The 140,628-nt window shown below is 42.1% G+C and overlaps 14 protein-coding genes and 2 non-coding genes across 25 annotated transcripts in view; 7 read left to right on the forward strand and 9 right to left on the reverse strand.

The window, feature by feature from the left end:
- Positions 1 to 6,799, reverse strand: part of LOC119554982 (myb-like protein AA) — a 26,454-nt gene extending 19,655 nt beyond the window's left edge. Inside the window, exons 1-3 of one of the 4 annotated variants that reach the window (XM_037866117.1) lie at positions 6,243 to 6,799; positions 5,002 to 5,395; positions 2,027 to 3,042 (exon numbers count right to left, since the gene is read on the reverse strand). In XM_037866117.1, the coding sequence (XP_037722045.1) occupies positions 2,070 to 3,042; positions 5,002 to 5,309 (1,281 nt within the window). In that variant the 5' untranslated portion in view covers positions 5,310 to 5,395; positions 6,243 to 6,799 and the 3' untranslated portion in view covers positions 2,027 to 2,069. Of the gene's footprint in view, positions 1 to 2,026; positions 3,043 to 4,731; positions 4,982 to 5,001; positions 5,396 to 5,535 lie in introns of those variants that run through there. The other 3 variants (XM_037866116.1, XM_037866115.1, XM_037866118.1) reach the window with 3 other exon arrangements.
- Positions 6,800 to 41,797: 34,998 nt separating this feature from the next.
- Positions 41,798 to 46,872, reverse strand: LOC119554903. The gene is made up of 3 exons (XM_037866005.1): positions 46,813 to 46,872; positions 42,576 to 42,963; positions 41,798 to 42,478 (listed from the first exon to the last, which is right to left on the reverse strand). The coding sequence occupies exons 2-3, from the start codon at positions 42,576 to 42,578 to the stop codon at positions 41,798 to 41,800; spliced, it is 684 nt and encodes a 227-aa protein (XP_037721933.1). The 5' UTR covers positions 42,579 to 42,963; positions 46,813 to 46,872.
- A 1,427-nt stretch (positions 46,873 to 48,299) lies between these two features.
- Positions 48,300 to 65,606, reverse strand: LOC119553047 (cationic amino acid transporter 3). Of its 3 annotated transcripts, none has more exons than XM_037863156.1 (3): positions 65,434 to 65,606; positions 49,667 to 50,797; positions 48,300 to 49,597 (listed from the first exon to the last, which is right to left on the reverse strand). In XM_037863156.1, exons 2-3 carry the CDS (start codon positions 50,793 to 50,795, stop codon positions 48,906 to 48,908), a joined length of 1,821 nt encoding a protein of 606 aa, XP_037719084.1. In that variant the 5' UTR covers positions 50,796 to 50,797; positions 65,434 to 65,606; the 3' UTR covers positions 48,300 to 48,905. The 3 variants fall into 3 exon arrangements, with proteins under 3 accessions (XP_037719084.1, XP_037719083.1, XP_037719082.1); XM_037863155.1 differs by lacking the exon at positions 65,434 to 65,606 and adding an exon at positions 60,367 to 60,616; XM_037863154.1 differs by lacking the exon at positions 65,434 to 65,606 and adding an exon at positions 53,582 to 53,725.
- A 167-nt stretch (positions 65,607 to 65,773) lies between these two features.
- Positions 65,774 to 67,362, reverse strand: LOC119553048 (general transcription factor IIH subunit 2). The gene is made up of 3 exons (XM_037863158.1): positions 67,227 to 67,362; positions 66,835 to 67,176; positions 65,774 to 66,783 (listed from the first exon to the last, which is right to left on the reverse strand). Exons 1-3 carry the CDS (start codon positions 67,289 to 67,291, stop codon positions 65,874 to 65,876), a joined length of 1,317 nt encoding a protein of 438 aa, XP_037719086.1. The 5' UTR covers positions 67,292 to 67,362; the 3' UTR covers positions 65,774 to 65,873.
- Positions 67,363 to 67,894: 532 nt separating this feature from the next.
- On the forward strand, positions 67,895 to 72,021 carry LOC119553730. Its single transcript, XM_037864318.1, has 6 exons — positions 67,895 to 68,044; positions 68,655 to 68,738; positions 68,803 to 69,228; positions 69,291 to 70,219; positions 70,286 to 71,546; positions 71,605 to 72,021. Exons 2-6 carry the CDS (start codon positions 68,681 to 68,683, stop codon positions 71,700 to 71,702), a joined length of 2,772 nt encoding a protein of 923 aa, XP_037720246.1. The 5' UTR covers positions 67,895 to 68,044; positions 68,655 to 68,680; the 3' UTR covers positions 71,703 to 72,021.
- A 1,822-nt stretch (positions 72,022 to 73,843) lies between these two features.
- Positions 73,844 to 77,407, forward strand: LOC119552847 (ADP-ribosylation factor 1). Of its 2 annotated transcripts, none has more exons than XM_037862715.1 (5): positions 73,844 to 73,977; positions 75,817 to 76,128; positions 76,191 to 76,300; positions 76,489 to 76,614; positions 76,733 to 77,407. In XM_037862715.1, the coding sequence occupies exons 2-5, from the start codon at positions 75,981 to 75,983 to the stop codon at positions 76,895 to 76,897; spliced, it is 549 nt and encodes a 182-aa protein (XP_037718643.1). In that variant the 5' UTR covers positions 73,844 to 73,977; positions 75,817 to 75,980; the 3' UTR covers positions 76,898 to 77,407. The 2 variants fall into 2 exon arrangements, with proteins under 2 accessions (XP_037718643.1, XP_037718644.1); XM_037862716.1 differs by lacking the exon at positions 73,844 to 73,977 and adding an exon at positions 74,313 to 74,466.
- A 297-nt stretch (positions 77,408 to 77,704) lies between these two features.
- LOC119552848 (ER membrane protein complex subunit 4) lies at positions 77,705 to 78,729 on the forward strand. Its single transcript, XM_037862718.1, has 3 exons — positions 77,705 to 77,862; positions 77,924 to 78,053; positions 78,106 to 78,729. Exons 1-3 carry the CDS (start codon positions 77,807 to 77,809, stop codon positions 78,418 to 78,420), a joined length of 501 nt encoding a protein of 166 aa, XP_037718646.1. The 5' UTR covers positions 77,705 to 77,806; the 3' UTR covers positions 78,421 to 78,729.
- On the reverse strand, positions 78,412 to 80,796 carry LOC119552849. Of its 3 annotated transcripts, none has more exons than XM_037862721.1 (4): positions 80,372 to 80,796; positions 79,243 to 79,296; positions 79,106 to 79,188; positions 78,412 to 78,558 (listed from the first exon to the last, which is right to left on the reverse strand). In XM_037862721.1, the coding sequence occupies exons 1-4, from the start codon at positions 80,384 to 80,386 to the stop codon at positions 78,495 to 78,497; spliced, it is 216 nt and encodes a 71-aa protein (XP_037718649.1). In that variant the 5' UTR covers positions 80,387 to 80,796; the 3' UTR covers positions 78,412 to 78,494. The 3 variants fall into 3 exon arrangements, with proteins under 3 accessions (XP_037718649.1, XP_037718647.1, XP_037718648.1); XM_037862719.1 differs by lacking the exon at positions 80,372 to 80,796 and adding an exon at positions 79,410 to 79,664 and having other exon boundaries at positions 78,418 to 78,558; XM_037862720.1 differs by lacking the exons at positions 78,412 to 78,558; positions 80,372 to 80,796 and adding an exon at positions 79,410 to 79,661 and having other exon boundaries at positions 78,963 to 79,188.
- A 282-nt stretch (positions 80,797 to 81,078) lies between these two features.
- On the reverse strand, positions 81,079 to 81,488 carry LOC119552850 (single-pass membrane and coiled-coil domain-containing protein 4 homolog). Its single transcript, XM_037862724.1, has one exon. It carries the CDS (start codon positions 81,345 to 81,347, stop codon positions 81,171 to 81,173), a length of 177 nt encoding a protein of 58 aa, XP_037718652.1. The 5' UTR covers positions 81,348 to 81,488; the 3' UTR covers positions 81,079 to 81,170.
- Positions 81,489 to 84,607: 3,119 nt separating this feature from the next.
- On the reverse strand, positions 84,608 to 85,189 carry LOC119554479. Its single transcript, XM_037865394.1, has one exon. It carries the CDS (start codon positions 85,187 to 85,189, stop codon positions 84,737 to 84,739), a length of 453 nt encoding a protein of 150 aa, XP_037721322.1. The 3' UTR covers positions 84,608 to 84,736.
- A 10,438-nt stretch (positions 85,190 to 95,627) lies between these two features.
- On the forward strand, positions 95,628 to 97,060 carry LOC119553904. Of its 2 annotated transcripts, none has more exons than XM_037864575.1 (3): positions 95,628 to 95,929; positions 95,990 to 96,175; positions 96,230 to 97,057. In XM_037864575.1, exons 1-3 carry the CDS (start codon positions 95,726 to 95,728, stop codon positions 96,917 to 96,919), a joined length of 1,080 nt encoding a protein of 359 aa, XP_037720503.1. In that variant the 5' UTR covers positions 95,628 to 95,725; the 3' UTR covers positions 96,920 to 97,057. The 2 variants fall into 2 exon arrangements, with proteins under 2 accessions (XP_037720503.1, XP_037720504.1); XM_037864576.1 differs by having other exon boundaries at positions 95,807 to 95,929; positions 95,982 to 96,175; positions 96,230 to 97,060.
- An 884-nt stretch (positions 97,061 to 97,944) lies between these two features.
- On the forward strand, positions 97,945 to 99,308 carry LOC119553870. Its single transcript, XM_037864523.1, has one exon. The coding sequence runs from the start codon at positions 98,233 to 98,235 to the stop codon at positions 99,118 to 99,120; it is 888 nt and encodes a 295-aa protein (XP_037720451.1). The 5' UTR covers positions 97,945 to 98,232; the 3' UTR covers positions 99,121 to 99,308.
- A 9,029-nt stretch (positions 99,309 to 108,337) lies between these two features.
- Trnae-cuc lies at positions 108,338 to 108,409 on the forward strand. The gene has a single exon. It is a non-coding gene; the product is annotated as a tRNA-Glu (tRNA).
- A 4,679-nt stretch (positions 108,410 to 113,088) lies between these two features.
- Trnal-cag lies at positions 113,089 to 113,171 on the reverse strand. The gene has a single exon. It is a non-coding gene; the product is annotated as a tRNA-Leu (tRNA).
- An 8,497-nt stretch (positions 113,172 to 121,668) lies between these two features.
- Positions 121,669 to 122,722, reverse strand: LOC119554727. The gene has a single exon (XM_037865746.1). It carries the CDS (start codon positions 122,693 to 122,695, stop codon positions 122,084 to 122,086), a length of 612 nt encoding a protein of 203 aa, XP_037721674.1. The 5' UTR covers positions 122,696 to 122,722; the 3' UTR covers positions 121,669 to 122,083.
- Positions 122,723 to 122,794: 72 nt separating this feature from the next.
- On the forward strand, positions 122,795 to 123,361 carry LOC119554728. Its single transcript, XM_037865747.1, has one exon. The coding sequence runs from the start codon at positions 122,816 to 122,818 to the stop codon at positions 123,164 to 123,166; it is 351 nt and encodes a 116-aa protein (XP_037721675.1). The 5' UTR covers positions 122,795 to 122,815; the 3' UTR covers positions 123,167 to 123,361.
- The last annotated feature ends 17,267 nt before the right edge of the window (positions 123,362 to 140,628 follow it).

Here is a 140,628-nt window from a genome sequence, read left to right on the forward strand (position 1 = left end):
ATATAATGAAAAATCGTTTTCTCGAGTACTCATTACGCTTTGATTCATAGTGAATTGCTTATTGTGTTCATGTTTTTATTGTTATTATATATATTTTTAAAACCTTTGATATGTATTTTACACAAAAAACAAGAAAGAACGCTATAGTCGAGTACCTCGACTATCAGATACCGGTTACTCAGCTAAAGGGACCAAAGCGAAATGGAGATTTTTTTTAATCAATCGATAGGTATTGACGAGACCAATACATTTCAGTTAAAAATTTTTATCTTGGGCGGTTTGTGGGCGTTAGAGTGGGCGTGGCATATTCGCGTAACAAACTTGCACTGCGTACAAGGCTGCGGAATCTAAATCTGAGATCCCAATTCTCTATCTTTGATAGTTTCCGAGATATCCACGTTCATATATACGATTTATTGAAGCTTGTGGGCGGTTTGTGGGCGTTAAAGTGGGCATGGCAAACTTTTTTTGAATCAATCGATAGGTATTGATAAGAACAATACATTTCAGTTAAAATGTTTATTCCAGCATCAAAACCGTAGGAGCCACAGTTTTGGGCGGTTTGTGGGCGTTAGAGTGGGCGTGGCACTCTGCTGAAAAAAACTTACGCTGCGTAAGAAGCTCAGGAATCTGCACGCCAAATCTCAATAGCCTAGCTCTTATAGTTTCCGAGATCTCAGCGTTCATCCGGACAGACGGACATGGCTAAATCGACTCGGCTAGTGATCCTGATCAAGAATATATATACTTTATGGGGTCGGAAACGCTTCCTTCTGCCTGTTACATACTTTCCGACGAATCTAGTATACCCTTTTACTCTAAGAGTAACGGGTATAAAAATATATCTATAGGAGCGATTAATTCCTAAAGTCCCAATTGGTACATCTAAAATAAATTTTCGTCTATAAAAACATAATTTTAAATAATACAATAAAAACTAAAAAAAATAAAAAATCTGCCAAAAATATTATTTAAAAAAAAAATAGTCAAAAGAGTACAGTTAAAAAAATATTAATATAAAAAAAAGTATAAAAAAAATTAAATCGAATCCAGCCTCAGAGTGTATTCGAACCTGGAACTCAAATCCATTATCCGCGGGTTACCAACATTCGCGAGGGCCATAGTCCGCTTATAAAACACATGAGCAATGCGTCTTTTAGATCGATTTCTTTTCGTCAACATAAGTCTAGAATCGACAATTGAGACAAAAATTGAATTTTTCACAGCGCGGAGTGTCGAGAGCGAGATAGCAAGAGAGAGGGAGAGAGAAGGATGTAAATCCACTGCATTCTAAAAATAGATTCCCTTTCGTGTGAGTCTCGCTTTGCAAAAGTTACGCCGCCTGTGTACATTTTCTTACTCCTCGTTACGCATCTTGGTATTCTATGGTCTTTCCATATACTTTTTTAAATTTATAACCTGTTACGTAGTGTAGCTATTATTTTTTTCGCATCTGTACACTTTCGGAAACGAAAACGCTTCCTTCTACCTGTTACATACTTTCCTACGATTACAATAGACCCATTAATTCTACGGGTAACAAGTATAAAATTAACAAGCAAAACGATATAGTCAATGGCCTCGACTATTATATACCCGTTAGTCAGCTTAACTTGCGATGCGCACCAAGCCCAAAAATCTGCATACCAAATCCCAACACTCTAGCTCTTATAGTTTCCAAAATCTCAGCGTTTATACGGACAGACGGACATGGCTAGATCGACTCGGCTAGTGATCCTGAAACGCTTTCTTCTATCTGTTACATAATTTCATACAAATCTTGTATACCCTTTTACTCTACGAGTAACTGGTGTAAAAATATATGCAAATATCTTCTTCTTCTTCGCATATTGCAAAAATATAAAAACATTCATGATCTTAGAGTCGTATGACATAAAACATGATATTAAAAAGCACTGCGAAGTCCTTGAATTGCTTTAGTTTTCTTTCATCACTTTATTTTTTTTACGAATCGATATAGAGATCCTTTCAAATGCGCATTTACCTACATATTTGAAGCACTTACCTTCTCCGGTCCAGATTTTATCATTTTCGGGTTCCCGTTAACCTCACTTCTCGGCGATCAGCAGTAGCATCTTGTTCATTAGCTCATTAGCTACAGTCTCATGCAAAGTGTTTAGTCTAGCGGCGAGGAAGTCGCCAAATTTAATGTAGAGCATTTCCCGGGAGCTTGGTGTGTGGCGCGCTTGGACGTGAGATCGACCCAGGCCCCTTCCGCAGCCCCCGCTCTCTCCGATGTAGCTGCTTCCCGCCGAAAGCCCCCCGTCGCCGCCCATCATTTCCGACTGGCCGACGACTGGCGAGCAATGCCCGGTCACGTCGTCATCCTCGTCGAAGTCGTCCAGATCCTCTTCCAGGTCCCCGGCGTCGGCGTCGATAAGCTCGTTGTTGGCACTGATGATCAAATGGGGCGGCGAGGTGGCGTAAGACGATGAGTTTTTGGGCGTCGGTAGCTGCAGCCGAGCCTTGAGTTGCTGTTTGGTTTGCGGACGAATGGTGGCCAGCTTCTTTTGCGTCGCATCTGGTTCTTTTTCGGGCACCCCATCATCTGGGCGCCCCACTTCCGGGGATCCCGGCTCGTCCTTGATGTAGATGGAAGGAGAAGAGCTGCAGGAGCGCGAGCTGGACAACACCTGGGTGGGCGAGGTGTGTGCCAGGGCCGAGGGCGTGGCCAGGCAAAGTGAATTGGACACAGGCTGTTTCTGCAGCGAGGTCAGCGTCACATCCGGCTGCAACTGAAGGGCTTGGAGGTGCTGAGCCTGCTGCTGCAGAGCAGCCGGCAATTGGCTGAGACTGAGACCTAGACTGGGTATAGTCACGGCTGGCAGGCTGCTCTTCAACGTGGGTTGTGGCTGGTTGTTCGGGTTGTTGGGGTCGCTAGGGGCAAAATACTGATACTCATCCAGGGCTGCACTACTGCTGTTGTTGTTGCTACTGTTGCGGCTAACGTTGTTATTGTTGCTGCTACCTGTGGTCACAGGAACCGGATCCAAGGAGCCGTGTTTGATGCGCTCACGGGATCTGAAAAGATAAATGTAGAACGCAAATTCTTGAAAACACATGTGCCTGCGCTGGGTTAATATCAGTTCGTTAAAATTGATTAGGGAAGCCAAAACAAATTATTTTCAATTTTGTTTAACTTTTTAATATTTAAATATTAGGGTAGAGGTCTGATGGTTGGGGCGGCTTTTATTTTAAAATAAATAAAAGGTCAACTTAACGAAGCCTACAGCCTGTGGAAAGGATTTTTTTCACAAGAGAAGGTAAAAAGGACACAGAAGCCGAAGTCGAGCAAATCCCTTATATTGGCATCCCTGATTTGAACATGAAATATTTCTTTTTGCAAAAATGAGCATTTTAAATATTAACTTTTTTAAATGTAACCACTTTTTTACCTTAAGCTACTAACACGATTTTAGGTTACAAATTTAGCAATATTCCATTCGAGTATAAAGGGAAAGCGGACTTAGCAAAAAAAACGAAATAGCGATATATTTAATTACAACACAAGTGTGCCAATAATTTTGTTCAGTTGCTTATATATTTTTGATCTTGATCAGGATCACTAGCCGAGTCGATCTAGCCATGTCCGTCTGTCCGTCTGTCCGTATGAACGCTGAAATCTCGGACACTATAAAAGCTAAAATACTGGGTAGGCATGCAGATTGCCACGCCCACTTTAACGCCCACAAACCGCCCACAAACTTCAAAAAATCGTAAATATGAACGTGGATATCTCGGAAACTATCAAAGATAGAAAATTGGGATCTCAGATTTAGATTCCGTAGCCTTGTACGCAGCGGAAGTTTGTTTACGCAAATATGCCACGCCGACTCCAACGGCCACAAGCCGCCCAAACCTGTGGTGCCCACAATTTTCATGCTAGATTAAAAAGATTAACTGAAATGTATTGGTCTCGTCAATACCTATCGATTGATCCAAACAAAAATTTGACACACCTACTCTAACGCCCATAACACTTTAATCTGTCTACCGCCGGTAGGTGGCGCATTTCAATCTCGCTTTGCTGCTTGCATATCTCCATTTCCCTTTGGTCCCTTTAGCTGAGTAAAGGGTATCTGATAGTCGAGGTATCCGACTACAGCGTTCTTCCTTGTTTTTATACCCTTGCAGAGGGTATATTGATTTCAGTCAGAAGTTTGCAACGCAGTGAAGGAGACGTTTCCGACCCCATAAAGTATATATATTCTTGATCAGCATGACTAGTCGAGTCGATCTAGCCATGTCCGTCTGTCCGTCCGTTTCTACGCAAACTAGTCTCTCAGTTTTAAAGCTATCGGGCTGAAACTTTCCCAAAAGTCTTATATCTTTTGCAGGTAGTATATAAGTCGAAACCAGCCGGATCGGACAACTATATCTTATAGCTCCCATAGGAGCGATCGGAAAAAAAATTTTAAAAAATTATATCTTTGAGGTTTTTAAGCTTATAACCTCCTAAGCTTGGAAATAACATTTTTTAATTAGTTTTGAATTTCGAATTAAATTTGATCGAAATCAGATGTGTTATGTTTTGTACTTTAAAATTTAATAATTATAGCTGCAAGGGTATACAAACTTCGGCTTGCCGAAGTTAACTTCCTTTCTTGTTATCTATAAAAGCTAAAATAATGAAGTAACTTGTAATGGACTGTGAGTAAGTCATTCTGTAAATTAAAATTTATGTCTTGCTCAAATACTAGCATAGCTTACCTAAATGGTTTATAATGCTTGCTGTACCAACAATTAGGTTCATCACTGAACAAAAAAATCTCAACACTTTTTTTAAAGAATGTTGAAGTGAATACATAAGTAGTTGACGTCTTTGTTTTTGTTAACAAGAAATCGAATTTTTCAAATAGACAAATATCTGTAAAGATTCGCTTCCAATTATACGCATGATGTGACCTACTATCCTTTTTCATAGGATTACTGAAACAGTTGTACTGTGACAAGGAAAGTAGGCAGGTAGGCTCTTCTTACTTGCGCTCCCGAATGACTTCCTTGAGGAAGGCCATGGCGTCGTAGTACTCCCATTTAGACTTGAAGCGCGTGCTGCCGAGCATCTTTTCGTGGTTCAGCTCGCGCCGGAAGATTTCGCGGAGCGAAGTAAAGGTGCGCTGCACCCGCTCCCCGTTGACGTTGAAGAGCCGCCCCAACTCGTTCCACTTGATGGCCTTGCGCTTGTCAGAGCGCTTGTAGTGGGGAAGGCGGCAGTCCCAAAGGATGGGGTTCAGGCGCACTAGCTCGATGAGTCGGCGCTTCTCGATGTTGTGGCGGGAAAAGGCCATATCGTTCGCTCCTTGCTCTTTCAGTCGCTGTTGGCCAAACTGCAACTACCAAAGAGACCACTGCGCATGTCCTGTTTGGCTGGATGCTGCGAAGTAAGCCAGGAAATGAAGTGAGAAAATCGTTAATATTAGCTTATGCTGATGGTCGCAGTGGCCGTTGCATACTTTACGGCGCCTTTCTTGGGCGTTTGTTTAGGGGGCTCAGGGTGTTCACGCACCCACTCACCTTGAGAGCAATGACCCCAGCAGGTTAGGGGTGGCATTTGTTTACCAAATCGTATATGCACAATTAAATAAAATTGATTTTTGGGAGAAGGGGCCCATTGAGACTGAGACAATAGAGGGGACAAATTAAATATGAAATTGATTACGGGCTGGCTGTTGGCAGGGGGAATTTCAGATTTGCTTGTGGCAGACACTCCCCGCCAATCGGTGTATGTTTTTCGCTTGTACTCAAGTGGAAGTTCGCATAAGTGGCTGTTATCTAAACAACAATCGAATAGTGTAAACAATGGTGTTCTGGGAATCTGACTCGACGAGAAAGTATTTTCATATCCATGGGCCTATTGAGGGCTTTCGGCAGCTTTTTGGATCTGCGTGCGAACGGAGAGAGGAGAGGATGCAGGTTCTTCCTCTGAGGGAGTTGGTAGGACCTGGGTTGGCAATGTCATTTCCCCGCAACTTTTGCCAACTATTCGTCGACTTATGTGTTTGCAAGTGGGCATGCAAGGCAGACACTCACTACTAATGGGAACACACTGGCGGATATAAATAAACGCCTGTGCTCTTTTGGTTACTGCCACGCAGTGCCTATGATAACATTGAGATCTTCACTTATTTAGCACGGAATGCGCTCGAATTTCGTGGTACTTCGCTCGCTTTCACACAAAGTTGTTTGACGCCTGGCGTAGAACTAAAACCACATTTGCTCACTGTTTTGTTTACTGCCGCTGATTCCACTTTCCACTGTTGCGTCGCTCCGGCTGCTCTTTATTAACAATATGAGCAGCAAAGTCGGGGAATTTATTTCAATTTATTTCAATTAACAACAAACGCGGCTGCCGTTGCGTCGCAGTTGCTGCCACTTATTGGGGATGCTGCTGTTGTTGTGCTTTGTGTTGCGAGCAGCTCGAGGGCCTTGCCACAACTATTGGCTGCCACAGATACAGACACAGATACAGATGTTCGGCAACACGGCAAAATTAACCACACTCACACACTCGCCCGGCCAGCTGTCAGTGTGTGAATGTGTGTATACACACGCTTCTTAAGCGGGCGGACGGAGAGGCAATCAACCAAACTTAAAAGCGAATTCGGGCGAAATACTGCTGCTACAACGGGCGGCTGACTTGCGATTAGCACTTGTGGCACCGTCACATTTTGGTACATCTACTTGCCACTTGCCACTTGCCACTTTTCACTTGTCACCTCTCCTCTCACTCGGCTTTCGTTGGCAGCTTCCTTGCGGAGAGTGCGCCGCTGCTCTCCTCGTCGCTTTTCACAACTGCAAAGCCAGCGAACTTAATTTTCCTGCAAATCGAATAGGCGGCGCAGCAGCACAAGAGCGCCGGCCAGCGAGAGAGCGGAGAGCAGCATCTCTCGCTTTTCCGCCGCGCCAAGAGAGCGCGGCTGAGGCCGTTGTTGTTGTTCCGCCTCCGCGATGTAAACAATCGGAGAATAGCCGAGGACCTGCTGGCAATCCAATGCTTAATTACACTGTGCAGCATAGAAGATTCGCCAGGTCAAGAGACCTCAAACCTTTTCGTGCGCCGTAGTCAGCATCCGTACATGTTGAACTTGGTTTTTACGTGAGAAATCAGGGTGCGTATCTGTTGTGTCTTCTTTAACATCAAACAACCGTTTAAACTTAAAAACTATCGCAGGTCGTGGGTTTTTATAAATATGTAATGCATCATTTATTGGTGATAGACGCCATTATAACAACACGCATCTGGGTCGAATTTTGTAGGACAGTGTTATTTTCGTAGAGAAGAGCACTTATCGACGCTGCAGTGCCGTTTGTGGCAGTAGCACGTTATCGCCGTTCTGCGGCGAGTGAGTAATCCGAGGAGTGATATCAGTAAGTGGTTTGTGAGCGGAATTCGCCAAGCACACACGGGATAAACGAAGAATACCAGGATTGGAAGCAGCCGCAGGAGAGAGCGCCGTCCACAAAGCAACAATTGTACGCGGAGCCGAAGCAACAGCTTGGTGGGGAGAGCGACTCAGAGAGCAGGGGTTGGAATTTTTGGTAGCAAACTGCTCGACTTAGGCGGGGGGAGGCGAAAGAGAGAAGGGGTTGCCCGCTCTTGTCACTACCGTTAACAATGGTAGCCACTCGTTCTCTCCGCTCTCCCGTTGGCGTTTATCATCTTATTCAATTTGGCTGCTCTGCTGATGCGGACATTTAACAATGCGAACAAATACAAACGCAGCACAAACACACAGGCAAATATTCAATTTGCCACTGCTGCAATCAACTTTATTACCCTCTGTGGCTCTTGTTTACTCATTGCTGTCTCCCGTTTGGTCATCTGAAAAATAAGCTTTAAAACGAACTCGCATTTATCAATCTCGCTATTCCTTTCCCTTTTGAGCGGTACATCACACACGCTCTGTTTGATCTGACTTATCAATATGCATTCTCAACACTGATGAATCTGAAATTAAATAAATTACTGCAAAGTAAATCCGTGACACACAAATATTTTTGGAGGGGCAAAAAGATGTCACGAGCGTGACAGATTGTCTAGGTGATAAGATCCGAGCGGCGAGGCCTCACAAATGCCAGTGAAGCGTTCTGAATAATTTTGGAGGATTTGAGTTAAGCAGAGGTAAAATATTTCTTAAAAAGTATTGGCACACCTAACATGTGGTTAGTCTTGAGCACTGTAAAGTCTAGTACTCAGATCGGCTAAGAGTTTCACTAGTCGAAAAATCTTATTCTTTGTAGTGTGACCGAAGTTTTCAAAGTTCACCCGCAATGCATGTAGCATGGTCTTACTGTCAAGCGGCTGGGTTTGTTGCCAAACGGAAAACAAATCAATTGGAGAAATTTAAAAAGGAGAAGTCTGCTGGTACACAAAAAAAGTAAAATAAAAATAAATGGAATATTCAACGAATGTTTTTATTTATGTAAATTAGTAGTTTAAAGCTACCTTAACGTCCCACGAATGCTTCGCCATCTTTCCCGCGCCACCGCAGTCCAGCTCCGAGTCCCAATGGGCATATTGGACCTTTAGGAAGTGGGAGCCGGATTGGGAACGGAGTTGATCCGCTGATGCTGCAGGAAGTCGCCCAGCATCCTGGCCATGAATTCTCCAACTGTTCCTTAGCGGGCGCCCTGTTTTCCTCCTCCCTATAGAAGCCACCGCGTCCTCCGCTTAAGCTGCCAAGTAGCTGGTGGTGGTGGTGTACGGAGTCCTAATGGAGAGGACTTCGGAGGTCATATTACTGGTGGTTCTGCTAAAAAGATCCTTCTATTATTACAACGCATCCAAATTATTTTGGCCAGATCTTACTTTCTTTGCGAGGACCCGCTCGGCAGGATGTCCATGTAGAGAGCGAAGTCCCAATCGGCATATTCCTTCCCACTGGGATTTATAAAGGGTCTCCTCCAGCACGTCAACTATTCTGCGGATTTGCCCCTGTTGTCGTATTGCTTCCTATCGGTCAAGTCCCACAAAAATGGAAACAGCTTGGATTAGGCGTCCTTTTTCATCTGCACTGACCTCCTTTAAGCCTCACATTGACGAAATCCGCGTGCTAACCAGAGGAGGTGGAAAGTTGCTTTTCTAAATCCGTGTCATATTTGACTATCCGAAGGATTATAAAAAAACGAAATACATGAGCTGCGTTGTTAGAAAAATGCGTTATATTTCAAAGATAAATTGAGATAAAAGAGTTCAATTTGCAAAGGGCCACATTTCCAAGCCTCCAGAGTTCAGGAAGTCCATAATTTTTCCACACGAAAACAAGTTAAACATATTTGGAATTAAAGTAAAGAAATTAATCTGGCGCAAGAGCGAAGAAGCCCTCAAAAAGCAAAACTAACTGCCAACTGTGAAACATAGAGGTGAAATTATGTTATGCTGCTAACGGCGTTTGAAATCTACACTTCATCGATGGTATTATGGACCATAAAGTATATATCGAACTGTTGGAGGATAATTTGATCCATGGTGCAAAAAAGCTGGGATTACAGAACGAGTTTCATTTCAAACAAGTTACGATCCTAAACATACAGCCCATACTCTATCAAGCTGTTCGCAAACTTTTGAACACATGTTATTTTAAAAGGTTTGGGGGAAGCACGAATTACAACAATACCAAAGAGGATATCAAAAAAAAATATTTTTAATCATTCCTATTTGCACTATACTACTATAAAAAATCCAACTTAATATCCCCATGAAATCGCTTTAAAAATTGCAAGCACACAGTCGCCACTAGATTCCAAGAAAGATACAAATTACTTCCATTTAAGATTTATTTTTTAGAGGCGGTTTTCCATCAGATAAATTGTGAAAATTTTGGGAGATTCGACTTCGACGTTAAATTCAAAGCCATGGACAATGGTTCAAGATGAAGACTACACAGAGATAATAAAATACCAAAACTGCTCATCAATAGGGTATTTTTGCATACCAATTTTGATCCCTTTTGTTGCCACATCATATTCATATTTTGGAACATAAAAAATTGATATTTTCGAACATGTAATTTTGGTATTTTTGTTGTGACCAAATTGCGGTATTTTTTAATATCCAACTGATATGCTTTCATTTCAAACTGATATGCTTTCATATCAAACTGATATGCTATAATATTGATATTTTTTGTATATCAATTTGACATTTCTTTCATTTTAACATGTTATGTTGTTCCAATCAAACTTATACTTTCTCATACGAAACTGATATCTTATCATATAAATTTGAACTTATATTATATATTATATACATATATAGCACATAATGTTTTTCAATATTAAACTGATATTTTTTCATATCAAACTGATATTTTGCAAATTAATTTGACATTTAATTCATATCCAGCTTTATATTAAAGTCATTTTATTGAGAGAAACACATTTGTAGTTTTATTTAAAATTTATTTTCATTTAAAGTCCTAAGTTACTTATAAAAAATAATTGTAACTTAAAATTACTTGTTGTTCTTACCCAAGGGTGCTTAACATGACCAGCACCCAACAAATCAAGCAGTAGCCAAGTTGGAAACAATACCAGGCGCTCAGTAGCACCCACTGCTGATGAGAATTGCTGATCAGCATATTATATGTCTCACTGACTCACCGTCACAACGATATGCTTTTTATCAAAATCATTGCTTATACTTGATTCAAAATAGGCAAGTGATTTGATTTTAAAACTATCCCAAGCAGCAAGGAGATTGTTACCCCTTAGAGGGTATAGTAAATTAAAATCGATTTCAATCTGCAAAAATAAATTGTATTGTGATTGTTTTATTGAATAACTTTGCCAGGTTTAAGAAATCGTTAGAACGATAGTTTTCCCAGTTCGAAAACCTTGGCATGTCCAAATTTGGTCCAGTGCTGAAAAAAAGTTAGGCTGTCCAACTGCTTGAGATCTTTTTGGCGAAGTACGAACGTCTTTTCCCAGTTCTCACAGACTTGTTGCCAATCCGCACAGTCTCGATTTAAAACAGTTTTAAGAGCTTCTTGAAACTGATAATCATTTTCATGAACATCATTCGCAGCAAGAGAATTATTTTCTGCTATTGAGCTTAGCTTCTGCTTCTTGTATTTTGTAGACCTTGAGTTTTTGTATCTTATATATAGCTTTCCACCTGCGTTAGAATTTTTACCACGAGCAATAAAGTAGAAATCATTACAAAAAAATAATTTAAACAATACAAAATATAAAAATAATTACAAAACAAAACGACTACTAGAAGGTTTATTTTTTCGTTTAGTTCAACTTTTAAATTGTTCTACCTTTATAAATTCTTCGCTTGGTAACGTAAAGCATATTTCAGAAACGAGGCACTTAAATTCGTTTGTTTTTATGGTGATGTCGTTGGCTAGAACTTCCTCTATTACAACATTAATGAGATCCTCTCTCAAACTGTCTGATAAGTCCCTATAATTTTCCTGATGCTCAAGAATATTTATCCCTCTGATAGTTTCGCGTAGCATCGAATAAAGAGTCTGTAAAAATAAAAAAAATAATGCATTTCTATCATCTAAATTTAAGATTACTTAGTAAAGTTATAGAACCACCTTTCCGAGGATAAGTTTTCCATTATATGGAATTCCGTCAGGTTTTTTCGAGCAAGAAGCTGTGTTGTCAATTCCAAGCTAAAGCAAATTAAAAAGTGACAATACAAGTAATGATATAACTTAACAATAATTTTATAAAAACAAATATGTACATATGTATCTCATAACGTTTTTTTTCCACACAAAAAATTTTTCCTCAAATTCCATTCGGAGTCCAAGGAGAGGAATTGCTTCCTTAATGTGTTCGGGCTTCATATACCTTAAACTACTAAATGTCACTTTTGCTTCTAAAACATGAAATTGAATTAAAAACAAGGAAGAACGCTATAGTCGAGTACCTCGACTATTAGATACCCGTTACTCAGCTAAAGGGGCCAAAGGGAAATGGAGATATGCAAGCAGCAAAGCGAGATTGAAATGCGCCACCTATCGGCGGCAGATAGATTTAAGCGTTATGGGCGTTACAGTGGGCGTGGCAAATTTTTTTTTGGGTCAATCGATAGGTATTGACGAGACCAATACAGTTCAGTTAAAATTTTGTATCTAGCATGAAAATTGTGGGCGCCACAGGCTTGAGCGGTTTGTGGGCGTTAGAGTGGGCGTGGCATATTTTCGTAACAAACTTGCGCTGCGCACAAGGCTACGGAATCTAAATCTGAGATCCCAATTCTCTATCCTTGATAGTTTCCGAGATATCCACGTTCATATTTACGATTTTTTGAAGTTTGTGGGCGGTTTGTGGGCGTAAAAGTGGGCGTGGCAAACTTTTTTTTGAGTCAATCGATAGCTATTGATGAGAACAATACATTTCAGTTAAAATTTTTATTCTAGCATCAAAACTGTAGGAGCCACAGTTTTGGGCGGTTTGTGGGCGTTAGAGTGGGCGTGGCACTCTACTGAAACAAACTTGCGCTGCGTAAGAAGCTCAGGAATCTGCACGCCAAATCTCAATAGCCTAGCTCTCATAGTTTCCGAGATCTCAGCGTTCATCCGGACGGACAGACAGACGGACAGACGGACAGACGGACAGACGGACAGACGGACATGGCTAGATCGACTCGGCTAGTGATCCTGATCAAGAATATATATACTTTATGGGGTCGGAAACGCTTCCTTCTGCCTGTTACATACTTTCCGACGAATCTAGTATACCCTTTTACTCTACGAGTAACGGGTATAAAAAGATATAAGTTTGAATTTGAAATTCATTTTTAGATTTTTATGTTTCTGTATATATTTACATTCATATGTATAAATAAGTGGTTACATAAGTGGTAATAAGTGGTGGTACATGTATGTATGTAAGTATAAACACACGTGGAGACGAACGAATTTGTCTTTTCCGATTTCTTTAAAAAACACTTGCACTTAATTGCAGCCAAATTTCCGTATAAAAGCAAACACTTATACGAACATGTGTACATACCATATATACATACGTACGTTTATTTTAACACAAAAAATGAGAGTAAAAGAGCTGATGATACTAAGGGATTTATACTAACCTTCAAGGAATTTCCTTACGGACTCCATTTCAATATCCTCCAGTAACTTTAACAACTGCTCGTCACTTTCACTTTCCATTACTATTACTTTGAACTTTTTGCAATATATGCGGCACAAACAAATCGAAACGCTGATGAAATGTGCCAGCCGAATGGTTCAGAAGAAGAAGAGCAAAGAAGAAGGGTCTAACGCGTGCTTGCTGTTAACCGAAAGATACTAACGCGTTATAAAAAATCCGCAACACACCATTTCAAGTCGAAATGCAACTCACTATTCGTTCTATTTTTTTTGTCCTTTCCGTTCTTACTTTAAGAACATTTTGAGATTATTGGAATTCTGAGAACAAATTGAAATTGATTTAAGAACCACGTGATAAATGTATAACATTTCGTTCTTGATTTGAGAACAAGTTTGGTTTAACCAAATTTTAAGTACAAACTCAACTTGATTCAATCACAAAGATAACATTTTGAGCTCAAAAAATGCCGTTCTCATTTTAAGAACATTTTCAACTCAGATCGGGACGTCAGAATTCTCTCTGTATAGAGTTCTATAACTGATGAAACATTTTTTGGTTAAAAGTATTCTTCTTTGTACGTAGTACCTTTAAAATTCAACTCCTTTATGAATTTATCCTTAAATTTAATATTAGTTTTGGCACAGTTAAATTCTGACTTTTCCATGGAGCCATGTTCGCTTTTTATAATTGTAAATATGTTTGTTAAGCCATTATCATATTTTTGTAAGAACTGACTATATTTAAATACAGCTTTTATGCTTAAAGTATAAGAAATATTTTGCCTACTAGTTATATTTACTTTAGCCTCCTTATGTTTTTCCTCAAATCGGACTCCACTCATTTTAGTTACATCGACGTAGTGTGTTTAAAAATGATATTTAGGCTTAAGATTAGTTTTAAGTAATGACATATAATCTTTGTTGTGTAATTCTTTTAAATCCGATAATTTTTATACCCGTTACTCGTAGAGTAAAAGGGTATACTAGATTCGTCGGAAAGTATGTAACAGGCAGAAGGAAGCGTTTCCGACCCCATAAAGTATATATATTCTTGATCAGGATCACTAGCCGAGTCGATCTAGCCATGTCCGTCTGTCCGTCTGTCCGTCTGTCCGTCTGTCCGTCTGTCTGTCCGTCCGGATGAACGCTGAGATCTCGGAAACTATGAGAGCTAGGCTATTGAGATTTGACGTGCAGATTCCTGAGCTTCTTACGCAGCGCAAGTTTGTTTCAGTAGAGTGCCACGCCCACTCTAACGCCCACAAACCGCCCAAAACTGTGGCTCCTACAGTTTTGATGCTAGAATAAAAATTTTAACTGAAATGTATTGTTCTCATCAATAGCTATCGATTGACTCAAAAAAAAGTTTGCCACGCCCACTTTTACGCCCACAAACCGCCCACAAACTTCAAAAAATCGTAAATATGAACGTGGATATCTCGGAAACTATCAAGGATAGAGAATTGGGATCTCAGATTTAGATTCCGTAGCCTTGTGCGCAGCGCAAGTTTGTTACGAAAATATGCCACGCCCACTCTAACGCCCACAAACCGCTCAAGCCTGTGGCGCCCACAATTTTCATGCTAGATACAAAATTTTAACTGAACTGTATTGGTCTCGTCAATACCTATCGATTGACCCAAAAAAAAATTTGCCACGCCCACTGTAACGCCCATAACGCTTAAATCTATCTGCCGCCGATAGGTGGCGCATTTCAATCTCGCTTTGCTGCTTGCATATCTCCATTTCCCTTTGGCCCCTTTAGCTGAGTAACGGGTATCTAATAGTCGAGGTACTCGACTATAGCGTTCTTCCTTGTTTTTAAATAAATTCATCAAATTCACTTTGCATTAAAATGTCAATAATTTTCATAAGTGTTAAGAACAATTTCCGAATTTCATTGTTTGGAGGAACCAAGTCTCCAATTATTAATGTTCATCATTTCTCGAGCCGAAGCACGAATGGATTTAGAAATAAGATGACTAACTAACTTGGACAGGCTGTCTTCTACTTCCGATCTCGGTTTCGCCATTGTTAAACATTTCTTTTCTTAAATAAAAATTTTCAAGTGTGAAGATTAACAAAGGTAATAAAATTAAGTAAAATCTCAGATATGTTATATTAACAAACACCTGTTAATTTAGAATCATTCTGCAAAAGGGCTTCTTCATAATTTTGTACATTTCTAAAACACTTTTGGTCAGGGGTTGCATCTTTCATGCAATGCATGTAGAATGGTCTTGCTATCAAGCAGCTGGGTTTGGAAAACAAATCAATTTGAGCAATTTAAAATAGAAGTGTCTGCTGGTGCACAAAGAATTTAACATAACAATAAATGGTATGTTCAACGAATGTTTTATTTATGAAAATTAGTAGTATAAAGCTTTTTTCTCGTCCCACGAATGCTTCGCCATCTTTTCCGTGCCATCTGTAGTCCAGCTCCGAATCCCAATAGGCATATTGGACCTTGAGGAAGTGGGGTCGGATTGGGAACGGGGATGTTCCGCCTGATGCTGCATATAGTCGCCCAGCATCCTGGTAAGGGTAATAGCTGGTGGAGGTGGAGTCCTTTGGTTCCTCAATGGAGAGCTCGTCGGAGATCGAGCGAAGTGCCACTCGGCATGTTCCTTCCCACTGGGATTCTCTAATATATCTCATCTCCTCTAGCACTTCAACTATTCTGCGGATTTGCCCTGTTGTTGATTTGCTTCCTGTCTGTGAAATCACACAATAATGGGCAACAGCTTAGATTAGGCGTCCTTTTTCATCTGCACAGACCTCCTTTAGGCATTTTTGGGGTTTTCCTTCCATTTTTATACCCGTTACTCGTAGAGTAAAAGGGTATACTAGATTCGTCGGAAAGTATGTAACAGGCAGAAGGAAGCGTTTCCGACCCCATAAAGTATATATATTCTTGATCAGGATCACTAGCCGAGTCGATCTAGCCATGTCCGTCTGTCCGTCTGTCCGTCTGTCCGTCTGTCCGTCTGTCCGGATGAACGCTGAGATCTTGGAAACTATGAGAGCTAGGCTATTGAGATTTGGCGAGCAGATTCCTGAGCTTCTTACGCAGCGCAAGTTTGTTTCAGTAGAGTGCCACGCCCACTCTAACGCCCACAAACCGCCCAAAACTGTGACTTCTACAGTTTTGATGCTAGAGTAAAAATTTAAACTGAAATGAATTGTTCTCATTAATACCTATCGATTGACCCAAAAAAAAGTTTACCACGCCCACTTTAACGCCCACAAACCGCCTACAAACTTCAAAAAATCGTAAATATGAACGCGGATATCTCGGAAACTATCAAAGATAGAGTATTGGGATTTCAGATTTAGATTCCGTAGCCTTGTACGCAGCGCAAGTTTGTTATGCGAAAAGCCGCCCAAGCCTGTGGCGCCCACAATTTTTATGCTAGATTAAAAATTTTAACTAAAATGTATTGGTCTCGTCAATGCCTATCGATTGATCCAAAAAAAAATTTGCCACGCCTACCCTAACGCCCACAATGCTTAAATCTGTCTTCCGCCGGTAGGTGGCGCATTTAAATCTCGCTTTGCTGCTTGCATATCTCCATTTCCCTTTGGTCCCTTTAGCTGAGTAACGGGTATCTGATAGTCGAGGTACTCGACTATAGCGTTCTTCCTTGTTAATTTTTAAATTCCACACCGCCAAAGATTAAATTTCTTATTCTTTGGGCCGCGGATAGCGCCGTTCATCGAAACTCACTCGCAAAATCTGGTATTTTTTCTGGTATTTCCTTAGCTCATCTGAGTACCGCGCTGAAAAACAGACTCGACGAAAAGCGTTGGCCGCGTATTTGCCTCTCGCTCACTCCTATGGTTAGCTAGGCTTTTAAGAAATCATGAAAACCTTAGCATAAACACAAACAATCGTCAAAAGCGATTTGCTACAAAGCTTTTATTGAAATTGTGGGTTTCGGCCCGATCCTCCGCCAGAACACCACGCATGCTCTGCACAAAGGTGGCATCGATTTTCCTTTGACCCCCGAGGAACTCCTGGTTCAGCCTGTCCAATGCCTCCTTGTTGTTGTCTGGCATGTTCTGCATCAACTCCTTGACTTTCGCCTTATCTGAAAACAAAGTTAAACCATTAAAAATTACCATCGCTTATAAGCAATAAATAGAGCGGGTCGACTTGTATGGGACCGAAAAACATGTCAAATCGAATAGGGGGGATTCTTTAATGGATTCAAGAATATTGCAGAACCAACTTATGGTCTAAATGGCGTTTGACCTTAAATTGTATTATATTCAAAACTTATCAACGAAAAAAGTGTGGTGAAAAAACTAAGCTTATTAGTTGACAAATATCCAACGGAATTAAAACGCAATCATCAACGCAAATTTATTCTACATTGGAAAATGCAAATGCGATTTAAAATTAAACGGCTGCTTTTGCGAAAACATACCGTCAAATATAAAGCTGTTTCTTCTTGACCGACACAAAGAAAGAAATATGACGACAGCAGACATAGAAGTGCAATCATTGCATGAATACTGTGACGAGCAATGAAAATATAAATGGTTGAAATGAATTTAGTTCATTAGTAAAAGATGCAGCTCCTAAGAAAGTGTCGTACACCGAACGATCGATTTGGAATATCCGATAGAGTAGAGCAGAGGTTTTTTAAACCCTTGCATATATGACATATTATCTTATACTATTGGGAATATAATTTTTTGTATTTTTAGAAATTTTGAATTAAATTTAAAAATTATAACTGCAAGGGTATACAAACTTCGGCTTGCCGAAGTTAACTTCCATTCTTATTTTATAATATAGTAGTTAGATAATGGCCTGATCACGTATACATTTTCCATTATCAAAAAGCATAGCTAGTAATATATTTTCTGGATGCGCAAAATAGTAATTGTTTTTAATAATTAAATTAATAGCTTCACGTAAGCTCATTAGTAACAAGAATGGAAGTTAGCTTCGGCAAGCCGAAGTTTGTATACCCTTGCAGTTATAATTATAAAATTTAATTCGAAATTCTTAAAAATACAAAAAATGATATTCCCAATAGTATAAGTTAAATGTCAAAACACACCGAAGCTATAATCTGTTTCATATTATTTTCCAACCAATTTTTCGATCGTTCTTATGGCAGCTATATGATATAGTCGTCCGATTTTGATAAAATTAAGTTCGAAATTCAGAACTAATTGAAAAATTGTATTTCCAAGCGTACGAGGTTATATGTTAAAAAACACCAAGGATATAACTCTTAAAAAAATTTTGTCTGATTATTACCATAGGAGCTATAAGATATAGTTGCCCGATCCGGCTGGTTCCGATTTATATACTACCTGCAAAAGAAAGAAGACTTTTCGGAAAGTTTCAGCCCGATAGCTTTAATACTGAAACACTATTTAGCGAAGAAACGGACGGACAGACGGACATGGCTAGATCGACTCGTCTAGTGATGCTGATCAAGAATATATATACTTTATGGGGTCGGAAACATCTCCTTCACTGCGTTGCAAACTTCTGACTGAAATCATAATACCCTCTGCAAGGGTAAAAAAAATTGGGTGGACCGTATAAATTTGAATAAAAAAGAAGTATTCCATATTTAACAGAGCTAAAGTTTTGATATTACGATTTTTAGGCTCCCAATTCGACCCGCCTTAATATACATAGTGGCAGTTGGGCGGCTAATTGGCATAGATGTTTTTAACAGGAGACCAGGTTCATCAAGAGAGGAAATGTTTTCCTCGTTATTCTCCTCCGATCCGGCTAACACATCACTAGCCAGCTCATTGTAGCCATCGATAGCTACAAAGCCCTCTTCCGATGTGTCCATTCCTGCAGCCTGAGAAACTGGGCGTCATCTAGCTCCTCGAAGTGGCTGCACGATTTTCTAGCAGCACCACTGTCTGCGTTGCTGCGTTTTACTTGGTAATATGATTTTTCTTGCATCCGCTGCTTAGTTTTAACTTGGTCTACGGATCTATCATAATTTTATCCTTCAATAAGTCTGAAAGGCTCCTGTACATTAAGGTGGTTCCTCTTGGTCTTCCTATCGAGCTTTCCCAAAATGCTGTTTTCCTTGACCAGGGCAAGTAGCTCAGTCACCTCGGCATCTGACCAAAACGATCTCTTAGAATCCCTATTTAGTTTGCAAAATGGTTATTTTTTCCGCAAAATCGAGTATTTATGTTTATTTTATCAACACAGAGTTGTTACCTTATTTGTACAGACTTAAGTTGGTTGCGCTCACAAACTCACGCATTAAGGCTGAACTCATAGGCAACTTTTGTGTGTTGTCGAAATCATGAAACTGTGTTTATGCACACACAAATCGGCCCATTTCATGAAATGAAGGCATGAAATGAATATCGCATAAACGCAGTAAATAATAGTTTATTTTCCACAACAAAAAACGTACGTATCATATTTACGATTTTTTGGCGTTATTAAGCATTTTAGCTAAACATTTTTTCTAGAATGAAAATTGTGGGCGCCACAGGCTTAGGCGGTTTGTTGGCGTTAGAGTGGGCGTAGCAACTTTTAATTTGGATCAATCATTAGGTATTGATGAGAACAATACATTTCAGTTAATATTTGTATTCTAGAATCAAAATGTAGGAGCCAAAGTTTTGGGCGGCTTGTGGGCGATAGAGTGGACGTGGCACGCTGCTTAAACAAACTTGCCAAATCCCGATAGCCTAGCTCTTATAGTTTCCGAGATCTCAGGGTTCATCCGGACGGACAGACAGACGGACATGGCTAGATCGACTCGGCTAGTGATCCTGATCAAGAATATATACACTTTATGGGGTCGCTTCCTTCTGCCTGTTACATACTTTCCGACGAATCTAGTATACCCTTTTACTCTACGAGTAACGGGTATAATTATATGTGTGAGTTAAAAATTGGGTTGTGTTTATACCCTTGCAGAGGGTATATTGATTTCAGTCAGAAGTTTGCAACGCAGTGAAGGAGACGTTTCCGACCCCATAAAGTATATATAATCTTGATCAGCATGACTAGTCGAGTCGATCTAGCCATGTCCGTCTGTCCGTCCGTTTCTACGCAAACTAGTCTCTCAGTTTTAAAGCTATCGGGCTGAAATTTTCCCAAAAGTCTTATATCTTTTGCAGGTAGTATATAAGTCAGAACCAGCCGGATCGGACAACTATATCTTATAGCTCCCATAGGAATAATCGGAAAAAAAAATTTAAAAAAATTATATCTTTGGTGTTTTTTGGCATATAACCTCCTAAGCTTGGAAATAACATTTTTTAATTAGTTTTGAATTTTGAATTAAATTTTATCGAAATCGGACGACTGTATCATATAGCTGCCATAAGAACGATCGGAAAATTGGTGGAAAAATATTATGAAACAAATTATAGCTTCGGTGTTTTTCAACATATAACCTCCAACGCGTGGAAATAACATTTTTTAATTAGTTCTGAATTTCGAATTTAATTTTATCAAAATCGGACGACTATATCATATAGCTGCCAAGGAACGATCGGAAAATTGGTAGGAAAATAATATAAAACAAATTATAGCTTCGGTGTTTTTTGACATATTATCTTATACTATTGGGAATATCATTTTTTGTGTTTTTAAATTTAATAATTATAGCTGCAAGGGTATATAAGCTTCGGCTTGCCGAAGCTAACTTCCTTTCTTGTTTTAATTTGATTTTAATTGTGTGACTTTTAACAGATTCCCAGGATAACTTGATCAGCATTCTTATGTGTGCACAAAAATCGTATAAAAAAAGCCATTATTCTAGACTCTCAAGAGATTTTCGCTTTGAGACTGGCAACCATTAATGACTACATGGTCATTTCTCATTTTTGTGAAAGTATCTAACGTTGACTTTGAATAATCTCAAGATATACATACAAGTATAAAGGAATGTCCGAAAAATTCATGATATCAGCGCACAGCCCAAACAGTAAGAGCAAGAGCAGCCACATTTTTACTCGACATTCCATTTGTTCTCCCAGTGGCGCTAAACAGCTCCAAAAAATTGTAAAGGAGTAAAATAAAGTGCATATATTATCGCGGTTTCGTTTTACAAAAATTTACTAAATGAAAAATAAATACAAGAACCCCATAATTTAAGGAACTAAAAAAAAAAATTTTTGCTAAAAAAAATAAACGCTGTTGTTCCAATCAAGATTTTAGTTTTAAGTTTTATTTTTTTTACCTTAATATGTTTAAGGATTGGTATTTTTTTGTATTATTTAGTCGCATTTTTAAGCAGAAGATCCAAGAAAGCGGAAGCAAGGGCTAGTTTAAGCTGAAAATATTTAAGTGTTTTGTTTTTAATTTTTTTTAAACGTAGAACAAAAATAAAACAAAAGTTATTTCAGCAATGGGACAGAAAAAGGAAAATTATTAAGATCCCGGGGACTTGTATCGATAAAGCAAACGAAATCAAATACATTACTTAGACTTGCTGTGTAAGCAAACAAACAATTGAGAAATGAAAATTGGACGAGATCGCCTGTATATGTATAGGATTAAAATGCTTTCTTCCACACCAGAAAAAAGTAAAAAAAAAGTATTTGGCGATCTGTTTCACAGACATAATGAACTGAACAGCATCCTTACTTGATTAATATGTAATGAAAATATTGGCAGGACAACAGTATTCGGTTATTAAAACACATGGTTCGATAGGACTACGAAAAAGTAAATGTTTAAGGAATAGAATGAAAATTTATATAATATACTAGCAAGTTCGCCCTCAGCTTCGCCTGCGGAAATTTCGAAAATAGATCGCTATATTATCCTAAGATTTCGACTTGCTTTTATCTTTGCTAACATTCCTCATTTCCACACTAACATAAAGAAAAAGCTAATACACTATGCAAATATTTTATTGAACTCCTATCTTTGAATTTCAAAATTTTACAATTTCTGCAAGTCTTTCTTATAAACGATATTTTTGGAGTTTTTCACTGGTTCTAGTTAATAATTATATTAATTTTATTAATACTGTAGGGAAGGTAGAAGGGAAAGCCTTGAATCTATTTGTTTGAACATTTATATTTGCTTAAACAAAGAAATGCAATTTCAATTTGAGAAATACAAAATTAGTTTTACCCATTGAAGGAAATATGTTAAATCTGTTAAGGATTTGCAAATGAAATATTTTTTAGCAGAAGGATATTAGAGGGTACTTTAAAGAACTTGTATATAAACGAATCCTATTTACCTTACCAGCTAAAAAATCATATATACACACACACGCACGCATATCTTGTTGGTGATACGCTTTAAGCATGATTGTGTTATAGTATTTTTCGACATTTATTTAACTTTAATTTGTCTTCTACAGTGGCTCACAGCTTACTTCGTGCAGAGGTAAAAAATGTAAACTATTCGCAATATGAAAAGGATTTAAATGCAGCTATGTTAGGTAGTACTTTGAGATTTCTTAAGGCACTTCATTGTTTTTAAATTCCAGTTAAATATTATCTAACATTTAAAACTAAAAAAAAACTAAAAGTATTGACTTTTTATGTCACAGCTTATTTCGTGCAATAACTTGTAACCCATTCGAGACGATATCAGCTAATATACTTATCACTTCGTGGCGTCTGGTAAAGCCTAGTACTCAGATCGGCTAAGAGTTTCACTAGTCGAAAAATCTTATTCTTTGTAGTGTGACCGAAGTTTTCAAAGTTCACCCGCCATGCATGTAGCGTGGTCTTACTGTCAAGCAGCTGGGCTTGTTGTCAAACGGAAAACAATTCGATTGGAATTTCAATTTCAATTTAAAAAAGAAGAGTCTGCTGCTGCACAAAGAAATTAAAATTAAAATAAATACAATTTTCATCGAATGTTTTTATTTATGTAAACTAGAAGTTTAAGGCTTCCTTCTCGTCCCACGGATGCTTCGCCATCTTTCCCGCGCCATCTGTAGTCCAGCTCCGAGCTGGTCAATAATGGCTGGTGATGGCTCCTACAGCTGTCCCTTCGCGGGCGACCTTATTTCCTCCTCCCTATAGAAGCCGGCGCATCATCTACCTTCGCTCCATCACCAGCTGCCAAGTAGCTGGTGAGGGAGGAGTCCTCAATGGAGAGCTCGTCGGAGATCGAGCGATGTCCCATGTTCCTTCCTACTGGGATTCTCTAGTGGATCTCCTCTAACGCTTCAACTATTCTGCGGATTTACCCCGTTGTGGTTTTGTTTCCTGTCGGTCAAGTCCCACAATAATGGGCAACAGCTTGGATTAGGCGTCTTTTTTCATCTGCACTGACCTCCTTTAGTCGTTTTGGGTGTTTTTCATCCATTTTTTATTTTTAAATTCCCCACCGCCTCTGCACGAACACCGCCAAAGATTAAATTTCTTATTCTTTGGGCCGCGGCTAACTGCGTTCATCGAAAATTCACCCCCGAAATCTGGTATTTTTTCTGGTATTTCCTTAGCTTATCTGAGTACCGCGCTGAAAAACAGACCCGACGAAAAGCTTTAGCCGCCTGTTTGCCTCTCGCTCACTCCTATGGCTAGCTCGCGGTTTTCGTCGATGTGAGTTCTAGGCTTTACACTTGAAAATACAGTTTTCCTTGAATTACCTAAATGAGCCCCACTACAAGTATCGAACTGCGGGAATTGATCCTAAACCATTTTAGAAATGGGAAGTCTCCGAAATATTGCAGAAATGGTCAACCTAAGTCCAAACTTTGTTTGGGAAAATCGGGTGGCAGATAAAGACCGAAATGCTACGAACACAACATTAACCGAGCTTGAGGAAAGGCGAATTGTCCGGAAAATAAAAGTGAATCCAAATATTTGGGCGCCAAAACTAACGGTTGAAGTAGATAGTAAAATAGGCAACTGTCTACTGCGTACTGCGGTAACGCAATTTCACCTTTCATAAGCCAGAAAATCATAAGTGCAAGCTTAAATTTGCCATGGAAGTACAATCAGCCATCATTTTGGAATGAAGTCATTTTTGCAGACAAGTCCAAATTCAATATTTTTGGGTCGGACGGAATACAGAGCTTCACAAAAAGAACCTAAAAACAAGGAAGAACGCTATAGTCGTGTACCTAGACTATCAGATACCTGTTACTCAGCTAAAGGGACAATAGGGAAATGTAGATATGAAAGCAGCAAAGCGAGACTGAAATGCGCCACCTACCCCTGATCTCAATATATGGTTATGTGGGCGCTAGACAGATTTAAGCGTTATGGGCGTTAGAGTGGGCGTGGCAAACTTTTTTTGGATCAATCAATAGGTATTGACGAGACTAATACATTTCAGTTCAGTATATGGCATACAAATTGTGGGCGCCACAGTCTTGGGCGGTATGTGGGCGTCAGAGTGGGCGTGGCAAATTCGCGTAACAAACTTGCGCTGCGCTCAAGGCTACGGAAGATAAATCTGAAATCTGAATTCTCTATCTTTGATAGTTTCCGAGATATCCGCGTTCATATTTACGATTTTTTAAAGTTTTGGCGGTTTGTGGGCGTTAAAGTGGGCGTGACAAACTTTTTTTGGGTCAATCGATTAGTATTGATAAGAAATATTAATTTCAGTTAAAATTTTTATCCTAGCATCAAAACTGTAGGAGCCACAGTTTTGGGCGGCTTGTGGGCGTTAGAGTGGGCATGACACGCTGCTGAAACAAACTTGCGCTGCGTAAGTAGCTCAGAAATCTCCATGCCAAATCCCAATAGCCTCTTATACTGTGTTTATGCTATGCCTATTTCATGAAATCAATTCATGAAATGAGCAAATTCGTGTGTGCATACACACCATTTCATGAATTCGATAACACAAAGTTGACTATGAATTCAGTCCCAATTTACGAAATGCTGAGGCACAGCCTACTTCAAAGCCTTCTACTCTATAGAGCTCTATATCAAATTCAAAAAATTTGACAGCTTTAGTAATATCATTTCATGAATTTGTCTGTGTTGTATAAACAGGGGCTATTATAATTTCATGTGTTGGAGACTGCATGAAATTCATAGCATAAACATAGTAATAGTTTCCGAGACCTCAGCGTTCATCCGGACGGACGGACAGACGGACATGGCTAGATCGACTCGGCTAGTGATCCTGATCAAGAATATATAAACTTTATGGGGTCGGAAACGCTTCCTTTTGTCTGTTACATACTTTCCGACGAATCTAGTATACCCTTTTACTCTACGAGTAACGGGTATAATTACAGACAGGCTCGGTGGAGGTAGTGTCATAGTTTGGGCATGCATGGGGGCATCCGACGTTGGAAACCTGGTCTTCATCGAAGGAAATATGGAAAAACATACATATGTACCTTTAACTTTTGAAGGACAACTTGCTCCAGAGTGCCGAGAAATTGGGCCCAGCGGAGAGTTTCAAATTTTACCAGGGCAACGACCCTAGGCACAAATCGGCTCTTGTGCAGTTCTGGTTGATCTGGAATTGCCCTCAGGTAGTGAATCCACCTGACCAGTCACCAGACCTTAACGCCATTAAAATTTGTGACCAATTTTAGATCTGCCGATCCGCAAGAGGTCAATATCTAATAATATTGATCTCAAAACAGCAATCATAAAACCAGGAAGAACGCTATAGACGAGTACCTCGACTATCAGATACCCGTTACTCAGCTAAAGGGACCAAAGGGAAATGGAGATATGCAAGCAGCAAAGCGAGATTGAAATGCGCCACCTACCGGCGGTAGACAGACTTAAGCGTTATGGGCGTTAGAGTCGGCGTGGTAACATTTTCTTTTGATCCATCGATAGGTATTGACGAGACCAATACATTTCAGTTAACATTTTTTATCTAGCATGAAAATTGTGGGCGCCACAAGGATGGGCGGTTTGTGGGCGTTAGAGTGGGCGTGGCATATTCGAATAACAAACTTGCGCTGCGTACAAGGCTACGGAATCTAAATCTGAAATCCCAATTGTCTATCTTTGATATCCGCGTTCATACTTACGATTTTTTGAAGTTTGTGGGCGTTAAAGTGGGCGTGGCACTCTACTGAAACAAACTTGCGCTGCGTAAGAAGCCCAGGAATCTGCACGTAGAGTAAAAGGGCTCGTAGAGTAAAGTTTGTTTCAGCAGAGTGCCACGCCCACTCTACAGTTTTCATGCTAGAATAAAAATTTTAACTGAAATGTATTGTTCTTATCAATACCTATCGATTGACCCAAAAAAAGTTTGCCACGCCCACTTGAACGCCCACAAACCGCCCACAAACTTCAAAAAATCGTAAATATGAACGCGGATATCTCGGAAAATATCAAAGATAGAGAAATGGGATTTCAGATTTAGATTCCGTAGGGTTAAGCGCAGCGCATGTTTGTTACGCGAATATGCCACGCCCACTCTAACGCCCACAACGCTTAAATCTGTCTACCGCCGGTAGGTGGCGCATTTCAATCTCGCTTTGCTGCTTGCATATCTCCATTTTCCTTTGGTCCCTTTAGCTGAGTAACGGGTATATGATAGTCGAGGTACTTTTTAAATTTATCCAATTGATTTGTTTTCCGTTTGGCAACAACCCCAGCCGCTTGACAGTAAGACCATGCTACATGCATTGCCTGTGAGCTTTGAAAACTTCGGTCACACTGCAAAGAATAAGTATTTTCGACTAGTGAAACTCTTAGCCGATCTGAGTACTAGGCTATAACATCGAAAAGTATTTGAAAAAATAGTATGACTGTAAATTCGTCTTTTTTGGGTATATCTGGTATACAATGGTATTTTAACGCTTTGTATGCGGTGGTCCCACTTTAATTTACTGCGTCAATTTTCTTGTAAAACGTGAGAAGTGAAAAGTTTAAAGTGTTTATAAATGTAATTATTTGGTAAGTATGTATATTTTTAACTAAATTCCTTTATTTGTGCATTAGTTTGTCGAAGTACCATGGAGGATCCACTTTTACTTCAATTCCTTGAGGACCACGAGGTCGATTTGGTAGTGCTTGACCTCCTTTAAGGTTTTTATATTTGTGTAAACAAGTATTGGGCGGGACTTATTTTTGCAAGATATTCCTAGATTGTGGATACAACTACGAAAGGCTGCAGTACATTAGTGCTTCAGATGGTCTGAAATCCGAGAAGCTTTAAAAATTTAAAGTGATCACAAGTAATTTTAATTTTTACAGGTTGTAATAATTTCAAATTTTAGCACATTGATATCTGCGCAGCGGATACGACACCAACATATATAGAAAAGATGTGATTATTAGTTCTAACTAATGGTTTCTAGTTTAAGTGTTATTAACTTTAATCAGTGCTTATATAATTTTTTTTTTCGTTCTATACGTTAATCTAGAGTGCTTTATTGATTCTTCAGTCCTGCGACATTGAAAGGTAAATTATTTTGGACTATCAAGTGAAGGGAAAATATCGGCAGATAACCAAGAAAAAATCATCCCAATCATAAAGGAAAGGTATTACAATGCTAGCTCGCAGTGTTATAGAATACCGAGATATGGAGAGATAAAAAGACTTTCAGAAGAAATTGTATCACTATTTCCAAGGGAAAATAAAGATATTTATTTTTTAAGTAGAATAGACAATGGGAAATCAAACCCCAGTGGAATTCTATTTAGTAAACTTCATAATTAAAATAGAAAAAAACTGGTTACGGGATTTATTAGTGCCAGAAGTATATTCACAAGAAGTCATTTAAATTGTTAGTACTCTTAAGTTGTACAAGGGAACTGAAGAAGATTGTTTAACTTTATAGGAAGCAGGGGTCAAACTACATTGAATCAATCTTTAACGAGTTTCCAATATATAAGCAGTCTCTCGGACATACCTTTGTAAGCAAATTAGATGGTTTGGACGTAGTTTGTGATGTCCTAGTAAATGTTTGAAATGTCCCTTGGAAATGTTTGTGTCTGTAGAAATTTTGTCATTTTCTATTAATTGTATATATAAGACTTTAACATTTAATTTGAACGTTGCAGATCAGCCTAGATTTCAAATCGATTAACCTAGATAAAGCTTTTAAACTTTCATGTTTATGGGAACAATCCATTGTAAAGTTTAAGGCCTACTACGAGATAGTAGTGAAAGACAAATACTTTCTTAAGCTTCTTCGGAGTTGCACCGAACCGATGAATGACAGTAAGTAAACTAAAAGTTAAAATGTTGCATAAAAAGCTAAAATTTTGTATCTTATCTTAAAGATTCGAAACACTGCATACTGTTTATGTTGCTGCACTACGCCATTAAACCAACAGGAAGAAGCGTATTGATGGAAATCAATAAGAAATTCTTAAGACGGCATACCATCCAGGACTCCATAAGCAGTAGTGTTCTTCATATTAAAACTATTAACAACTTGCAAACCCATTTAGAAAATATGTCTCTAAACGCCATCAAAGAAAATACTGCAATTCAACCCTTCATTGTAGTAGTTGGAACAGAGTTGACTAGCCTAACCAATTTCTACATTATCATTGGAAAGCAAACATTAAAATTCAAATCTTTTTTAAAGGCATTAAATTGTTGCTTTAAGTCCTTTCACGTCGTTAATCTTAAGTACTCTAATGCTTGGTCATTTTTGCTAATTTATTTTTATAATATTACAACAAGCTATGATGTATTACTAAGTTTATTGAATATTTATACTCTTTAGTTAATTACATATTTTTTACCACTGTCCTTTGAATACACACATATAAGCGTTAAGCTTCTAAACTTTCTCAATGTAACCAAAAGTTCACAAACTTTCCTAATTTTAAGAGACATGTTACGCGACATAAAACCATACAATTCACTGAAACGAGACCGGTTCAAAAAATAAGTGTTTCAGAACACAAAGAAAATGCAAACCAGTTATTCTATGAAGAGGACCATCTTTTCGAGGAAGCTTCAAATTCGTTACATAACTTACAAAAAACCGTCAAGGTAACAAGAAGTTAGCTTTTCAAATCTTGAGGGAAGGATAACATCATTATGTCAAAATATATTGTTAGAGTTCACTCAAAGAGTTCATTTTTTAGAAAAGATATATTGTTTATTCAAAAATTCCCAAAAGTATAAAAGAAGATGCTGTAAACAATGAGATTTCACCAGTTATTAAAAAAAATAATCCCACACTAGACGATGCAAAAGTTAATGGTTGCCTGATGGACATTACTTTTCAAATTCAAAAATTCTTTGAATTGCCAAATGTTTTAGATGATACAATACAAGAAACATCAAAACGAACATTAAGTCCTAAAACCGATAATTTCGTCAACTCGATTTCTTATAAAAATAAATTATCTTCCAACTTTCAAAATAAAATCGATATTCAAATTTTGTTGTGCCGGATGGTTTTGAAAGCAATAACGCCTTGGGCAGTAATGCTATTGTACACAACATATGCGGTGTTTACTACACGTTCCCCACAATACCGCAGCATTTGCTTTCTAAGTTAGATTTTATATTCGTTGCTGCTTATTTCAAAACGACTCTAGGTAAACAATTTGGGATAGATTTATTTCTTCAACCGCTTGTAAACTCTTTAAAGAGTCTTGAAAGTGAAGGCATTGTCATTGCACTGATTTAGGTCCCAAACAAGTTTTTTTTTTTTTTTTTTAAGCTAACCATAGGAGTGAGCGAGAAGCAAGTACGCGGCTAACGCTTTTCGTCTGGTCTGCTTTTCAGAACGGTACTCAGATGAGCTAAGTAAATACCAGAAAAAATACTAGATTTCGCGAGTGAATTTTGATGAACGCCGTTAGCCGCCTCGCAAAGAATAAGAAATTTAAACTTTCGGTGTGTTCGTGGAGAAGCGGTGTTTAAGTCTTGTACTCAGATCGGCTAAGAGTTTCACTAGCCGTAGGAGAATCGCAGGACTCCACCTCCACCAGCAACTTGGGAGCTTATGCGGAGCTGGAGGACGCGCTGGCTTCTATAGGGAGGAGGAAAAAAGGGCACCCGCTAAGAGACAGCTGGAGGAGCCATTAGCACCCATTTCCAGGATGCTGGGCGAGTCCCTGGACTATCAGCGGAACAACCCCATTCCCAATCCGCACCCACTCCTCGAGACTCATATTGGGAATCGGAACAGGACTGCAAATGGTCCGGAGAACCATCCACGAGACGAGAAGGAAGCTTTTATTTACTAATTTACATAAGTAAAAACATACATTGAACATTCCATTAATTTTTCTTTTAATTCTTTGTAGACCAGCCTTTTCAAATTGCTCCAATTGTTATTTTTCCCGTGTTTTAACAAAACCAGCTGCTTGACGTAAGACCGTGCTATATGCATTAGGGGTGAACTTTAAAAACTTCGGTCGAAGTAAAGCAGAAGTGACTTAAAAAAGTAACGCCGAAGTGGCACATTTTATCCCGACGGTTGTCACTTTCGCGATCCGAATGCGACTTTGCCGAAATCACTTCTGTAAGTCACTCAGAAGTGACTTTACAGACGCTTGTAGAGGATACATAGAAAAGCCTTTCCCAATTGGAAAATCTTGAATAAAAAAATATTTTTTTACGTATTTTGCAATATTTTGCACTTTTTTCTTGTAAGGGCTTTGTGCGCTAGTAGACACGGTTCTGCTTTAATACAGCGTTTTGCACGGTCCAAAAGCATGTCGAACGAGTGTTTTAGATCGTTGCCCGGTATGGCCGCCAGTATGCCGGTGCAAGCCTTTTGAATGGCCTCTACTTCTGCATAACGCTTTCCTTTCATCGGCAAATGCATTTTTCCGAAAAGGTAGAAGTCGCACGGTGTCATATCAGGTGAATACGGGGAGTGGTTGATGGTTAAAATGTGATTTTTGGTCAAATAGTCGGACACAAGCGTCAATCGATGAGACGGCGCATTATCGTGCAACAAACGCCAACTTCCGAACACGTTGAATACGGCGCACCAAACGCTTCAAAACTCCAAGGTAGAATACCGCATTAACGTTTTGGCCGGGTGGAACAAATTCTTTGTGGACAATACCCTTGGAATCTTAAAAACAAATCAGCATCGTCTTCACTTTTGACTTCACCAGGCGCGATTTTTTGGGTTTCGGCTCGTCCGGCGCCTTCCATTCAGCACTCTGGCGTTTCATTTCGGGATCATATTGAAAACACCACGTTTCGTTACCAGTCACAATCTTGTAAAGGAAGTTCGGGTCTTTTTTTGCCTCTTTAATGATGTCCTTCGAATGTTGAATTCTGAGCAGTTTTTGGACGTCAGTCAATTTGTGCGGAACAAACCGTGCACACACCTTTTGCAAGCCCAAATGTTCGGTCAAAATGCGATAAATCGATGTTTTGGAGATGTTCAATTCTATTTCCATGAATTTCAATGATGATTTCGGCTGATTTTTTGTGAATTCACGCACAGTTTCGATGGAATTTTCGGTGATCACGGATTTTTGTTGGCCCACATGTTCATCGTCATTTATGTCCTCACGACCACTTTGAAAACGTTGAAACCACTCTACTGTAATCGTCCGATTGTTTCGAGCGATACATCAATCAAAAGGTATAGCAAAAACTAAAAATACTACCAACTAAGACTAAAAAAAAACAATTGTTTTGGGAGAAAAAGCGGTTAAAGTGTAAAAGTGAAAATGTATAAAAAAAATTATTGATGGTGACAAAACCCCCAGCTATTAACCTACTTGTATTCTCACTTAAAATACGCGTCGAATGACACCTCAACTGTCATCGGATGTTCCGTTCAAAAGTAATACACAAAACAAGATTTTAAGGGGTTTCTCAAAATTAAAATATTATTTTGCTTGTCAGTTTCTCCCAAAACGGTATTTTAGAGTCCTGAAAATCCTCGACGATGTTAAACAGCTCAATATAAGAAACATTAGCTATACCACTTTTGGAAAAACTAGCTAGTTTGGCGAGAAAACACCTATAAATGGCTAATTTTCTTTTATAGATTTTTTAGCTTTTATTCTGATTGCTCAAAAACGGTTCTAACGATTTCAAATTAAATTTTAATGTGTATAGCTCTTCAGATTGATTGACATACGACACACTGTTATAAAAAGTCTCTTTTCAAAGTTAATAATCAACAAAAATGGCCACATTTCAGAACATCGAACACTGCCTGCGCATTGACCTTTTTTGTACGTATCTCAACTCTATTTGAAGGTCCCGGAAATTTAAGACGATGTTTAACAGCCTAATATAAGAAACTTTAGTTTTACTACTATTGGAAAAACTCGTTAGTTTGGCAGAAAGGCAGCTATAAATAGCTATTTTTAGTAAACCCGTAACTTGTAAACTACTAAAGCTACATGCTTGTGCTATATATCGTAAAAAGGAAGGAATACTTTGTACGCCTTTTGAAACGACTTTTATTCCTTCTCTGCTTAAAACTTCTGACGAAAACTAAAATGCACTCTTTTCAAACATCACTGTGGTCGGCAATCCACTTTGTCACGAAGCCGATCATAACAAGTGGCACAACAATCAAAAGATATTGCAAAACCTAAAAGGATTGCAAAGACTGTAACAATTTTAATTCGTTTAGGAAAAAGATCGGTGAAAGTGTAAAAGTAAAAATTAAGAAAATTGAAGCTGTATGAAGATGAATTATGAGATTGATTTTTTTCTGATATCAAACAAAAGCATTTCTTAACGAGGTAAAAACCTAGTGACGATCGATGTAAAAAATGAAGAAATTGTATATGGGCACTTCCACCAAAAAGTCTACCACGACCGAAAAATTAAAAGTGATCGGAAAAATCTAACATAAATATAACTTGAAAGAGAAATAATCATATCTAGTTAATTTATAAGAAACACACCGATTTGTTTACCGTGATGCGAGTTGTATAATTGCAAAGTCGCGCAATGCATTTTTTGGTCTTAGCACAATTCAATGGGTCATTTGGTTTTGATGCTAGATCATAAAGAGCCAGAAAATAATATGACTTTACCTCTCTCAACTCTTTTTTGGAACGTAATGAAAGCGGAAAAAATGAAAAGAGAATTTTGTTATGCGGAATAGCTGTAATTTTTGTAATCCAATTACCGTATTCTCCAATGTCCCGAGCGACATCGGAAAACGTAACTTCTTATCAGTACGTCAAAATCTGTCACTGCAAGAACATCAAAACAGGTATTATGCCGACAAACAAAACCTGGAAAACAATGTTTAAAAATAACAAGAACTGTAAATGTTAAAAATCAACAAAGTTGGTTCCGAGCAACACCGTACATTTTCGCAAAAAAAAAATTTTTTTTATTAGTTTAATTCTTTTGCTTTTTGTTTTATATGGATGGCGAAAAGAATAGGAATGGATGCAAACGTTGGAGAGGCAAATTTAAAGAGGATCAAGTCAAAATTAAAACATTTAAACTTTAAAATAATGAAAGAAATCGGAATGCTAGGCAAGAGAAAAAAAATGGCTGAAAGAGATGATCAAATAATCGAAGAAAAAAAGAGATATGAGCGAACAAGAAAAAGAGAACTTAAAAAAGTGTAAGAGAATTAAAATGTGCAGAAAAAAATGAAATCTTGCCTTACTCTTGCAAACAAACTTTTGGAAAAGCATTAAAAAAATTAGAACAAAAATGGAACAAAATTAAGAATATTCATGGGATATCTAAATTGCACTATTTTTATTGTAATGCCCATGAATTAAAGGCTGCTAGGACAGCTAATTCGGATGAAAAAAAATTGGTCTTATTACTTGAATTTAATTATATTATTATTTTTTTAAATAAAAATGTTGTTGAAATAAGTAGTTAGTTTTTAAAATACCTCTGTTCATAAATTGAAAATACTTAGTACGCTTTTTTATGATATTTGTCGAATATAACACCAGAAACAACATAGAGATTGTAATCGGAAAAAATGTCCCGAGCGAATATCTTAGAAACTACATTAAAAGAAAACGGCTTAACATTTTTGAGCAAAACCAAAACTATTTTACAGCTTCATTATTGAACCACAATTCAAAAAAATCGCATGAAAATATTCAATCAGACTTAGCTAAAATCCGGGGTTGAATGAACTCCCGCAAAACCGACTTCTATTTTTGTCCCGAGCGAATACGACAGTTTTTGAAAGATGTCTTGAAAACTAAAAGTCGCAAAAAATCAAGATTATTGCACAAAATAGAGCTTGGGAAGAGTGAAAAGTGAAGCCAATTATCAAAATTTAAATCGTTTTCTTCCATTTTTTTCAACTTATAAAGTATACAAACGTCCCGAGCGACAATATGGAAATGCCCATATATGACAATAAAGAGACTTCTACACCATATATATATGTATATTTCGTTTTTCCAAAATGTGTTCTATCGTGTTTCTATCTTCCAGAAGTTGTTCAGAAGTGACTTCTGAACGATAGGCGATAAAATTCGCTCTTTTGCTTGAAGGGAAACAACACATTGGAGAAAATTTATAAAGTTACTGTTGCATACTTTTCTGTGGATAGTTGATACTTAATAAGCTATTTACTATTGCAGTAACAAAATACTTACATCAAGTAAACGTATTTATGTTATTAGTGGCTTAATTATTTAATATTAAACAAAGCAAAAACAAATACATACAGGGTTGCCCATATTCGACGGACCCATGTTTTTTTTTTAAAAATCAAAGAAAAAAATAAAAATTTGGCGGTTGGCAATCTTAATCATTTAATTTGTTCCAAGTAGATTTGTTTACATCAATTTTTGAATATGATATCTTTCAAATGGCCGCCTCTGGCGTTGATGGCGTATTGTGCCCTTTTTGCAGCATTTTCCATCGTTTTCGCCAACATTTCGGCCGGAATAGCGGCTATTTCTTCACGAATGTTGTCCTTGAGCTCTTCTAGGGTCCTTGGCTTGTTAACGTAAACCTTTGACTTCAAATATCCCCACAAGAAGAAGTCAGGGGGCGTCAAGTCGGGCGAACGCGGTGGCCAGTCCAAATCACCACTTTTCGACATCAAACGGCCCGGAAACAATTTCTTCAGAAAATCGATTGTTATGCGACTTGTGTGCGATTAGAAAGAGCCTCACCAGTCGTAAATTTTTCGTATAAACGCTTAATGGTGTTCTTAGAAGGCGCACTTTTCACATTTTTTAATTTTTTAAAAGCACGTTGAGTTTTCACAATTGACTTGTTCTGTTGAATGTAAATTTCAACTATTTCAGAGCGCTCGCGTGGCGTGTATTGTTCCATGGTAAAAATCTGCTTGGACTGACGCTTCAAACGCGGTATGTCATTAAGCGATCTGGCATCTCTGTCAAAAGTTATGGCGTCGTCAGATGGGTCCGTCGAATATGGGCAACCCTGTATACAACCATTTTAGACAGTAAAGTACAATTTGTATAGTTACTAAACTATCTGCATTGGTCAATTTTACCAACGAAGTTTTTTTGTGTGTTGGCAAATATCTAACAGCTTTTTTAAAAATTTGCTTCGGGTTTTAACGACAACAAGGTCTGCAGGTGTAATATCACAAGGCAAACAGGCGTTATTGCATGCAACCTAATTTCGCAGTAGAACCTCAATAAATAAGAGCCTCATTAATAAGAACGGGCTCCTGCCGTCCCTCTGATCATTTGGCTAAACTTCAATTGGAAACCTCCCAAGACTTGGGTAGATTCGGCGACACAAGTCGATCAAGATATTGTCTTAATGGATTTTTAATGGAAGCACTGGGCAAAATGATAGCGGGGCAAGTAGGAGAACGAGAAAGTCGGCGAGAAAATCTCTGATAAAGCAGATAAGCAAGAAAATGTGCAGCTGTTCCTTAAGTCCCAAGTGCCCCCATATTCCGCATTTTTCTGGGCCCTATCGGCTTATGAAGGGGATGGACTAAAGCGGCTTTTGCCTTAAATACTTCACCTCAATTTGCCTGAATCGGCTTTAAATTGGTTTGCCGCAAACGGTAAGACGCAAATAGCAAATGCTTTATGCTACATTTTTGAGAAGCTCCGACCTGGGTCAAGCTGCAGTTATGCGGAGGTCGGGAACAAGCTTAATTTAAAATATTTTAGAAGTTTCAGCTCGAAAAGTTTAGTGAGGGTGAAACGTTTCTGAATCTGGCTCTTTGTTTGCTTAACTTTGACAGTTGCTTGTGTTTCTGTTGCTTTTGTTCTTTGGCCTATAACTGTTAATTGGGCTGCAAAAATATCCGGTCAAATGAAATACATTTCCGGAACTGACCTACACTTTGAAATATCGGTAAAAGCGCACTTCAAATCGGGCTGGTAACTGTTCAAGTTAATAAATTTATATTATTTAAAATGGATTCTGAAGATCAAGGTATTTATTTTACTTTATGAAATAATTATACCCGTTACTCGTAGAGTAAAAGGGTATACTAGATTCGTCGGAAAGTATGTAACAGGCAGAAGGAAGCGTTTCCGACCCCATAAAGTATATATATTCTTGATCAGGATCACTAGCCGAGTCGATCTAGCCATGTCCGTCTGTCCGTCTGTCCGTCTGTCCGTCTGTCCGTCTGTCCGTCTGTCTGTCCGTCCGGATGAACGCTGAGATCTTGGAAACTATAAGAGCTAGGCTATTGAGATTAGGCGTGCAGATTCCTGAGCTTCTTACGCAGCGCAAGTTTATTTCAGCAGAGTGCCACGCCCACTCTAACGCCCACAAACCGCCCTAAACTGTGGCTCCTGCAGTTTTCATGCTAGAATAAAAATTTTAACTGAAATGTATTATTCTCATCAATACCTATCGATTGACCCAAAAAAAGTTTGCCACGCCCACTTTTACGCCCACAAACCGCCTACAAACTTCAAAAAATCGTAAATATGAACGCGGATATCTCGGAAAATATCAAAGATAAGTAAATGGGATTTCAGATTTAGATTCCGTAGGCTTGAGCGCAGCGCAAATTTGTCACGCGAATATGCCACGCCCACTCTAACGCCCACAAACCGCCCAAGCCTGTGGCGCCCACAATTTCCATACTAGATAAAAAATTTTAACTGAAATGTATTGGTCTTGTCAATACCTATCGATTGATTCAAAAAAAACTTTGCCACGCCCACTCTAACGCCCACAACGCTTAAATCTGTCTACCGCCGGTAGGTGGCGCATTTCAATCTCGCTTTGCTGCTTGCATATCTCCATTTTCCTTTGGTCCCTTTAGCTGAGTAACGGGTATCTCATAGTCGAGGTACTCGACTATAGCGTTCTTCCTTGTTTTATACTAACTTGATATGAAATTAATAAAAACTAACTTGATATGTGAAACCCAATTGTGTGTTTCTTTTTTGTGTGTCTTAAATTTGTTTACCTAAAGTTTTAGTTGTGTTCCCACACGATTCCCCATTAGGATTTTTTTTAAGTCTATCGGAGCTTTAAGATTTTAAAACCGTTAAAATAACTTGAGGCATGTTGCAAATATTATACCCGTTACTCGTAGAGTAAAAGGGTATACTAGATTCGTCGGAAAGTATGTAACAGGCAGAAGGAAGCGTTTCCGATCCCATAAAGTATATATATTCTTGATCAGGATCACTAGCCGAGTCGATCTAGCCATGTCCGTCTGTCCGTCCGGATGAACGCTGAGATCTCGGAAACTATAAGAGCTAGGCTATTGAGATTTGGCGTGCAGATTCCTGAGCTTCTTACGCAGCGCAAGTTTGCTTCAGCAGAGTGCCACGCCCACTCTAACGCCCACAAGCAGCCCAAAACTGTGGCTCCTACAGTTTCCATGCTAGAATAAAAATTTAAACTGAAATGTATTGTTCTCATCAATACCTATCGATTGACCCAAAAAAAAGTTTGCCACGCCCACTTTTACGCCCATAAACCGCCCACAAACTCCGTAGCATTGTGCGCAGCGCAAGTTTGTTACGCAAATATGCCACCCTCACTCTAACGCCCACAAACCGCCCAAGCCTGTGGCGCCCACAATTTTCATGCTAGATACAAAATTTTTACTGAACTGTATTGGTCTCGTCAATACCTATCGATTGACCCAAAAAAATTTGCCACGCCCACTCTAACGCCCATAACGCTTAAATCTGTCTACCGCCGATAGGTGGCGCATTTCAATCTCGCTTTGCTGCTTGCATATCTCCATTTCCCTTTGGTCCCTTTAGCTGAGTAACGGGTATCTGATAGTCGAGGTACTCGACTATAGCGTTCTTCCTTGTTTTTTATAGGCTGGAGCCATTTGTATACCCGTTACTCGTAGAGTAAAAGGGTATACTAGATTCGTCGGAAAGTATGTAACAGGCAGAAGAAATCGTTTCCGACCCCATAAAGTATATATTCTTGATCAGGATCACTAGCCGAGTCGATCTAGCCATGTCCGTCTGTCCGTCTTTCCGTATGATTCCTGCGCAACGCAAGTTTGTTTCAGCAGAGTGCCACGCCCACTCTTACTTCCCGACAAAGTTTTTTATATTAAACTGTTTCACATCGTCTAGAGTTTTCAGGACCCTAAAATCACGTTTTGGGACAAACTAACAAGCGGACAAACTGGCGAACAAAATAAAATTTACATTTTGAGAAGTCCCCCAAAATCTTGTTTGGCGTATTACTTTTTAACAGATCATCCGATTTTGACAATTGAATACAACTAAGTTAAAAGCCGGGGTTATTTATCCCCACCGGCCCCAACAGATCTAAATTTCTAAATTTCTTTCTCCCAAGCCAATTATATAAATATATAAATATATCTTGTAACAATCGGACGATCACAGTAGATTTTCATTTCTTCGTGTATATATAGTATTCACCTTCGCACACCCTTCTGGTGCCCTTCGTCAGTACGCCGACTGCCGCCTACACTGTAGACTCTACAGTGATAAAATAATTATAATATAAAATAATAATTAGGATATATTTTTTTTAGGTGCCGAAGTAAATTACGAATGCCTCCGTTTTAATAAATGCAAATTAAATGTTAAAATCTGTTCATTTTATAACAGTATTGTATATAAGGGTATCACTTTTAAAATTAATTATTTAGGGTTAAATAAATTAGAATTTTGTTTATTTAAGATTAGACAATTTATAATTGACGAATAAAATTTAAATAAAGTATGTTTTTTGTAAAAAAAATTGAAATTGAAGAATATAATAGCCATTTAAGATCCTAACATACTTGTATATAATTAAAAATGGAAAACAAATGTACATTATATATAAGCTCACACCATTCTATACATTTTCTCTTCATATATATTTACTTAATAATAATAAAAAGCTGTAAGAATAAAGTATATTTAGTAATAACAATTTTGTAATATCCCTAATACTAATTATTAAAATAAATAAAATAAAAGTGAAAGAACTTCATTATTGAAAAATTTAATCTTGGATCGATAGCGGGTTTTGGTTCAAATCAAGAAGAAATTATTCTTGAAATCAAGCACGATTCTTGAAAACAAGCATTTTACTACAATCAAGAACGATTTACTCTTGGAAACGAGATCGCCTACGCTTGAACTCGAGAGCGCCTATGCTTGAATTCGGGAATTATTTTTCTCGAAACCAAGAAGACGGACAGGGGTGGTCAAAAGTATTTACACAAAACCAAAGTTAAATATACTCATAATTTGTACTTACTTCATGTTCACTTGGGCATCAATTTCCGTTTGAATGACACAAGACTTTTTTTAACCCATTCAGTACTAATTGAACATGCCGAATTTTTGTGAAAATCTAGTTTTTTAATTTTTTTTAATTTCTAGAAACTAAAATTTTTGTACCCTAAACGTTTCTCTAAGCAAAACTAACAGTAACTGAAAAAATAACTTTTCAAAAATCACTTTGCTTATAGTTTTCATAATTTTTTGAATGTGACAATGTCAGAAAAAAGTAGTATGAAAAAGAGAAAAATATGTCTCGAATGCAATTTTCTAAACATTTAAAAATATTTCATATATTGAAAATGTTTGGGGATGGCTCTAGAGAAAGGTTTATGAAGAAGGATGACAATTTGAAGACATATAATCATTAAAAAATTGCATTAAATTTGCTGGAGTGAGTTAGTGCTGAACTATTTAAAGACCCTTTATGATTCGTTGTCCCACCGTATTTTCAAAGTGATTTTCAATTATCATTGTTGCTTAGTCCTAAATAATATACAAATGCAAAAACATACAGACTTTTCGACGAACGTTTACTTAAACCTCTTTCAAACCCTTGAGTCTATTTTATTGACGACCAAAAATAGGTCTGTTTATAATGTAACCACACAAAATCGAAAGTAAAATCAGCTCCCACTTAGGTCGAATTATAACTTTTATACCCGTTACTGATAGAGTAAAAGGGTATACTATATTCAGATAACAGGTGGGAGGAAGTAGTAGTTCCGACCCCAGAAAGTTATTCTTGATCAGAATCACTAGCCGAGTCAATCTATCCATGTTCGTCTGTCCGTATGAACGCTGAGATCTCGGAAACTATAAAAGCTAGAAACATAGACAGATTCTTGGGCTTCCTGCGCAGCGCAAGTTTCAGCAGGGTGCCACGCGCACTCTAACGCCCACAAACGACTATACTACTAAAACGTGTCCACCGCCGACATTTTTTAATATATTGTAAAAATTTAAATTAAGTTTTGTTCTTATCAATACCCATAAAGATGCCACAAAAAGACCAGTCATTAAAAAGTTATAAGCAAATAATAATCAATACTTTGCAATTCAATCGATATTGCACTGCTGTTTTCACTAACACGCTACCAAGCCGCTAGGTGGCGCTATTTAAGAAGAAGATAGGTGGCGCTACAGCCTAGGTGTGTAAGTGAAAAACGCAGAGTTCCTTTAAGCATATGTCTATCCCTCTCGCGCTCCCGTAAGCTGAGTAACGGGTATCTAATTTTCGCTTGTTTATGATTTGGATTTCAGTATAGAATAGAACAAACAATTTCTGAGTCTAATTCATTAATCGGAGTGTATTTCAGTTCTCAGTGCGCAACTAGGCTCTCAACGCAGTTTGTCAACAAGCCTTTGGTAAGTGAATTTCGGTCTATCACCAAACGAATATTCATCTTGAACTCGTTGATAACCTTTTCGGCCTGGGCCAGCTACCAAAAGTCAAGCGCTCAATTACGTAACTTTATGTTTGAAGCACAAAAAATGTTTTATTTACTCTTTTCCAGCTGCTTTTGGTCTCTCTGGTTTTGGACCAGGAACCGAGAACCTAGAAAAACGACCAGGACCGCTACAATATTGTAATTTGGCCGGCAGTCCGCAAAGCCAACCAAAGAAAACAAAGAAATCAGAGGAAAAATCAACTTTGTGCAAATAAATGCAAAATAATATTACGAAAAGTTGACCGTAAAAAGATGCCGTCCCAGTCGAGCGAGAGGGGCTGGCAAGGAGTCGTTGCACTCGGAGTGCTTGCTGCCCCTGCCGCCACTCCTTGTGCCTTGAACTGAACACACTTAATTTCTAAATAGAATTTTGCCCTCTTGGCAAGGGCCAAAAGTTTTTTCTTCTTGCCCTTCGCCCATTACTTGGCCATTGATTTCAATTCCATTTCGCCCATTGGCTTTAGCTGGCAGTCGGAACCTAACCGGCTTTTTCCTACGAACAATGTTTAATGTGCAATTCATAGAAAATGTTAATTTTGATCCCGGCCTTGCGGCCTTCAGTTGGCGACCCGCAGGAAAGTATGCTAGAGGTCTCACTAGATTTTTCGTGAATAAATTTTATTATTCTATATGCGGAGATAACTGAAGTCGAAGTATTACGGAAGGGCAGAAGAGGGAGTCAGTCGCATAGGGCGACTCTACTTCCCGGGTGTACTATCAGGATCAATTTGGTTCAACGTGCCTAGGTTCGGAAGTCGGGTCGGAGGCCTAGTGGCGGTAGCGGTAGCGCAGACGGCGCACTACTTTGTAGCGGTAGCCGTCCTTGGCCAGCTCGGTGCCCTCCTCGGCGGCCTTTGGCTCGGCCTCTGCGGGGGCGGCAGCCTCGGCGGGCGGCAGGTACTCTCCTTTGGGGGCGGCATCGGCATCGGCGGCGGCTTCTTCGGCGGCAGCCTCCCGACGGTGGCGACGCAGCTTGAGCCGGCGCACAGTCTTGTACTTGTAGCCGTCGTCCCCAAGAATGGTCTTCAGCTCGGGGGCCAGTTGCACCTCCACGGGCGGTAGGTACTCGTTGCTGGGCTCCGCGATTTCGGAGACGTCGCGGCGGTGGCGGGCACGGAACTTGAGCTTTCGCACCGTCTTGTACTTGTAGCCGTCGCTGGCAACCTTAGTGTCCCCGATGGCGGCGGCGTCGACGGGCGGCAGGTACTCCTGGCTAGGTGCGTTGTCCACTGGCGGAAGGTACTCCTGGCTGGGCACCTCTCGGCGGTGGCGCAGCTTCAGCCGGCGCACCGTCTTGTACTTGTAGCCGGCGTCGGAGAGCTGGGCCGCCTCCACTTCGCCGACGGGTGGCAGGTACTCGGCGGACGGCTCCAAGGCCGCAGCGGGATCTGCCGACTGGGCTGCAGCAAAGGCCACCAGGCAGATCGTAAGGGCGCCGATAAAGAGTTTCTGGACAGGAAAATGAGTATGTTATTGGATTAATAAATTGCATCTTTAAGGATAATCTGAAATCCCTTAGGGTCCTTATACTTGCAGTAATACTCACCATTCTGAAGGTACTATTCTCTGGGAAATTGGCAACTATTCGAACTGACTTAAGATGTTGCTGTGTCACTAGTAGTGAACCCAATGATGCCTTGCTCGAATTGGGCCCGCGACTTTATAGCCAGAATTTGGCTGGTCCGCTGGAACCGAGTTTTCACCACCAATCTCTGAGGCTGAACTCGGCCGAGTCGAGAGCTCATCAAAGCCAACATCAAACTCTATTAACCACTTAAGCAAAGACGTCCACGGTGGCGCTGGTCTTTAGTTGCCGAATTTGTCGATCCGCATTCGGCCGCGCACTCGAGCACAATTATTTTTGGATCTGGTTTTCGATGTGAAGTATCTCGCCCATATGTGTGGCAGCGATGACTCGTGACTGCTAGATAGAGCTAATGTGGAAAAGCAAGTGAACAGTCAGTCGGCAGTCTCCTGGCTAAGTTCCCTCAGTGCCACCAGCCGTATTTCGACCACTTCAATTAACCACTTCACAAGTTCTATGCCGGATTATGGTAATGTTTCGACAATGCTCTTGAAACCTGACCTTGAACGCGAATACATATTTGGCAAATTTGTTTCCTGATTGCTTCAGAGTCTCTTGAGGTGATTGAGGGCCTGCTGAAACAAGAATCGTTTTGCCCACTTATTCTCTGCTTCTAACTGAGCTGAATGGTGACAGAACGGGCTGAAAGTCCTTAATCAACGTTAATTGCTTGAGATCACCTCACAACGTATATTTTTATCCTTTCAACTTGGCAACTTTTTGACTATTAATAGAGCACCTCGCCTCGGGCGCCGGGAACATGGCCGGGTGCTTCATCCGATACTAAGCGATAAACCATTTAATTTCCCACTGCACTCGACAAACACAGACAACAGGCAAATATAAATGATGACAGCGACAATCGGCCATAACAATAATATGCAACTCTGCCAAAATTATGCATTGAACAGGCTTCCGGCATTTATTGCCCCCGTCCTCTGCCTCCCAATTATTTGATTGCTGGATAAAGCGAGGGCTGGAAGTCGGTTGGATGCACTCGCCAGTCCGCAGGACACCTTCGTGGGATCTGTTTTGCATTAAAATGAAATTAAATGGATGAAGCTTCGTTATTGGCCCTGTTGATACTGTCATTGTTGCAACAAGCGATGCAGCTTCTGCATATGTAATGGGCATCGAGGATACGTGGCCGGCGTGGTGGTTACTGCTTGAAATTGACCATCCCCGACTTTTTTTCCAATTTAAAGCGCTATTTGCAGTGCACAACACTGACGCTGGTTTCTATATCTGTAGTCTATATCATCTTTGGTTCTACTATTTAAGCCGCTTTGAATACACATAAAGGCCTCTATGAATATACTTGCATCTAAAATATTGTTTACTTTTTACTGATCAGATTTTTTGCTTTCTTAACCTAAACCAGTACACCCAAAAACGGTTTTACTTATATTTTAAAGAGTCTAGAATAGTGGTATTTAATATAATTTGTGGTATTATTTTCAAACCGATTACATAAAATTGTTCAGTAGAAAATAAATGGTTGTAAAGTATTTACTTAGCACTCATCTTTTCGACGCAAAGTCGATAATCAATAGTGTAGAATTAATGTAACAATTGTAGAAGTTTGTTATAACATTCAAGTCACAAATTCGACACAAAATTAAAAAAAGAAATGAAAAATTACACCCATTAACAACTAGTACTAATGATTTTTGAAATCGTTCAGGAATCGTTTTAAGCTTTCTGAATAGTTTCTGCGTGCAATAAAAACATCCTGCTCAGCCCTTAAACGAGTTTTAACGAAAGAACCGTTTTGCCGCCTACTCGTAAAATCCGCTATTGCGTGGGCTCATTTGTCGGTGCAAGCGGCAATCTGCCGAAGTGAAGGGGCCCAAAGGGCCCGGCCCATGTGTGCACACCCCTTGCCTTTGACTCCGCCGCCTGCCATGATAATGTGTCATTATATTAAAAGCTTTGCAAATACGCCACCTACCGGCCGTAGGTTGCGCAGCCTACCCCCACCCCCCTCCGGTGCAGCCCCACAGAGCCGTCTGGGCTGAAAATTTCATTAGCGTGTCTACTTTGTGGCCGTGTTGTGTTTGCTCGTAAAACTAAGATGCCATTGGGAATGCGCCGCAGGTTCGTGTGTGAGCCAGTTTGAGCTCCTTCAAATGCAGACGGCAAAGTAGGCAATTAATTTGTTAATTGGCGTGAATATTGTTAGCCAAATTGACGGCAGTTGACGAGCAGGGCCGAGGCCGAACTGCAGAACAGGCCATTTCCGGAGCAAATTGAGTTTTCGCACTGGTCGCACTGCAAAGGACGAATTTGGTCAGTTGAGTGGATTTGGATTTGGATTTGGATTTTGGGCAGTCAGGGCCAAAATTGTATTAATCAAGAGGCATTCTGTGACGGGGGCCGAAGATATGATGATTTGTCCTCCATTAGTTGTCCTTAGGGGCCATATCTCCCGACCAGATTTGCAGTTTACAGCCCATTTATACAGCCCCTTTTATGATGCCATTATTTTCCTTTCACCTTTTGTTTTTGGGCTGGGTATTTGCATTCGAAATTATATGCAGTGTTTTTATGCGTGCCGCAGCCGTTTATACATTTGTTATTGTCAGAAAGGCCCTTTAATGGGCTTTTGATCTTTTCATTACGGTCGTCAAAAAACACAAAGTCCTCCATCTGCCTGTCCCCCATCCGCTGATTCGATTCACACAGAAGGCCGAATGCGATTTCACGGCCACGTGGCTGTTCACATATTTGCTGGCGTTGCTGCCATAATCAAGAGGTGCGAGCCGTGCAGCAGGGCGTATTATGAATTTGGTTAAACGGCTCGATGCGCCGACGATTTGGGCCAAAACCAGAATGCGCTTTAACCACATCTGCAAATGCGTGTGTACTTGTGTACCTGTGTATACGGCACGAGCGTTCGTTTAGTTTGTCATCAGGCACCTGCTGTGCGTGGACAAATAGAGAAAACTGTGTATTTATTTAGTAGCTAACGTTTTTTGACCTCGCACGTAAAAAGCAATTAGGGTGAGCATCTGCAAAATGTTAATTGAAAATATGTGCGCGGCCCGGATCGCAACCCCCTTCGCAAGAGACCGAGTACTCCGGCGTTCGAGTCCATAAATGCCGTGTCCTTGCTTGTAGCACCTGTCATCGTGGTCGTTGCTACCAACATCCGGAATGTCATCATTACGACCGCACGGAAGGGTGGCCCGAACCACCCCGGTTTCCGCTCCGCCTAGCATATGCTGAAAAGGCCCGCTTACTCGCCAAATCCCTCGCTGTCCTGTTTTTTGCCCAGTCGCCCTGGTCGATGTCAAACAATATTTATGTACTAGTCGCCTTCGCATAATGCGCGGATTATTTTCTTAATTGATGTCGATCGGCCTATTATGCGCACATGCCCGCGCCCCAACTGACCAACGTTCGCATGCAAAATTTAATTTTTAAAAACTACCCGCGCTGTGGTTGTGGGAAATTTATTCGCGCTAAAAGTTAATTTGATTTTGTTGACCGCATGTACATTTTGAACTATTTGACTTTGACAAAATTGCGGATTCAAATTGCATCGGGCAGGCGTAGAACGATGGCGGCTGGGCGGCCAGTGAGCGGAGTAACCGGAATCATTAGCAGTTTCGGTTTTTATTCTATTTTGCAAATTGAAAATTTCTGTTAATTGGCCTGCAGAGTGCCTGGGCGGACAAACAGCAGTCGACCCATTTTGGTTTCCAGTACAATGAGCGTTCGAACGAGTAAAAAGTCAGTGGACATGGGCATCGGGGATATTGTTTAAATAAAAGAGCAATCCGAAAACTCTTCAGATACCCTCCCTAATTAAAACCCAATAAACAATTGCGGGCTTTCGGTGCATCGGCTTTGATCGAAGCACTCCTAGCTCGCCGTTTTGGTGATAGGCTCATGAAAAATGCATCAACTCAATATCCGGCTCTACTCTATGCGGCACGTTTCGCTTCCTGCTACACTTTACAGGATTAAGCACTTAACAACAATTTTGCGCACGCATTTTAAATTAATTATGCATTGATTATAAATAAATAAAATGCACACGCACCGAAAACTTCGCAAATGATGTACCGTCCTCCACGGCGGAACCCCCATCGTACTCCCCGAGTCCCCAGATCGCCGGGGATGTTGGTGTTGAAAGCCGCAGGACGAACATGCAGCGCTTAAAATACTTTGCTAATTTTTCGCTAATATTTACCAGGTGGACGAAACCGAGGGACTTTCCCCGCCCCCCTGTTGCTGTTTCCCGGCTGCTGTTGCTACCCTGGTCGCTCGGCTGGTTTGTCTGCCTGTCGGAAATAACAAATATTTAAACGTATTTAATTAAAACTCAAAAATGAAACCACAAACGCAGAGTGCGCGCACTGGGCGCCTAAAATGGCTGGAGCCCCCGCCTCCCCCTCTGGTCCTAATCCCCGGCCCATCTCAGGCATTTATTGTTTATTTATTTTACCTTTACTGCGAACTGCAGCTCGAAACGGATACTTTTGGGCCGAAATTGTATTTGAGCCCCATTGCAGCGCAACGCGTTGCATACTCGGCAGCGCAGAGAGCGGGGATTTGGTGAATCGATAAAATGAAAATTGCATCCGCAGGGCAGCAGCATTTGGCCATTTAATACGCCGTCCACTTGCCCAGACGAGTCGGCCGCACGACAGCATTTACACCCGCCAGATTCGAGTCCGGAATATGTCATGTAAAAAGTGCCAATCTCCAATCTCCGACAGATACACAATGTTTACACGGGCTCTGGCGTGAGGGCGCAAAGCAAGCCCCATACTTCTGGGATCGACCTTAAAGCGATCGCATTTGCGGGCCTCTAAAGCATACTTTAAAGCGATTTCTGGCGGTTCCATGACTTCCAGCCCCGCGGGGAGGGCCGTGAATAGAAAAGAATACTGTGTGGAGGGTTTGTGTGCTCGCCGCTCCAAGTGCAGCGTGTGAAAAATAGCATTTTTCCGCATATGTGCGCAGCAAGGACACAAAAGTCAAATTACAATCCTCTAGCAATATCCGTTTTGGCTTTCCGCCGACCCCTTCGCACCCAGAAAGCATTTGATATGCTCTAAAGCGCATAAATTAGTGCCTGGAAAAGATTGAAATAGAGGGAGTTAGGAACAAATCCGGCAAAACAATTGTGTTTCTCAGTGGACGCCTTTGTGGACCATCCAACGCCGGCATTCCTCCACTTGGCATATTCAGGACCCCCAACCAGTCATACATACGAGTATGTGCTGCGAGTGTGTGTTTGTTTGCATTAGCCGAGCCACTTTTGTCTGGCTTTTTGGCTCTGAGCTGCGATTTTTTCGACCCGCCCCGACTATTTACTCTTGAAGTTTTCCAAGGCTTAGAAATCAGAGCGAGGGGAGGCGGAGAGCCGAGGGGAGGCCAGATTCTTTGCCATTTAACTAAGCCGGTTAGCAAACAGAGTGGATTCTGCACCCGGAACTCTACGGCAGACCAAGTCCAAGTTGCCAAAAAGGACGCTCCAAAAACTGCACAAGCCCATGAAGAAGTTTCCACTCTGGGGCTGAGTGCCTCCACAGTGCGAAAGAATAGAGCTCGGGGACTGCAGCAGCTTCTGGATAAATATTTATGAGCCCCAGTACCGATCCCGTCTCAGGACCCGAGGATTTGTCTGTGCTGTCCAGGCGCACATCTCAATTAAACAAGCCCCACACGGTATGTTGAACAGCATTGCGTTTTTAATAAACAAGAAAGGGGGCAAAATTCGTTTCTGTTTTGGCTAATAATAACAAATGTGGGAAGCTTAGCAGCTAAAGAGCTTAAACACTACGTGCGGCAACGGCTGTGCGGGTTGCACGCGTACCTGCGATGACATACATATGATACAAATTCCATTTACATAACGATTGTAATTGTGACAAATATACAAAACGCGATCAATACTACTCTATATATGTGGGTATATTTACAGATATCACAACAAAATAGGGCATTGCAGCTGAATCGTTTGGGTTGGTTAAAAGTTGGGTTAGCGTTGGTAAAATGGGATAGAAGGATGAAATGGTAAAATAGAGTCTGTTTTGAGCTCTCTCTAGAAGTCCTGAGGCGCACAGAAATAACAGATCCGCTCTGGCTGGCAATAAGGCGGTCAGTGGGCGGATCCATTTAATTTCCATACGCAATCTATTCATCTCTCTCACATAAACGTGCTAGCTAAGAAGGCAGAGGAGTCTTTGTTCTATTCAGAGGAAGATGCAAAATCGAATGAAGTTCACGCAGCAGGGGGCTATGGTTATAATACTAGGGTGGGAGCCCTTGTGGCCCCTACAGCTTCTCGGAAAACTCGTAGGGCGGTGGCTGCCGGCCGTTTTCCACCTTGCAGTCCGGCTCAAAGGCGGGGTTCTCGTGCTGGCCCTGGTGCTGCATCGCATTGGCCGCCACCTCGGCGTGGTTGCGTGCCCTGGCTATCTGCGTGGAGTTCCGCATGCCGTAGCAGAAGTAGATCACGTAGCCGATCACGATCCAGATGAGGAAGCGGATCCACGTGTTCAGGTCCAGCTGGAACATCAGGTACAGATTCGCGAACACGCTGAGGCAGGGCACGAACGGCACCAGAGGCACCTTGAAGGTCAGCTCGATGGTCGACACCGGCTGCATGCCGATCACCACGCAGATGAGGATCAGCACGAGGCCCACCAGGCTCAAGGCCACAATGCCGCCGGTGTTGTCCAAGTCGAAGACCTTCTGGAAGGAGCACCACACGAGGCAAAAGATGGCAAACACCACGATGCCCACCTTGGTGATGGCCGAGGTCATCGAGTTGGGCTCGCGGAAGGAGTTGCCGTTGAAGAACTGCCGGAACACGTTTGGGGCCTTAACGGACACCAGCTTGGTCATCTCCTCGTCCTGGTAGCGCAGCACGAGCACGCAAATTGCCACGATGGTGTAGGCGAGCAGGGTTCCGATCGACATCATGTCCACCAGCTGGTCCAGGTTGAAGAGGAGGGCCATGATCGCTGGGGGAGGACAAAACAGAAGAAGTCAGACGTCACCTGGACGGAGACACCTCAGGGATTGCTACTCACATGCAAAGATACCGGACACAATGGTGGCCAGGAGCGGGGTCTTCGTGTAGCTGTGCACCGTGGATAGTTTCTTGAACAGGATACCGTCCTTGCCCATGGCGTAGAGGATGCGGGGCAGGGGGAACATGGCGCCCAGCAGACTGGTGCAGAGCGCAAACACCGCGCCGATGGTCACGATCCACTTAATGGTGTACCAGCCGACCGCATCGAAGGCGTGCGGGAAGGGAGCGTCCTTGTCCTGCAAATAGTAGGGCAGCATCATGGTCAGCACCGTGGACACACCGAAGTAGGAGAGGAAGATGATGATCAGCGACACCACGATCGACAGCGGGATGTTGCGCTTGGGGTTGATGGCCTCCTCGCCCGTGGTGGCGATGCAGTCGAAGCCCACGAAGCCGTAGAAGCACTTGGCGGCCCCGGCCATCACTCCCGCAATGCCGAACGGCATGAAGCCACCCGTGCCGAAGCCCTCGGGGACATCCTTCTCGGGGATGCGCCAGTTGTCGGCGTCGGCATTCATGGCCCCGGCTACCAGGACAATGGCAATGGTGACCAGGTTGACCGTGGTGAAGATGTTGTTCAGGAAGCTGGACTCCTTGGCGCCAAAGGCCAGGATGCCCGCCAGCAGCAGCACCATGCCGAAAGACAAAAAGTCCGGGTAGTCGCCCAGGAAGTCCACGTCGATGTGCATCGACTCGTTCAAAGCCTTCGACATGTTGTTGTCGATCAGCGAGTCGAAGTAGCCGCTGAGGCCACGCGCCACGGAGGCCGTGCCAATAACGTACTCCAGGATGAGGTTCCATCCTATGGTGAAGGCCACGAACTCCCCGATGGTCACATAGCTGTACACATAGGCGCTGCCCGCCTTGGGCACTCGGGCTGCGAACTCCGCGTAGCAGATGCCGGCAAAGGCGGATGCGATGGCCGCAATCAGGAAGGAAATGGTAACCGCTGGCCCGGCTATGTTGTAGGCCACCTGGCCGGCCAGGACGTAGACCCCCAGTCCCAGAGTACTGCCCACTCCCAGGGCCGTCAGATCAAAGAGGTTCAGGACCCGCGCCAGCTGGGACTCGCCTTCATTCACATCATCGGTCTTGCGACGCGTCAGTGCCTTCCACAGGTTGGTCATGGCTGCGGAGAAACGGATGTGGAAACACTTCGGTCAAATGTTGTCCAGGTCAAGTTGTCAACAACTAGCATATCTTATCTGCTATCCCCAACTCAAGACCGATTCCATGTTAGAATTTACTGTCGACTAAAAATAGCCGTCTATCAAAACCATTCACTAAATAGGCGCCAGCGTAAGCCGATAGAAGCAATCCGTACACAATCTTGGAACGAATTTCATTTCACAAGTAAATTAGTTGTTTTATCTTTATTTTAATGGCTTTGCCTCGGTTCAATGGAGGAATACGTTACTCCAAACTGGTCGTGCAAAGTGCAATAACTCGTGCTCTGATAATTAATGATCGTTGAATACACTTCTGCGGCTGTCATTGAAATGTTTCTTACTTTGTGTTTTGCATTGGCCGTGTACTTACGTTATACAAACAATACACAGAGAAAAACCTTCTGAAGCTTTATGAAACCTATTTCAAACAAGAGGGGACGCTATAGTGCCGCGACTATCATACATAGCTAACTAATTTAGCTTATTAACTAATGGTCCGATATAGGTTATTTCTGGCTATCCGATAGATATTGTCAAATAAATAAAATATAATTGGCGTTTGAGCGTGGCACATCGGGATAAAAACTCGCGCTGCGTATGAAATTCTAGAGGCTGTATGCTTAATCCCAACTCTTCAACTTTTATAATTTCCAAGATCCCAGCGTTCACCCGGACGACTGTCGGATATGACTAGTTCAATTCGGCTGGTGATTTTATATATATTTTATAGGGTCGGAAACGCTTGCTTTTCCTGTTACATCACATACTTTCCAAAGATTACAATATTCCCTTTAAGTATAAGTATAAGTATAATGACATTTTTTTAGAAAGTTTTGAAAGTTAAATTACAAAGAGTAGTTTGTAAGTGTTGATTTAACCCAATGAAACGGTTTTTAGATAACTGTTTAAATTCGATATTAATGTTATTTGTCAAGTAAATCGTGGCCAATTTCAGCCTATCGTTAAAAATGAATTTAAAACTTGAATTTTTTGGTTTGTCAGCATTATTTTAGGGCCCACCTTTTTCGGATCAAAAAAATATTGGCAGTTAGTCTGTGAAGTACTATCAACATAGTGAAAGAGTAACCCGTATTTATTACCTCCAACAGGAAGAGGATCTTTGTAAATGTTATAACCAGATACCATTAAATATACTAGACTAGTATATGTGACAATTTAGACAGATCATAAGGTCCCGACGACTACTTAAGAAAATTGTGTATATATTTGTAAGCATACCAGTTATGTATATCTTCGAAATCTTTGAAATTCCTAAAAACCTCGGCAAGGGATTAAAATATTTAAGAATGCCAATAAAATTTCACTAATTATTTTAATACGTGTCAAACTTATGGGGCCCTTTCAATTGGGAAATAACTCAAGAACATGAACGTGCCTTTCTTCTGAAGCAAATAATCTTATGGGCCACACCACAGTTTTGAATATTACAAAAGCTTCACCTTAGGCTTTTAGAAATTGTGCACGTAGGATTTTAAGGGGAATAGTTTTTTTAATACAATTATACGAATTTTTCTACAATAAGATAAGGATTAAAAATAATAAGTTTTTAAGAACCTTTTTTAAAAAATCAAATGTGGCTGGAAATCGTATTTTGAAAGTTCAAACAAATTCCTTTTTAATATTCCTATTTATAGGTTTTATAATTAAAATGTGCAATAACGATTATTTCTCGCTTTCGTGTTTTGGCAGTTGGTAACCTCTATCGGAAGTCTTAGTCATAATGAATATTTACAACGTTGTCGGCCTAATCAGTCTAATCAGGTAACCATTCTATAAGTCATTTCACAATTTTTGGCTTTACCCAACCCCCATCGGGCGATAAGCCGCTTTAGGAGCCACTGGAGCACGCGCCAGGCTTTATCTTATCGGGCACGGTTCAATGTAGGAAAGGCAGATTAACCCGCAAAATCGCTGTAAGACCGAGGACCAACTGACGCGACGTTCAAGAGGGCTCGAGATGGCTTAGATTTCGAGGGTGCCAAGCGAAAGTCAGCCTTCATTCTTCCGAGAATCGGAGATAGCTTTCGCTGTTGCCCGTTAAAAAGTGCGAGTACTCGCAGTCGCACTTGCCGGGAAGTGAAGTGGTTACAAGTTACACCACGCAGTGGTATTATAAACCTGTTTCTGCGGCCTTATCTATCGGGCGAAGGCTAGCATCTAAACTGCAAAAATAAGACTCCGAGCTGGAGCCAATAAGTATAAATCTTAAATAGTCCACGAGAAGGTCAACTATACTACTACATTCATAGATTTATGGTATGTATAGGTCATTAAAGACCAATTAATTATAAATCGTCGTTAGAACGCGCTGTTTGGAATACCAAGGCAAAAGCACAGCCCAAATTCAATAAATCTTATTTTTTGTGGCAAACTATAAAAAGAAATCGCTGTCTAGCCTATAAGGCAATCTCAAGATCGCCACTTCTTAAAGCCAACTATTCCTTGATCACGCTGTGATGGCGTGAATTTTATTCTTTCAGGTATTTTTTATAATTATTGTTAAAAAAGCTCACGTTGGCCGGGGTTGCAATTATAAATTACACAATTATATCAGCCCGCCATTAAGTTTATGATCATTCTCTTTGCTTTCAGGCGGATTGGGGATTAGCCGTGAAGATAAAAAATCTAAGCACCAGTTGCCGAGACCGATTTGTTCACAAGTCAAAACATAGTCCCCGCCATACAGGGAGTGTTTCGCATCCTGTCACCTGAAATTCACATACTTTTTCACTCTTTTTTCCGCAGGCTCAAATCGAATGTCGCACCGTTTCACTTCAGTTTCGCTAAACTCCCAAAAGGCTGACAAAAATAACTGCCGATCAAGTTACCGCGCGCGTCGCGCTCCAAAGTGCTTCTGATCGTCGGCCGCTGCTGCCGGATCGGTTAAAGCTTTGGTTTTCGCATTTGGCCGACGCGTCGGCAGATTGTTAACAACTTTTTCCCAACGAAACGAAAGCAGCGTCGCCCTGGGTTTCCGGTTCAATCCGATTCGCTCCCTAGGTCGTTTTCATATTCATTTTCGGAGCGGTACATGGGTTCGGCCGAGACTGGGGGACTCCGAGACTCGGACTTGAAGCCGTGTGTTGAACTCGGCCAACAACTCCCAATTACATAAATATAGCCTTCGATAGCGGGTGCTGGCAGCTGCACTTGCCTCGCCGGCCTGACGTCACCGCGATAAGCTGTTTTCCACCTGAAATTCGAGCGACGGCTCGTGCCATTGATTAGCCATTGTCGAGCCGTTCGGGCCCACTCTATTTGGGGCTTGTTGTACAGACAGCAGCGGCCGCCGCCCCACGGCCCGTTGGGCACGTTCGAACGCCTAAAAATGCGAGCCGAGCGAGCTTTGCCACCGTTAGCCATGGTTTTCAGCCGCGAACTCGGCGAAAACAAGATGCCCGCAAGTCGCCTAGAATGCGAGCCATTGGCGCGCGCGTGGCCATGATTGCGAACGCCTGCCTCTCGACCTTGACCCAGTTGGGCGGCATCCTCCTGGCATGCAACTCCAAGCCCGAAGACTCTGAATCGTTCTGGAAACAGCTGCCAGCCGCGCTGCTCGTGTGTTCAGCTGCGCTGGCTCGGATCTATGAAACATTTTCACACGCGCAGCTCGGTTATTTTCCATGCCTCGACTTGGACTTGACGGCTCTTCGGCGGGCGCGAGTCACCAATCAAAACAAACTTATCGGGCTGGCTTCTTGGAGCTGGCTTTGCCTCCGGGGCTCAATTTCGAATTCCAAGCAGCGGCCAGAGCCCCATGACCAATGACTTGTCAAAACACTTCTTGACTGCAAAGCCCGGGGGCCAAAACAGACGGGACCGGCTCTCAAGGGGGCGGGGGGTGTGACTGTGGCTGCGGCTGTGGGCAGTCAAACTCGAAAAACAAATCGCGGCGCCGCTAACATCTGAATATCTCGTTTGGCAGTCCATAGTCCAACAGTAGGCCTACTTTTCTGCAGCAAGACATTGATGCGAGTCTCGAAGCTGCGATTACATGTGTGCCAATGCAACTCGAGGGGTGGGCGTGAATAAATTAACAGCGAAGTCCCGTCTCTGTTTAACGTGTCATTAACACCCAGCCGTACCACTCTTCTCGGTTCTGTGAGACACTTTGACGTCAGATGGCCGTGCTGGGACGTCACTGCTGCCCGGTAAACGATGGCCAGAGATGGAGTAATTGATCGCTAATTCGATTCGATTGCCTGCAAATATTTGAACCCCCCATTGACTGTGGATAAATATTTTCGCACCTCTGCAGGCGTCTTTGCGGGCGTATTTGTGGTTCGGGTTCGAAACCACGAGTCATCGTTACCACGAAGGCACATTCCGTGTCCGATGTAGAGCAGCTGTCAGCCGATATCGTTGGGATTGTGGAATGCCCGATCGGTTTATGATCCGCACAATATATTTGCTCTTTAATTTATGACCCCTCAACTGGGGTCTAGCTTTTACGGGCCCGCCTCGATTGCGTTCGGACGGCCGACCTGTCCTCACTAGCACACTCTCCTAAGCACTTGAATGGGTCGTGCAATGGAAACTCCATAAACACTTCCTTTGGCACTTTTCCCTACTTTATGGCCCACAATTGGCAAAAGAATTGTAAATATCTTCTCAATTTTATTTCATCTTTCCTTTAGCTCGATGGGATCATAGTGTGTTTATAGCGCTCCGCAGACGGGCCATAAAAATTAGTCAAATTGTATAATCCCGAGAGTTTTGGAGCATACAAACATCTGTGCATACGTTATCTTCCACGGTGGACAGACGTTGGCAGATTAATCGCTCGAGAATTTTCGGGCTGCGAAAATCCCAGAGGCAAGACGAGGCACTCATGCGTTGGCTTAGTGCAAAGTCGGCCTCTGCTGTGTCGGCGGTGCCATATAATTTCATTCGCCTAATAACTGATGCAATTAAAGTAGGCCCTCATCCATTTGGCAAGACTCGCGATAAGAGATAGCTGCACTCAAATAAGCAATTCCCATGTTGTATTTGTTCCACTTGGCCGCGACTCGTGAGTTCACCTGATAAGAAAAAGGGAGAGAGTGGTGCCAAGTTCTCGAGGCACTATCTTCAGCTGTATCTGGCGTGGCGTTTATCAACTTAAAGGAGGTGTTCTCACCTCGATAGAGCCGAGCGAAAGACAATGAATGGGATTTAAATATGACCAGTGGATGCCCCCTCCCTTTCATTTGTGGGCGTTAGAGTGGGCGTGGCACTTTGCCAAACAATCTAGATATGAAATCTGAGATCTCAACGTTCATACGGACGGACTGACATGGCTAATTCGACTCGGCTAGTTATCCTGGTCAAGAATTTATATAATTTATAGGGTCGGAAACGCTTCCTTCCACCTGTTACATACCTTGCGACGAATGCTTCATACCCTATTACTAAGAGTAACGGTGTACAAATCTAAAAGATAAAAGCAGTTATAAGGCAACATTTTTTTTCATTATCTACAGTTTTGAGGCTCGCAGACTGTATTGACAAGAATGAAAAACAATGAACAATCCTAACATTGATTGATTGCCTTTCTACACCTAATCACTATCGTACAATATGATTAGGCGTTAATATCGGGTAATTTCGGCCCAGGATCTCTTATTACCGAGATTGCTTTCTCCACGCATTTGGCTAAGCGCGACCCTAAGGTAGACCTTAATTACTCTGGAGTCAGTCAACTCGCTGAATTTTTCGGTTGTTTCAGAAAGTTTCAATGCGCCGGGGGAGAACATTTCGCTACTTCATATTTTAACTAATTCTCATTAGCCGACGAAGGTGGGGACGGAGCACGGCTAGTTGGGAAGCCTACCTGCCTATAACAATGGGTTCTGTTTTAATGCGGCTTGTTGAGTGCTCAGTGTTGCTTGCAAATTGTTTGTGACTTTGAAGCACCGCATGCAGCTGCCTTTTTATTGGACGAGGGGAGCTTGGGCGGAGGGGTTTTCTTGACTTGACATTCGCAGACGCAGTTGCAATTGCAAGGGGTTACTCGTCGAACTAACTATAGAAGTGAAGAACCTGCTTGGCTGGGTGCGCTAAAAAGCCAGTCAAATGGAAGGCAGAGAAGCGGGGATCTAGTGGCACAAGTTTCCACACGGTGAATCACAGCCATCTGAGACTAATCAGAAGCATATATAAATTCAGATTAATCACACAAAGTATTGTTATCTCCACCAGCGCTTACAACGTATATACATGATACTTTAAGTTTCTAAATACTACACCAATTCCAGAAAACCGTTAAGACTGCCTGTTGAAATGGTTGATTGAAATCTGATTTCGTGGACAACAACAAATCACTTCTAGTCCTGACCAGATTATTTTATCAGCTCCCTTAATCACCTTCAGTTTGCAAAGCGGTTGCCAAGTGGCAATCATCAACATTTAGCGATACGAGAGACCCCTAAATCATCTGCCCTGAAGGAAACTAGGCCTTCAGCACAGTACGCTCGAAGGGCAGATCATTATAACCAAAGCTTAAGTTAACTACCAATGGATTAACACAGTCTCACCTAAAAATAGAACAAGAGAGAACGCTATAGTCGATGCCATCGACTATCAAATAGCCGTCACTCCGCTAAGGGGAGTGCGAGGGAGAAGGAGATATGCAAGCAGCAAAATTGCACATTTTATTTGCTTTTTTCTAGCTTTTATAGTTTCCGAGATCTGAGCGTTCATACGGACGGACAGATGTTCGACATGGCTAGATCGACTCAGCTAGTCACGATCAAGAATATACATACTTTATAGGTTCGGAAACTCTTCCTTCTACCTGTTACATATTTTCCGACCAATCAGCAAGATACACTCAAAATAAAATTTAAACTAAATTTTTCTAAAGCGTTACTTAAATATAAGAAATGGTTAGGAAAAAGCGTCCTTATATCTAGAAACTATTTTTTGATAAATTTAAAGGATAACGCTCAAATAAATTTGTTTTGCATTGCCTTTTCTAAACATGAATACTTTAACCATACAATTATTATTAACCTAAAAAATAGAAATAATTCTTTTTGCACGGTCTGTCGTACCGAAAGTATATATGTTCTTGATCCAGCACTATTGGACGAGTCATTTCTACGCAAACTAGTCCATCAGCTTTAAAGCTATCCGGATGAAACCTTCCCGAAAGTCTAATTTCTATTGCAGGTAGTATACAAGTCGGTACGAGCCGGATCGGACAACTAAATCCTATAGCTCCCATAGGAGTGATCAAAAATGTAAGTTATAACTTCGGTGTATTTTGACATTATTACTTCTTATCTTGGGAATATCATTTTTTTAATATTTCAGAATTTGGAATACAATTTTTTGAAAATCGGATGAATAATAATTATTAATGTCAAAATAATACAAAGACCGTTATATTTAGATTTCAGTAAACATACACGGTCATTAATTAAAACGCTGAGATCTCGGAAACTATAACAGCTATAATGTTAAGACTTGCTATGCAGACTCTTGGGCTTCATTATACCCGTTACTCGTAGAGTAAAAGGGTATACTAGATTCGTCGGAAAGTATGTAACAGGCAGAAGGAAGCGTTTCCGACCCCATAAAGTATATATATTCTTGATCGGGATCACTAGCCGAGTCGATCTAGCCATGTCCGTCTGTCCGTCTGTCCGTCTGTCCGTCTGTCCGTCTGTCCGTCTGTCCGTCTGTCTGTCCGTCCGGATGAACGCTGAGATCTTGGAAACTATAAGAGCTAGGCTATTGAGATTAGGCGTGCAGATTCCTGAGCTTCTTACGCAGCGCAAGTTTGTTTCAGCAGAGTGCCACGCCCACTCTAACGCCCACAAACCGCCCAAAACTGAGGCTCCTACAGTTTTCATGCTAGAATAAAAATTTTAATTGAAATGTTTTGTTCTCATCAATACCTATCGATTGACCCAAAAAAAAGTTTACCACGCCCACTTGAACGCCCACAAACCGCCCACAAACTTCAAAAAATCGTAAATATGAACGCAGATATCTCGGAAAATATCAAAGATAGAGAAATGGGAATTCAGATTTAGATTCCGTAGGCTTGAGCGCAGCGCAAGTTTGTCACGCGAATATGCCACGCCCACTCTAAAGCCCAGAAACCGCCCAAGCCTGTGGCGCCCACAATATTCATGCTAGATAAAAAATTTTAACTGAAATGTATTGGTCTTGTCAATACCTATCGATTGATCCAAAAAAAACTTTGCCACGCCCACTCTAACGCCCACAACGCTTAAATCTGTCTACCGCCGGTAGGTGGCGCATTTCAACCTCGCTTTGCTGCATATGTCTATTTTCCTTTGGTCATTTTAGCTGAGTAACGGGTATCTGATAGTCGAGGTACTCGACTATAGCGTTCTTCCTTGTTTTGTAATATTATCCTTAATCGATTCGGCACGCGTTCCCCGGAGTGGTCTCTTGAGTTAAGAAGTCAATCGGAGCCAAATCAGGCGAATACGGTGGTTGCGGAACGATGCGTCGAGTTTTTGGCGAAATGGGCACGAAGAACGAGTTCTGGGCCCATAATTCTGGTCTCTTTAGACGAATTGCTTTACGCAAACGATGCATAACAATCAAAAATTAGTCCCTATTTACAGTTTGACCGAGTGGAAGAAATTCATAGTACACCACACCACGAAAATCGATAAAAACGGTCATCATGACCTTGATTTTTGAACGACTTTGACGTGCTCTTTTCGGTCTGGCCTCGCCTTTAGCACGATACTCGCTTTATTGGTCGTTTGTTTCAGGGTAGTAGGCATAAATCTAAGTCCTGATAGTCAGAAAGCATTGTTTCACACACATCAACGCGATGACTTTTTTGCTAGAAATTGAGCGCTTTCGGTAAAAAAATCGAAAATGCACTCTTGGTCGTTTGGTAAACACAAGCGTAAATATATAACACATAATGACATTGACATCAAATTTGGCCATATGTTATAAGCATAGCTCAAGAAAAAAATGTTGCCCGAAATGTTAGGCCCGCGAAATTTACATTGAAAATTCACCTTACTTTTTGCCTAAATTAGTATAGCGACTAATTCTGACGTTTTAAATGAAGACTCGAAATTGATTTACAAGTTTTTCGTTGCAGCAATTTTATGCTAAAATTTAAAAAAAAAAAATATTTTGCTATATAAAAAAAAATGTTTGTAGCAACAAAGTTAATATTTAAACATTATGTTCAGGTTTTGCTCCTGAAAAAAATACAGTTACTTCAGGAAATAATGGTATAGCTTGGGTACTTTTAGACAAGAATAGCAAACGTGATATAATTAAACTTGCCATTATCAACCTTGCATATTGTTTCTATTATTTTTTCCATCCGAGTACATAATACTTTGCGACGAAAAGGCCCTCGTGAAAATTATTCTGTTATTAAATGGAATAAGAGTAAAACAATGATGTCATATATGTATGCCAGCAATGTGTGAAGAACAAAAACAAAAAGAAAGTCGAAGGGGTAATAAAAATTCAGAATAATGGAAAAGGTACAACGACTCTCCAAAACCGGAATTACCGTAGTTAAGTACAACTTTCTGGGTTTCAGGTTCAATATATGTACATATGTAACTTTTGCTTTATGCAAAGCAGCGCGGATTGAGATTACAGCAATCGACAGTCAAACGAAACTTTATTCGAACTAATTTTCGTAAATCATTCGCGCTTTTATTTATACTTTAAGCCCGCAATCGAGGCAAGGGACAAAAACACAAATTAATTAAACTCTCCTCCCCGCACGGTCCGAGCGACCTGTATTAAGCTCAATGCGAGACAAAGCAAACTGCAATCGAACACCTGAACCGCTCAACGCCTTAGCTAGCGAAGCAAGAGGAAATCTGATAAAACGGAGAGCTGCGATCCGCGAAGAAAGAAAAGGGACAATACAGTAGGCATACACTGCATTGTCACATTTAAATTATATAGAAATCTTATTCATTATTATTTTAAGCCCGTGTTTTTTTTTTCAAAAAATCATTTTTATTAATAAGCCCAAGTTACATTTTGTTTTTATTTTACCTCACTTTACAATCTAAAATCTCAAATTTAAATTCCAATCTTAAAAATTTTATTGTAAAAATATAATGTAAGTATTAAGATTATTTTTTAAGAGTGTTGATATTTTAAGAGAGTTCACGGCACATTTATAAGTACTATAGCGAAAAGTGACTCGACTGTCAGATACCCTTTACTCTGTTTCAAGTTTTAGTTGAAATAAAATTCCAAGGCGTTCCTATTTCTACATTACAGATGCCATCACTACGCCACCTAGCGGAGGGTACTGACCATGCCAAAGGCTGTTTAACTTAGTTAGTCATAACTTTTAAAATAACAAACGCTTCTCATCTGCCTGTTACATACTTTTAAAGAATCTAGTATTCCCTTTAACTCAACGATTAACGGGTATAAATTCAGAAAAGTGACAATAAATACCTTTTAGATTGAAGAAAGAATGGTGTTGCAGAACACCGAGGAATTTAAAATACTTTTTGCAATTTATTTCTGCGAGCTTATATTATTATATGGGCATGACTGATAACTTAGACGCAAAAGAACCGCGTCCTATAAATAAGGGGTTTCCCGCGCATGAATGGTACCCCACACTCCATGGAAAACAGGTTAGGGCTGTCACGTGCCGCCACACACTACAATCAACGAAGTTTAGTTGAAAAACTGCTCACACTTTAATGCAACCCAATGCGGGTAAAAACAACTCCCCATAGGCGTTGCTGGGGGCTAGTCTTCACACGGTCCCGCGCCCAACGATTTGCATTCGCCATATTTTAAATTAGCAATTCGACATTTATAATTACAAGTTGTGCACACATTTTAAAGTATTTATTTCATAATTGCGTTTGGCCGTGTGCTAAAAAAGAGTGTTTACCGACATTAATCGGGGAGTTTTTGTTAAATCCCAGGTTTTTTATCTTCAATTAATGTGCGTGTAGGAGAGAGGTGCGAATTGGGGTGGGAAAATAGGATTATCGTTTTCATTTCAATTGGCCGGAAGTTATTTGCCGCCAGATGCTAATGTTTTTGAGAAACGAAAGAGGAATTTTTGTTGTGGCTTCGACAGCCGTTTATTATTATTGCACACAAAAAACCACTAGAATGGTTAATTTATGTTTGTTTGTAAAACAACGGCTATAAACAAATAAAAAGACTCTTGCCGGCCGAACTCTAATTTAATTATAAAACGATTTAAGCAACACATTTTAATGTTCACAAAAATTTTGCTAAAAAGCACTCCACGCCCTTTTCGCCATCCAATTTATTCGTTTAGCAATATTTAAAATTAAGCCAGAAATGTATGGGCTCGACTTGAGCTCAGGGCACATCCCACCAAAATAAACACAATGCTAATACGGCTTTCCTGCCTTCCGTTTCATCGTTTACAACTGCCTGCCTTTGATTTAATTCAGAATTCGCTTCGGCTGCCTAATTATTCATCACTTCAATTTATTGTCTCTGAAGTCGGCTTCCAGCCATTATATTTTAATCAGTGATGGCAAATTACAAGATATTCCAAACAATTTCAGCCAACTTTTGAACAAAGCAAATAGTGTGCCAAAGGCAGCCAATCAATAAGTTGTCTGCGATGGAAAGTATCTTTAGACTTCCGTCGCGGAAGAAGATTCCATGAGACATTACTTAACGAGTTATTAACCGCAAGGAACTTTTCAGCATCAAAGTCTGCCCAGCTCCCTTCATATTCTCCTCCACATTTTCCATTCTGCGCTTTCATCAAGAATCCTCGCCAAATTAGAGAACACTGTGGTAGTTATTTCCGCATAAATTTATATTGCGCCTAAATTTTGGTTAGTTATCCCCGGACAGCTTTGAATAAATTTGGCATTTTCGCCAGCAATGACGGAAAACTAGAACAGCCCACGAATTCTTTACTCCCTCAATTTAGCACAACGCAATCGGCCTTTAATTACCGCGAATCCTCCCACAAAGAAACCTATTTCACTGTAATTAAGACTGATATTTATTATCTGATTCATTCCACTTTCACAAATAATTATCACAAGCGATTTGTGATTGTGATTTCTCGCTCTTGTGTGGGGTGCGATGCGGAAACGTCTTTATATTGCTCAAATGCATACGTTAGTACGAGGAAATTAATGTCAGCTGGCACGATACTGGGCTAGTCAGTAATTAACGAGGTAGATAGACTAAACTGTCTGACTGTCGCTTAACTGCGAGTCGCGTTCTAAATGAGCTTCTGTGGAAGAATATTATTCAGATTGGTTGCGGTACCCAAGAAATGAATGTTATCTGGTCTCCAGACTTGTCAGCTAAAGTGTGTATTTTTAGAACGTACTTTAGGAATGGGATAGTTATTCCCTTACTCGTTGCGTATAAAGGTGTACTGTATTTGGGGAAAAGTAAGTAATAGGCAGAGGGAAGAGTTTCCGACCACATAAAGCATATATATTTTTGATCATGATCACTAGCCGAGTCGGTATAGCCATGTCTGTCTGTCCGTGTGAACGCTGTGATCTCGGAAACTATAGCAGCTAGGCAGCTAGATTTCTGATTTACAATCCCTTAGCTGCGAATGCAGCGCAAGTTTTTCATCTGTTACGTTATATGCCACTCCAAATGTTACACCCAATCTTGTCCGGATAATCGCCGATATTTCGGAAACTGTAAAAACTTGATAGTTGATATTAGGCATGCAAATCTAGAAATTCTTGAGCATCTCAAGTGTATTTTAGCGTGATGCCACGCCCACAAACCGACAAAAACTGTTACTCCCAAATATTTGAAGATACCAATTAAAAATACATTTAATTTTATTTCGGGTCAATACCGGCAAGTTGAAAATTGTTAAAATCGGACCATTACTAAATAAGATGTGATTACGCCCGTCACTAGCAAGAACATCGTCAATGTTGTAATAGCCAGTAGATAAGTGTAAAATGTAATGTAGACAAAATGTAAAAATTTATGTTTTTTCGCCTCTACCCGAAGCTACATTTATGTTGAAGTAGGTTAGCTGAGTAACGGGTATCTTATAGTCGAAGCACTCGACAATAGCGTTCTCTCTTGTTTTAATAATGAATTCAAACAGCCAAAATTACCAACTATTCAACTTGCGTATTTGAAAGATGTAGAACCTGAACCACCAACTTGCTTTTTAAATAAATTGTTTTAATATAAATCACTTAACAATTCAATTGAATTCCACTGATTTTCTAATTACTGAAATTAAATTTATCATATTCCTTTTTACCTTTGCATTGAAGATTATTTGATAGTTTTTGATATACTGCTATAGAATATGCTTACATCCGATATAGAAATTTATAAATCAATGCTTTTGAAAAAGCAACACGATAGTAAACGGGAATGAACAATAAATCAATATTTTATACATTATAGGGCAAAAAGCTCTCCTCCTTGTTTCAAATATTGTCATGAATCAAGAACATTTAACTTCTCTAGTGATTTTTAAGAGTACTACGCTTTGAAGACAAGGGAAACAGGACCAAGTACAAATGCAGATCGTAAAACACTCTCAACGCCATATGAAATATATATATTAATGCCAATAGTACAGCTTTATAAAAGGCTCTAACTCTTCACTTAAATGATTAACATGTAATAAATTAATCAATAACTGTGGCGGTTAAGCTGGGTTCGAACTAGTTTAATACTAGTTTAAGGCAGCGTCATTGATCTCCACAAGTTCTTGATGGGTGTCATAGATCATTACCTCATTACGCCCGTCACTAGCAAGAACATCGTCAATGTTGTAATAGCCAGTAGATAAGTGTAAAATGTAATGTAGACAAAATGTAAAAATTTATGTTTTTTCGCCTCTACCCGAAGCTACATTTATGTTGAAGTAGGTTAGCTGAGTAACGGGTATCTTATAGTCGAAGCACTCGACAATAGCGTTCTCTCTTGTTTTAATAATGAATTCAAACAGCCAAAATTACCAACTATTCAACTTGCGTATTTGAAAGATGTAGAACCTGAACCACCAACTTGCTTTTTAAATAAATTGTTTTAATATAAATCACTTAACAATTCAATTGAATTCCACTGATTTTCTAATTACTGAAATTAAATTTATCATATTCCTTTTTACCTTTGCATTGAAGATTATTTGATAGTTTTTGATATACTGCTATAGAATATGCTTACATCCGATATAGAAATTTATAAATCAATGCTTTTGAAAAAGCAACACGATAGTAAACGGGAATGAACAATAAATCAATATTTTATACATTATAGGGCAAAAAGCTCTCCTCCTTGTTTCAAATATTGTCATGAATCAAGAACATTTAACTTCTCTAGTGATTTTTAAGAGTACTACGCTTTGAAGACAAGGGAAACAGGACCAAGTACAAATGCAGATCGTAAAACACTCTCAACGCCATATGAAATATATATATTAATGCCAATAGTACAGCTTTATAAAAGGCTCTAACTCTTCACTTAAATGATTAACATGTAATAAATTAATCAATAACTGTGGCGGTTAAGCTGGGTTCGAACTAGTTTAATACTAGTTTAAGGCAGCGTCATTGATCTCCACAAGTTCTTGATGGGTGTCATAGATCATTACCTCAACTCCACAACAGTCCTCGTCTAAAACAATGCGATCTCTCTGGGCTGGCTGTGCAAAACCCACACCAACGCCGGGCTAACTTTATTCCAGCTAGTCGTGGCAGCGAAAACACCTGTAGAGGCCGAGAGATTTGTGATCGAATCGAAACCAAACCCGACCGAATGCGGCAAGCGCTGATGATGAACTCAAACGAGCTGTAGACAAAAGTCCGCCAAGTTGGCATGGAGAGGCACGGAGAACCAACGTCCAAGCAATTTGCTATGAAAATGAGCGGATTTGACAACGGCCATAATTTTCCTACGCTCAGCTTCACAATTATTAAGCATAACACCAGATCTTAATTGATACAACTCACGTACACCGGTACGAATTGAACTGTATTGGTTTTGCCCTAAATGCGTAGTTGGAGTTTCTTATATCTATCTACAGAAAGTCAGTTACATGCCGAACTGGGCGCGCTGCTTGGAAGTCCCCGGGTGCGCATCATCCTGGTCGGACTTGGCGTTCTGCTGATAGACCAGGCCGTCCACGCCAGGAATCGTGTTGCATCCCACGCAGGCGTGTAGGGTCTCGTGGATGAAGACGTCGCAGTCGACGCAGAAGAACTGTTTGCAGAATCCGCATCTATAGACGACTTTATCGGCGACCTTGTCTGTTACCTGCCCGAGGGCCTTGAAGCAGGCGTAGCACTCCCTGACCCCGCTGTCGCGGTCTGAGGAGGAGGGCGGCATTGCCTCGAACGGGAGTTCCTCAAAATTAGGCACCGGGAACAGGTGGTGATAGGACCGCGCCAGGTGCGGCGCCGAGACTAGGGTGAGTCCGCAGGACTGACACTCGACGGGGAGCTCGCAGTATTTGCTGTTGCACTGCGGGCAATGGTGACCAGTGGTGCACAGTTCGCTGGGCTCCTCCAGGTTTCCTATGTGGCACATGCACATGGACAGCGGCGCGTCCTTGCCCTCCACCTCGTTTTTGGTGTGAGGAAAACCCATACGAATAAGCGAATAGTGCTGGGTCTTTGCGGCGGGCGGTGGATCCACCTGGGACATAAGCTGGTCGCGAAAATGGGCGTCATCCAGAACAGCCCCAAAAGTACCCATCGTCTGCTGTGTGAGGTAGCGGGCCACGTGAACCTCGGCCGACAAGGAGATTACCGAGCAACGAATGCCCTCCTTCTTCAGCTCGTCGATGGTGAGGTTGATGTCCACTGGATCGCAGGTGGTTAGCGAACCCATTATAATGACGATCTCGCGTGATGCGTGGGAGGGGACAACCTTCAGCGTTTTCAACGCTAGATCCAGGCCGTTCTGCAGCGACGGTTCGCTGGTCAGGGAGACGTTTGCCAAGCTGAAAAAATACGTGAATGAGTTGGAAATAGAGCATTGAGTCGGAACCCACCCCTCTAGCGCCTTGAGGTGAACGCGCGACGTCCCGGTGAGCTCGGTCACCTTCTCCGCCCGCTTGGCCTTCAGAGCTATGATGCCCAGCTGACTGATGGGGTTCTGGTCGAAGAACTCCTCGATGAACAGCTCCAGCAGCTTCACGGTGCAGCGCAGTCGCGTAGGCTTCAGGTCCGGCACGCTCATGGACTCAGAGCAGTCCAGCACGAGGAACAGGTGCCGCATCATGCCCAGGCGGTTCTGCTTGGTCTTTTGAGCCTGCCGCTGGCGCTTTGCCTTCTGAATGATCTCCGCAATGGCTCCATCCAGCTGGCCGTCCTCGTCGTCTTTGATCGCCTCCCTAAAAACATTGATCGTAAGTGAGCTTACATCACCTCGCACCTCGCTCACCATGTCTTTTCGTAGCCCGTCTCCCAGCGATACTCCTTCTGGTCATCCTGCTCGTCGTCGGCCATTATTGCAGTTCTGTTGTACTACTTGGAATCGAATTGAATAAATTAAACAAACCCCAATAAAAGCACCGGCAAATGATACAGTGTGCACACACCGCGCCGAGAATAAATACAATTGGCTGGGTTGCCACCTTGAGAGATAACGGATCATTGTCGCACTTAAATAATTTTAATAGTTAGATCAGAAGAAAAAGTTTCCCAATTTTAAAATGTACTTTTAAGGAACTTTGGCTATTAAACAAAAAATGTTTATATTTTTATCATTGCAAAGCGCGCAAAGTTACCACATCGATAAATAATCTCACCACGCTGCGTGATTGGCTGTCGAAGTGCACCGCCACGCGGGCGAACGGAAAAGAGCGCTACACTCGATGTCTGGGCATTTAAGTGCAGCGTATATATAGAAATGCGGGAAATATAATTTAAAAAATGCAAAGATAATTTATAGTTTGAAATCAAGCACAACTATAATAGTCGAAAACAATTGCCATCTTCAAGCGGTCCAAGTTTTTTTAAGCAGCCAACCCAAATTAGACAAAAGAGCATACAAAGGTTCGCCTAGCCGGTACCAAATCATCACTGGCCGCTTGTCGTGCAGCCGAACCAATTTTGCGTTTGGCATTCAGAGTTTCGCGCGTACAATTGTCAGCAGCAGCCGCCGCGCTGCTCGTGTCGAAAAGTAGGAATCAGTTAAATTAAAATTAAGGTTCAAAAACGGTGTTCAGTTTGATTTTGCAAACGAAAAGGTTTATGAAGGTGTGTGCAAAAGTGCAGTGGCAAAAATGTATCAATATCTCGTAGTGGGATAGGCTGATCTGCAAAGCCTACCCATTTGGTGGCTGCGAAATTTTAGCGGGCAACCTGAATTTGTACAGATTAAGTAAAAAGGGCATAGTTAATGTGATTATTTAATGTAACAGGATTCGGTCCAGCCCTAGAGTTAGTTTATCCCATTATTTGTGTTCTGCATAAAAGTTTTAGACTGAATCATTTAAAAACTTGCAGAAGTGCTTATAAAACAATTCGTCTTATAACATGTATTACTTTGTGTAGTGTAGTTTTATACGGCAATGAACCGGCGCTCTTGTTTTTTTAATGCAGTTTTCAGTGACTTTTTTGTTTGTCCCAAAGCGCCGCTGCATATTACCATCGCATTGCAGATGTACATATGCTTAAACTCACCACACCGGGCACACACCGTAGACAGCGACTGCGTGCGTTGCCACCCGGTTCAAGTTTGTGCAAACACACCACGGCACTGTACTTTTTTCTCTGCCTGTTAGCCGATTTTAAAAGCCAAGCAATAACAATAATTGACGTTCCGTTCTACAACATTTAAAAGTTACACTCTAAATGCATTCCACAGAGGCTTGGGCGCTGGGGTCGTGAATAATGTTGGCACAGGAGATTGCACCCACGGAAATCGGCAAACACGCAAACATTATCAGAGGTGAGTGGACCAAACCAAATTACGCGAACTGTGCTAATTGCCAATTTTGTATTTTGCCCTGCAGCTGCCCAAGAGGAACTGGCAAACATGGACGTTCTTGTGTGCGGACGCTGTCTGAGGGCCTACAACTTTGTGGAAGAGTTCCAGGCCCACAAAGAGGATGCCTGCGAGAAGGAAAACGCCAATCTAAAGGAGACGCTTGACACCAAGCCCACCATTTGGGCCTTCACGCTGTGGAAAGCCACACAGCTGCACACGCGCAAGGACGCCAACTCTGCCAACTCCTGGGCTCTGTACCAGCACTGGGTAAAACTGGAGGAAAGTGTCCGGGAGCCATGGATCGTTGCCGGAAAGACCATACAGTCCTTCGGCAAGATTGCACACGGACAGCTCCAGGACATGCCGGTGCGCATTACCAAGACGGTGGTTAATCCAACCAATAACAACACGTCTAACAGCAACAACAACACGAGCGTCTCCCCCACCAGAAGTATTTAAATACTCTAGAATAAGTTGTAAACTAGATATTATATTTTGCATTTGTATTGCCAGAATCCCCGGCCGGCAAGCTGCCCACACTGGCCAATCAGCTGAAGGACACCGAAAACGAAAGGCCCAAGTCCAAGCCGGGAACCCCCACTCTTCCCTCAGCGCCTACTGCCGGAACAGTCAAGCCCAACAACCGCATTGCCATTCGAATCGATTCCAAGACAGAACAGCGCACCGAAGAGCCAGTGGAGAAGATAGTGGCCAAGCGTTTCAACCCGCGCCGCAAGACCCACGAGTATTTGGTAAAGTGGGTGGATCGCTCGCACCATGAAAACACCTGGGAAGTGATGGCCAATCTTGAGCGGGTGCCGTACTTCCTGCAGATGTTCGAGAAGCAACTTGCGCGACAGAAGCTTACTCGGGAAAAGGGTTTGGACGCCTTAAAGCGCACGCAGCCGCCAGGGTCATCCGCGAAGGGCGAAACCGTCGCTCCACTCAGCCCGGTCTCGGCGCCATCCCAAGTTTCGCCATCATCTCGACCCTCACGCACTTCCAAAACCAAGGCCATGGACTCCTTCAAGCAGTGGGTCAACGAAACTGGTGGCGGTGATGGTTCCTCATCGCCTTCCTCTGCCAACGAGGATGAATCCGCAACGGAACAAGAGTGGCCCCCGTCTACGGGTCCGGTCAAGCGCAAGCTCAACCACACGGACTCCAGCCTCGAGGGCAGCGGCCTAAACGACTCGATGGAACTAGAGGATCTTGAAGAGGATCTGCCATCACACACTGTGAAGCGTCTAAAAAACGGAGGAAGCTCCGTGCAGCTGAACAAGCCACGGGTTCAGCCCACGGAAAAGCAGCAGACTAAAGTCAATGGCAACTCCACCGCCGTATCCGCAACGGAGCAAAAAATGGGTGAGATTATCTACACGGAGGACAGCACGAGTTCGGGCATGTTCCGCAAGCCTGAGATGCCCAACACCATAAACCTGGTAAATAGTGGCAATTATGTTTCTGTGCATCAGAAATTTACTAATGATCCTTGTACTCCGTTCCAGAAAAAGGAGAAGCCGGAATGTCCCGTGCGGTACCTAACGCGCTCCGAGGTGGCCAGCAGCACGAGAGGTGTCTTTCGGGTTGAGCATTCTGAAGTACCGGCCCCCGTTTCACCAGCAGCCATGGCGCCCCAGAAAATCAACGCCGCGCCAGTAACCACAGGCGTAGCCAAGCGCCTTCCAGTGGCCCGGCCTGCTCACTCCGGTACCAGCTCGCCCATCACTGTTGGCCAGAGACAACAGGTTCTGCGCACCCCAGGCCAGGGTCCTACAACAGCAGCAGTTCAGCGTCGTCCTGTAGTGGGTACCACACACACACAAGTGCGCCAGAGTCTGCAGCAGGCGCCGGGCCGAGCTCACCCGGGTGGCCGAGTCCTAGCACGCGCCGGTGTCGGAACGCCGCAACAACGCCAACAGGGCGCCAAAGCAGTGACGCCTGAGCAAAAGATTTTACAGCTTTCCAAGTCGGGCGACTTGAAAGTTACACGTAAGGTGGTGACCCGTGAAGAGCTGCTAGCCCAGCGCTCTGCCCAGGCTCGCCAGCGTCAGGTTCTGGCCCAGCAGCAGCAATCCACCCAAATGCAGAAAGTGACTCCTGGACGACAGCGGATAACTCCCAAGCCAGCGCTTCAGCCAACGCCGCTGCAGATGGAGCTGGAGGAAGAGGTTAATCAGCACCAGGCTCAGCTGTGTCCAATCACCGGCAAGCTTATCGGTCAGGAGGAGACTCAGCTGCAAATGGAACAGGAACAGCAGCAAGAGCAACAGCGCGAGCAGTTGGAGGCCGCGGCACAGGCACTTCTGGGTAGCGATCAACAAGTTCTTACAAACGAGGACGGCTCGGCCTTGCTGGTGCGTGGCGAAGACGGGACTGTCTACCAGGTGGCTGGAAAAAATGCAGAGGGCCAAACCATACTTGTCACCCAGGGCCCGGATGGCGAGCAGCAATTTGCGTACGTGGCTGCAGCAGAGGGAGAAGACCAAGATGTTCTCTCCCTTGACCACGCAGTTGCCGAAGCCGTTCAGGCCGGGGAACAGGTTGAGTCGCATGGTGTCGCAGCAGCGTCGGCGGACGGCGAGCAGATTCTCGTGTCCATGACAGAGGAGGAACTAGCACAACACCAGGTGCTTCAACAAGCAGAGGCTTCTGCAGCAGGCACCGGAACACCGGCAACGGCCCAGATCCATATCACGACCTCCGACAGCGATGGCACGGAGGCACAGATACCGGCCGAAGTGGTGCAGGCAGATCTACCTTCCCCCGGTAAGTTGTGATGATTGCTCTTTAAATACGGAATCTCTAACTATCAAATTGCTTTCAGGTGGTACCCGTCGCGTTGTTTTATTGCTACAGGATGGCACCTTCATGATGACTGAGATGCACGAAGAACAGTTCAAGACGCTCAACATCCCGACGTAAAAACATGTTAATAGTATCTAAACCTAGATTATATATATATAAGGCGTAGTCCATAAGCCGATAATATTGAAAGAACCTGACGTCGCTAGGTTACTCCCACCTTCAGTTCCGTTAAGCCGTTAAGCATTTCCACACTGTAGGCAGCAATTATGCATGACCAATGACTCAGGGCCGTGTTTGCCAGTGGTTTTAAAATCATTATTTTGTTAAGATCATAACCGGGAACCATTGTAGATTACAAAGCTGATCTATCCAAACATAATGATGCGTCAAAAAAAGAAGCAGAGAGCGATGAAATAAACTATGCGAATACCTAAAATATGCCATTATTTAATCGTGGGAGGCGGCTTTTGGATCTTAGTTTAACGAGTCAATCGGTTCACTATATGCTAATGAGCTTGCCCATATGAAGGATTTAACTTCCACAAACACTCTTGAAGGATGTCCTTGGATAGCTTAATAACAGTTTTGATTGCTTAATAATAGTCTGATCCCGGCCAAATCAAGGATAATTCGTTAAGTGTGGACTTCCCCTTAATCTATAATTCGTAGAAACTTTAAGACAAGCAATTTAAGTACATTATTAATTGTATGTCTTAGAATAGTTTGAAATACAATCTTTGCATTTTAGCAAAAACAATTTAGGAAACAAAAGCAGACTTAGCTGTAAGTAAAATTATGTTAGATATGAATTGTAATTTATATAAGTACTTTTAATCTAGAGAACTTAAAGACATCAGCAAGTTTATTAGTTTAAAAAGAATGTTTTAACAGCTGTGGGAGAGCAAAGCCTAAAATGTTCTCAATCTACTAATGCTTTTTAAAGTCTAGAGTTTGAAATTTCTTTGATCGTTTACATAAGGCCTTGCGTTTGTTACTTCGGAAGCCGGCTTACATCCGCAAAGCAGCTTATCTATAAAGCCTAAAAAAAATAAAAAATAATTTCAGTTAAGTTTGATTTTTCCATCTGTCTTTATTAAACTTGGTGTGGCCACTGCAGGGGCGTCCTGCAAGTTGTGGTCAAAGCTGCCACAGGGAAACAGAGACCCAGAGAATTCTCCACTCTGTGCTTGGCAGCTACACGATAAAGTCGAACGATTAAAAAATGTATTTATTTAAATTTCTAAAATTGTTAGGCGCATCTTAAATAGGCTGTTTAGTCGCTATGGGCACAAACTATCCTAGCCCCTTAATTATGCTTATCCCAGTCTTCCCTAATCTTAAAAAACTTTAGTACTGACAAAATAAAAGGATTCAAATTACCTTTTTAGTCCTAATGTTACAGACTTCGACGATTTGTGGGCGATGAAATGGCAGCCAAACGAACTAGCGCTGCTTGACGTTATTGTTTCCGAGATCTCGGCGTTCATACGGACAGACAATATGATATGATATTGATTAGGGAAATATTCAGAGGTGTCACAGAAAAATCTTCGAATGATAAATATTTACGAATAATGAATTATTTTCTTTTATATTTTTTAATCCCTAAAATAGCAGGTAACTTCAGTTTGGTCTGATACATTTCCTCTGATTTTAATGACTTTATTTCTCGTTAACAGACTCAATTTATTAGCAGCAGTATTTTTAAAAACATTTTGATGAATCTCAAGCCCAAAATAATTGTAACATAAAGCTGTCTGATGATTTTAGCATGGATGGTAAGTATTAACTACCGATATTGAATATACCTGTTTTTAAAAAATTCCGTGCAACAATTTCTAAATTAAATTCGAGGTGTTCCATTTATATTTACAACTATGCGGCCAAAATTGTTTTTCTTCGAACCTTTAGGTTTTCAAAACAAATGTTAATCGAATTTTAAGGAAAACCAATTTACTATTAATATTTTTTTTGTGCTATTTTTATGATCATTGCTGTATATTTTCGGTATATTTTTAAAATATCAAAAACATAATTTTAAGCCGATTCAAATCCAAGGTTAAAAACGCTTTCGATCTTAAAGTGTGGTAATACTTTCGATTTATCTAAATCGATGGCGACTGCTATCGTCGTGGTGAAGAAGAGACGTGGCACTAGCCTGAGATTTCACCACAGCGCTGTACACTGTTGCCGTCCCGCTCTTGCACATGGTCCGACAAGCCCTGCGCTGGCCCATCTCTATCGGCAACGTTTATGTTGGTGAGTTTGCAGTTTTTTCAACGGCAAGTGTATTCTCGGTCAAGTTTTATATTGCTCTGTGATTTTAGACATTTCCAAGCAGAAGTTTTTAAAATTTCCGCTCTAATCCGTGTGCATTTGATTCAAGTAGTTGGTGCGTATGTGTTTTTAGTCGAAATCAGGGGTTGTATGCTATATAATTGGATCTATTGTTTGATTTAAGAACTTCCGCAGCAATGTGGAAGATGTCGGTGTGTTCGTATAGGTGTGGGCAATAGACTGCACACGCACACTCATGCAACGTTCGCGGCTGTGGGGAATAGTGGAAGACTAGTATTGGAAGTCGACCGAACTTATCGACGGCGTTTTGTTTGTTGCATTTGCGTGTCACACAACGGGGGCCAGAGCGTTTTAATATCTAATGCTACATTGGTTATAAATGCATATTCAAATTATATAATAGCCTAACAGTTGTCGACTTCGGCCCACCAAAAACAGTGCCTTGTGTTCATCGACTATCGGACGAGTCTGCTATCGATACCATTTTCCCCATTATCTTTCTCTTCACAATTCGGTGTGTGGTGTGTTTGGCAGCAGAGAAAATTCAATCAAAGAAAAATCCACGAAAAGGCCTGATTAGTCGGTAAATAAACGTGTAATGTGCTTCTATACAAATCTCATTGTAGCTGATAGTTTCCCCGTGAAGTTTGGGTCATAACTCTGTGCTTTTCGAGAAAACAAGGGACGGCGGCCGACGCATTTCACCAACGTAGAAAAAGCGTACGTCACTCACACAGACGTAGGCAACCACGTATAAAGTTCAAAGTTTTCCGATCCCGACTCGAAATCAAATCAAAAGTGGGCACAATCGCGACTTGCCTGGACCAGGAGTTTGGGGCTATGGTCGTTGTGCGAGTGTGACGTCGTCGGCTTGGAGCTCAGTTCTGAGCTGGAATTAGAGACAGTGGCAGGGCCTCTCGGGGCAGCTGGCAACCCTGGCGCCTGCGGGCGTGTGTGTGTGTGTGCGGGGTGTCGGTGTGTTGGTGGGTTTGCCCCGCTCCCCGCAGCTCGAAATTAAAAGCTGCTACGTGTAGTTTTCGGTTTCGGCTGCTTCCAGCCCAGCTATCGTCAGCGTCTTCCAGAGCGTAGAGCATCTTTATCTGCGCATTGTGGAAATGAATCTCTGGATGTTTGAAATCCCCAAACAAGTTGAAAGCATGTAGATAGCTGTGCGTTTGCAAGTGATTATAAACCACCCGAGATTTCCGTATGTTTCGTTGGCAACACTTTGTTTTTGAGTGGGTGACGTTGAGGGCGTACTCCCAGGCTCTCCGATTTTAATACAAAATGCACTGCACATTCCATCCTGCTCGACTGCGGACCCCACAAGACGTCAGCAATGACTCACCGCAGAGTCGGGGACTTCCCCTCCGCCCAGTAAATTCACTGAAAACTGCAAGTTACCTGGCCGCTGGTCCCATCACTTACGCACCTTTCAGGCCGCACGTTTCTTGAAAACGCGGGTGGGAAGGGTGGGTGGTGGAAGTTGGGAGAGCGGCACCGAGCGCCCCGGAGCCGTCATCGTTCCGTACTGAAAATCGATATCTTATCAGCGGGAGCCGCTAGCTGGCCCCATACTTAGAGCCAGCGAATTGTGTTCGACACATCCTCCCATTCGCTTTATTAATCATTGAGCAATTAATTATATAAACAACTTTCGCGAGACTGCCACACTTAAACACATTCAGAAACAGAAAACAGCTTTATTACAATAAAAGAAACGAAATTTCGTTAGCGGTTCGCTTAGTCTCTTCCGGTTTTTATTATGACTCAGTTAGGGCTGATATCAACACGTAACCCAAAAGCCGTTCAAACCTCACTAGCTTTGCTTCTCCCGTCGTTCGGGCTGTTACCCATTGTCTAGCCTCTTCAGAACGGCTGTGCTGCGAATAACGCCCGACTATAACTCTCGATTCCGTTGTCCTCTTTGCAGATTCTCTTAGTCCAAGCTCACAAGTCCGCAGTTTGCATATTCTGATCGGTATTGCAACTCGGATTTGAACTTGTCATAATTCCAGCCAGCAAGCAGCGAGTACGCCAGCCAGAGATTCAATTTCCTACGACTCCTATTGTGCATTCGAAAGACAAACGTAAGCCATGGGAAACGTATTCGCGAACCTCTTCAAAGGCCTCTTCGGCAAAAAGGAAATGAGGATATTGATGGTCGGTTTGGATGCCGCTGGTAAAACCACAATTCTGTACAAACTCAAATTAGGCGAAATTGTTACAACGATACCTACTATTGGTGAGTGTTTAAGCGCGCCCAACGCCTCCTTTTTATATTAAAACTTTTCCAATTTTCCCTAGGTTTCAATGTGGAGACTGTAGAATACAAGAATATTAGCTTTACAGTATGGGATGTGGGCGGCCAAGACAAAATTCGTCCCCTGTGGAGGCACTACTTCCAGAATACACAAGTAAGTGTGACTCCAACTGATCCCGAGATCCCATGCGATTCTAGATGATGTTAACAACTTGTAATGAATCCTCTGTGATTATTCAAAGTTTATTTTGTTTCAAGACGGGACTGATGCTCTATCAGATATCCTACATCTGTTTTCCTCCAGGCGCGACAACTTGAATAATGTTTTCTTGCCTTTTGCAGGGTCTTATCTTCGTTGTGGACAGCAATGACCGAGAGCGTATCGGGGAGGCGAGAGAGGAGTTGATGCGCATGCTGGCGGAGGACGAGCTGAGGGATGCAGTCTTACTTATCTTCGCAAACAAACAGGTAGGTTCCAGCACTAGCACTGCCATAATCAGCATCAGCACTTGGGTTCAATTGTGAGCCCTAACCCGCAAATTGTGATACCTCTAACGTGCCGCACTCTTACCTCAATTCGTTTTAGGATCTGCCAAATGCTATGAACGCGGCCGAAATTACCGACAAACTCGGCTTGCACTCACTCAGAAACCGCAACTGGTACATCCAGGCGACGTGTGCAACCAGCGGCGATGGGCTCTACGAGGGACTCGACTGGCTGTCCAACCAATTGAAGAACGCTAATCGCTAATTAAACACACTACAACTAAAGCAACAATATGAATACAACTAACTCTGATTTCAAGCAAGCCGGAGCAGCACCCAAAATCACAGAAAGATCGGCTGGAGAACATCAAACAGACGGTAAACGCTGGAAATCGACATCAGAAGGAATTATCACAAAACAGCAGCGGCAACAAATCCAACAACAAGAGCAGCAGATCTTCGCATAACTTAATGGGCTCCTTCTGTCCGTATTTCCAAACAAGAAACTGAAATTGTTTATTGAATTGCAAAAACATAACCTTTCAAGCAGCATATAAAAAACGCTATAATTTAATTTAAATTCTTATACATAATTATTGGATGTTTAAAAGCAAAACGAGTAAAAGAGACCCCAACCAATCACAAGAGAAAGGAAAACTATAGTATATGGTATAAAAATGTCTTTTTTAAGTTATTTTTGTCCTCTCCCTCCCCTCATCAATATATATTTCTTTTTAATTTTATAAATATAAAAGTAATATTAATGAGAAAAAAACTGTAATTGTAATTGCTCTTTAAAAATACAACAAAAACCATTTTAATTTTTAACCCATTTTTTTCTTGTCGCTTGGCCATGCAAAACCCATAAAAACTCACGCATATACCTAAGACCATTAAAAAAAGGAAGGTACTACTTTAAAGGTAATTTGAAATAAAACTAAATATTGATGAAAAAACCGCCCAGCTGAAGATGTTTGCAATGCGTTTCAAAAAGTCCGCGCAGAGTCGACTGCGTCTATCGCTACTAGATTGCCAGTCACCACGGTTGCCTATCGAAATTGGCCAGCACTGTTTAAGGGGGGGAAGTCGACGTTGAACAACACTACGCAACCAATTGTCGGAAAAAATTGTCACTTAATTCTGTAAATTAGAAAATAAATAAAAGAACCGCAGCATGTCGGCCAAGCAAAATTCGAAGAAGTTCAAATGGGCGCTGGACTTCAACGTGAGGTAGTAGTGGCTGCCCAGCAATTTAATACACCTTGTCACCCCATACGCTTTCCCCCTGCAGCAAAAACGCTGATATTCCCTCGCCACTGGGCTACAATCCTTCTGCCCTGGTGAACCAGAGCGAGGTGGTGCGCGACCAGCGCCTGGTCATCAAGAAGTCCTGGGACCTCGCCCTGGGACCCCTGAAGAACGTGAGTACTAACCCAGCTGGAAGACCGAGAAATAACCTTTGGGTTCCCACAGATACCCATGAACCTGTTCATCATGTACATGTCGGGCAACTCTATCTCCATTTTCCCCATCATGATGGTCGGCATGATGCTGATCCGACCCATCAAGGCCATATTCACAACACAGGTGACTTCGAAGATGGCCGAGGGCGCCCAGGGAACTGGGCAGCGCATCGTGTACTTCCTGGGCAACCTGGCCAACGTGGCCCTGGCCCTCTACAAGTGCCACAGCATGGGGCTGCTGCCCACTCACGCCTCTGACTGGCTTGCTTTCGTCCAGCCACAGACGCGACTGGAGTACTACGGCGGAGGAGTGTCCTTTGTCTAGTTTTACATGTAGCTTTGCTTTATTTGATCATAGATAAATTTGTTTAAACTCAAAATGGGGACTTAATGCGCCAGTCAGTCGTCCAGTATCTTCTTGGCCTCCTTTTTGATGTCATCCACTAGTTTCTCGCCGGGCGACCTGTGAAAGGTGTTTATGCGAATTGGTTTTAGTTGAAATACAATAGATGGCAGTGTTTATTAGGGCCCCCATTAAACTTAATTGTTCTGACAAATTCGCATAGTTTGCAAAAATAGCAATGACCGAACATAATCATTATATTAAATATTCTATTTGTAATGGCCACCACGATTTTTTGTATTTCTTTTCACAGTTTGGCTGAGTTTTAGACTTCTTTTCAATGGCTAATTTGTAAATGGAGTTATTTTTCTTTACTTAAACTTGCCAAGGCTATTATCTATTAAAATTAAAACTCACAAATTTGAAAAAAGTGGATGATCAATCATGACCCGGGAAATTCATGTATGTCTGCGTTTCAAATTCCAAGTTTACAAGCCATAAAAACTGTCCATTAGAAACCTCAATCAGTTTAGCAAAAAATTTAATTGACTGAGTTTCAGACATCGATAAACTTTTATACAATTTAAGTTACAAAGGCTCGCTCAGAGATTTATTTGAATTTAGTGACGGCTGCGTTTCCCATATACAAAACTACCAAGCCTTTTACTTGTTCTTGCTTTGGTCCACTAGTTCCTTCACTTTTTCGTTGAGACGCTGGATCAACTTTTGGGGATCATCTACGCGGGGGACCTAAAAGAAGCGGAAGGATTAGAAGCATTAACGGATCTGGACTAATATGCTTACCTCATAGTTCTGCGAGACGTAGATGCCCGTGTAAACCCCGGCGCCAAATGTCAACTGAAAGCAAGGAGAAGACTGATGTTAGAATGCTGCTGGAATAGGATCTTTCAATATAAAGGTTCGAGATGTGGATGTGGAGACTCCCACTCGAGGATGTAAACTTCGCTGACCGTAGAGAAGCCCAGCACTCTTTTGAAGGTCCAAAAGCGTTTCTTTGGGCAGCACGGCAGAGGTTCTTGTATTTCCGGGGGGGAACAGGTATTCGCAGAGCGGCTCTGTCCGCTAGTTTTGAGTCTCAAAACCCGCGCCCCAAGTCCCAACAGTTTCATTTTGGCTTCAAATAATCCCAGTGTAAACAATTAATTTTGGGAGGTTCGCTTTGCTTTTCGAAGAGTCTGGATCTGAGGACTCCAGCTGTGTGAGGTTGGGTCGACATAATTTTCAAGGAGTACCTGATTGTGGGTTTGGTTTGTACTAGAGTGTATGCGGCCTTATATAACCTTGAATTTCATGTCATATATATCAAACAGTTTGTTTGGCGAGTTCATCTGGCCAACCACCGCACACTGGGCAAAAGCACCGAAGAAAGCTTAGTGAAAATCCAAAAACTCAGTCCTTTTTGGACTGAACAGACTATTATTATGGTTAATCTTGATATTTATATATTTGCACTAGATCGTAGGATTTAGGTTTGTAATATCAAATAAGTGTTTTCTTCATAAATGACATTTTGGGAATTTAATTGGAAACATATATGATAACCAATAATGGTGGAAAATTTTCGAGACTTATGGTAACGGGGTTAGCTATCTTGGTCTTTTGTCTGTCACTGCTCATTAAGTAAACATTTTTAGGTACCTTGTAGGTTAGAAATCCTAATCTTGGTTGTGACGCTCAAAAGATTTATGCACAAAAATTCCAAACTATAATTGGGCACAAACATTTTTACAGTAGGATAAATGTTTTCATTTTCCTCCGAAAAAAACACTTTTGGCCCACAGTGCAGCGGCGCGTCATCGCTGCAAAAAGCAGACCAACACCATATGCAAAAGTCCAGATTCTTTTGGGGGCTGACATTACTTTACAGGTGCGGAGGAGCAGAAGATGGATCGCCGAGAAAGAGAAAACTTACCAAAAACTTGAGCATTGTCGAGTAACTGAAGGAGCCCTTGTCCGCAACCGCCAGTGTGAGAGTTAGCAAAAGTGAGAATAAAGTGCAAAAGAAACGTCAAAACGGCGCGAGAGAGCGCGCTGTGAGTGGGAGCGGGGTGGAGAGCGAGAGGTCTGACAGCAGCTGACTGGCCCGCTGCGATTTTCTCTGCTGTGATTATCTAATCGGGGCTGCTCTGATAAGACTCCTGCAGCTAACTACCTTCGAACACTGAACTGTATCTGCACTTTGGTATCTCACAGTTGCTTTTGCTCGTTCACCGACTGCGACTGCTACTGCGGCGGTGGCGTACGGCGAAAACGAAACGGACTCGTTGGCGGAGCAAGGGAAAGCGACACGCTAAGAGGCCAAAAATAAAACCTGTTCGTGGTTGCCACTGTCTTCTCTAAACATTTATTTACACGTTTACCTTTCCCTAATGTTTTGTCTTTTGATTCCGCCGCCAAAGCCTTGGACGCTTTCCAGCACTGCCAGCATGTGTTGGTCAAATACAGTCATGCGTCCGAAACTGCACTTTTCCGACTGACAAATATTTATAGCAAAACAGTTGCGTTAATATATCGAGGGCACTGAAAAGAGAGTTGCAAACTAGGAATACCCCACCGCACCTTTTTTGGTCGCGCTCGGTTTGTGTTAGGGAAGTCTGACTGTAACTGAAATAAAACAGCTTATATGGACGAAATGCGGTTTATGGTACTTCTAAAGCTATGTGTGTTAACGAATCAATTGCACTTTCCACTGGAAATCGGACTCCCTTCGATCAGGCCAAGACCGCCGGCCGGGTTTTCAGGTAGACGAAAAGTACCAGAAAGACCGCCAGAACGCCCATCGCCGGCAGAACCACGGTGCGGATTTTGGCCTGGCTCTCCAGGTTGTCCAGCTTGCGCTCCTTCTTCTGCTTTCGCGTCTCCTTGACCTTTCCCTTCAGCTGGCGCATCTCGATCTCCTGCAGGTGTTGTTAGGGATTCCCTTCGCCTGGTGACGTGTTAAGGCCCGATAAGTGCGTGTGCGTGGACCAACAAACGGGGGCGATGCTCAACAAGTTGTTTTTGGGCCAAAGAAGAAGAAGGTTCGGCGTGGCTGGTTTCCAGCAGGCAGCATTTTACAGGCGGCAATTGGAGCAGTGTTGAACAGTGCTCGACGGGTGGTGCTGCCACTTTAAAATGCGGGGCGCGCGTTTTAAAACGTGTTTTCGAAGTTCTTTGATCAGGATCCATAATGAATAAGCGGGTTAGTAATTATAATGATTATACGCGTTACTACGTAATTTAATGTTTGAGATTGTTTCGCCATTTACTAAAAAGCTATGAGCAATCAAAGTTTTCCCTGCTATGTGGAAACAGCCGCTTCGGTGCCCACATTTTAAAAGCTAAAGTATTAAAACGTTGCATGTAGATTCTAGTAGAGCCTAGCAAGCCCACGTTTGATTCAGCCGAGTGCCACGCCCAATTTAACATCCACCAACCACCCAAAAAAGTGGACCTCTTAATTTGGATGCTAGAAATAAATTGGTAACCGAAATTTGTTTGTTTCGTGAATATCTATCAAATCTAACTCAAAATACAATAAATTTCGAACAGATTGTAATTAATTTGATTTGATTTTTTCATGTTGTAGAATAACTTATAACTGCAAAATACAACAAAGGTGAACAAAGGTGAACGTAAGCGCTTTCAACCCTATGAAGTATATGTATATGTTCTTGATCAGGATCAAGATCCGCATGAGAACTCGGGAGAAATAAACAATAGAAAATCCTTAATTGAGGAAATCTGGAAATCAGTATGCATCCCATCTGGCCCCTGCCAGAATTCGTTATCGGGTTTCGACGCGCGCCTTCCTTACAAGCGCTTGCACGAACCTAACCCATATTCCCCTTTAATTAGCCGCCCGTTAAGCCCTTTAACTGCGCCCCGTGGGCCGCAGACACCGGATACGCCAGCAACTGTTGCACCTTCACCTTTAAATGCGATTTCGAAAATGTTTGAGCAGTTCGCAGTGCCCTCGGGGTCGGGTCTCCGCCGCTGCCGACTAGCCAGTCACTGCTTGGGCTTCTGCGGCGATTGCCCCGTGGACATTCTGGCTGCTGGACACTTGATGAAGCAATAATAGTGCAGAACGATGGTCGGGACCGTGGCCAATCAGCCGGGACGCAGACGCACTGCCAAGTTTGTGCATCGGTAATGAAGCCTCGCAGCCTCGCGCATTTCGGCATCTAATTTCGCCCATTACCATAAACGGCAACCCGATCAGTTTGGACACGGATTATTGGCAACTATTTAGTCGGGCCCCAAAAGGCCCAGAGCCGCCAGCCCGGCCGAGTCCTCCCGTCAGGTTGGCCTCGATGCGCACGCGGCTGTCCGAAAGTCATGTTCTCGGCAGCCCAATCTGAGTTTCCTGGTTCTGGCTAGCGCTACACGACCATCGGCCTGTTTGTTAGCCGACTGGCCAACTATGTGTGCTGTCGTTGATTGGCCAGGCCGCCGTCCGTCCGCGGGCCGGCAGTCCGTCTCTTAGTTAAACTCCTTGTTTTGATTGCCAAGTCGTAAAATGATGGATTACCGAGTTGGGATTTATTTCTTGTTACGGTCATAATAGATTATCTTTGCTCACTCATTGTCAGAGCTGCTGCGCTTCCACCAACTGCCCTCCCAAATCTCCTGACTGCTCGTTAGGTCCGAAAGGCGGACTCTGCCTACCGTTTGGGAAGAAGCTCTCGAGCCGGGAGTCGTTGTCGTCGGAAGATTTGGCATCTTGATGGAGCATGCCTAATCACATGGCCTACGATCGCAAGATGCGAATGAGCAGGCCGCAATTAAAAACGGACCCGGTAACAGTTTACATTATTGCAAAGTAATCGCATCAAATAAATTAGCTTTAACTTCCATTGAAAGCCCACATCCAATAACTGTAAAAACACTAAAATGTGTTTTTATTCTAAGCGTACTTTAAAAATTATTTAATAAGTTGAACCCTATAAGTCCTAAATATGCCATAAATGCTAAATGTAAGCAACTAAAGTTTATTTCTATTATTGGTTACGCGTAATGCTGAGGCGTTCACATTTTAAATGATTTGTTGGTTTTGCAATATTTCTTCAATTTCTATCAAAAAAGGTGGACTGGTATAAACGGTAATATCAGTACCAGTATATAAAAAAGACACGCACCAAGGCAGGCTTTTGAATTTATATTTTATTTTAAAGGGTTATTGTGTTTATCAATATTTATTTATTTAAATAATCAACGTATGTGGGGCGAACGCATCTATTTCATGATATATGCCTCGTTTGTGTCAAAATTAAGTGTACCCGTTAGTAAAATGGAAGCATTTCCGACCCTATAATGTACATATATGTATTTGGATCATGTCCGTCTATCTCTGTCCGTATGAACGTTGATAAATTTAAAGCCTGTTTCCGATGTGAATGCATTTGTTAGTTGCATTTGTATAACTTTTTAAAGAAAGGAAGCTATAGAAGCTAGAAAGATAGGATTCTTGAGGTTCTTGCGCAGCGAAAGTTTATCTCAGCAAGGTGCCACGCCCATAAAGCTTAGGCCTGTCTAGCGCCCTCATTTTTAACCATTAATATTTAAAAAAAATGTAAATTGTTTTTAGTTTTGAACATAAACCCTCATGTGGATGTCAAAAATCGTTAAAATCGGTCTATTCAATGCATGCATATCTCCATCTCCCTCACACGCTCTTTAGCTGAGTTACGGGTACATAATAGTCGAGGCCGTCGACTGTAGCGTTCTTTCTATTACAAAGAAGGTCAATGTTGGAAAAACTCCCCTATTTACTATATATAAACTGCGATTACAGGCGAACGTATTCATTCGAGCCGTAAACTTCAAATAATTTTCATTTCAGCATCAAAACTCTGGGCGCCATTGACATAACAAACTCTAACGTCCACAAATCGCAATAGTTTGTGGCGCCCACATTGTAGAAGATTTTTTCAGTGTAAATTGAACTTTATTTTAATTGTCAATATATGTGCGCTATCTAAATGCCAAAAACGGATTAAATCGGACCATTAGTTAATAAGTTAAATTGGTTAACTGAGTATCGGGTATATGATGATCGAGGCATGCTAACAGTTTAAAAATATCAGAAAATATCAGGTTCCTTGGGATTATTTAACATTTAGACTTGTAGAGTTGTAATCGTAGTGTAGAGACTCTTCGACTTTCGTAATTTTTGTACAATTTTAGCTATATTTTGGTTTTTTTTAATAAGATTTGGATATTAATTAGTTGGAAGAGCCAAAGGTTAAGAATCTAAGCAGAGTAACTGGGATGTACTTGAGATGCAGGTGCAAATCTAGCCAAAGTAGGCGGGGTAGTACGGGGGCGGGGCTGCAAAGGCGGCCGCCTGCTGCGGAGGAGCAATGAATCTGGCAAAGGCTGTTGGCCGTACAAATCCCACGGCTCCAGCCGGATAGTAGGCGATAGTGGGAGTCACTGGTACCGCCGGCACTGGAGCGGCCGGAATTGGGCGTGGCACGGCAGCCGGCCTGGGGTGTGCCACATCCACCTCCTCGGCGGCGTCGTCGAGATCCTCCTGGGCCTCGCTGTTGGCCACCAGGCGAGCGGGTTTCGGCTGGGCCGCTGGCAAGCCAAACCCTCTTGCTGGCTTGAACCCGGCAGCCGGGTAAGAGGCCGCCCTTTGCTGCTGGAGGCGCAGACGCTGCCTGGCCACGCCCACATCCGCCCCCACCACACTGAGCAGAAAAAGACCTGCGAGTAGGCAGGCAACCGTCGAGCTGAGTGCCATCGCGATGACTGTGTGGCGCTGGGCGGCGGGCACGGCATTTATACGATCTGCTTAGGATTCGGACGGTGTGCCCCCAAAACATATTTGACATTGACCCCAAAAACAAAGCAGAAGCCGAAGCTCGAATCAATCACCTGATGCACCTGCCGGGCAGTGCAATAGTCGCCCATCAATATGCAGCCAATGTTCTAATGTTGGTCCGTTTGCGCCCGCCATTTGATTTGGTCATTTTCCAGTGGTCAGTGGTCAGTGGCCAGCTGATTATGCAGATCGCCGAGGTATCAGTCTAGTCACGTCCGCGCCCGACACCGTAAATTAAGCCATCTGCGCCAGCGTGGGGCACTCGGGAGTGTGGGGGATTGGGGCATTTAACAAAATGGCCTGCCCACCGATCGACCCCTGGAAAATTGTTTTAGATCGCGCGGCCGCGAGGCACTGGGGCATTTGCGCGGCCCGACGCTCGCCGCTAGCTAATCAATACAAAGCGTTTTCATGTGGCCCCATGCCGGGAGGACGAGGACACTCCCCCGGACCACGTCGCATAAATTCGCCATAAGTTAGGCGCTCCACGGCGAACGGCGATGAGAAATGCCCCATAAATCCCCGCGAAATGGCCGCCACTGGCTGCCCGAGTTGTCTAGCCCAATATTTACAGCAATTTCAATAAAAATGCAGCAGCTAATTGATGTAATTAATTTATTAAATTACATTTGCCACTTTTTTGCCGCCGCTCGCCAGCCTGCCTGCCGGTTTTCTCCACTTCCATCTGCATCCCATCCCCGTTCCTGCTGCACTCGATGGGAGGCATCCACAAACGGACAGAAGTCGGTAGTTGGCAGTCAGTTTATGGGCCAGAGAAACTGCGTTTGGGCCGAGGAGGAGAGAGATGTGTCGTCATTAGCATGTGCTGGATCTGCGGATGGAAATCGACTGGCAACGGGGCAACTGTACTTCGGTTCGATTAGCTTTCAGCCATTGTTAATTGGCGGGGCTTGCAACCCATCTGCAGCCCGAAATTGCTTTTCCAGAGCATTGTTCGTGCGTCATTCCGGCCAGAATGGCTGAGTAATTGTGGCGAATTCTAGTCCAGCTCGCATGCGCCCAAGTCCCAGCTATCCGGGTTCAGTTGGGGCTGCTCGGGCCTGTGTCTCTTCCGAGAACTCCACGGAGTCCATCCATTCGAAAACTGGGCGTCATATTTCAGGCCGCTGCGGTGTCCACGCATGCGTCGTTGCCCCAGCTTCAGCTGCAGCTTCAGATTCAGATTCTGCCAAGCCATCCTCATCTGGGTCCTTACCCCCTTTCCCGTCCCCATTCCGATTTGTGTGGATGCTGTAGCTCTGAATTGATGCGCCCGGTGCACTCACAATTAATATTTGGCTGGCCAAAGAGACGGCTGCCGGTGGCTGGAAGCCGGGCAGAGATTTCTCTAATGCCCGCCCGGTTTGCAGGCGCTATCACTTGATTTATTTTCTCTTTTAGTGACTTTTATTTTATGATTTATGCAGAGCCACCAGTTGGGGCGTAGTATTATGCCCCGCACTGTACTGCTCTGAGCTGGAGGTGATCATCCCATCGGTGGCTGCCTGCACTTGTGCTGCTCGTCACGTTCCTGGCCGACGACGATCTGCTGACTCAGGATCCCCATACCACATGCCTCATACCCATTTGCCCATCCCCCCGAACGGACAGTGGCCAAGTGGCAGAAATAGACAAAGGCGGCGTTAACGACAATTGCGCACTAATTATCGCCTCATGCGATGGGTTGGGGACTGGTATGGGGTCTCTGAAAGGCATTCCTGGCGGGCGTGAATTGAATTCCCTGCATCATGGCCACGACGATGCTGATGGTGATGAATGGTCTGCTCGAGGATTGCCACCTGTCCGGTGTTCGACGGCCACTGGTAACTACTTCATTTGGAGGCGACTAGCTCCGCACTGGAGCGGGCCGGGTCGCGGCTTGATTTATGGCGCTGGAAATTAAAGTTGCACACACTTCTGCGTGAGTTGCAGGAATGTGGCCCGCTCATTAGCCGGACAATGCGTAGGTATTTGGGTTAGGTCCAGGGAGTTATTGTCGGTCATGGTTACTAACGGCCCTGGCCAACGCGGAAGCGCTGGGTCTAGGATAATTGCACTGACATGCTGGCCTGTCCAGACCCATCCTCGTCCTCGAATATCATCCAGCCACCATTCGAAATCGCTGACAAATAAGTCCGTGGAGCTCGGGGGAAGATCTGGCTTGGCAGTGCTCAAAACCTGCTTATATGGCCTGGTGTGAGGTGTCAGCTATCGTCACTGACAACTGTCAGGGAGGAAGACCCCACAAGTCTTGGCTCTGGTCCCGATCCCGATCACCAACAGAGGACTCAACTTCTGAAACAAGCTTGGAACACGCAGATTTTCAATTAGCTCACATGCAACGAGTGGTTGGAACTCGAAGGCACATGCGATAATTCAAAAATTGCTTTGGTACTGTTCGAGCTCCATGAGCGAATAGATCCATGCAAATCAGCTGCCATTTCGATTTGCCAGCTACTGTGACTTTTCTGGGGAGTTCCTCTGAGAGTGGGCCAGCCGTAATTAGCCACTTGCCAGGAGTTCAATGGCGATGCCTTGGCCACGTGCCCTCCGCCGGCGGCGTGTTAACTCAAGTGTGCCACCGTTCCTTATGGCTTGTCACTTGAGACCCAGGGAAGGATTCGGGGCGCCATTGTCACCGCCTGGCTTGCGCCAACTCATTTCCATTTGGCTGTTGCGGTTGTTGGGGAGGGTCGGGTTCTGCTTGGTGTCGATTGCCGTTGTTTCTTCCAACCCCTGCTGTCAATCTAAATCAAGAAAAACACCTCTTGACGAGTTAAAAAACTAGTGACGATCGCACCTTCAACTTTTCTGACGAAACGAAAGCTTAATTGGATTGCATATAAGTAGAGAAGCAGCGTTAAAAAAATTACACAATATTTTGAATGCGTGAAATCAAATTCATGTATTTATTTATTCTCAGCTGATAGAGATGCCAGACGGGCACAAACAATTAAATGTTTTAGACTTATGACTTCATTTCATAAACGGCAGACGTTAAAATAAATTACGTAAACTAATTTCTATTGCCGCTTAGTAAAAAAAAGAACCTGTTAAGGGCAAGGCGTAAACAAGTCTGTATTTGTAGGTGTGTTTTTTACAAACGGAAAACATGATTTGATTCCAAATCAAATTTTTCATTTTCCATTTTTTAAGCATAAAGAAAATGTAAAGGAACTGTAATTCTAAAAACGGCGCTAAAATCTTTCCTATCACTTTTATAAAGAGTTTCCTAAAACTCGCGCAATGATAAACAAACATTTTCATTAACACAAAATTAGGTTATGTTATGGGGTTAATCTATGTCCGGTCCGTTTTTTAATGGTCTTTTTGAACATTTATTGTGAAGGGCCATTTAAACTTAAAGCTTTGCACTTTTTTTATATTATTATACACAAAGTAAATTTATAATCTATTTTAAGATATAAAAATAAAAACTTTTTGTTGCACAGCTCTTACTCGCGGTTTCCTGCACTTTTAAAATGTCTTAAAAACTCACCGGTTTATTAGCAGGGATTTATTTTATCCCTCTTTTATTCGCTATCAGAAACTTTCAGTTAACCACATCAGATATAAGCTTAGATAGTTTTTTAGATTGCAGACGATTACTCGCCAGCCAATTGTCAAATAGGTTTAAAAATTGGCTTTCAAACGCTCCTCCCAATTATCTACCATCGCTGAAGCAAAATTTTGAAAAACCCCTGCTTTGTCCTTTAACTTGAGAGAAAAGGCTAAGATCAAAAAAACTTTTCCTTCTAAATTCTGGTTTCAATTTAATTGCTTTAAAAAGACTTCTCTAACTTTCCACCAAAAAATTTCTCCTCCTTGTTGGTTTCACCGGAATGGATTGGCAAGTTCATGACACCACGTGGGCAACACAGAAACATTGGCGACAACCCGCCACAACATCGGGTTTTGGCTCATGTTGTTGCTGCGGCAACTGGCAACAGGTTGCTGCTGCAGCCGATATCAAATTTCAAGTTCGCTCAGCCAATTGGCGTTCGAAGGAATGCTAAGTTAAATGGGAAGAAGTCCATACCGTCTGTTAAATTGCTATCCATGTTTTGGCAATTGTATGAGGCTGGGCCCATCCTATATGAAAAGGTGGTAAAAGAAATTATACCAAAACTGAAATTTTTTTTAAATTGATTACCTTCTTCAAAAGAAATTAAGGGAAGAGGAATACATCACTGTGGACGGCAGATCACGAAGTAACGAAGCGCACCAGGCAACTTCTATATAAAGCCGTAGAATGGAACTCTGCAGTGATGTTCCGATCATAACGAGTGATACACCAATCGAAAGGTATCGCAAAAACTAAAAGGATCTAACACCTTTTGCATAATTTAAAAAAATCAATTGGATTGGGAAAAATTGGAGCTGTTGGGGCTGGTGGTAATTAATCGCCCAGGTTATTAGCCCAGTTTTATTTTTACTGAGAATACGCGTCGAGTGACACCTCATTTGCTAAAATCCGATTCTCCGTTCAAAAGCTATTTCAAAAACAAGAAAGGAAGTTAACTTCGGCAAGACGGAGCTTGTATACCCTTGAAGTTATAATTATTAAATTTAATTCGAAATTCTTAAAAATAAAAAAAACAATATACCCAATAGTATAAGATAATATGTCAAAAAACACCGAAGCTTTAGTTTGTTTCATATTATTTTCCCACCAATTTTCCGATCGTTCCTATGGCAGCTATATGATATAGTCGTCCGATTTTGATAAAATTAAATTCGAAACTCAGAACTAATTAAAAAATGTTATTTCCAAGCGTAGGAGGTTATATGTTAAAAAACACCAAAGATATAATTTGAACAAATTTATTTTTGCTAATATTCCTAGGAGCTTTAAGTTATACTTGTCCGATCCGGCTGGTTCCGACTTATTGTAAAACCTGCAAAAGAAATAAGACTTTTGGTAAAGTTTCAGCCCGATATCTTTAAAACTGAGAGACTAGTTTGCGTAGAAACGGACGGACAAACGGACAGGCGGTCATGGCAAGATCGACTCGTCTAGTGATGCTAATCAAGAATGTATATACTTTATGGGGTCGGAAACGTCTCCTTCACTGCGTTGCAAACTTCTGACTGAAATCAAGGGTATAAAAAGGGTTGGGATCGCGAAGAAGTAACTTTTGAGACACTTCTGGGCGATAGAAAGATGACAGAGCTTATTTTACAGAAACAAGATTAGTGGAAACAAGAAAGGAAGTTAGCTTCGGCAAGCCGAACTTTATGGGCTCGGAAACGTCTCCATCACTGCGTTTCTTTCTGACTGAAATCAAAATACCCTCTGCAAGGGTATAACAAGATTTTGGGGAACTTTCCAAAATGAAAGTTTGTCCCTTTCTTTGTAGATTTGTATGGATCCCTCTTTTGTTTTAGGGTCTTGTTAGCCTTATAAGTGTGTTAAGAAGCTCAAGATAGAAACCTTTTGTTTTATGAAAAAAAAATCCGCTAGTTTGGCGGGAAATCCAAAAAATAGCTAGACCTTAGGCTTATAGTTTCTAAACAACTAATGCTACAGATACGTGCTATATGTCGCTGAAAAGCTAACTTAAACTGCTATTCACGCTGTCTTTGTTTAAATTTTTTAAATACAATAGATTTAGACTTATTTTTTTTACCATTTTTGTCTATTTTCTTAAAATTGGTTCGAACTATTTCCTTTTAAATTTCAAACTATATTGCCCTTGAGATACCTCAACTGTTGATATATAACACTTTTTGACATAAAAACTACCGCTTGGAAGCGATAAAAAGTGCAAACCGTTTCAGTTCAGTATGAAAAACATTTCATGCTTACATTAATGGCCGAGAACTATGTAACATTAAATTGATGAACAAAATTCTTATTAGATACTTTTTAAGTAAGACGAAAATATTTACAAGTATGTCATCAAAAATTAAAATTAAATTTTAATAAATTAAGTTCTAAAACTAAGTTCAAAACTAGTTCATACGAGTATAGGCATTTTATAAATGATGATTAAAACAAAAGCTTCTGATATCAAACAAAAACACCTCTTATGGAGGGGTCGTAACGATCGCACCATCAACAACCAAAAGTTCTGATATTATATATCTATACATTATATTATTTTGTGACAAAAAATGATTGTACATCCGACTAAATAAATACACTTTTGAAAATGTCTTCATTCGGCACGCTACAATAGAATATACCTTTGTATGCAAGGATGTTAAATATTTTGATAGAGCAGCAGAATGAAAGTGTATTTTCTTTGTATGTTAAAGGACCGATCGTCACGACCCCTTACCTTGTTAGGAGGTGTTTTTGTTTGATCACTGTGGACGGCAGTACACGTTGTGGCGAAGTGCACCAAAAAGTGTGCGAAGACAACTACTATATATAGCCGCAGAATTGAAAATCTGCCATGATGGTCTGATCGTAAGAATTGATACCCGAAGTTTTAATTCTCTAGGGAGAAAAAGCGGTGAAATTGTAAAAGTGAAAATTTAGAAAAAAAATGCGCCGGATTTTAACCTAATTTTATTCCTACTGAGAATACGTGTCGAATGACACCTCATTTGTTGAAATCCGATCTCCCGTTCAAAAGTTGTACCAAAAACAAGACTTTCTTCTTCTTCCCAAAATGAAAATGTTTGTCCCTTTGTTTATGGGTTTGTATGAATTTCTTTTTTATTTCAGTCTTGGTCTTGAGAGCCTTATGGCTGTAATAAGCAGCTCAAGATAAAAAACTTTTGTTACACCACTTTTGCAAAAACCCGCTAGTTTAGCGGAAAATAAAAAAAGCTAGATTTGAAGGGCTCTTAGTTTCTAAACAACTAATGCTACATAGTTGTGTAACATGTCTCTGGGAAGGTATTTTAATTTGCCAAATACTCTACCTATACTAAAATTGTCTGAATATAACAGATTTAGAGTTATAGCAAAAAGTTTTATTTTAAAACCACTTTTTGACTATTTTCTCGAAATTGGTTCAAACGGATTCCTCATCTTTTGATCCGTAACAGTTTTTGACATAAAAACAAGGAAGAACGAACCCGTTACTCAGCTAAAGGGACCAAAAGGAAATGGAGATATGCAAGCAGCAAAGCGAGATTTTTTATCTAGCATGAAAATTGTGTTAGAGTGGGCGTGGCATAGTTGCGTAACAAACTTGCGCTGCGTACAAGGCTACGGAATCTAAATCTGAGATCCCAATTCTCTATCTTTGATAGTTTCCGAGATATTCACGTTCATATATACGATTTTTTGAAGTTTGTGGGCGGTTTATGGGCGTTAAAGTGGGCGTGGCACTCTGCTGAAACAATCTTGCGCTGCGTAAGAAGCTCAGGAATCTGCACGCCAAATCTCAATAGACTAGCTCTCAAAGTTTCCAAGATCTCAGCGTTCATCCGGGCGGACAGACAGACGGACATGGCTGGATCGACTCGGCTAGTGATCCTGATCAAGAATATATATACTTTATGGGGTCGGAAACGCTTCCTGTTACATACTTTCGGACGAATCTAGTATACCCTTTTATTCTACGAGTAACGGGTATAATTACGGTTTGGAAGATATTGATCAACAAAAAGTGCCACCCCTTCCAGTTCATTATAAAAAGCATTTCATTGCTACTTGAATGCCCAAAACTATGCAACAGTAATTTCATGAGGACAAATTCTAATTAGATATTTAAAAAAAATTTTTAAATTAAAACGGAAGCATTTTGAGGTTTGTCATCGACTAAAACTTTTTGTAATAAATAAATATATAAATTATTAAGAAGCACGAACAATTTGATGTAATGGTGTTGCCATAACTCATATAGAAGTATTTAAAGCAAGAAGGAAACTATCTTCAACAAGACGAAGTTTCTATACCCTTGCAGGTCGTTCCCGAGGGAGCATTGCAGGCTAAGAGCTTTCAAACTTTTAACTAATTACAGAAATATTAAGATAACGTCCCATTTCAATTTACTACCGTATATGTTTGCCAAAAATAAAATATAACGCTCTTTGTATATTTTTGACATTAATTATCCGATCGTTCCTCTGGTAGCTATATGATATAGTCGTCCGATTTTTAAAAAATTTTTTTTAGGAATTCTGAAATTTTCAAATAATAATATTCCTAAGAGTAGAATTTAATATAAGAGCTATAGGATAAAGTAGTCCGATTTTTCTTTTAAACTTATTCCAAATTCTGAAATATTAAAAAATGGATATTTCCAAGAGTAGAAGTTAATATGTCGTAAAACACCAACGTTATATTTTTATACCAATTATTCGTAGAGTAAAAGGGTAGACTAGATTCGTCGGAAAGTATGTAACAGCCAGAAGGTAGCGTTTCCGACCCTATAAAGTATATATATTCTTGATCAGGGGCACTAGCCGAGTCGATCTGTCCGTATGAACGCTGAGATCTCGGAAACTATAAGAGCTAGGCTATTGGGATTTGGCATGCAGATTCCTGCAGGGTGCCACGTCCACTCAAACGCCCACAAACCGCCCAAAACTGTGGCTAATACACTTTAGATGCTAGAATACAATTTTTAACTGAAATGTATTGTTCTCATCAATACCTATCGATTGACCCAAAAAAAAGGGTGCGCCACTTTAACGCCCATAAAGCTTAAATCTATCTACCGCCCACATAAGCATATATTGACATCACGGGTTGGTGGCGCATTTTAATCTCGCTTTGCTGCTTGCATATCTCCATTTCCCTTTGGTCCCTTTAGCTGAGTAACGGGTATCTGATAGTCGAGGTACTTCTTGTTTTTACCCAAAAACACTGAATCTCGAAAATCTTTTATACGGAGTATGTTGTTGTAAATTCCGTTCGATGCGTAACATATTGAAAGTGAATAGTTTAAAAAGAGTGATAATACTTTTTACTCTTACAGCAATTTTTTCTAAGCCAATCCATTTATCCATTCCGTTCGATCGGTGTATCAATCGTTTTAATCGCACTATCTTAGCAGATAATACACATACTTGGGCTTTTGGCTGTGTAATTGAGATTCTTTTTTATCGGGGTGTCACTGACGGCAGACAAACACGAAAAGCTAGAAAACAATGCGTTCGCTTGTCCAGAGCACTTATCTTTGAAAAAGCAACATCCCTGACCTTTCTTGAGAAAAAGATGGGACACTTTGAGCAGCAACGCAAAAAAATTCTTCGCAAACTTAATAAAATAAAATAAAAACAAGAATGATCGCTATAGTCGAGTGCCTCGACTATCATATTTACCTTATTAACTAATGGCCCGACTTATTCAACTTTTGGCACGTCAATGGATATTATCTATAGATCGTATAACAAATTTTCGTCAAAATAGTTGGTATCAGAACTTTTGTATGTAAAAGGTGCGATCGTCACTAGTTAACTTTTTACCCAATGGTCCGATGTAATTAACTTTTGTCACTTCAATAGACATTAAAAAACAAAACAAAAATTTAGAATGATTAAAAGTTTTCCAAAAGGTGGGCGATACAAAATTTTGCGATTTGTGAGATTGGGCGTGGCAAACATTTTTTTGTCAATCAATAGGTGTTGACGATACCAGGAAATTTCACTTATAATTTGTTTTCTGGCATCAAAACTGTGGGCGCGACAGTGGTCGTTAGTGTGGGCCAGGCACCTTGCTGAAATACACGTGCACCGCACAAGAATCTCTAGAATCTTCCTGCTTTCCTCTACCTCTTAAAGTCTCCGAGATCTTTGCGTTCATAGGGACAGGCGGATATGGATAGTTCGACTAGGACACACATAATATACTTGTATGTAGGCTCGGAAACGCTTCCTTTCACCTGTTACATACTTTCCGACGAATGCAAAATACCCTTTTACTATATGAGTATCGGGTGTAACAAGAAGCAAGAACGGTGTTTTTATGGGAGAAGTATTGCTAGTTTTGGGCGCGTACTTGAACCACAGATATGGCATGGTCTGCCAACAAAGACTGCTGCATGCCACATACGAGCTGCCAAGAGAAACGCGTAGCGAGCCATCACATGGGAGGGTAGGAGGTTGGCGGCAAGTGGCACTTATCATGCATGCGCCAGTAGAAACAGCAGCGCAGCAAACGCGGAGAATTTAATGGACTGTAATTACGATTTGCAGTTGCACTGGGAGCTGGTGATTCTTGTCTGCTGTACTCTATAGAAAATTAAGACCTAAATTTGCCTGTGCAAAATTTACGACGTGTTTACGATGCCTCAAATTATTGGTTGCGCTAATGCGTTACAGAAACGCGAAGTTAATTTCCGCTTTCTGCGCTCCCGGACTGGTTATCAGATCTCAGCCACGGCCACGCCCCTTCTTACTGGTACGGATATGAAAAAAGGGCAGGAGACCATGTGTCAACTGTCAGACCAAAATATTTTAGGTCTGGAATCTCAGCAAGAGCTTAGTTCAAATTTTCAGTGATTGGTTTCAACATATCCAAGCGTAGTTAATTTGTAAATTTTCGGTGAAATGGATTTGGAACGTGAATTGCCCACCGACGATGCCTCTATGGAGCTTGAGGGGGTCGAACCGTGGACTGATCTCACTTCGTCTGACAGTCTGCTCACTCTGAAGCGGAGTTGGAGCCAGGAGACAATGAGACCACCCTCGGATGAAGAGGTTGTTCCATTCGAACTCAGCTCGGACGACATCCACCTTGGTCTGCTGGTAGAGGTTAGTACGGTCACTTGCGATTTGTAATAACGATTGGTAATAACGAATCCAGCCCCGCAGAAGGGTTTGATCGAGTACGACTCCCTGAACCAGCCTCTTTACGAGGACGAGGCGGGGGACTATCCCAAGCTTTTGTCCCGGACTGCGGATCGCGGGGAAATCGCTGAAATAGTCAAGGAAATGCGGAACGAATTCATGGTCAAGATGACCTCCAAGGCCAAGAGCTTTAAGGAAATTCTAATTAAGGTAGGATTGAGTACTTGTGTGTACTTGAATGATTTCTTCTTGTTGTACTCTCAGAAAGGAATGATGGAGCCGATGGAAGGCAGCAACGTTCATCATGATCATAAGTCCGATGTTAAGGATAAAGCTAGGACTGATAATGATTCTAAGGTTTCTGAACTAGAAAACAATGCAGACAAGGCTCTTAAGACAACCCTGAAACAAGAGGTCAATCGGGATGTTGAGATCACCCAGCTTATCAACGAGATCGATCAATTCACCTCCGGCATGGAGACAGATCCCGACAGCGCGGACTGGCCTCACTTCCGGGCCAACCTGCTGAAAATACATAAGCACTATGTCAGCGTTGGTGAGCCGGAAACAAAGGAGCCACCGTGCGCAGTCCATATCCGATCTCCACCACAAGCAGTCGACATCAGCGAGCCCTTGAAAGACCTCCGCAATCGGGCCAAGAGCCTCGGAAAAAACATTCGAGGCCTCGAGTGCAAGATGCTCACCCTGGACCACTCCTTTGATGTCTTCTGCGATAAGTTCAATCGCAGCTTGATCACCAAGGAGCGAGTGGAGCGGGACATGGTAGTGCTTGCGATGATGCGCGATGGGATAGGTCGCCGGCTTGGCCAAATGGAAGCGGAATTCCGCAGGGCCAAGGAGCATTTGTACAATCGGGCCAGAACTCCAGAAGTCAGAGCCAACTCGATTCTTCCTCCGCCGATTACCCAGTTAGTTGAACATGGGTGTGACTAGAGCGGATCGCAGTGACCTTTCCAGCCGTCCAAATCGGGTTAAAAAAGCTTAGAGAATGTGCCTTTCTTTTATTTTTGAATACATCTTCCGATCAAAAGTAGAAAACCATATATTTGTTTACCTAAGCCTGATCTGTAATACTTTTTAAAAGATTTTTGTAAACTAAAAATTAAGTAAAGGTTAATGGTATCTTGCTTTGTCTACCCCTGCTTTGCAATAAGTTGATTAAGTAGGGTTCCAAATTTTAACCGGTGAGCGTTTCGGATGCTCCATAACCAAATCTTTATACCCTTGAAGAGGGTATTATTATTTCAGTCAGAAGTTTGCATAAAGTATATATATTCTTGATCAGCATCACTAGACGAGTCGATCTTGCCATGTCCGTCTGTCCGTCCGTTTCAACGCAAACTAGTCTGTCAGTTCTAAGACTATCGGGCTGAAACTTTCCCAAAAGTCTTATTTCTTTTGCAGGTACTATACAAGTCGGAGCCAGCCGGATCGGACGACTATATCTTATAGTTCCCATAGTAATAATCGGGTAAAAAATTTAAAAAATTATATCTTTGGTGTTTTTTATATTTTTAAGAATTTTGAATTAAATTTAATAATTATAACTGCAAGGGTATACAAACTGCGGCTTGCTGAAGTACATCAACTCTGGTACTTGCCGTTACCTGTTACTCCAAGAACGCCGTGATCTCGTTAACTAAAAAAGATAAAAGGTTGGGAATAGGCATACAGATTCTAGGGGTTCCTGCGCAGCGCAAGTTTAATATGCCGATGTGCCACGCCCACTCCAACGCCCATAATGTTCCCACATCTTAAAAGATTTTGTAAGTCAATAAGATTTTGTTTTGTGAAAAGTTATGAGCAACTACTATGTGTATCTTCAAGTTTGGCCAACGCAATTGCAATAAATAGTCTTGTATGCACATGTGACTTCTTTATGGTGGTCTATGATCTGCCATCTTTTCCTACTATCCCAATCATCAGGCTTCTGTGAAATGTTTTTGATATTAAGTCGACCATGACAAACCAGTTACAAATATTTGTCCGTCCGGAGCTCCAAAATTTCTGAATTTTTGAAAGGTTCCGCCTCGCAGGATGCTTTTTCCGCCAGCTTGCCTTCCGTGAAACCTTGTTAGAGCCTTTATGGGCTTACCGCCAAGTCATCGCCCTCGCCGTGCCATCGTTCGTAATGTGTCACCGGCAAAGTCACAACTTCGTGCGGGACATCTTGGTTCCGGAGGGTGCTCCATCACTTACGCCGAAGTTCTACATCCTGCCGGAGGTGAACAGGCAGCAAATCGAGGATGTACAGCGAGGAGTTTGCCAATACCGACGGCATTTTAAGGCAGCTGAGACAGGCTGTTCCCCTGTCGGCGCGGAGCGAGTCCATCACCTGGCTGACGCCGTGCAACTGTCTGCCCATCTGGAGCCGGCGGCTGACCCGCAACGCAGAGGGCAGACGGCGGCACTCCGGCGATACTCAGTGCCGGAACTTCGAGGTGGAGATGGCGGACAGGCTGTGGTCGCTGTGGGGCGGTCTGCATCCGAGGGCTCCCTGGTTCGACGCGAAGGTGCGAGGTCGCCAGACGCTGGCGTGCTGCGTGGTGGCCTGCTGTGTGGCCAGCACATTCCGCCGCCTTGGCGAGTGGAGCGGGAAGCTGCTCGACGCGATCGTGGTTGACGGGGACCGCTACTACCGCGCCAGCGTGGAACAGAGCGAGCGCTGGGACCAACAGCTGGGGGTGGACGATTTGGGCAGCGAGTGCGCGTTTCAGGACCTGCGATTCCTGGTGCAAACGGAGCTGGTGGCCTTCGGACTTGTGTACAGCGCACCAGCCAGCGCCGCCATGAGTCTGCTGGAGAGCCTCAACTACTTCTTCACGCGATACCAGTGGGGAATCCTTGAGTGCCAGGAGCGGCACTTCGCCTTCGGGCACAGCCCCAGCCGCGATGGAGGCTACTTCCTCTTCGACTGCTCTGCGTGGGGCAAGCCTGTTTTCCCGGACGACATGGGCGCCGCGTACGTGCTGGTGGCCAAGCAGCTGCAGATGCTGCTCTACTGTGCTGTGGTCACGCTCAATGTGCGACGCCGAAATGTCGAGTTCCGGCTTTACAACGTGGACATGGCCCGCAAGCCCAGCGACCCCCGGAAACACTACCACGATCCCACAGACGAAACCTTATCTACATAGGCTTCGTATTATCTACGAGCTTTGCTGTACGACGGACAAATAGATAGATGGATCTGAAACCAATACGGTACTAGTTAAGTTCATGCTTAAGGGATTATTATTTACGAAGTTTGCATCGCAGTGATATAGTCATGGCTACCCTGTAAAGTAAATATCAGGGACAGTAAAGATTATAGTTATACCCGCTACTCGTATGGTAAAGGGCTATATTGTATTCCGGGAAAAGTATGTATCAGGTAAAAGGAAGCGTCTCCGACCCTAGCCGAGTCGATCTAGGAATGTCCGTCTGTTATTTTTGTACATTTGTATTGGAGATCGTAAATAAGACTTATTTATAAAAATATATTTACATATATTCTTATACCCGTTACTCGTAAAGTAAATGGGTATACTAGATTCGTCGAAAAGTATGTAACAGGTAGAAGGAAGCGTTTCCGACCCCATAAAGTATATATATTCATAATCAGGATCAGTAGCCGAGTCGACCAAGTCATGTCCATCTGTCCGTCTTTCCATCTTTTTGTCCGTCCGTATGAACGCTGAGATCTCGGAAAATACACAAGCTAGAATGTTGGGACTTGGTATGTAGATTCCTAAGCTTCTTGCGCAGCGCAAGTTTGTTTGGCCACGCCCACTCTAACGCCCACAAACCGCCCAAAACGGTGTCTCCTACAGTTTTAATGCTAAAATAAAATTTTTAGCTGAAAGGTTTTGTTCCCATCAATACCTATCGAATGAGCTAAAATAAGTTTGCCACGCCCACTTTAACGCCCACAAACTTTAAAAAATCGTAAGTATGAACGCAGATAACTCGGAAAATATCAAGGACAGAGAATTGGGATTTCATATAGTATATGGTATATAGTATATCGTATTCGGGGAAAGCATTTTTTACCCACTTAAACCTAACATTAAGGAGTGTGAATAAGATTTAATTTTTGTTTAATGCCGTTTGCTCGTAGAGTAAAAGGGTATTCCCTATACCCAATATATATATATATGTGTATTGCATATATTTAAGGCACCAGCCAACTAAACAAAAATATGTCTCCGCGAATTACAGCACCCTTTTGTGGATGTGACTGATGTGAAATTATAGGAAACGGTCAGAAATAATATTGAAATGTGATAAGACATTGGGCTCTCTAAAGTGTACTGCTTTTTATGGCAACATATAGTGCAATTGTAATCTGTGCCTGGCGTAAAGTTACGAGCATAAAGTGGATATCCTGCACTCGAGACATTTTCACGCCCCACTGTGTGGCCAAGCAACCAACTGACTCAGAAAACCAGTTCCGTTTCAAAACCAAAACAAAAGATTTTGTTGTTCTCTTTTGCCAGTCGCGAGAAGATAAAAATAAAAAAGAAATAATAAATAAAAGTAAAACCTGTCCACTACGCAAATATGCAAAACACAGCACGGAAACTGTGAATCAGGCTGAGAAGTACGAGAACGAAATAAACACAAACAAGCCAGCAAAGCAAGAAGCGCCCGAACGGCGAGGCGGAATAAAACAAAACTGCATTCCGAAAACTCAGTCAAATGCAAAAAAGCCAGAGCAATGCAAAAAAGCAGCTCGCAGCACGAGACAACTCAAAACTTCTAAAAAGGGCAGCGAAACGCAGTGGCAGAGTGGCAAATCGACCAAAAAGAAATCCGGTTTCGTTTTCAACCAGATCGAGGACCCGGGAACGTCCCTTTGTTGTGAGTGCCCCTCCTGTGTTCGCTGCCTCGTTTTTGTTTCCAGCCGCTTTCGACTGCGAGTAAATGCAGGCGGAGGGGTGGGGTGGCGTGGCGTTGGCAGTGGGTGTGGAGCTGAGCGAATCGAAACCCCACTGCCAGGATGGATTGCCCGGGAGACGAACTTGAAATTTAGATTTCGAGAGCAGCCACCAGCGATGCAGGCGTCGCAGTCGCGGTCGCCGTCGCAGTCGCCGTCGCAGTCGCAGCACTCAACGCGTGCCGGCAGCGGAGAGCTCTCTGCAGCTTCAGGTAGGCGCCCTGCTCGGGTGTTGGGCTGGTAAGAGCCTTGCTCTCCACTGCACACGAACACTGCTGCAGTTCTGTGGAGGGTGGGGTGAGCGGAGCTCCGCTCTCTTTTTCTCTCCAAGCGGGCCAGGCTGGAGAGTTTTATTGATTTTTGTTGCACTTCATGCGGATCAAAATCGCATGCGATTTCCCCCAGTGCGCTTGGCAATAGTTTAAACTAGAATTCGTGGCTGGCACTGAGAATATCGTATTGCCTTTGGACTCCCCGTAACTTTCTTCAAAGTTTACCAGTGACAAATGCATCTGACAATTGAACATCATCTTGCCGCCCGAGGCAAGAAATTGCGACATCCAAATGCTGCACAGTTACAACTTCAAGCTGATAACAAAGCTGGCCTAAACATAAAGATATAGAGCGGCCGAAGTTAGAGGTCAGTGCATCATCTAGCTTCGCTATCGCCGCTCTTCACTGGATTCTAAAAAGAAAAAACGCAGGTCCATGTTCGCAAATAAAGTAAATGGAAATTACTAAAAAGTGAAATCCGTTAAAACTGCCAAAAGCCAAAGCGAGCAACAAAAAGCCACAGCAGTTTGAGCACTGTTTTCTGCAGCCTTGGTTGGTGGGGGTGGTGGATGTGTGCATTTGTGGGCGGTGGGAGGTAAAATAGGTAGTGCGAGGCACTAAGGGGCAACGTCAAAAAGAAAACTGTAAAAAGGCCACTCACTACCGAAGAGGCGGGGTGGGAGTAGCCGGAAATTAATGATCTTCAGCAGGGATTTTGCTAGTTCCTCGCCAGTCCAAATTACCTTGATTCCGGAGAAGATATCGGACAATGCGGGTGATACGGACTCATCCCATAGGTACATAGGTAAAATCGGAAGGGATCGTTCCGTTCCTTAGACGAAAAGTATACTACACCGCACTTTGATGCTAATAACTTGATACTGATAAAACATTCGAAAAATCGTTCGGAAAGACCATTCGAACGCAAGAATCCGTTTGGACAATTAGTACACAAAGGTAAAGGTATTTTTTGGCGTGTGGCTTTCAAGTATAAGTATGTATAAAAATCGCATTACATAAAATGGTTACAAATATAAGGATTTGCCATTGTGTTTAAACTTGAAATCATGATGCCAATGCCAATGGCATTTCTGTTATTGTGTCGTCTAACAGTTTGTCTCGATCACTCTTATTAGATAATTGTAGCCATAAGATAAAAATATATATCTTAAAAACAAAAAATAGCTCCATCTGGCCAAATAAAGGTATTCGGTTTGTAAAAGAAAGCCCGATACATGCCTATTTTAAGAAGCATTTGCCTCTATTTTGTTCGCCAATTGACTTTAACCCCAGTTTTATGGCGGTGTTATCGGTGTTTTTGGAGCGATTTCTTATGTAAAATTTGTATGATAGGGACCCTAAGCATTATCATTTAAAAAACGTATAACTTCGGGCATTGCGTAGTTATTTGTCGGTAGACTGGCCTTTAATATTTTTTTAAATTTTGTTTCTTCTGTACCCTTATCTTTCCCTTTTATTAAATTTTACATTAAAGTTGGTCTAGATCTTTGCGGCTTGTTCGACTCTCAACAGATTGTCTCTCAAGCTGATCCTTCGCGTTCTTGTTAAACGTGTGTTTCCAGATCGTCGAGATTCCGAGCCGGAACACTATGCTGTCCAATTTCTGAAAGTGCTCAGCAATAGCATTGAGGCGATTTCTGACCATTGTAAGGTTCTGGGTTGTCGACTCAATGCTGATCGAAGCGCTCTTCACATTGGAAGCTTGTTGCACGAAGTTTTTTGCCCGGCTCTTGTCATAGTAAACAGTATGGAGCGAATTCATGTTTAATTTTGTGTAATTTTTTATTTGAACATGGAATGCCAAATTTGATTTGACCTACTCTGCTCTATGGATATTTGGTATAATTCAAGTAAAAAAGTCATGAAAAAAGTAGTTCTTTTGTTAAATAAATTTAATGAAAATTGTGGGCGCCATATTCGCGTAACAAACTTGCGCTGCGTACAAGGCTACAAAATCTAAATCTGAGATCTCAATTCTCTATCTTTCATAGTTTACGAGATATCCACGTTCATACTTTCGATTTTTTGAAGTTTATGGGCGGTTTGTGGGCGTTAAAGTGTCGATAGGTATTGATGAGAACAATACATTTCATTTAAAATTTTTATTCTAGCTTCAAAACTGTATGAGCCACAGTTTTGGGCGGTTTGTGGGCGTTAGAGTGGGCGTGGCACTCTGCTGAAACCAACTTGCGCTGCGCAGGAATCTCAGGAATCTGCATGCCTAATCCCAGTATTTTTGCTTTTATAGTTTCCAAAATCTCAGCGTTTATACGGACAGACGTACAGACGGACATGGCTAGATCGACTCGGCTAGTGATCCTGATCAAGAATATATATACCTTATGGGGTCGGAAACGCTTCCTTCTGCCTGTTACATAATTTCCGACGAATCTAGTATACCCTTTTACTCTACGAGTAACGGGTATAACTACACTGAAAATAAGTCTTAAAAATCTGCATAATATTTTGGGCGTGGATGAAGCAATCATAACTCTCTGGATTTAACTCGACTACCAGATTCACCTTATTCAGCTAAAGGGAGTGCGAGAGAGATGGATATATGCATGCAGCAAACCGACTGTTTCCAAAATGGAAACGCCACCCTCCGTCTATTTCTGTATACTTTTACAAAATCTAGAGTGGGCGTGACACTTCGATAAAACAAACTTGCGCTGCGCAGGAAGCCCAGGAATGTAGTTGCTTATTTCCAACATTATAGCCCATAGATATCTTCTAGTTTCCGAGATCTCAGCGCTTATACGGACAGACGGACATGGCTAGATCCACACGGCTAGTGATCATGATATAGAATATATATACCATAGTGATACACCTATCGGAAGGTATCGCAAAAACTAAGAGGACTGCACTTCAATACTTTAAAAATGTCAGTTGCCTTAGGACGTAGAGTATTGGAAGTGTAAAAGTACAAGCTTTAAAATTTAGAGCTGTCCAGGAACATAAGATTTCCTCCAAGAATGAGCTAAAGGAGATATTGCTGAATTGGTCGAACACACCCGAAGTGAGGTGCCAAAAACTAGTGGAGTCAATGCCGAGACGATTACAAGCTATTAAAGAAAACCAAGGCTTGCACACAAAATACAAAATGAAAAATAAAACATAAATATTAAATGCCGAAACAAAAAAAATTATACTTTTGTGAGACGATTTTTTGTAGTCTTAATGATTTCAAAAGAAAAACAAGGAAGAACGCTATAGTCGAGTACTTCGACTATCAAATACCCGTTACTGAGCTAAAGGGGCCAAAGGGAAATGGAAGTATGCAAGCAGCAAAGCGAGATTGAAATGCGCCACCTACAGGCGGTAGACAGATTTAAGCGTTATGAGCGTTAGAGTGGGCGGGTCAATTTTTTTTATCAATCGATAGGTATTGACGAGACCAATACATTTCGGTTAAAATTTTTTATCTAGCATAAAAATTGTGGGCGCCACAGTTTTGGGCGTTTGTGGGCGTTAGAGTGGGCGTGGCATATTCGCTTAACAAACATGCGCTGCGTACAAGGCTACGGAATCTAAATTTGAAATCCCAATTCTATATCTTTGATAGTTTCCGAGATATCGACGTTCATATTTACGATTTTTTGAAGTTTGTGGGCGTTAAAGTGGGCGTGGTCAATGAATAGGTATTGATGAGAAAAATACGTTTCAGTTAAAATTTTTATTCTAGCATTACAACTGTTGGAGCCACAGTTTTGGGCGGTTTGTGGGCGTTGGATTGGGCGTGGCACTCTGCTGAAAGAAACTAGCGCTGCGTAAGAAGCTCAGAAATCTGCATGCCTAGCTCTTATAGTTTCCGAGATCTCAGCGTTCATCCGGATGGCTAGATCGACTCGGTTAGTGATCCTGATCAAGAATATATAAAGTTAAGGTTTTAAAACTTAGAGCTGCATGTTCCAATAGGGAACAATGTGCCATATGTAAGCATTGTTCCATTGAAAATACACTTTGAATGCCCCCTCTTTTGCTAAGTCCCAACGCTCTATTTTTAGGTTATTCCAAAAACACAATTTTTGAGTATTTTTTAAATGAAAATATTTGTTGGTCTACTGAAAAAAAAAAGAGACACCGTTATAGTCAAATCTGATGTCAACTGTTGTGAAGAAAAATTATTTTACTTGCGACAAAAGAAGTACGCTATCAAAAATTTTCTTATTTTACTATAAGATTCGTATATTCTATGGTCGGATTATGGATTATAGCGTTTTTACTTATTTTCTCAGGAATTGTGAGACCATTGGCTGCCCACAGCTCAGCGCTTAATTATAAGCGGAAATGCCTGAAAAATTGTTATTGATCAGCTGTCTATAAAGAACTGACAAGTCAGCGACTGAAGAGGTTTTTGGCGACAACATTGCTGGGTAATTAAAATTAATTTTGCGAAAAAATCTCCTGCCTCATCAAATAGTGAACATCGGTAACCAGCTACGAGAGATGACTCCCAGCGAGTTAGCTCTGGAAGTTGTGGCCGTGGTCTCTTCTCGGTCAGTTGGTGGCAGAGAAATCTAGTTTTCCCAGTTCGGGCCAGTAATGATAAATGGTGTCTGGTTAGCGCAGCGCCAAAAGAGAAACAAGTTCACCTGCCAGAAGACAGCCCAAAAGCCGTCTCCAGTACGCAGCCTTCCGCGGGAAAGTCTAGCCGTTCTGCGGTTTGCGGGTTGAGGGGTCGGCTGCGCTACGTGTTGTATTTCAATTAGAGCAAAGTCGTCCTATACCGCAATTAGCAACAAAGTAACTGGCAATGTATGTTTTCGCTATTATCATTTAAATTTATGTTATGGTCCTACACACATGCTATGTACGAGTATTAAGAGGGATGCTTCCTTAGCTGGCCGAATTGTTAGAAGCTGCATTCGCGGGCTTAGCTGATAGAGGGCCTCCTTTTCTTATTTGATGTCCTTAGGGACCCGACCAGAGGGAAACAGTTTTTTTATTTAAATATAATAAATATTTATTAAATAATTTCTTAAGTTACCAAATATTTCTAAAGGATACATCTAAAGAATTTGGCCCAACAATGGACATTTCAACCGAAAACGACCTCTCCTCAAGTTAGTACCAGATTTGCTGAAATTGAGTCAGTCCTTGCAATACCATTTGTGAAATTCTTCGTAGCAAAATTGCGAAGAAAATTTTTATTATGATTCTTAATTTTAAAAAATTATATCTTTGGTGTTTTTATACTCGTAGAGTAAAAGGGCATACTAGATTCGTCGGAAAGTATGTAACAGGCAGAAGGATGCGTTTCCGACCCCATAAAGTATATAAATTCTTGATCAGGATCACTAGCCGAGTCGATCTAGCCATGTCCGTCTGTCCGTCTGTCTGTCCGTCCGGATGAATATCTCGGAAACTATAAGAGCTAGGCTATTGAGATTAGGCGAGCAGATTCCTGATCTTCTTCTTCTAAAAAGTTTGCCACGCCCACTTTAACGCCCACAAAACGCCCACAAACTTCAAAGACTCGTAAGTATGAACGTGGATATCTCGGAAACTATCGGAGATAGAGAATCGGGATCTCAGATTTAGATTCCGTTGCCTTGTACGCAGCGCAATTTTGTCACGCGAATATGCCACGCCCACTCTAACGCCCACAAACCGCCCAAGCCTGTGGCGCCCACAATTTGCATGCTAGATAAAAAATTTTAACTGAAATGTATTGATCTTGTCAATACCTATCGATTGACCAAAAAAAAACTTTGCCCCGCCTACTCTAACGCCCACAACGCTTAAATCTGTCTACCGCCTGTAGGTGGCGCATTTCAATCTCGCTTTGCTGCTTGCATATCTCCATTTCCTTTGGTCCCTTTAGCTGAGTAACGGGTATCTGATAGTTATAGCGTTCTTCCTTGTTTAACATATAACCACCTACGATTGAAAATAGCATTTTTTAATTAGTTCTGAATTTTGAATTTCATTTTATCAAAATCGGACGACTATATCATATTGCTGCCATAGAAACGATCGGAAAATTGGTGGGAAAATAATATGAAACAAATTATAGCTTCGGTGTTATAGCCAAACATCCGGACCCCTATCGGTTTCAAGTGGCTTGCGGCGAGCACAATTCCGGAGGAACGGTTTATCTGAAATGTAATAATAATTAGTTAGTTTATTCAATTGTTTTGTCGCTTGAAGAAGTATTTTGTAGGATTTCGGATATCCTTCTGCGGAAGTGGCGGAAGTTTGAACGAAAAAAGTGAAAAGACCGTTTCGAGATAATCGCGTTTAAAGTTTTAAGTTCACTGCTTCCATGCCTCGAAGTAGTTAGCGTTAAAAAGCTATGCAAGATAAAATTATCTGCATTGTCAAAAAGAATGGATTCCTTTTAATGACGAAACTCTTAGCAAAAGTTCAAAACGTTAATACTTAAATATAATACGAAATCATTACATACATCAAAAAACCATAATGAATTAGTAAATAAGAAAGGGCGTCGGCTGTCGGCAACACTGGCAGTAATCTTCTTTGAGATCCCACTGCTAGAAGCGCTGCATCTTTTCAGGTGCTGCCGGCTCGTTCGCCCTCACACCTGACGACCCTTTCCCTGGCAATCGACTGCTCTTTTAATAAATGAAAATGTTTTTAATTAATATGCTTCAATATGTCGAGTGGCACACACAGCCAGTCGCTCTGAAAAAGTCCACCCCTGCACAGCGATCTGTAGCCCAACCCTACCCCACTCCCACTTTCTCCCCTTTTTCACCAGCCATCCTTTCTTGTGCTCCCTTGAAATTTGCATTGCATGTGGTCGAGGAGGCGCTTCGACTTTATTGTTCTTCGTTTAGGTCCACGGGCAAAATGTCAATGTTTCATAAGCACAATAAGATTGCCGCGCTCAAGTAGGTATGCATGTTTGTACAATGTATACACATATACACCGAAATAAATATCCCCGCGATCACCTCCTTTTACTTTTAAATGTCGTTCGTGTTAAAGTGTTAATTTGTTCAAATAGACTTAAAACCACATGGGTAATAGCAGTGACTAATACAGTCTGTGGTGTATCATCTTTGGTAACAGTGGGCAACGGCACTAGTCACCCTGTCGCTGAATTTCTATTTATAGCACAAGCACAGCCGGAGGTGCCTTGTGGTGCTGGTTTAGCTCGCGTATGCTATCCATCCCATATTGTCTAGTGGTTAGGATACCCGGCTCTCACCCGGGAGGCCCGGGTTCAATTCCCGGTATGGGAAGTCGAGTGATTTTTTATTGGATAATCTTTTTTTACCAGTATCAGCAGAACAACACCTTGGCGGCGGTGACCTCCGAATGCAGCTGTGTAATTAAGTCGTCGGCCCGTTCCCGCCCACCGCAGACCATCATTGTGATTCATACATCATACATGTATCAATGTCCGATTCGTCTATTATCCGAGTTTCCATATTCATTTCTGCCGCTCGACGTTTCGTCCGTCCGAATGTCCGGCTGCCTGTCTGGGAGCTTCTGCCGGTCTCTGTCATCTGATGGATGATTTCCCGAATGAGCTTCATCACCAACTCTCAATGGCCAGCGGCAGTGGAATCGAAATGATATGAGCAGAAGTTGGGGAGTGGGATTGTTGACAGGCTCTGCCGCTGCCATTGATTGCTTTAGATGCAGCACAGCGCGCCCGCCCTGAAGTGCACTCCAAGTGCATTCATTAATCAATGTAAATTGCGAGCCTGGAGAAAAGTTTCGGATGCCATGTCGACGCAGCTTCGTCTATTTTCCCATTAGGCCTCAAATGTCCGACAAGCCCATCCTTTGAGGACAGACCGCAAGCCTCAGCCCCGAAATGGCCATTCATTTGCAATTTTAATCGAGGGGGACGTGGCCGCGAACGGGGCTTGCAATATTATTTAAAAATGCACAATTCTCTTGTTGCGGATATTGCACCTGACTGTGCACGCAGGATGTGTGCATGCTGCCTGCATCTGCATGTACAGGGACGTACATCCCAAATTGGCAATCGTCTGTGTGCGGTTGAATTGCTGACAACACATCGAGCACCACCCCAAAGCCACCACATCCGTTGCAGTGGGCGGGAGTGGGAGTGGGAGTGGGTGGTCGGCTGCAGCTGACAAGCGGCTTCCAACTTCATTAGACGTTTTACCGAGCCCGCCATTACGACGGGTCGAGGAAAGGAGTCCACTCCTCCCGGGACGAGCATATGCCCGGCATCAGGAAGAGGCCCAGCCCTTTTGGGTGCATTCAAGGCTGAGGCTCTGGGCCTGGATCAGACCCCGGTCTGTTGCATCCGCAGGTTTCGGCAATGCAAAGGGTTATGCAGTGGGCGGAAGGGTGGGTTTTATGTCCATCCACATTTGCATTTTTTATGTTTACTCCATATATGTATGTATGTATGAGGAAGTGGGGATGTGGACGAGTGTGCACGTTATCCATCTCTTTCTCGCTTTGGAGTCTGCACTCTTGCTGCCTCTTTCCCGCCGTTAAAATCGATAAGAACGAAATTTAAAATGTACTCCACTGTTTCCATTGTTTTTGTTTTCCTGCTGCATCCAGCCTGCCAAAGCCGAGTTCGTATGTTTGCATGTGGGGCAGAGACTTTTATCGCCCTCGAAGGGCTATTACAGATGAGTGAACGGACCAAGCCAGGTACTTGCATTTCAAAAGCCTAATTCAACAGCAAGGGACGTAAAGATGGCAAGAAAGCGACTTATTTTCTACTACATATTCCAGTAGCTGATTCGCATTTCAAAACCTTCTGTGGAAAAATGTAGTTTTAACTATTTGCGTTCTATAGTAAAATACCTTAGGATCGTAAAAATTCATGAAAAACGAAAGAACGCACTCAGCTAAAACGAGTGCGAGGGAGATAGAGATATGCATGCAACACGTCGGCTTTTTCAAAGATGTCACATTTTATTTGCTTATAACATTTTATTGATTGATCCGATTTGAAAAAATTTTGGCACGATTATGGGTATTGGCTTTTGCTTTATGCACATATTGCGCTGCGCTAGAAGCTCAAGAACTTCCATGCCTAATCGCAACTTTCTAGCTATTATAGGACGGTCAGGCGTGTCAAATGTCAAGCTAGCGTGATCATTGAACATAGCTCTCTCTTGGTTTTGTTCATATTGTATTATAATTTGGGGTATAGCGTTTTTTAAAGATTTCAGAACATCTTTTTGTTTATATACAACAAGAGAGAACGCTATGGTCGATTGGGTACTCTGAGCGCCACAAACGTTTGCGGTTTGTGGACATTAGAGTTGGGCGTCATAGGCACAAGTAGAATCAGAATGTTTAGCATTAACAAGAAAGGAAGCTTTCATCGCTACGCCGAAGTTTCTATACCCTTGTAGGTCGTTCTCGTGGGAACATTGTATGTACAGAACTTTCCGATTTTTAGAAAACTAAAATATAATTACGAAAATTTTAAGATAATGTTCCATTTCAATTGAACACGAGATATACGGGCAGCTATATAATGAAGTCGTCCGATTTGATTAAAATTTTTTTTGAAATTCTGAAATATTAAAAGAATGATATTTCCAAGAGAAGAAGTTAATATGTCAAAAAACACCTAAGTTAGATTGTTGTACATTTAAAAAAAAATATTTTATTGATCATTCTTATGGGAGCCATAGGATATAGTTGTCCGTTATTTACTTATATACTACCTGCAATAGAAATAAGACTTTTGGTATAGTTTCGTCCCGATAGCTTGTGACTAGTTTGCGTAGAAACGAACAGACGGATAGACGGACGGACAGACGATAAGGCTAGATCGACTCGTCTACTGATGCTGATCAAGAATATATTTATATTTTATGGGGTCGGAAACGTCTCTTCTGACTGAAATCATTACACCCTCTTCAAGGGTATAAAAATGTTAGTGCCAGAGCGACTGTATCCGTTATCCGTTTTTTGCAAACTGCTCCACTTAGCGGCGAAAACTTTATTGGCTCATTACATTTCAATGAATAGCCCGATTTTATAAATTTTTTAATAAAAAAAAAGAAAAGTCTTTTTAAAACTTTTACAAATTCCTTAAAAATGTGGGCGTTAAACAGACTTAAGCTTGACACATCCGGAAAACAAACTTGCCCTGAATCAGAAGTTGGGGAATCTAAGTCCCCACTCTCTAGTTCTTATAATTTCCGTTCCCGCGGACAGACGGACGCGGCTAGATCGAATAGCCGAGTAATCCTGATCGGTAATATACTTATATACTTTATATGGCAAGCTTTAAAACGGACATGGCTAGATCGACCCGGCTTTTGGTCCTGATCAAGAATATATTTCACAATAACGTCGGAAATGTTTCCCTCTACCTGTTAAATACTTTCCAACAAATACTATACGAGTATTCCTCCGTTTATCGGTATAGATATTTCGGAACGTAAAAAAAGATGACATGTTAATAAACATGCAGATTCTTAAGGTTTATATCAGCAAATTACCACGCCCTGGCACCCACATTTTTAAAGATATTGTTTCAAAGTTGACTTTTTATACCCGTTACTAGTAGAGTATAAGGACCTTGCATAGATTTAAGTTTTAAGCCAACCGAATTTGGAATGCAATTCGTGCTTTACTTCAAATTATTTTACTTGAATCACCTTCCCGACCCATCTTTATCACTGTGGACGGCCACGTAGTGACAAAGCGCATCAGGAGAGTGTGCGATGGCAACTACTACTCTATACTACCACGCTACATATAATAGAATATACCCGTGTATGCAAGAAGCTTAAATATTTTGATGCAGCGGGCAGAATGAAAACATTTTAGAAGGTGTATTTATTTAGTCGGATATATGTACAATCATGTACCGTCACAAAATTGTGTATAAGGTGCGATCGTCACGACCCCTTACCTCGTTAAGAGGTGTTTTGGTTTGATAAAAGATATCTCCAAAATAGCTTTCCTTATAAGACAAAAATTTGCAACATCCCACTCAAATCGTGTTAAGCATCTGATGTTTCTTAACTGAAACTCAGCCAGACAGAAGGACAGTAAATTTGGCGGGTTATTCACTCGTTGATAATCCAATTACGAGGTCACATTATCCATTAGCTATCAGGCACTGTTCATCGAGAGGCAGTGCGATTGCAGCCAATTTGTTTCACTGCCGGGCTGCAGCTGCGGCGATGGGAATGGCAATAGGTGCTGGCGACTAACGAACAATTAATTGAATATAACATTCAATTATTTTTGAAAAAGGATTGAAGCGACAAACAAAGATCTGGTCTGGTCCAGCCCAGGGTGCCCGGTCTGGGTCTGTTGGTGGCCGTAAACCGCATTGCATAAACACTGGGGTCTATGTACTACATAGCTGGTGCATGTACATACACACCTATGTACAAGGGGCTGCATATGCATATGCTCCGCCATGTCCATCGCTGTCCCTCCCACCGAGCACTGCCCTGACCTGTACATGACGCACTTTAAGCCTACAGCCAGGACCCCTTCCGCTCCCGGCCCGCCGCCCCAGTGGATGTCTCCGTCGCACTCGCACTCGCACTCCCACTGCCACTCGCACATCCCCAATGCAGGGAGGTCGCACGGAGAATTAATGAAAATTTCGTACATCGAATTCGCATCATTAAAAAACGAAGGCTCGAAATTCGCATATGTGGAACTCGCCGGGGATTTTTTAAGGGTTGCAAGTGGTTTGTTAAATAAAAACATTTGGAAATGCTATATAAAAATCAATTTGGTCTGGGGGCTTTTTTTGCTGGGAACGGCAACAATGCGTTTACATAAAGGGCAGCAAATAGCGGCGGGTGTGTGTACCCTGTTATGCATGCCTTTTCCCATGTAAAATTCATTTCTGTTGCATTATTTCGAGTGGAGGAGTGACTATGTGAGTTGAAAGTACATGGGCCACGAAAAAATAATAACGGCAAGGGCAAAAAAGTCTTGTCAGAAGTGGGATTCGAACCCACGCCTACAGAGTAGACTGCGACCTGAACGCAGCGCCTTAGACCACTCGGCCATCCTGACCACTGCGTGTCACGGTCTCAATGGCCATGATGCTCGTATCGATCACAAACTTTTTCTCTCTTATACTACACCTCTCTTATACTGCGATATAAGCCACTACAGTTCTTATACTAATGCTTCAAGGGCATAGACTGAATAACAAGCATAAGTATAAATACAAGTTAAACATAGATCATCCATTTTTAAACAATGATATTAAGCATAGAATGGAATTTAGTCCGATGAACGAAGCTCGGATGCAGCCAACCAGCCAATCCCCATTTGCAATTAGCCAATGAGCGGTACGTGTTAGTGTGTAATATGGGACCTCGAGGCCTGTGCTTTCCAAATATAATTAAGGACATTTACTCAATTATTGTACTCGCAATGATTGGGTGAAGCGTGAATTATATATTGCACATACAGTGGCTGGGAACGGCAAAACTGCAACAATTTATTATAATTCACCCCACCTCATATAAATCAGTACAGCAACATTCAATTATTGCGTAGACACGTAGACCAATACATAAGTACTGGCGATTTATGTACTACCAGATTGTGGGCAATGTGTGAATTTATGGCCATCGGACCCCGGGCGTCCAGATCCATTCCTTGTTCCTTGCTAGGATCCTGTGGACGAGCTTTCCACTAATTTCCCATTTTAACGCGAGTACATAGCCCGCACAAACACAGTCGCAGCTCATTTTCCAGCCATATATGTGAGTCGAATTTCGAGGAGGCTGTGGAGCGGGCGGTCGCTGGTTTGAGCTACGCAAAATGACAATAAAATCGCATAAAATGCCAAAAAATGGAAATAAATGTGTTGTACACGGCAGAATACAACGAGCGCGAAAATAATGCGTGGCTGCTGATGGGCGGTTGCGGATGGACCGCCCTCTTGGGAGGCGATGGGTAGCGTTTTGGTTGGTCGGCGGCTCTGAATAAATGCAGCTGAAAAAACGGGTAAAATTAATAATAAATTGTATTATAATTTCTTTTTTATGACAGACTGGGCGGGATGCAGTTGCAAGTCACCTACATGTATCCGGAGTATTGGCAATATATATATTAGTCGATGAAAATCCTGGCAAGTTGATCAGGTTTAAATCGTTCTTAATTTAAGATCTGTAGTTTTAATTGTATAGCAACTCCCACTTTCACTTTATTTTGTTTTAGATTGTTTTCTTTGGCTCCCAAAGTTTCAATTTAATGCTTTCAAGAATTTATAAAGTTAAAAAAACTTATTTTGCAATCCGAAGAAAACAATCGATTTTGTGCCACGTCAAGTGCACACTTTATCCTTTAAATTTATTAAAGCTTGTTACTTTTTTAGTAAAAAGGTTAAAAATATCTTTCTTCATGCCAGAAATTGTCCAAATCGGACCATATATTAGAAAGTTATTGGCAAATAATGCAATCGACGCTAGGTGGCGCTGTTGCGGGAAAAGTATAAAAATGTATATTGTACTGGGGTATACGGATGTAAAATGTAGAAGGAAGCGCTTCCGACCCTGTGAAGTTTATATTTTCTTGATTATGTTCAGTCTGTGTACGCTGTGATCCTAGCATCTACATATAGGAGCTGGAAAGTTGAGATTTCATATTAAGATTCCTTAGCTTTTGATTCAGCGGATGTTTGTTATCACGCCCACAACACGCCCAAAACTGTGGCACCTACAGTCTTAATGCTGAATTAAATATTTTAATTAAAATGTAATGCATTTTTCAAAACCCATCGATTGCTAAGCCCACTTTACCGCCCACAAACCCTCGAAAACCGTGATGCTCACAGTTTAAGGCTAAAATAAACATTTTATCTGAAATGCACCATTGAACCATCGGACGATTTCACGAAACAAATACCGAAAGAACTCAAAATAATAGTCCTTCTGGTATTTAGATAGTATTAATTCAAATACATCACAGTTTACGATAAGTTTAGCATCTAGATCTAACATCGCTGATCTGAGTACTGATCATCTGAGTATTGAGTACTGATCAATACAATACAATCCGAAACCTCTTGGGATATGTCCTCAGTCGACGAGTGAAGTGCGGGCCAGCGCAAACTGTGAATGATTGTCGCCGAGTGAATAATAATGAATGCACTCTTTGTGTGCGAACGCACCTAAAAAAGAATTAAAAAGAGTGCAGCGAATGAAACGACGGGCGGAGGCGCAGTAGGAGATCCGCATCCCGGAACCCAGGGGACGGGGGTCGGGCCACTTTGGGGGTGGTACTGAGGGCCCGGTGGGTTGGAGGGGATGCATAATGCACTGCTACTGCAGTCGCAGTCGACGCAGGCTGCTGCTGCTGCTGATTATGCTGATGACGATGCGCAAACATCAAAATAATCGAATGAATTAAAATGCAAGGGAAGGGAAATGTTCAAACCCAATTGCCACCCACCGGGCGGCGGCAAGTGCCGGGTGGTCGGAATACGCATTAATAGGGCTGCTAATTATTGACGTGCGTGGCCCAAGCCCCTGCTCCGACCCACTTTTGTGGCTGGGCGCCGACTGCGTCGACGGTGAGTGCGAGCGACTCTCATAATGAGTTTTTTCTGGCTGCAGTTTTGTTGCTGGGGCAGCGACAAATGCGGCAGTGCGTCGTGTCGGGGCAAAATCAGTTTCGAAAATGCTTTGTCAACAGCAACACACATTCAAAATTTTCGGTTTAGTCGCATAAGTTTTATTTTGCCTGATTTAGTACAATATTACAACTTTGGCTCGCCACTTGATTCTGTGTTGGAAATTCTCCTGGTTTTCTGTCAAAAGGGAAAGTCCCCAAGCACGAGTGAGTGAACCGACTACCGACTACGTGAGTGTGTTTGTGTCTGCGCGCCCGTGTGGGTCCGCCTAAGTCTAAGCGCTCCCTGCGACCAGCCCCAAACATCCGAACCCCGCGCCCGTCAGCATCCGCCCCTGCCCAATGGGGGTGTGTTGTGTTTTGATGTGAATTATGCAAATACTACCCCTATTGCAGCCCTAAGCCGCAGAGAGTGACCCCCGCCCGCCGCTAGCCGCCCACCGCCTCCCTATTTCTCTATTACGCTGGCGTCGGCGTTGTGGCTGGTGTTTGTGGTTTTGTTTTTGCCGCTAGTTAGCTGCGCTGGCCGACGCATCTGATTAACAAAATTAGTTTAGAAAACTCCGCTCTCGCGTTCGAAACAAACAAAAATTGGTTCGCTTTTTTCGACACAAGGACTGCAATTGCTCTAACAGTCGGGATGGCCTAGGCAGATGATTCGCCGTCTGCTCTTATTTTCGGAAACTGAAAGTGCCACTCGAAAAATCTAAGCCATGGTACGGAAACGGAAATGCAATGGGACTGTGCAGCTCAAGTGCGAAAAACTGTTTATATGGGCTCAAAAATGCTTTCAGAAAGGAGAAAAAGTTTTGTGTTTCCAGCATAGTTTGGATTTAAAACTCAAAACACACTTCAAGGGGAAAAGCCGTCTCCAAATAGATAGTATCCATAAGATACCAGTATTTTAGTTTGACATGTGCTACACCCTGCTAAACTGGCATTAAAGTCATGTTTCCAAATCTCACATTAAATGGCGGCTGGTGAAACACTTGCAGCACAGCGTCCCTTCAAAGTTCCGGTTCGCTTTAATTTTCATTAGAAATGTGTGCGTGCTCGCCGTGTTCCCCGACCTCGACGGGGTTTCGTTAACCCTTTTGTGATCTATTTCCACGCCGTGGCATCGTATCGGGCATCGTTTCTGTGTCGCGAGAAGGCGACTCCCGACGCGCCGAAGACTGTTCTTGAATGAAAGTCAAAGTAAAAACGGCCAAGCGGCAAAACAACAAAAACCTAAACAAAACACAGAACGACACACGGGTCGAAGGGGCTCGGCAACTAGAAAGCGCGCCGGAGAGCGCCAAACTTTGATAAGGGGGCAAAACAAACGGGGGCTGGTGGGCGGAACGGGGGCTTGTCGCCGGGAAAAACAAGCAGCAACCGCGTTCCGCTCGGCTCTCCGCTGCCAAGGGACACGGCCAAAAGGACGAGACGTCGCAGAGGAATGCAGCGCAAGAACGAGAACATCACGAGGGGGCGGGCAGCAGGGGGTGGCAGTGGGGGCTGTGGGTGGCAGGGAGGCCGGGGTGGAAGGGGTGCTCAGGTGCGTTGCCGGGTTGAATGCACGCCGCGCCAGAGCGAGACGGTCGCTGCCGCTGCATGCTCCCGCCGTCTCTCTCTGCGCATGCGGAAGGCCCCCTCGGAAAAGGGGTAGGGGGGGGGGGGTATGTAATGCGGGTGGGTGTGGTGTGCAGCGGGCGCCAATGTGCTCGGCGGGCTGGGACAGGTGCAATTTATTTATTTATTTCGATTCATTTCCGCTTTTGTGTGGGACTAAATGAAAACTCATTTCCCTTTGATGTGTGCTCGCTCCTCTTTCACTTTTCCTCGGACTCTGCCAGAGCGGGATGGCCGTAGCCAGCGGACGCTGAGAGAGCGAGAGGCAGCTCGTCGCGCTCTCTCTCTCTCTCTCTCCGTGCTCTGTTTTTGGGTGCTGCTGCGCGATAATGAAAAAGTGTAATGCACCAAAAAGTGACATAAGGCTGTAAATTAAGCAACAACAACGACAACGGGCTTAAACTCTGCCCTGTACATATGTGCCGTGCTATGCTTGCATACATAAAAATGTGTGCGGCACATAGGTGCGGAAATATATGTGCATATAATCGGTTATTTACAGTTATCTGCATATCCTGAACGAGAGCCAGCTACAGACCCCCCCCCCCCCCCCCTCCGGGGGTGTTGGTGGGTGGTATCGTGGCTCTGGCATTTATCCCGGGGCGGCCCACGTACGTTCGGAGCCCCGCGAGGCCTCTTTGGGTCCTGGTCAACTCCTTTATGTTTTCCCATCAAATTAAAAGCCTTTTCACTGAAAATTACAAAAATGGTAATCGCCTGTCTATATGCCCGCACACCACGATAATGTGTGCCTGAGAGGGGTCTGCATCTGGGCGCTATTCAATTTCTGTGCCGGCTAATCGATGCTCTTTGGTGGCAGATCTGGGGACCACCTGAAATGAATCCCCTCTAAGCTTCTTGTTATCAAGTTTGGCTATGAGATACCCTCTACTTACCGACTTCATACCAAATATGTTTAAGGATCCGTGTTAACACACTATTTCTTTGTTAAAAGGTCACTAAAAAGGACACTGCCTATCCGTCCGACAGTTTTGTATGGGGATGGAACTTTCCCAAAGTCAACCTGATTTTTAGATTGCTTTTTAATTGGACGATTATATCATAAGGAAAGTGGTGTGAAAAAATTGTAGCTTTATTGTTTTTGATTATATTATCTTCATGTCTTTGGTTATTTTTAGAGCTTTTAGAACTTTAAATTGTATTATATACCCCTAAATTTGACGATAACGCATATATAAAACATAGGAAATATCGGTATACGGTTTCTTGAATATACACCAGTACGCTAGCCTAGTCGATCTAACCAAGATCTCGGAAAATATAAAACCTTGAAGGGGGATCTAGGGGATCTAGCAAAGTGCCACGCCTAATCTTACGTCCATAACGCTTTAGTCTATCTAGCCCCCGCATTCTTAAAGTTTTTGTAAAAGTTTAAGTGATATTTTCTTTAATTATAATCAATCAACATGCAGAAATCAAATCGGACCATGCATAAAAAAGTAATAAGCAAATAAAGAAAACGACGGTAGGTGGCGTTGTGTGCAATCTCGATAAAAATCGATTCGCTGCTTGCATGTCTCCATCTCCCTCACACTCCCTTTAACTAAGTATCGGGTATTTGATAGTCAAGGCCATCGTTCCCTCTTGTTAAATGAAAAACTTATGCAACAAAAAACCATATTTGACAAAATTCCCTATGTCACGAAAATAGATAATGACAAATAAAATAAGGCAACATTTACACTTAAAAAAAAATTATAAGTATGGGCGCCACAAGCATATGCGATTTGTGGTCGTTAGAGCGGGTGAGGTACTCGGCTAAAGCAAACATGGGCTTAATACGCAGCAGTAGAATCTGATTGTCGAATTTTATCTCTCTAGCTTCAATAATATGAGCGCTGGGTAGAACTTAGCGTTATATGCGTTTGTGGGCGTTAGATTGGGCGTGGCATTCGGGTGAAGCAAACTTGGCGTTCGTAGGCACTAATAGAATCTATATGAAACATAAAACAAGCAAGATAGATAGTTACTAGCTTAAACAAGAAGAAACGCTATAGTTGAGTGGGTCGACTATCGGACACCCATTCAGTTTCCAATTTCCAATATTATAAAATTCCAGGGCATTTCTATTAGCGCGACACACACCACACATGCCAGCGTTACGGCACCTGGCGGACGGCAGAGGTACTACCTACCGTGCCAAAGCACTAACTTAACTTAGTTAGTCCTAACTTTTCAAATACGTAACTTTTGTAACGATTCTAAGGATTTAGATAGGTATTGATCAACAAACTCAATTTCAATTTACACTTTACACAAAATTAAAAAAAATTGTGGCGCTAGAATGGTTTTAGCCTTATGGGCGTTAGAGTGAAAATTTTACCTTGATGAAATAAACTTGCGCTGCGCAGGAAGCCCAAGAATCGGCATGCCAAGCCCTAACACTCTAACTCTTATAGTTTCCGAGATCTCGGCGTTCATATGGACGGACAGACATACGGACATGGCTAGATCGACTCGGTTAGTGCTCCTCGTCAAGAATATGTATTCTTTATAGGGTCGGAAACGCTTTCTTCTACCTGTTACATACTTTTTGACGAATCTAGTATACACTTTTACTCTACGAGTATCGGGTGTAAATATTTTATCAATGTAAGCTAAATTGTACGTAAACAACTTATCCTAATATCAATCATACGAATGGTATTCAGGTATACTAATTTAAGAACTAACACAGCGATCGTACCTTTAACATACAAAAGTTCTGATATAAACTTTTGTGACGAAAATGAATTATACGATCAACTAAATAAATACCCTTTCTTAATTTTTCTCATTTGTCACGCTTCATTAAAATCGTACAGCTAATTTCGTACACAGGCATATTGAAAGGCGGCGTGTTTTGGTGGCGTTAGAGTGAGCGAGGTATGTTCGCGTAACAATCTTGCGCTTAATCTGAAATCTCAACTCTCTAGCTCTTATAGTTTCCGAAATCTGAGCGTTCATACGGACAGACGGACATACATAGCTTGTGTTCCTGATGAAGAATATATATACTTTATAAGCTTCCTTCTACCTCCTACATACTTTCTTCGAATACAATACATCCTTTTACTCTAAGAGTAACGGTATTCGGAAGCTTCCCGAGAAAGAATGTCTCTCTCATTTTTTATCTCTCTAACTTTTTATACAACCAAGAAGAAGTTAGAAATGGTTTCGAGACTCCTGCTTCTTAATATCCGAGGTCAAGAAAGATGTGTTTTTTGAAAACCAAATCAAGCACATTTTACTCTTGATTTCGAGTCCACTCGAACTAGAAAAAGTGAGAAGAAACAATACTCAAATCAAGCAGATTTGATCTTTGTTTTTTCAATATCTAGTTTTGTCAGTGTATATACTTTATGGGGTTGGAAAAGCTTCCTTCTTTCTGCTACACACTTTCCCCCAAACACAATATAACCGTTTACTCTACGAGTAACGGGTATTAAAAGGGTTTTAATACCCTAAGATACCCCTTACCCTTTCCTTCCATTTCACTCTACAAGTAATGGGCTTGCAATCGCTAGTGTAGGGGTGCAGCAATTTGTTTTTATATCATTGAGGCAGTTTGGCTGATCTGGTTGCAGAATTCAGCAGCAGAGAATTGTATTACTGGTGAGAGTGATTTTAACGCACCATTGGAGATGTGATTACCCTGGTACACAAGTCTTTGCTAATGCTAATTTGGATGAAGGCCATGAGGGAAACCCCACAGCCTGCTCTGCCAGCCAAATTCATCTTTTTGCGTTCTATTTCTCTTGTTGCTCTTTCTGTTGGCTCTGGAGCATATGCTTCGCAGTGAGCGGGCCGGCCGAAATTTACATAGCCAAAGTCGACAAAGTCGCAAAAAGCAGCAGCGACCCAAACCGGCTTGCCAGCGCACACACGCGCAGCACTCACCCACATATGCGAGCTCCACACAAGATAACAGCGTCGACGAGAAGAACAGCCGAATACGACAGAAACCGGCTTTTTGTGTGACCTAATATCTGAGTTAACTACTTTGGCAAAAAGACGAACAGAATTCGCACTGGAGTAGGGTGTTCCGTGGAGTGCGCCTTTCGCCAGCGATAAGATTGGGGTACACCAGGGCGGAGAGGAACTGCAAAGGGCGCCTTATCAGCGGTGCGGCCACAAAACAGAGAGCTTTCGCCGCCGCACACACTCGAACCTTCGGTCTTGGCCAGCTCCGTGAGCAGGCCAGCGAAATCGCAGTGATTTGGCAGGGCGCCCTCCCACTGCCCGATGCCAGACCCTGCGAGCCACACACCTAGGCCAAAAACAACAAACGCAGTTGCCGGAGCAACAACTATTTGGAGTTGGCTTTTTATTGGGATTATGTATACGCCGTGTGTGACGCGGCGACAGTGGGGCTGATGAGGTACCGAAGTGCCAGGGGGGCGGAGGTCGAAATCGGAATCGGAATGGGAATCTAAATGCGAATGTGAATCTGAAACTAAATTTGAGGGCGAGTGGGAGCTTTCGTTCGCTCGCCGTCGACTTTTTGCACCGGCAAACAAACTAAGCAGCCGGCAAATGTTTTTGTGCACACTCTCCGACCGCCCCGCCCCGCCCCTACCCCCGCCCCCTACCGATTCAGGTTCGGATGGGTTCTCTCTGCACTTGACGTGCCCTCTCGGCAGAGTGCTCTAGTGTTTTACATTGTTGTCGTTCGTATTGGCGCCAAACGAGAGTGTCTATTGTTGGCTCTGCGACGTTGCCACGCTTCAGTCGCGGACCTGCTTAGATGGCGACGTTGCCCGCTTAGTGGGAGAACCTCGGGACCCGGAATCCGGCTGGAGGCCCTTCGAGGTGGCAGCCCTCACCTGCCCGAAGCCTTCCGCAATCCGATCCCGCAACCGATCACCCTCCCCCTCGCACCCCTCGTACTCCACGAACTGCACGTATCCATCGCAGTCGTAGTCGTCGTATTCCCCGTCCTCCTCGGAGTCCACTTCCAGTTGTCCACCGGCCATCACAGCCATCTCAAAGTTGCCCTGCCGCCGCAGGCTCTGCAGGTCAAGAAAAACGTCCTCATCCTCCACGAACTCCACGTCGCTGTCCGCCTCGAGGGTGCTCTCCCCCAACAGATCCAGTCGCACAAACCCGCCCAAAATCGAGTTCTTTTCCGATATGCGACAGGGAAGGCTGATATTGATCGTATCGTCGCTGGCAGGGCCGGCGTTTTGAGTCCGATTCCTTCCCGGCAGGTGGCGCGGTCTGAAGATGGGAGTGCGCCTGTAGAGCTTCAGCAGGAGGGTGAGGGCCTTGTTCCTGGCCATGAGGAGCAGCTGGCCCATCCACGGCTGTCTGCGGCTGATCAGAAAAGAGGCTCGCATGGCGGGACTAATCGAGCGGTGTTTCGTGTTTGTTCTGAAAAATTCAACTTTCTAGCACCCCGAGTTGTCAAGTGAGTGTGTTGTTCAGTTGCTTGAAAATCGGCTTTAGTACACAATACAATGAGTAAATCTAAGTCTGAAATTTTCGGCCCCTCGCACAAGGGTTGTCAGCAGAAAGTCCACTTGCCGAAGACGCCATCGGTTGCCGGGACGGATCTCCACGTGGCTGATCTAAGCCTTTGCGGAAAGCCCAGCTTCCACGTCTGTCGCGGAAGAAAGTCTCCCGGTATGACCGAAGTCGACAGCTCGTCAGACCTCAGACGACCCCACAGCCTAAATCTTCAGTACACCGCTCTAAAAGTACAAGGCATTATGAAGCACCAACAGAACATAATCGAACTGGTTGACGATAATAACAAGAATATGGCTGATCGGAAGGGTTCCCGGATAAGGGATGACTACGAAAGTTAGGCGCCACAGTTTTCGAAATCAATTAAATATACCATAGTGACTTTGGCACCTTTGATCCATTCATTCAACATTCTTAGGATCTCGCCCTCTCGAAGTACCCGCTCAGCTTTGCCATCGTACGCTCTGTGATATTTGTTGCTTTGTTGGGATCAATTGGCTTTATCATTTTGTTTTTAATAAATATTTATAACTGAGCACTTTTGTTTTTCTACTGATAGTAGCGGATAGGACGTAGCCCCCCGTTGCCCAGGCTCAACAACAACGCAACTGATTAAGCCAACGCAGCCGATGGCGATAAGTTTATATATAGGATTTGGCTTGTGTTTCCATTGAATAATAGAGCACTACGTGGTAAATACGAACGAACTTTCTCAACTCCAGCAAATATCGGACTTACAAAACCACCTCACAAGGTCATACCACTGCATGTTCATGCAACATTTTAACTCTAGCTTTAAGGGCTCGTAAACTGCTGCACCTAGAAGGGAAAACTTAAATTGCTTGTAACTTTTTAGTGAATGGTCCAATTGTCTAAGTTTTTGGCATGTAGGTTGGTATTGATAAACAGTCCAAAATCTCATTTACACTTTTTTAAAGGTCCCTTTGTTTGTTTGTGGTCCTTTTTGGTTTTTGGGACTTGACTAGTTTCTTATTGCATTAGGAAGCTTGAGATAGGAAGCTGCTCAAAAAGCTATCAAACATTAATTTGACGAAAGACATTCCATGCAAGTTTATTATCGACCAAATTCAGTGAGGAGTGTGTGAAGGCGACTTTTATGTACATTGAATTTATAGCGGCATAATTGAAAGTCTTATATAATGGTTCCATCGTAACGAACGAAAGTTAATGCACCAACTTAAATAATTGCATGCCAAGACTTTTGAAAAGTCAAATGGATCCGGAGTAAGAGCAATGAAAGTGTATAAGTAAACATTTAGCAAAGGTGTTTTGGCCAATGGGTGCCAGCTTATAGGAATTGCTGATTTTTTGATGAAAAAACGAGTCGAAGGCCACCTCATTTGATTAAATATATTTTGTGGGTGTTCAGCCAAGGTGTAACAACTCTGTTTTTATACCCGTTACTCGTAGAGTAAAAGGGTATACTAGATTCGTCGGAAAGTATGTAACAGGCAGAAGAAAGCGTTTCCGACCCCGTAAAGTATATATATTCTTGATCAGGATCACTAGCCGAGTCGATCTAGCCATGTCCGTCTGTCCGTCTGTCCGTCTGTCCGTCTGTCTGTCTGTCCGGATGAACGCTGAGATCTTGGAAACTATGAAAGCTAGGCTCTTGAGATTTGGCGAAAAGATTCCTGAGCTTCTTACGCAGCGCAAGTTTGTTTCAGTAGAGTGCCACGCCCACTCTAACGCCCACAAACCGCCCAAAACTGTGGCTTCTACAGTTTTGATGCTAGAGTAAAAATTTAAACTGAAATGAATTGTTCTCATCAATACCTATCGATTGACCCAAAAAAAAAGTTTGCCACGCCCACTTTAACGCCCACAAACCGCCCACAAACTTCAAAAAATCGTAAATATGAACGCGGATATCTCGGAAACTATCAAAGATAGAGTATTGGGATTTCATATTTAGATTCCGTAGCCTTGTACGCAGCGCAAGTTTGTTATGCGAATATGCCACGCCCACTCTAACGCCCACAAACCGCCTAAGCCTGTGGCGCCCACAATTTTTATGCTATATAAAAAATTTTAACTGAAATGTATTGGTTTCGTCAATACCTATCGATTTGCCACGCCTACCCTAACGCCCACAATGCTTAAATCTGTCTTCTGCCGGTAGGTGGCTCATTTAAATCTCGCTTTTCTGCTTGCATATCTCCATTTCCCTTTGGTCCCTTTAGCTGAGTAACGGGTATCTGATAGTCGAGGTACTCGACTATAGCGTTTTTCCTTGTTTTAATTTCCAAGTCATATGGGGATCCTAGTCATATACTGTGTTTATACTATGCCTATTTCATGAAATCAAATCTTGAAATGGGCAAGTTCGAGTGTGCATAAACAACGTTTCATGAATTCGATAACACACGAAAGTTGTACCAATGTATGAAAAGTTGAGGCACAGCCTACTACTCTATCAAATTCAAAAAATTTGACAGCCTTACTAATAACATTTCATGTATTTGTCTGTGTTGTATAATCAGGGGCTATTATAATATCATGTATTGGAGAATGCATGAAATTCATAGCATAAACATAGTAATAGTTTTGTGGTACTATCACTTTCGTCAAAACAAAAACTTTTAATGTTAAACGATGAGGTTGAGTGTCGTTACGATCGCCCTACCAACACACAAAAGTTTTCATATTAAACTTTTTGACGAAAAATGATTCTACATTTGACTTAATAAATTCATTTTCCAAAATTTTCTTTATGAGAAACTCTAAGATTATTTAGATTCCGATTTCTTAAGTTCTGGTCTAGTGCAAGTTTGTTATCCGAATATGCTACGCCCATTCTTACGCCCACAAACGACGAAAACAATAAGGTTTGTCTAGCGCCCACAATTAAAACAAAAATGTGATTTTGTTTATACTAACAAAAAATGTTCAAACCCGACGATCATTAAATAGTTTTCAGCAATTAAAGTTATTCGCGTTAGGTGGCGCCAGTTTGGGGAACCGGAATCTGTCGATCTGGCGTCCCCGTTTTGAAAGAACAAGAGTTAAATAGTTAAATTTAGATTATACTCGTCCTGTAAAGCCGATGTTTACTTCAGCCCAATGCCCCCTCTAACGCCTACAAATCGCAAAAGTTTGTGACTCCCACATTTCGAAGATTTTTTCAGAGTACATTTTATTTAATCTACTTTGTCAATATCTACCGGATGAGTGTTGTAAATTTGACCGTTAGTTAACAAGTTCAATTGGTCAGCTGAGTAAAGGTAACGGGTCGAGGAACTTGACTATGTACACCAGTCTGTCTTGTTGTCTTTACCAATAAAAACAAAAATTACATTTTGAAAAATGGACCCTATGGGCTTTGAATTCCTGTCTTAAATTTTGGCGCGCCGAAGCCCTTCCTGCGCTCGCGACCGGTGACTGCGACTGATTTACCCACTTCTAAGCTCGGCCAGTTTCCAAATCGTAACACTTTCACGCGCTGCCGCCAAAAGAAACCACAACGCCATCCGGCCAGCCGAGGGAGCTGCGCTGGGGAAGGGTTCAACCAACCCCCCTGCGGGCCAGACTCGGCCCCTTCCCACCCCCAACACTCCGAGGGGGCAGCCGAAAAAGGGCAACACAACCTCAGCTGCAAAGGCACGCGACGCAAGGCCGCAGTCGCAGAGACGCGTGCGTCGACTGCGGCTCATGTGAGTCGCGCGACACGTACACACACTCGGACAAGATGCACACGGGCGAGTGCCTGTGTGCACAGATGTAGATACAGCACATCCACATCCACATCCACACACGCCTCCACCGCCAAGTTGCTTTTTGCGAACTTTTTGCCGACGCTTTTTGTTGCTTTGTCCCCGCTCTCTGTCTTCCTCTGTTCGCCGTCGCTCTCTGTCTGGCACACACAGCCGGGCACAGCACAGGTCTTGAGTAGCTCTCTCGCAGCACTTGCCTCTCTCGCCGGGCGGTGCTCTCCGGAGGGCGGGTGTTGGAGCAGGGGTGGTGGAGAGGGCTGGCTGAAGTTCTCGTTCTCGTTCTCGTCGTCGTTTTGGGTTCGCTTGGTTTGATTTTCGCTGCGTTGTTGTTGTCTGAGCGCGAGTGTCCGTAAAAAGCTTTGTGCTCCAACCCCCACTCCTCCCGTCCCCACCCATGCCCGCTGAAGAATGTTTGTTCAGTTTCTTTTTGGCTCTCCCAGCTCTCGCGGCTCCTGATGCTGCCGACGTCGGCGCCGGCAGCGACTGCGGCTTCGGCTTGGCCGTCGCCGCTTTCATGGGTTCTTGAGCGTATGCAAAAGATTTTTGCACATATTCATCTTTTTGGCCGTTTTCGGTGCGTTTCGCGGAGCTCGCTGGCTCTTGGAGTGTTCGCGCAAATTTCCAGTATTTTGCGCGCCCAAAGAAATTGTAGTTCCCGTGTTTCTGTTCTGGTTCGGAGGCTAGCCCCAATCTTTTGGGTTCTGGATCTAGCCCTCAGTTTCTCACATTCTTCGATCCGGAATTTGGATTTTATTCGGCGCCTGCAATCAAAGTCCTTTAGCTTGAACTTTCCTCACTCGATGTCCCCAAAAACTGAACAGTGGTAGAATAGAAAAGAGCTCGAAGCGCCTTTAGCGCGAATTCATTCCTGACAATCAGTAAATCGAGTTACTGAAGTTTGACTGTACGCTATTTTTGGCACTTGACAAGACGGCGAGTTTATGTTGCGTATGCTCTTTTTCGGAATGCTTGTGCGTAGCACATTTGGCATGTGAAGTGAAAAATGATTTAATGTTTGCTGCAAGTGATGATCAAAAAGGATCATATCGAGTATTTACCAGATATTTCAACTGCAAGGGAGCACTTCGAAAGTTGCTTATAACCTGGCAAATATGTTGCAACACCCCTCCATAGAGACTACAGTTTGCCCAGCCCAAAAGCAGAGCGGGCTATCTGCCGCATCTACGGATATCGACTCTCCCCGATGCGGTTCAACAATTTCTGTTCAACTATTCGGAACTTTTGTGTTTTAGTGTTTGGCGAATGGAATTGGCGGTGCCGGCGGTTGATTCACCTACCCGTTGTGTTCCACGGCAAAAAGCTGAAGGCAACCGAGTATCTGTGACTCGGTGCGATTGTGTGAGTTGTATCGCTGTCCATAAATCTGCCCGCCGAAGTGCAGTCGCCGTCGCCCAACTTGTACTTCGCTGGCGATGCCGCAGCTTTTCGACTTTAGTTGTCCGCATTAGATAGTATCGCTGTTTGGCTTTTTCCGCCCCCACGGAGAACGGAAAACCCTCCCTTTTGGGGGCTAACGCAATCGGAACCATCAACTGGCGGCGTTTTGAACTTGAAAATTTTTTTGTTCGCTTTACCATGTTTCCCAGCTTTCCGGCATTGTCCTTGCGCCCACTCTCTGGTTCTCTCCGCGCGGCTCTCTTCGAGTCCTCTCCGGTGTTTAGACAATGCGTGTCCGTGTCGTACACAAAACACTGGTGTCTAGGGTTAGGAATAGAAGAATGGTGGGTGGTTGTGGGTGCCATGTGTCTGCGGTTGTTTCTCCTTGTCTGCGGGTGAGAGTGTGTATCTGTGTGGATCTGTGCCATGTGTTGATGTTATTTAGGCAACAGGAAGCGCGATAAGTCGGGGGTGGAAACCCAGAACCTAGACCCCAGAGACACGATGAACTAAGTTTTCTTGGGTCGCACTACAATATAATTGACTGCATTTTCATCATATATGTACATTTGTGTGTCGCTGGCAGTTTTCGGAGCTATTGAAAAGGGCCGAAAACGTTGGTCGACCTCACCCACAAAGTCACTAATCGGATGTCTTTCTCTTTTGCAGGTGCTTTTTGACTGTTTGGAACATTTTTAAACATTACGTTAAAACGTTGTTGATACTTACTGAAATATTGTTTTGTTTAAACAAATAATAATAATCACTATAATAACGTCAGTATAATACAAAAGGAAGGGGAACGAAGTTCATATTATAATACAAATGTAATAAAATAAAAGCGACAACGATAATAACTTATTTGCCATCAGTTAACTTTTTATTTCAAGCCTTCTTAAATATAACTGAATAATTTGAATATAATTTCATGCAACCAATTCTACGACAAAAATCTACAACATCAACTACAACAACAACTAAAGAAAATAGTAAAACAAATAAAAGTTAAATTTCAGTTGTATGAAAAAACAAAAAGTGATTTTTAGTTAGTTTCTCAAAATTTAACAAACAAAATTCACAACAAAATTTGGAATACAACTACAAACACCGCAACAACAACTACAGCAATAACAGCAACAATTACAACCACTGCAACAAACAACAACAAACAACCAACCGATAACAACTGCAAAACCAAGAAAATAATATAACAAAAGTAACAAGAGGAACATAATAATATAAGAAATCGTAACCATAATAAAGAGCCTAATTAAGCAAACTAAACCGAGAAATAAATCAAAGCGCAACAATTAACGAATAACACAACCAAAAGGAAACAGCCAACAAACCCAAGCCAGCAAAACAAACGAAATAGCCAACAAACACCACAAGAAACAGCAACAGAACAAAGCAGCCGAAACAAACGGAAATAGCAAAGCAACCGAAGCAACACAAAACCAATCGAAACAGAATCAGAACCTGAAATAGCCTTACAACTGTCCCCAAGCCCAACCCAATAGCAGAATTGAAGAGATATAACCGATAACTGAACCCGATAACAGGACAACAGGATAACAGGATAACAAATAGAAAATAGAGCAACGAAACAGCAACAAAAAATGCAACAGCAGAAGAGAAATCTGAAATTCAAAACCAAAAGCCAATCAAACAAAAAAGAACACAAAAACGGAAATAGCCAAATTTGTTAAATTTATTTTGTGTGTTTTTAACGGAAAAAAAGCATAAATAAAAGTCGAACGGAAATAATTATAAAAAACCACAAATATTTGTCGTTTATAAAATTGAACTCCTGTGTTGAAGTTTATACATTCGCCTTAGTCCTTAAATTTTGCGTTCGTCAAAAAAGCGGTCGAGAAAATGTTCTGAAAAAGTCTTGAATGAATCAAGCCGAGAAACACTTTATAAACTTTGGGAGGTGAAGCAATTGAATTAAAAAGGAAGCGGCAAAAACTATTTCGCAAGTGAAGAGCAGCAAGCTGTAAAAGCAGTTTTGTGCCAAAGTTGCGCGATCACGAGTGTACATTTGTGTATGAGTGTCGTGGCAGTGCTAGAATATCACGTTGACCGATGACGAGATAAATCGAATCGCGAGGAACATCAGTATATCAATATATATCCATATACAAATTATTTAAAATTGTTCATATCGTGGCAAAAGCTAAATATGATCTAAAAGCAAGTAAAATCCGTTTTCGAAAGCATTTCGTACTTACAAAAATTAACCAACATTAGTAGTGAGAAAAAGATAAACAAAACAAAAAAATAAAATTCCATTCGGATAAGAGGAACGTTCTAGGCTTAAAACTAAAATATATTACTATTAACGATAATACGAGTTTTTGAGGATCCCTAAAATATAGAAGAGACAAAAGAAGACAACGTTTTTCTGGCATTACTCAAGAGTCCCCCTACACCCACTATCATCTTATCAGAAGAAATCATTTCAAGGAAATCGTCTTTGCAAGTCAACTTGGTAAGTTGAGTTCTTATTAAGAACTACTTAATATTTTTTATCCTACTCCTAAGTATTATATTGCCCGGAAAAAGCTAGTCGAGTAAAGAGACATCATTGTTTTGATTAAAATTTGTTTAAGGACTAATGGAATATTGGCTTCCATCTAAAAATATTGCAATATTGGTCATTCGTGCAAGATCTTTTCGTAAAAAGCTAATAGGTAGCTAGTTACTCTCAGTCGGCGAACAAAACAAGACACACAAAATCAAGAGAGAACGCTATAGTCGCAGCCTCGACTATCAGATACCTGAAACTCAGCAAGATAGATGGAGATATGCAAGCAGCAAAGCGATTGTCCCCAATATTGCACATTTTCTTTGTACTCACGAGTAACGGGTATAAAAATAATAAAATAATAAAATTAAATGCCCCAAATTTGAATTCCTAAATACGTTTCTAATGACACCTCATTTGTTAAAATCCGATGTCCTGTTGAAAAGTCGAGTGCTTCGATTATCAGACCTTGTTACTGCGTTTCAAATATAATAAAATTCCAGGGCATTTGTATTGGCGGAAGGTAGCCGTAATCCGGTTAAACTTAGTTAGTAAAACCTTTTAAAATAACAAGGGAGAACGCAATAGTCGATGCCATCGACTATCAGATACCCGTTACTTAGGTAAAGGGAGATGGAGAAATGCAAGCAGCAAAGCGAGATTGTAATGCGCCACCTACCCGCGATCTCAATATATGGTTATTTGGCGGCAGACAGATTTAAGCGTTATGGGCGTTAGAGTGGGCGTGGCAAACTTTTTTGGGTCAATCGATAGTTATTGACGAGACTAACATATTTCAGTTAAAATTAATTTTAGGATGAAACCTGTGGGCGCCACATGTTTGGGCGGCTTGCGGGCGTTAGAATGGGCATGACATATTCGCGTAACAAACTCGAGTTGCTTACAAGGCTACGAAATCTAAATCAGAAATCCCAATCTCTATCTTTGACAGTTTCCGAGATATCCGCGTTTATATTTACGTATTTACGTTCATATTTGTGGACGTTAAAGTGGGCGTGGCAAATGTTGTGTCAATCGATAGGTATAGGTGAGAACAATACATTTCAGTTGAAAATTTTATTCTAGCATTAAAACTGTAGGAGCCACAGTTTTGGTCGGTTTGTGGGCGTTAGAGTGGGCACACTAACGAAACAAACAAACAAACCGAGTATTGCAGCTTTTATAGTTTCCGAGATCACAGCGGTCATACGGACAGACGGACATACGGACATGGCTAGATCGACTCGGCCAGTGATCCTGATCAAGAACTTTTATATTGTATGGGGTCGGAAACGCTTCCTTCTACCTGTTACATACTTTCCGATGAATCTTGTATACCCTTTTACTCTACGAATAACGGATATAACAAAAGGGAACACTATAGTCGATGGCCTCGAATATCATAAGCCCGTTACTCAGCTAAAAGGAAATGTGCGGAAAATGGAGATAAGCAAGCAACTTTTCCCGATATTCACACCTTCGTCGGTTCCTTTACTTGCTTATAACTTTTAAATGGTCGAATTTGAAAATTTTCTTGCATCATAATAATTGATAAACAAGTAATATGGACGCTAAGCAAACTTTAGCGTTATGGGCGTTAGTATTGGCGTGTCACTCCGCTGAAACGAACTTGCGCTGCTCCCAACATTCTAGCTTTAATAGTTTCTGAGATCTCAGCGTACATACGGACAGAGAGAAAATTACCTTTTTTATTCTGTTTATAAATTACAATGCTACAGTGACGCATCTATGAATTTAATTAATAATTGTAAGAATTATATTCGTATTTATGACTATAAAATGAATTTGGATAACTATAAAAATAGTTATTTAACTACAATCCATAACTATTTCTTAAAGTAACCCCTACGTTTACGAACTATGTTAGAGTAACTGTTTGATAAGTAAAATTGACAATTCTATGGTTGGGGACCGTTTTACTATTATATTGGTCAATATAACCAATGGAATTTTTGAGTGCAGTACCGAACCGCACCAGGAGAATGTGCGAAGGCGACGTGGCAGTCCACGTAGTGGCGATCGTGCAACTGTTGTGATGGTGCGATCATAACGAGTGATACACCAATCAAAAGATATTGCAAACAAATGTTGCTTACCAAGACTTTAATAATTTCAATTGATATTGAAAAAAGCGGTTAAAATGTAAAAGTGAAATAACGTTTAATTATTTAGTCGAATCTACAAACAAATTTCGCCACAACATGTGGTCTCAGAATTTTTGTAAGTTGAAGGATCGTCACGACCCCTTTCTCGTTAAGAGGTTTTTTTATTCGTTATAGAACCGCAGAATTTAAAAAGTGTAGTGATGGTCCCATCGTTACTCGTAGAGTAAAAGGGTATACTAGATTCGTCGGAAGGATGTAATCCGTAGAAGGAAGCGATGTGGTCGGCCCAAAAAATATATATAATTTTGATCAGGATCACTGGCAGAGTCGATCTAGCTCTCTTAAACTATAAGGATAATTATCCTGCGATTTTATTTTAAAAGTGGTAAACAGACTTAGCACTGTTTCTTGTTTTAAAGTTGACTAGCTGAGTAACGGGTATTTGATGGTCGAGGCACTCGACTATAGACACTCTCCTGTTTTTTACTATATTTTGCATCAGTATAGATACTTTAGAATTCATTTGATGCGAAGGAGGATTCTCTATTAAACAACTAAAAATTAGGGACCAAAGCGGAAGTTTGAAAACATAAGTGGGTAACATGAACGAAGACAAATTTACAATGCTCGAAGCCAAAAGGTGGAATCACAAAACAGGAACCGTGAGAACGTCCTTATGAACACGTGACGTATATAACAGCCCCACAGGGACCCACATGCGCATGTATAGGTGTGCCCGCATACACACATGCTTATGTACATGTGCAAGGCCTATGTACAGTGTGCTCATCTACATGCAAATTTCACTTACGCGCAAAAAATTAATTATTGAAAAAATTGCGCGTCGGACATCCAAGGACCGCGAGAAACAACTCCAATCCCCAGCACCCTCGCTGTCCATTAAGAGCTGGTGGGGTGGAGGGGGGCGAGGTGGGTGTGGGTGGTGGTGGGTGGCCATCGGCAATCGAAACACAAAAGTCGAAAGGATGAGCGCCCGCAGCAGCAGCGGGAGCAGAAAAAATTCAGCCATTACACATGTTTTAAATGAATTGAAATAAAATTCGTATATAAAAATGCCTGTAAGAGTGTGTATGTGGCCGAAGTACAGTTGACTCCACACATTTTCAACGGAAAATGGCAGGCAAGCAGAATTCGCAGCGACCGCGGCAGAGCCGGGGCAGAGGCGTGGGCAGTGTGTGAAGGGGGTGGGGCTGGGGTCGCAGAAAGGGGTTGCCCGGCCGAACGGTCAGTTGCCGAGTGTCCTGCCACACGAGGATGTGCGACAGGGACAGACACTGTCTGCCAACCCCTCAGGACCCCCACCAGCAAGTAGCTGCACTTTTTAATGTGTTGGGGCTGACGATGCGTCGCCCAAAGAGCGCCATTATGTTCTCTCTCTATCTCTGGGATTCTGGATTTGCTGCTGTATCTGCAGCCGTACGTGTGGGCCATGTCATTAATGACAAGTTTAATTTACATTCGCGGGCTCGCACTCTCTTTTTGGAATTGGTGCTGGGCTTGCAGTTGGCAACAGTGGAAGCCGCGGAGCCCCCGCCCAAAGGCACCCCACCACCCACAGAATCCGCTGAACCGCGCGCAAATTGCATTTTTCGGTTGCATTCTGTTCCATGCCGTTTCACTTCATTTTATTGCAGCTGCTGCGTATATTTTTCTGTCGCTGCGCGTTTTTTGCCAAGTCATTGAATGTAGTTTTTAGAGTCTAGAGCAAACGTGACATGTCATTAACGGGGGGAACGGCACCATGTTTGGTTTTTGCCTATAACATCACAATTAATTGTAAGCTCGTGTTCTTTTCCGCTGCCGAAGGTTTCCTCTGCCGCCCAAAACAAGGTGACTACAAACCTGGTCATAGTCACCAAGATGGAGTGCTCCAGATCTAATCCCATTAACACACTACCTCCGGAAACTCTTCGGTCCGTATCAGCCAGCTCTAATTATCCCCTCGACTTATTCAGGAGCGCTATTCATAAATATTCAAAGCAAACATTCCGCTTGACACATCCATGAGAATCCCCTTTAGCTGCAATGCAAGTGAAAGTCAGCAACTAGAACGGCAATTCCAAGGGAGGGATAGAAGATGAAGAGTCGCATGGGTGGAGTGGATGCTCGGGTGTTTCTCCACCTAATTCGGAACGATGGCTTTCACTAGCCTTGGAGGGGTGACTGAATAGGTGCTTGGATTCATCGGAGGGGTGATAAAAGGAAGGCTGGGAATAATATGGATAGATACATGCAGCTATTCGGGGTAACTATCCCGGAAGTTGGGAGGACATATGTACTAAAGCCCTTATGACACTTTATTTTTGACTAGCTCAGTTTATATTTAAAGTCATGGCATGGTGTTACTATATAAAATCGCATAGTTTTGTCTAGATGTTAACCTTTTTTCCCTATGTTGCATGCATTTTTCAATGAAATCTAGTCGGATTGTCAAATATCAAGCCAGTGTCATAAGGCCTTGAGAGTACCAACAAGGAAGCCAAGAAGCTTTTGAAGTACTCAGAATTCAGAGGGATGAGTTAACACATATGCTGGAGGGCAAAATGAAATGGGGGACCAGCTTAAAACTCTTTTTAATACCGATTCACTGCGTTTGTAATTATCAAGGAGTGAGGAAAGGATTCACGGACAGCTCCACTCTCTTTCCCAGCTCCTCCAACCACGCCCACCTGCACACTCACAGGTGCCGCGACAAAAGATGGAAAAACTTAATTCTTGTTTGTCTTATTTTATTTAAAACAAACGGTGCACAATATGGCGGGGTCCAGGGTAGGCCAATGCATGTCAACAGCCTATCGCGAGGCAGCACGGGGCGTATGCGTAACATTTTCATGCGCCCGTTTTGAGATCGCTCGGTCGTCTTTCTCTGAACGGGGGAGTTGGGAAAGGACTGGGGATTGGAAATGGGGTTGGCGGGCAGCAGGGTGGGGAAAACTGTGTGTGGGATGGGGCTGTTGCTGTTCAAGTGGCGTTAGTTGCCATGTAAAAACATTTTGTCGAGCTGTAGGATGAATCGGCAAGAGGTTAAGGATGTGCGAGGTTAGTGGCGGAATTCGGATGGTTGTAATGGCTTAGAGCATACGAATAAGTAAGCCCATTCAAACATTGATAGCAGCTCGAGTCCTAATGAGGACGGCTTGGCGATGCATCCTCAAAGCTTAATAAATCCACATAACATTGTATATAGATCGGCTCACCACATGAGCTCAGGTTCGACTGGGTAGGCGATAAAGTTAAAGTTGCAGTATGGGAATTATTTTAAGCCAAAAAGCACTTGGAGTCCCAACAAAGGGCAGTACACAAATAAAAAACCGTTTCATTCATGTATGCGGAATATGCAGTCTTATGCATCGAATAGAACCAAACAAAAACTTGCATTTAGCATATTCACGTGCATACTGATTTCAGACTCACATACCACACTCGCATCCCCTCGGCGCACTCTGGTTTTTCAACGAACCTCTGGCCAAAACCAGAAATCGCGAGTGCTCGCACAAGTACCCTTTTTGTCTGGCCGAGTGCAGAAAAATAGAAACAGCACAAGACTCGGGGCTTGCGGCATAGCTGCGAGGACAATGCAGCCAGACTCTAACCAGCCCTAGCCCGAGCTCGTAAAAAATGCAGACTGCCGCTAGGAGGGGCGTTCCGGGGGAGTTGGCATGGCAGCTATAATATTTGAAACCTGCAACTGCATTTAACTGCAGTGAAACTTTGTTAGCAGCCCAATTCATGCTAATGCTCTTTCTCTTCTTTGTTGCCACTAATTCGCCTCATTTGATTTACAGTAGTTATTGGTAAGGGGGTCCTGGTTGGGAGCTCAAATTTCGCTAGCTTAGATCAGCTGACTGAAGTACTGGCAAAAATGTGTTGAACAACAGAGATTTTCAACCGCATACGGTGACTCCATTTCGTTTTCCATTTTAACTACCTTTTGTCTGGTTGCTGTCTGAGGAAACTTTTCTGCTCATAAAAACTTGTTCCCTCGAAGGGGGAAAATTAAGCGAAGGGAAGCATTCAACGTCGTATCTCAAAGTTTTCACTTTCAAGCAAGGCAAACAAAGCAGAAAACACGATAAAGTTTATTAAGCATGGTTGAAGTGGTTTTAAGCGGAAGTGGCTAGAATCGAGAAATTCATCATATACAAATATTTTGCCTTTAAGGAAGCTTTTACTTAGCCATGTGCAAATTATAGAGGTCCAGGCAGCCGCCAGCGCCGTAAGCTGGCAACCTGTAAAGCGGCTCAAATTTAAATTTGAATTTGACACACTCCCCGAAGGGCCCTCCGAAAGTTGCCAGACGTTGAAATGCGCATACGCCCCGTTGTCCCAACTTTAGTTGATCCAGCCACTACAGCGGGAAAAACTATGTCAAAACTCATTTGGTTCCCCATAAAATTTTTGGCACAACATTTGAAAGTGTTTCCGCTTGTGGAGCAGAAGTGGCAGTGAAAGAAGTATGGTGAAAAAAAGTTCACAGCCAATGTCTGACACAAAAATGTTCATCAAAAAGCTTATAAATGGGAAAAAAGCGATTTATTTCGGTAGTCCGTAAAAATATTTTACATTTTAAAAGCATTTTTACTAGGGATCTAAGTTACTAGCGCCGACTGAATCAATATTTTGGTTCGATAAATCCGAAATACTTTATTTTTCATAGTCAATATATGATCTCCGATCCACGGAGGAGGACCGGAGTGTTCAAAAGCAACCACCAGATAGAAAGCATAAAGTATCAAAAACATTCTGAAACCTAAGTTCAGTGTGATTATTATTCCCAGTGAAACTACATACCTAAGGTGGGTGAAAAGGTGTGCGACCCTTGGTCCGAAGTAATCCTATTACTTACGAAAATGCCATTAAACGGAAAGACCCATGTGGGGAACTGTTGCAGAGTGGGCAGAGCAGAACTGACCAGGCTGGCCCTCGTTTTGTGCGTTAGGAGGCTCTTGGTGCGTGCGGATTTTCACACTTTACGCATGGACTGATCAGCCGACCGACAGACACCACCTGGGTGGACTGGTCCTACGCAGGGTTGCATCTGCCCACTGTACTTGGGCGGTTGGGTCGGCCCTCTCTATAGTACTGGCGGCACCTAAGCTGTTGGCCATTCGCTGTTCCCGAGATTTAAACATATTTCGCTAAATTGCATTTTTGCACTCATTTAAGGTAATTGCATTAGACTCGTTTGACACGGTGCTTTGGGCAAAGACCGACAAGGGCTCCAAAGGTGCATGTGTGTTCATGGATGGTCCGCGACGAAGGGAAAGCCCACTCGAGGAAAGTCATCAACTTTTCGGACCTTATCGCCAGTAAATTCCCCTATCGGGAAGCCTGTAAACAAATAGGTTTGTTTTGAATCGAATTCATAAAAAGCAAACGAATCGAAATGTCTAAACTTGCTTCTAATCAATAGAGCAGTTTGCGTCTGTGTGGGCAATTCGTCTTTTTCCTAATTTTATTTATATGCATGTCAAAATGATTCCGAATTCCCCAGCGCTCTCTTCTCAATTTCGTTTTATCAAGTCGGAAAGGTAAACAAAATAAAATCGATAGGTTACTGAACCAAAAGGCACGGCGCAGAGACACCAAGAAGGGGTGCAAGCACAGACCCACAGTTCGCAAAGCAAAACAGCTGAATGCATTGGTAAACAACCCACAGGAATCACGAGAAGAGCAAGAGTAGCAGGAATCTTGGCAACAATACAATAAAAAATGCTAAATTTAAACTACAAAGTGCACACCAGATGCACAAATAGAGAGAGAGCGCAAGGAACAGGCATCTGAGAGATGGAAATGTATCTCTGAAAGCACCAAATATCGTTTATTCTTGGACATCTCAAGGGAAGATGCCAGCTTGGATGTCTCATTGAGCTTGTTCTTGCTCTCTTTCGAAATGGCATTTAAATTAATTTTTTTGGAGCAGCATAAAAAATAGCTTGTAATTTCTCGTGTTTTCCATTTCTGCAGCAAAGCAGAAACCTTAAAATAAAGCAAAAACCAATCAAAAGTAAACAGCTTGCAAAAACGGCACAAAAGACACGATGTCAGCAGCGTATACATAAAATGTACATATGTGTCGAGGGGGTGCTAGTATATCTGCTCGATTTGTTTCTGTTGTTTATAGAGAAAATAAAAGAACGCTGTTTATTTATACAATAATGCATACACATCATACAATAATTTACTTTATATTTGTACAAGCTGCCGCCCCGTTCTCCTTCCCATGCCGCACCTGTCACCCGCAGTCGCTGGAAAACCGCTTCCAACCCGGAAAGCAGCGAAATCAAATGAACAATCGCTTAATTTCTGGCCCGATAAAAGGGCCAATTCGAATCTGCGGGGTCGCTGCCACGGGAGCGACGCTCGAGTGCCAAATTATAATTGCCTTAACGGTTTTAGTATTTGGTCAACAGGACCACCGGTTGAACTAATTAAGCGATGAGGCTGTTGAAGTAAAGGCGATAGATTAAGATTATGTTGTACTTCATGAAATAGTTTAACATTATAACATACATACATTTGTAGATATTACTATTGATCACATGCGTTCAGTTCATAAATAAACACCTTAGCAACGCTGTAGTCAAATGCCTCGACTATCAGAAATCCGTTGCTTTGTTAAGAAGCCATCTGTCCGAACCAGAACACGAATCTGCTAATGACCTTATTGGAGCAATTCTATTAATTACCTCATTGCCTTAGGGTTTTTGACAAAAAAAAAACAATTTTTATGTTCTTTTTAATAACTTGAATGATATTTTAAGCTTTCTTGACTTGGTATATTTTAGATATATATTTGCTTAGTATTATAAAAACCCACATTTCAAATATATCAAAAACTTTGCTACTGAGACCGTTTTTCGGAGACTCCCAGACAAAGTACACGTCCGGAGGACATTAGAACTGGGGACAGGATCATCAGAAAAGTACAATATATGTAAATGTTGTATTTCAAAGTTTACTGCTTAATCGAACAAATTGGAAAAAAATTAGATTACAATTTTTGGCGAAGACTTTAATTAAAGTAATTATATTGTAATAATCAAGTAATCCCCATTTATAAACAAGGCGAAGCGCTATAGTCGAATGCCTCGACTTCAAGCTACCCGTTACTTTGTTTTGAATTCGAATCAATATAAAATTGCAGGCTAGCGGTACTACTGACCATGCCAAAGTCTGTTTAACTTAGGGTCGGTTTCTGGAGTTCCAGTTAACGTTTCTCGGACACATAAAGTGCCTGCCAATGAAATTTGGTTTTCTCGAGTGTCTATGTGAGAGCTAACTCTGACAGGGACTCGAAATCTTTTTCGGCTCGATAAAATGGAAGCAATTTTCACAAAGCCTACTAAGATGAAATGATATAATCTAGAACATAAGCAAAACCTAACCACATGATTGAGTAATCAAAGAAGGCCGTGCGTTTTCACGTAACTTAACTTTGTGCCTAACATTAATATGTAATTGATTGAGATAAATTAAAGGAGTTGGGAAATGGCTTTTACGACAAGTTTATCTGGTCCTTAACTTTTTCGGACAGATAGCTATCAGGGGACTTTGTCAGCGACTTTTAAAATAATAAACCGACTGGTGGAATTCTGTGAAACTCCGCTGAATCTGTACGATTAATCCCAACATCATAGCTTTTACAGCTTCCGAGATCTCAGAAGGACAGAGATCGACCGGCTAGTGATCCTGCTAAAGAATATATGCAATTGATGATATCTGATAGTCGAGCCACTCGATTCTTACAATTGCTACTTCTGCTTCATGCCAGGGTATTTAACTATTACCTAGTTTTCGTTAATAACTGAAAAACGAACTTCTATCTTAAATTGTGCTTCCTGGGTCCCTTCCTTCCATTAGTTCTGGGGTACTTTGCGTGAGCGCGTAGAGGAAATAAGAAATAGATTGTACCCCAAATAGAGTGCGGAGTGGTACTTGAAAATCGACAACAGAGCTGGAGAGCGAGCTTTCCGAAAGACTGCACTAACACC

The sequence above is a fragment of the Drosophila subpulchrella genome, chromosome 3L (genome assembly GCF_014743375.2).
Source record: "Drosophila subpulchrella strain 33 F10 #4 breed RU33 chromosome 3L, RU_Dsub_v1.1 Primary Assembly, whole genome shotgun sequence".
NCBI lineage: Eukaryota > Metazoa > Arthropoda > Insecta > Diptera > Drosophilidae > Drosophila > Drosophila subpulchrella.

Excerpts from the sequence above, each read along its gene's own strand:
- LOC119553047 (XM_037863156.1), bottom strand. The coding sequence starts at position 50,795 with ATGACCAACCTGTGGAAGGCACTGACGCGTCGCAAGACCGATGATGTG. Across the intron at positions 49,598-49,666 it reads TGTGTCCGGTATCTTTGCAT|CGATCATGGCCCTCCTCTTC; the intron begins GTGAGTAGCAAT and ends GTCCTCCCCCAG.
- LOC119553048 (XM_037863158.1), bottom strand. The coding sequence starts at position 67,291 with ATGGCCGACGACGAGCAGGATGACCAGAAGGAGTATCGCTGGGAGACG. Across the intron at positions 67,177-67,226 it reads ACGGGCTACGAAAAGACATG|GGAGGCGATCAAAGACGACG; the intron begins GTGAGCGAGGTG and ends CAATGTTTTTAG. Across the intron at positions 66,784-66,834 it reads CACCTCAAGGCGCTAGAGGG|CTTGGCAAACGTCTCCCTGA; the intron begins GTGGGTTCCGAC and ends GTATTTTTTCAG.
- LOC119553730 (XM_037864318.1), top strand. The coding sequence starts at position 68,681 with ATGTTGGCACAGGAGATTGCACCCACGGAAATCGGCAAACACGCAAAC. Across the intron at positions 68,739-68,802 it reads ACACGCAAACATTATCAGAG|CTGCCCAAGAGGAACTGGCA; the intron begins GTGAGTGGACCA and ends TTTGCCCTGCAG. Across the intron at positions 71,547-71,604 it reads GGCAGATCTACCTTCCCCCG|GTGGTACCCGTCGCGTTGTT; the intron begins GTAAGTTGTGAT and ends AATTGCTTTCAG.
- LOC119552847 (XM_037862715.1), top strand. The coding sequence starts at position 75,981 with ATGGGAAACGTATTCGCGAACCTCTTCAAAGGCCTCTTCGGCAAAAAG. Across the intron at positions 76,129-76,190 it reads TACAACGATACCTACTATTG|GTTTCAATGTGGAGACTGTA; the intron begins GTGAGTGTTTAA and ends AATTTTCCCTAG. Across the intron at positions 76,615-76,732 it reads TTATCTTCGCAAACAAACAG|GATCTGCCAAATGCTATGAA; the intron begins GTAGGTTCCAGC and ends AATTCGTTTTAG.
- LOC119552848 (XM_037862718.1), top strand. The coding sequence starts at position 77,807 with ATGTCGGCCAAGCAAAATTCGAAGAAGTTCAAATGGGCGCTGGACTTC. Across the intron at positions 77,863-77,923 it reads GCGCTGGACTTCAACGTGAG|CAAAAACGCTGATATTCCCT; the intron begins GTAGTAGTGGCT and ends TTCCCCCTGCAG. Across the intron at positions 78,054-78,105 it reads CCCTGGGACCCCTGAAGAAC|ATACCCATGAACCTGTTCAT; the intron begins GTGAGTACTAAC and ends GGGTTCCCACAG.
- LOC119552849 (XM_037862719.1), bottom strand. The coding sequence starts at position 79,568 with ATGAAACTGTTGGGACTTGGGGCGCGGGTTTTGAGACTCAAAACTAGC. Across the intron at positions 79,297-79,409 it reads GAGTGCTGGGCTTCTCTACG|TTGACATTTGGCGCCGGGGT; the intron begins GTCAGCGAAGTT and ends CCTTGCTTTCAG. Across the intron at positions 79,189-79,242 it reads ACGTCTCGCAGAACTATGAG|GTCCCCCGCGTAGATGATCC; the intron begins GTAAGCATATTA and ends CGCTTCTTTTAG.
- LOC119552850 (XM_037862724.1), bottom strand. The coding sequence starts at position 81,347 with ATGCGCCAGCTGAAGGGAAAGGTCAAGGAGACGCGAAAGCAGAAGAAG.
- LOC119554479 (XM_037865394.1), bottom strand. The coding sequence starts at position 85,189 with ATGGCACTCAGCTCGACGGTTGCCTGCCTACTCGCAGGTCTTTTTCTG.
- LOC119553904 (XM_037864575.1), top strand. The coding sequence starts at position 95,726 with ATGGATTTGGAACGTGAATTGCCCACCGACGATGCCTCTATGGAGCTT. Across the intron at positions 95,930-95,989 it reads ACCTTGGTCTGCTGGTAGAG|AAGGGTTTGATCGAGTACGA; the intron begins GTTAGTACGGTC and ends CCAGCCCCGCAG. Across the intron at positions 96,176-96,229 it reads TTAAGGAAATTCTAATTAAG|AAAGGAATGATGGAGCCGAT; the intron begins GTAGGATTGAGT and ends TTGTACTCTCAG.
- LOC119553870 (XM_037864523.1), top strand. The coding sequence starts at position 98,233 with ATGTACAGCGAGGAGTTTGCCAATACCGACGGCATTTTAAGGCAGCTG.
- LOC119554727 (XM_037865746.1), bottom strand. The coding sequence starts at position 122,695 with ATGCGAGCCTCTTTTCTGATCAGCCGCAGACAGCCGTGGATGGGCCAG.
- LOC119554728 (XM_037865747.1), top strand. The coding sequence starts at position 122,816 with ATGAGTAAATCTAAGTCTGAAATTTTCGGCCCCTCGCACAAGGGTTGT.